The sequence below is a fragment of the Anolis carolinensis genome, unplaced genomic scaffold (assembly GCF_035594765.1).
Source record: "Anolis carolinensis isolate JA03-04 unplaced genomic scaffold, rAnoCar3.1.pri scaffold_13, whole genome shotgun sequence".
Classification (NCBI taxonomy): Eukaryota; Metazoa; Chordata; class Lepidosauria; order Squamata; family Dactyloidae; genus Anolis; species Anolis carolinensis.
This window is the reverse complement of record NW_026943824.1, coordinates 20,190,463-20,330,166: the sequence shown is the minus strand read 5'-3', so window position 1 is coordinate 20,330,166 and position 139,704 is coordinate 20,190,463. Positions and strand designations below refer to the sequence as shown.

Below are 139,704 nucleotides of genomic sequence, written 5' to 3'. Positions count from 1 at the left end.
CCACGAATGCTGGAACCTCATCATTGGAAGTAGTCGAATTGGAATCTGTGGGTCCTAGACCGCAAAGAACAACTTGCTGACCCAAAGCGACAGGCAAAATAATTATTACATGTTCCAGAAGCATTCTCTCCTGACTTTTCACCCATACCTATGGCAGGCATCCTCTGGCGAGAGAGGGCGGTCTAGAAATAAAGTTTTATTATTATTTTATCATTCTTATGTTATTCTTATTGGAAAACTAAGCAAGGGGGGTTTATATCTCCTAGGCTCCAATGGCATTGAGCTGTTGCAGTTTTTTTTGGGATGATGTAGTTTGTAGTTTGACAAGGCTCCGGCACTCTTGGGCAGAGGAGGCAAAACACCTTGCAAAACCCGAACTCCCAGGATATTATTATTATTATTATTATTATTACTATTGTCATGTAATTATATTTTCCAAATGGCTCAATGATATATCAATGGGATTCCTTATGTCTTTTCTCTTTGTCGCCCTCCTGTGGACAGAAGAATATTGCACTTGCCTTGGCATTCTGATTCGCAGCTCTTTGCTGCCATCAAATGGTCAGAGAGGGAAGTGCAGCCTCGAGCGTTGAAGGCGCCTTTGTGCTGCACTTCCCTACCTGACCATTTGATGGCAGCAGAGAGCAAAGAATCAGAGTTTCAAGGCAAGTGCAATATTTTTCTGTCCACAGGAGGGCGACAAACGGAAAAGCCATTAGGACTTAATGTAATATTAATTGATATTTCTTTGCGCTATAACAGTTTAAAATAATACTAATATTAATAATAATAATCTTGGGAGTGAGAGGTTTGCAAGGCCTTTCCCCTCCTCTACCCAAGAGTGCTGGTGCCTTGCCAAACTACAACTCCCACCATCCCATGCAACCTCTGCAACTTTGCAACCGCAGAATACTATGGCCATGTTCCCGAAGCATTCTCTCCTGACGTTTTGCCCACATTTATGGCAGGCATCCTCATAGGTTGTAAAACTAAGTAAGGGAGGTTTATCTATCTCTGGAATAATGTCCAGGGCGAGAGAAAGAACTCTTGTCTTGGAGGCCAGTGTGAATGTTGCCATTGGCCGCCTTGATCAGCATTGAATGGCCTTGCAGCATCAAAGACTGGCTACATTGCTGCCTGGGGGAATCCTTTGTTGTGAACGCGTTAGCTGGCCCTTATTGTTTCCTGTCTGGAATTCCTGTAGACTCGCAGGCCTGGGATAGTGAGCAGTTATCGCACTTTAACTCTCCTTTTTATAAATATTTGAGTTTTTCTTTGCTGCCTTGAAACCATAACTTTTGGGGCTTTTTCCTTCTATTTTCCTTTCATTCTTCCTTCCTGCTTTCAAAATGGCTTAAAATTAGATGTACGTGCAATATATTTTATTATTAGCAAAGCACACCATTAGCATTATATATTAGTATATTGTACTATAACATCACACTGCATTATTATTTATAATATATATTAATATATTGTATTATATTGTATTACTTTATAATATAATTATCAATATTATATGTATATACAATATAGGTTAAAGGTAAAGGTTTTCGTGACCGACTATGAGGTTTGGTGCTCATCTCCATTTCTCAGCCGAAGAGCCAGTATTGTCCATAGACACCTCCAAGGGCATGTGGCCACAGACATGACTGCATGGAGCACCGTTACCTTCCCGCCAGAGCGATACCTATTGATCTACTCACATTGGCATGTTTTCAAGAGTAGTTTTACAAGCAAAGAGAAACTTCCTGACCCAAAGCCATGCCTGTCTACATTGAGGGCTCCTGGGAGCTGCAGTTTGGCATGGCACCAGAACTATCTGGTTTGGGCCCTTGTAAAAGTAGACCTCCCTGGGTCCTATAGCAGGTAGTTTGGCAGAGGAGGCGAAAGGCCTAGCGAACTATATCACTGAGGTTCCCATAGCATTGAGCTGTTGCAGAGGTTGTATGGGATGGTGGGAGTTGTAGTTTGGCAAGGCACCATTACTCTTGGGCAGAGGGGGCGAAAGGCCTTGCAAACCTCTAACTCCCTAGATTATTATTAGTAATATTAGTATTATTTAAGATAGCCATGGCTCAAAGTAATATCAATGAGATCCCCATTAAACCCTTATGGCCTTTCCGTTTGTCGCCCTCCTGTGGACAGAAGAATATTGCACTTGACTTCAGATTCTGATTCTTAGCCCTCTGCTGCCATCAAATGGTCAGTTAGGGAATTGCAGCCTCAGTGTTATATTTCCCCCCAAAATTGCCTTCAGATTCTCATCTGCAATCCTTTGCTGCCATCACGTGGCATATTCGAGAAGTGCAGCCTTGAGTTTTATTTACTGCATCGAACCCATAATTTTTTGGTTTTTTTCCTTTCATATTGGCTTCCTGCTTTCAGAGTGGCTTACAAATTATATGTACGTACAATATATTATATATTAGCATAGAACAACATTAGCGTTATATATTACTACATTGCACTAAGACATCATACTGTATTATTATTAGTAATATCACATGTAATATATAATTAATATTATTACATTACTATTACTATTACATTGTATTACATTCTAATATAAATATCAATACTATATGTATAGACAATATATATATTATTCTATATTATGTTGTATATTGGCCCCAGAGCATCAGATGGTGATGGGGGGAGGGCCCCCCAACTGATGGCATAGACAACAAGTGTTACTACGGCGACTAGCAGCAGCAACAACAACAACAACAATAATATCCCGGGAGTTGAAGTTTTGCCTATCGCCTCTTCTACCCACGAATGCTGGAGCCTCATCACTGGAAGGAGTCGAATTGGAATCTATGGGTCCTAGACCGCAAAGAACAACTTCCTGACCCAAAGCCATGACTGTCTACATTGTGGGCTCCTGGGAGTTGCAGTTTGGCATGGCAGCAGCACCTCTGGTTTGAACCCTTGTAAAACTAGACCTTCCATGGTCCTATAGCATGTCGTTTGGCAGAGGAAGCGAAAGGACAAGAGAACTATATCTCCCAGTGTGTTGTTGAAGGCTTTCATGGCCAGAATCACTGGGTTGTAGTGCATTTTCCAGGCTGTCTGGCCAAGTTCCAGAAGCATTCTCTCCTGACGTTTCGCCCACATCTATGGCAGGCATCCTCTGGGGAGAGAGGGCAGTCTAGAAATAAAGTTTTATTATTATTTCAATCTTATTATTTTATTCTTATTGGAAAACTAAGCAAGGGGGGTTTATATCTCCTAGGCTCCAATGGCATTGAGCTGTTGCAGAGTTTGTATGGGATGGAGGGAGCTGTAGTTTGGCAGGGCTCTTGGGCAGAGGGGGTGAAAGGCCTTGCAAACCTCTACCTCCCAAGATTATTATTAGTAGTATTAATATTAATTAAGAGTGCCCTGGATCAAAGAAAGATCAATGAAATTCCAATTAAACCCTATGGCTTTTCCGTTTGTCGCCCTCCTGTGGACAGAGGAATATTGCACTTGCCTTGGGATTGTGATTATTGGCCCTGTGCTGCCATCAAATGGTCAGTTAGGGAAGTGCAGCCTCAGTGTTATATTTTCCCCAATATTGCCTTGAGATTGTCATCTGCAGTCTTTTGCTGCCATCACGTGGCCCAATCGGGAAGTGCAGCCTTGAGCAATAATATCAATATTATTGTGTCAGCACAGAGGCTTCTCCATTGCTCAAGGCTGCAATACTGGGAGTTATAGTTTTGCAAGGGCATCTCAATCATGCCACTGACTCACCCCACTGCGACGGGGCAATATAGGGATGGTTTGGCACCCCTTCCCATTGCCGTGGCCCGGTGCTGTGGCCTCCGGGATCTGCAGTTTGCCGTGGTCCCATGGCTCTCTCATAGGGGGTGATGCACTATGGAACTTCTACAACACATTCCTATATTACTATATAGCACTATGCCATCATACTGTATTATCCTTAGTAAAAAAAACATGTAATATATAATTATTATTATTATTATATTACTATTAGTATTATATTGTATTGCGTTATAATATAATTATCAATATTACATGTAAATACAATTTTGGTTAAAGGTAAAGGTTTTCCCCTGACGTTAATTCCAGTCGTGTCCGATTCTGGGGGTTGGTGCTCATCTCCATTTCTTAGCTGAAGAGCCAGCATTGTCCGTAGACACCTCCAAGGTCATGTAGCCACTGGCATGACTGCATGGAGCACTGTTACCGTCCCGCCGGAGCAGTATCTATTGATCTACTTACATTGGCATGTTTTCAAGAGTAGTTTTACAAGCAAAGAGAAACTTCCTGACCCAAAACCATGCCTGTTTACATTGAGGGCCACTGGGAATACCAGTTCAGCATGGCAGCAGCACTCTCTAGTTCTGGCCCTTGTAAAACTAGACCTCCCAGGGTCCTATAGCATGTCGTTTGGCAGAGGAGGCGACAGGCCTAGAGAACTACATCTCCCAGTGTGTTGTCAAAGGCTTCCATGGCCGGAATCATTGGTTGTTGTGCGTTTTCCAAGCTGTATGGCCATGTTCCAGAAGCATTCTCTCCTGACGTTTCATCCATATGTATTGTCAGAGTGAAAGGTCTCGCCATGCCGTAGATATCACAATATCAATATTCAATGTTTCGATCGCGAAAGGAAGCGAACCAACTGAGTGTGAGCAGAGTTGTGTGACAATTGTGAAGCCAAGAGAGCGATATATATATATATATGTGTGTGTGTGTGTGTGTGTGTGTGTCTACCGTGTTCAGATGGTGTTGGCGATGAAGTTGAAGGATCCACCGCAGCGTCTATTATTATTATTTACTTCCTATCATAATAACCACTTTTGAATCATGCGTTCTTCCCGGAAGACATTCCTAATGATACGCCCTGAAACGTTCTCTCTGGACCTGTGTGCACACATACGAAAGAGCTGAAACCAGAGTGCCAATTTATATATATGTATATATGTATACATATATTTCCGTAACTTTATATGTGATGTGAAACCCTGGGCCTGTGCAGTAGAAACAAACGAGGAGGGGAAGAAAGACACAAAAGTGGGATTTGCCCAACCAATACATTTCAGAGAGTCGGGGTTTTGGATAGAAAACTGGAACGTTGTTATTTCTGGCCAAGCTGACTTTCCTTCCCTCCGTCTCCAGCTCTTCTTTTTGGGACCATTTTTGGCCAGAAGAAACGAGGGAAAATTCACTTGTGGCCTCTTTGGAACTTGGAAAAAGTTTCCGTCTTTAGGGTCACACACCCTTAGTTGTGGATGCTGGGCGTTGTGGTCCGAAAAGCGTTCTCTTTGTGCAACTAATTCGGACTAATCCAGTGACATAAATGAGCCTTTTTTTCCCCCGGCGCCGTTTGCCTACAACCGTCAAAAGCAGATCGAAACCCAAGGAAGGGGTCGGGGTTCTGGGTTGGGCCTTTTGTTGGGTTGCGCGCACACGGAAACAAAATAATCACTGTAAAGCACTTTTATTATTAATAATAATAATTCAATTTAAAAAGAGCATTTACGACTGAGCCTTGCTCGCTCGCCCGGCTCTTGTTTTGTATTTTTGTTTATTACAAAACGGTATTTGTTCGTTTAAAGAGAAAAAAAAAAAAAACAGGAAACGGTTTGATTTTTCAGAGCAAGGCAACCCTTCTTATTCTTTTTTTATTTAAAAAGGCCCTGGCGGCAGGAATATAGTGTAAAAATCATTGGAAAAACTGAAAGGCATCAATACATATTGGAATAATATACACTTTGTACAAACGAAAATTACACACTGTTCATTATTTCTTTTGTTTTCTTTTGTTCGGAGGTTCTGGTTCAGAAACTGAGGTCCGAATAATTCATGGCTCCCGGAAGCGGAACATTGAGGCCGCCGTAGTCCAGCATGTACATGGGCCACTGCTGCCCAAGGAGGCAAGAAAAAAGGGATTTAATAGAATAATAATAACAATAATATTTATTTATTCCCAATATTTATATCCCGCCCTTCTCATCCGAAGGGACTCAGGGGGGCTTACAACACCGGCACAATTAGGTGCCTGTACAAAAACAATCCACAATACATAAAATCAGTTAAAAACAATTACATACAATATAAAATTGCAGTATATACATTTTAAAAAATATATATGCTCAGATCCGTTCATCCGAAATGGTGGAAGAAAGGCAGTCGGAAAAAGCCAACAATAATAATATAATGTGGAAAAAAGGCAGGCGGAAAAGGCCATTAATAATAAAAATGTTGTTAATATAATAATATGGTGCAAGAAAGGCAAGTGGAAAAGGCCATTAATAATAATAAGGATAATAATAGTACAATATGGTGGAATAATAATAATCATCATCACCCAGTAATAATATGGTGGAAAAAAGGCAGAAAAAGCCATTAGTAATAGCAATAATATAATATGGTCGAAGACAAGCTGGCGGAGAAGGCGATTAATAATAATTATAATATGGTGGAAGACAGGCGGAAAAGGCCCTTGATAATAATAATAATAATAATAATAATGTGGAAGAAAGGGAGGTGGGAAAATATAATAGAATATAATATGCTAGAAGAAAGGTAGGCAGAAAAAGCCTTTCAAATATTATGCAAAATCATGTGTGTAATAATAATATGAAATAATAAATAATATATTATAATAATGATGTAAAATAATAATATAATATAATATGAAATACCTAATAACAAAATAATATAATAATGATGCAAAATAATAATAAAATAACAACATAATACAAAATACTGTGTATTATAATATGAAATAACAGAATAATATAATAATGATGCAATATAATAATATAATATAATATGAAATAAGAAAAAAATAATATAATAATGATCAAAAACAATAATAATAATATAAATTAATATAAGATCGAAATAATATAAGGATGCAAAATAATAGTAATATAATAATAATATAAAATAACAATAATGCAAAATACTGTGTATTATAATAACATGAAATAACAGAATAATATAATAATGATGCAAAATAATAATAATATAATAAAATGAAATAAATATAATATCAAATAAGAACAAAATAATATAACATAATAATAATGTAAAATGATAATAATATAAAAACCAATAATATCAGGATGCAAAATAATAAAAATAAAAACAATATAATATAAAATAACAACATAATAATGCAAAATCATATGTATAATAAAATGAAATAATAACAACATAATAATGCAAAATACTGTGTATTATAATAATATGAAATAACAATAATATAATAACGATGCAAAATAATATAATAAAATATGAAATAAATATAATATGAAATAAGAACAAAATAATATAATATAATAATAATGTAAAATGATAATATAAAATAACAACATAATAATGCAAAATCATGTCTATAATAATAATATGAAATAATAAAGAAATAATATATTATAAACGTGGTGTAACATAATATGTATGATAATAATATAATATGAAATAATAACACAATAATTTATAATATAATCTAAAGGCCTTTTCCTGACGTTCTCCTCAGCGGCGCTTCGCTCGCCTCACTCACCCCGGCCGCCATCTTGGCTGTTCCCTTCCCCGGCTCTCACGCGCCAGGCCGCGCCCCTTGCCCCGCCCCCAAGTCCCGGCAGGTCCATCACACAACCCGTCCCTTCCGTCGCCAACCCTGACACATCCATGGACGTAATATTCAAACAACATAATCATACGTAACGATTATTAATAAGCTCGAATACTATATATCTCTGATATTATATAATTATTTATTTTGTATTATTGCGGCTACGATGGGAAACGCCCCCGCACTACATATCTGCCAGGACGCGCTTCGACCAATGAGGGAGCGAAGGAAGGGGAAAGGGGCGGGACCTCCCAAGCAACAACCAATGGGAGAAGAGAGCAGAGGCGGGAAAGGGAGGGATAGGAGGAACATAGAGGTATGAAAAGTCAAGAGCGCCCCCGCAATGCGGAAAAGGAACATAGAGGTATGAAAAGCAAAGAGCGCCCCTGCAATGCGGAAAGTGAACATAGAGGTATGAAAAGTAAAGAGTCCCCCGCAATGCGGAAATGGAACATAGAAGTATGAAAAGTAAAGAGCGCTCCTGCAATGCAGAAAGTAAACATAGAAGTATGAAAAGGAAAGAGTGCCCCCGCAATGCAGAAATGGAACATAGAGGTATGAAAAGTAAAGAGCGCCCCGCAATGCGGAAAAGGAACATAGAGGTATGAAAAGTAAAGAGCGCCCCTGCAATGCGGAAAGTGAACATAGAGGTATGAAAAGTAAAGAGACCCCCGCAATGCGGAAATGGAACATAGAAGTATGAAAAGGAAAGAGTGCCCCCGCAATGCAGAAATGGAACATAGAGGTATGAAAAGTAAAGAGCGCCCCGCAATGCGGAAATGGAACATAGAGGTATGAAAAGTAAAGAGCGCTCCTGCAATGCAGAAAGTAAACATAGACGTATGAAAAGGAAAGAGTGCCCCCGCAATGCAGAAATGGAACATAGAGGTATAAAAAGTAAAGAGCGCCCCCCGCAATGCGGAAATGGAACATAGAGGTATGAAAAGTAAAGAGCGCCCCTGCAATGCAGAAAGTAAACATAGAGGTATGAAAAGTAAAGAGCACCCCTGCAATGCAGGAGTGGAACATAGAAGTATGAAAAGTAAAGAGCGCCCCTGCAAGGCATAAAAGCAACGTAGAGGTATGAAAAGTAAAGAGCGCCCCTGTAATGCAGAAAAGGAACATAGCGGAGCATTGGATGTACCAGCCTGGGCGCAGAATACAGTAGAGTCTCACTTATCCAACATTTGCTTATCCAACATTCTGGATTATCCAACGCACTCGACCTTTTAGTAGTCAATGCTTCTGTAGTCAATTTTTTCAATGTTTTGGTGCTAAATTCGTAAATACAGTCATTACTACATAGTATTACTGCATATTGAAGTAATTTTTCTGTCAAATTTGTTGTATAACGTGATTTGGTGCTTAATTTGTAAAATCATAATGTAATTTGATGTTTAATAGGCTTTTCCTCAATCCCTCCTTATTATCCAACATATTTGCTTATCCAACATTCTGCCAGCCATTTATGTTTGATAAGTGAGACTCTACCGTAATAATATTGGACCTCCGAGGCGGTCTTCCATGGTTGTGGGCGAAACATGAGGAGAGAATGCTTCACGCTTGCCTCCAACATGCACGAGTTCTTTCTTCCTCCCACCCTGGACATCATCCCACAGATAGATAATAAACCCCTCTTGCCTGGTTTCCAACAGACCTCACGACCTCTGAGGATGCCTGTCAGTAATGTGGGCGAAACGTCAGGAGAGAGTGCTTTTTGGATGGCCTTCTGTCAGGAGGGCTTTAATAGTATCCTTCCAGTCAGGCAGACTGGGGTTGGACTCGATGGGCTTCGGGGCCCCTTCAAACTCTAAAATTCTATGACAGGCTGGATGTTCATCTGTCGGGAGGGCTTTGATGGTGTCCTTCCAGCTTGGCAGACTGGGGTTGGACTAGATGGCCTCCAGGATCCCTTCCAAATGTAAGATTCTATGCCTCTAAAGCTTTACTTCTCCATAAAACTAATTATAACAGTGAGGATGAATGGCCATCTCTCAGGAGGGATCAGATGGTGCCTTCCTACCTATAACATGATGTCTTGGTGCTTAATTTGTAAAATCATAACCTATTTTGATGTTTAATAGGCTTTTCCTTAATCTTTCCAACATATTCGATTATCCAACGTTCTGCCGGCCCGTTTATGTTGGATAAGTGAGACTCTACTGTACATACAATATATTATATTATTAGTACAGCACAATATAAGCATTATATATTATTATATTGTACTATATGACTATATTGCATTATTAGTAACATTACATGCAATATATACAATTATAAGCGTATTATTATTACATTGTAACATCAGAATATTATCAATATTATATGTATATACAATATATTATAATATCAGTACAGCACAATATAAGCATTGAATATTATATTGTACTATAGGACTATATTGCAATGTTATTAGTAACATTACATGTAATATATACAATTATAATAGTGTATTACTATAAAATTGTATTACATCAGAATATTATCAATATTATGTACATTATATTAGTACAGCACAATATAAGCAGATTATATTGTATTATACGACATTGCACTATTAATGTAATTTAATGTAATTATTAAATTGTATTGCATCGGATTATCATTATATGTGTATACAGTATATTAGGAGTATAGTATGTTTGGGACTCCAACTCCCACAATGCCTAGCAGCCTGCCTACGGGTTGGGGAAGAGTCCAAAACACCAGGAGCGAAGGCCGAAGTGGGTTTTCCTGCCTGGGATTCCTTCCGCGCCTTGGCCTGCGAACGTTGTTTGGAAGGCCACGCTCCCGGCTCCCTTCCTCCTCCCGGGTCTTGGCGACGAGGCCTCGACGGAGCCGCGTCTCCGTGGAATCGGCCGCCCCGAACACTTACCGGGCCGGGAAACCATCTTGCCGCCCTGTGACGGAGGCCGCGCAGACGCAGAAGGGAAAGGGGGCCTGTAGTGGGCGGGGCCAAGTTCCCTTAAATACGGAAGAGGCCGCGCAGACGCAGAAGGGAAAGGGGTGCCTGTAGTGGGCGGGGTCAAGTTCCCTCAAATATGGAGGCCGCGCAGTCGAAGAGAAAATGCCTGTAGTGGGCGGGGCCAGGTTCCTACGAATAGGGAGCAGGCCGCGCATGCGCAGGAGTGTCTGCAGTGCCTTCCCTGCTCCATGCTTGGTAGTCCGTGTAAACTTTCCCACAGGAAAGGCCCTGCAGACTAATCCTGCCAGAGAAGTCAACCCATGAAGCAACCTGGACACAGAATATTTTATTTATTTATGACAGTATTTCTTCCCAGACCTTCTCACCCAATAAGGGGAGACTCAGGGTGGCTGACAAATAGATAACACACTTATAAACAATTACAATCACATTTCAATTCAATTTAAAATTCGAGTTACATTAAAACATTCGTAACATTATTATTAACCTCATTTGTATCCCGCTCATTTATGGAGATGAGCGGCATACAAGATACATCTAGGCAAAAATTCAATGCAAATAAAGCAAACATTACATACAATCAATAGAAACAAATCAACATATAAAATACACTTTAGTGCCATGTAGGCAGAGTTAAATACTTTTTGGCAATGGCCAGATGTACTTGGGGTGCAAGAAAATTGTAGTGTTTATTAATAATACTTCATTTTTATATCCTGCTCCCATGTCACATGTAATAAAGTCATACATTAAAAACAATATTAACAATAAAACCATATAACAGAATATCAGAACAATGAGTGCAAAACTTATACAGGTGTTTCTCTCAACTTTATTTGTATAAAAAAAGATTTATAAAAGGCAGCAGCACAAAGTGTATTGTAATCTATATGTTTCATGCTGCCAAAAACTCATTATGCCTTTCAATAATAACCATATAACAGCCTATCAGAACAATGAGTCTGAGCACAGTGCAAAACTTAGTGTTTCTCTTGACTTTATTTGTAGAAAACGAGGTTTATAAAAGGCAGCAGCACAAACTGTATTGTAATCTAGATGTTTAATGCTGCCAAAAACATTATGCCTTTCAATAACCATATAACAGCCTATCAGAACAATGAGTCTGAGCCTAGTGCAAAACTTACACAGGTGTTTCTCTCAATTTTATTTGTAGAAAACAAGGTCAGGTTTGTAAAATGCAGCAGCACAAACTGTATTGTAATCTAGATGTTTAAGGCTGCCAAAAATTCAATGTTTGAATAATAACCAGAAAACACCTTTTTTTGGGAAGTTTTATTCTTAAACGCTGACATTGTTGGAAAGGGGTCGAGCTCAGCATCCGGAAAGGCAAGGCGTCCTGCTCTCCGTGATCTCCGTCCGTCCGTCTGTCCGTCCGTGGCTCTTGTCCAGGAGGAGCCCCTCCCTCAGCGATTCCGGAGACATGGAACAAGGGAGAAAACAAGTGTCAGAAGGGCAGAACCAAGGGAGCATCTCGCTTTTGGGGGCTCTTGGGAACTGCGGGAGCAAAGCCACAGCTTGACGCATGTCGCTTTTTCTCCCCAGGACAGAGGATCCCCTTCCACCAGGCATTTATTTATGGGGAGTGGGGGTCCCTGCACAGAGAAAAGGGGGTCCTAAGGGGGTCCCACGTTTGCATCCAGAACCAGGCTCCCTGTTGCATGAGGAACGCGGCTGCCGGGGAGGGAGGGAGGGGCGTCCATTGGCCCTGGGCGGATGGCGGAGGGGCTTTCTGGTCCCCGCTCTCCTCCAATCCGGCGACCTAAACACTGGGGTCCCGAGGGGGGGCGCTCCCAGCGCAGGGCAGGGACAGGGGGGCCTTCTTCCCACCCGAGGCCCGGAGGCCCCCTCCCAACTTGGTTCTTGCCAACAGGCAAAAACAGCCCTATTTACAAGTGCTGCTCTAGTTAAGAATTGGGTTAGTAGGGTTAGCAGGTTAAGGTTAGTTCAGGTATTAATCTGAGCTGCTACGAGATGTTTAAAATGCCCGTGACGTGCGCTGGGAGCGGCCACTCGGGTCCCCAGAGTTGTTTCCTTGGGTGCAAGGGTTTTAATATATATATTTATATTTTTATATCCCGCTGTCCCGCCAGCCGCGACCCCCTGCCCGTCTAGGGAGATCCGCCCACCCCCCACGATCTGCCCAGGGCAAAGGGAGGACCCGCCCGTCCCCGAGTGGGGCCTCAATGCCACACTCAAGCGGAGCCGTGAATGTGTTCCTCAAAGGAAGGCCTAGCGCACAGGGAGCCTGCTTTCTGATGCAAAGATAGGAGTGAAATGCCTGGTCTGACACATTAATGACAGGGGATCTCAGTGGGAGGGCCCTCCCCCTAGCAACAACATAGTCCTATGTAATAACATTGTGCTAGGATAATAATATACTCTATTAATGTCATATTGAGACTAATATGAATAACTAATATTAACATTGTGCTAGGATAATAATATACTCAATGTCATATCTATACTAATATCAATAACTAATATAAACATCTAATAACCAAGATGCTCCTCCCCCAATAACATGCTATTCTAATTTATATTGTATATACAGTAGTCTCATCCAACATTCTGGATTATCCAACATTCTGGATTATCCAACGCATTTTTGTAGTCCATGTTTTCAATGCGTTGTGATATTTTGGTGCTAAATCCGTAAATACAGTAATTACTACATAGCATTACTGCGTATTGAACTACTTTTTCTGTCAAATGATGTTTTGGTGCTTAATTTGTAAAATCATCAACTAATTTGATGTTTAATAGGCTTTTCCATAATGCCTCCTTATTATCCAACAGCGCAGGCTGGAAAGCAAGCCAGCTGCAATTAACTGCAATGAATCACTCTGACCAGGAGGTCACGAGTTCGAGGCCCGCTCGGAGCCTGTTTGTTTGTCTTTGTTCTAGGTTAAAAGGCATTGAATGTTTGCCTATATGTGTCATGTGATCCGCCCTGAGTCCCCTTCGGGGTGAGAAAGAAGGGCGGAATATAAATGCTGTAAATAAATAAATATCAACAAATTACTCTGACCAGGAGGTCATGAGTTTGAGGCCAGCCCGGTAAAATGCTGTAAATAAATAAATAAATATTCGCTGGCCCTTTTATGTTGGATGACTACTGTGTGTGTGTATATATATATATATAATTTAATATATAATTATAACATATTGCATATACATATAATGTTCATATTATTATATTGTAATACGATATACTAATAATAAAATATAATAATATTAATTATGTATTACATTTTGCATGTAATACTACTAATAACATTACCATATATTCATATAGTACAATATAGTAATTTACTGCCAGTATTGTACTATGGTAATAATATAATATTGTATGTAAATTTATTTGGTAAGCTGTTCACCTTGGGGGTGAGAAGGGCAGCATATACATCTAGCAAATAAATAAATAATGCAATATAATACTAACAATGATACAATATAATAATATGAATTACATATAATATATTAAATGTAATATTGCTAATAACATTTCTGTATAGTGGTATAATGCAATGTAGTAATATATAATGTTAATATTGTGCGATGCTAATGATACAGTGTATGTAATACACCTATCTGTATTTTATGATGTGTTTTATGAATACTGATGTAAGTTAATGATGACTTACATTGCACTGTATGGTTTTTTATATATGCGTCTTATTGTTAAGCTGCCCTGAGTCCCCTTTAAGGGGAGAGAGGGCGGGATATAAATATTGTAATAAATAAATAAATATGTAAATATAACTCGTAAGCCGCTCTGAGTCCCCTTTTAAGGGGAGAGAGGGCGGGATATAAATGTAATAAATACAAAAATCTCCTTTTACCAGGCTTCAAATTCATCATATGGGGTCCCCCCATGCCTGGCTATGCAGAATAGGCTGTAGCCCATAGGCCTGCTTTTAGGTTAAGATTCTCCCAGGCATCCTATTAAAAATGGAGGGTCCCTCACCTTGCGTTAACCAAAGGGGTTCCCACCTGCTAGGTTTGGCTTTAAACGCAGCGGATCCCTCAGAAGCCTGGTTTTAAATTAATTGCAAACCTCCTTTAACGAGGGTTTGCCTTACAAATAGTTTTCCACGTGGAAAGGTTGGCATTAAAAGGGGGTCCACGTATACCTTGAATGGATTTGAACTGAACACACCTATCTGTATTTTATAATGTGTTTTATGAATACTGATGTAAGTTAGTGATGATTTATATTGCACTGTGTGGTTTTTATATATGCGTCTTATTGTTGAGCCGCCCTGAGTCCCCTGTTGGGTGAGAAGGGCGGGATATAAATATTGTAATAAATAAATATGTAAATATAACTTGTAAGCCACTCTGAGTCCCCTTTTAAGGAGAGAGAGGGCGGGATATAAATATTGTAATAAATAAATATGTAAATATCACTTGTAAGCCGCTCTGAGTCCCCTTTTAAGGAGAGAGAGGGCGGGATATAAATATTGTAATAAATAAATATGTAAATATAACTTGTAAGCCACTCTGAGTCCCCTTTTAAGGAGAGAGAGGGCGGGATATAAATATTGTAATAAATAAATATGTAAATATAACTTGTAAGCCACTCTGAGTCCCCTTTTAAGGAGAGAGAGGGCGGGATATAAATATTGTAATAAATAAATATGTAAATATAACTTGTAAGCCACTCTGAGTCCCCTTTTAAGGAGAGAGAGGGCCGATATAAATATTGTAATAAATAAATATGTAAATATCACTTGTAAGCCGCTCTGAGTCCCCTTTTAAGGGGAGAGAGGGCCGATATAAATATTGTAATAAATAAATATGTAAATATCACTTGTAAGCCGCTCTGAGTCCCCTTTTAAGGGGAGAGAGGGCGGGATATAAATATTGTAATAAATAAATAAATACAAAAATCTCCTTTTCCCAGGCTTCAAGTTAATAATCTGGGGTCCCCCCATGCCTGGCTATGCAGAATAGGCTGTAGCCCATAGGCCTGCATTTAGGTTAAGATTCTGCCAGGCATCTTATTAAATATGGAGGGTCCCTCGCCTTAAGTTAACCAAGGGGTTCCCATCTGCTAGGTTTGGCTTTAAACGCAGCGGGTCCCTCAGAAGCCTGGTTTTAAACTAATTGCAAACCTCCTTTAACGAGGGTTTGCCTTACAAATGGAGTTTTCCACGTGCCAGGAATAAATACCACGTGCCAGGCCCTTTAAAAGGGGTCCAACCTTGAATGGATTCTCTTTGCAAGCGCTTGGCCGGAAGCCCCAAACTGCTTCAAGGCATTTACAATGGCCAATCGCCGGAGTGGGAGTCCCCGATCTATTGGGGAAGAGTCCCCGTGGGCACCAGCTGTACATGTGTATGTGTTTGTGTGTGTCATGTGTGTTTGTGTGTGTCATGTGTGTGTGTGTGTGTGTGCAAGGCAGCCGTGGAGGCTGGAAGGAGTGTCTCACCTGGCTTAAGGGCTCCGCTGTAGAATCTCCTTCCCGGAATCTTCTTTTTACCTGTGTTGCAGATCCTTCCCAGACAGGAAGGATCCCTCTCGGCCGATGGGAGACGGTGTCCGGCAGGAGCCCTCCGGGAGTCCAGGCACATGGAACGGGAGAGAAAACAGTGAGTCTATACCTGACTTTTCGTGAAAACAGCCTAAGATATCTCCCCATGGCTGGCCTCACGGGTTAAAAGAAGCAAGGAAATCCCCACATCTGGCCTTAAAGGTTAAAAAAACCAGGGATTTCCCCACGTAAGGGACTTAAAGGTTAAAATAACCAGGGATATCCCCACGTAAGGGACTTAAAGGTTAAAATAACCAGGGATATCCCCACGTAAGGGACTTAAAGGTTAAAATAACCAGGGATATCCCCACGTAAGGGACTTAAAGGTTAAAATAACCAGGGATATCCCCACGTAAGGGACTTAAAGGTTAAAATAACCAGGGATATCCCCACGTAAGGGATTTAACGGTTAAAAAAACCAGGGATCTCCATATTGCCTGGTGTTACGTGAAATAGGAGATCTCTATAGGGCAGGCCGCCTTGGTTTAACAGATCTCTATAGGGCAGGCCGCATTAGTTTCTGGATAGGAGATCTCTATACGCCTAACTTTAAGAATAGAGGATCCCCTTTAACCAGGCTTTAATTAGGAATAGTGGTCCCCTGGGTGTGTGGCCTTACATAAATAAAAGGGGGTCCTACATAATAATAACAACAAGAACAATAACAATAATTTTATCTGCTTCCTGGTATATCTTTTTCCTGGAATCAATAATAATAATAATCATAATAATAATAATTTCATCTGCTTCCTGGTATTTCTTTTTCTAGGTGCCTGTAATCAATAATAATAATAATAATAATAATTTTATCTGCTTCCTGGTATTTCTTTTTCCAGGTGCCTCGAATCAATAATAATAATAATAATAATAATTTTATCTGCTTCCTGGTATTTCTTTTTCCAGGTGCCTCGAATCAATAATAATAATAATAATAATTTTATTTTTGTACCCTGCCACCGTCTCCCCAGAGGGACTCGGGGCGGCTCACTGATATAAAACCAGCCTACCATGCTATCGAATACAAACAATTAAATTTAAAAGGAATTAACAAAAATCACAATCATGATGCCTATGTTTGCAGTAAAAAAAAAGGTTCGCCACGTGCTAGGCGTTGGCATGAGGCACACGGCTCTGGTCTCCCCTTGAGTGTGGCCTCGAAGCTCCGCCCGGGGAGGGAGGGGGCGTCCGTTGGCCCTGGACGGATGATATACAAGCGGCAGGGTCCATGGGTTGGGGGAGAGCGAGGGGCCCAGACCTGGCTCCGTGGGGAACACACTAAGGACCAAGAGGCTGCTCTCAGGACACCTTAGGGGCCTTTTGCAATGTCCTTCCATGGGGGCCCTTTTATGGGGGGCCAGGAGGCCCCATCCCTTCCCAGCTTGGTTCTTGCCATCAGGCAGAACACAGTCCTATTTAAAAGGGCAGGGTACCCTATTTAGAATGGTGTTAGTAGGATGTTAGTAAGTGAGTTAAGGTATTAATATTTTTATTTCTAAGTTGCAAGGACATCTTAAAATGCCCGTAACGTGTGCTGCCCCCCGCGATGCCAGGGCGGGGCCCCCCGCTGACCCCCAAGCTGTGACCCCTACGGCCCGTATAGGAAGACCCATCATCTGCCTAGAACAAAGGGAGGACCCGTCCATTCCCGAGTGGGACTTCTTCGATGCCACACGCGAGGGGAACCGTGTGCAAAGGTAACCCTTTTTTTAATGCAAAGATAGACATTAAATGCCTACCCTTACACCAATTACCCTGAAAACGACCTTTTTTGGGAGGCAGGCGGTGTCCTTGCGAGGGTGTCTTCAAGCATCTTCCGTCCTCTGTCTCTCGACCTTTTGTTTCTTTCTTCACGTTGACTTGAATTCAGCGCTGGGAGAAGAGTGAGTGGGAAGAGAGCATTCAGAAAAAAAACCAGGCATTGTCTTCTATCTATTTTGCAAGGCCAGGAAGGCAGTTCCCATCTTGTCTCCTGTACCTGTAACATGCTATGCTAATAATATAATATGTATTATGTATATTTAGTATATCGTATATAATATACAATATAATAGACAATGATATATAATAATATATTGAATATACGTACAATATATTATATTATTATTATATTATTATAATATGATATGATATTATATTATTATTAATGTTATATTATATTATTATTAATGTTATATTATATTATTAATATGTTATATTATTATATTATATTCAATATAATATATTGAATATACATACAATATAATACAATATAATATTAATTATGTTATGTATTACCTGTAATATTTCTAATAACATTACAGTATGATGGTATAGTACAATATAGTTATATATAATGCTATTATTGTGAATGCTAATACTTTCTATGTACATATAAAATTATATATAATATATAATCAATATTATATTGTGTTATTATATTTTATTACATTACAATATTATTATCAATATTATATGTATATACATTAAATCATATTATTATAAACTACATTGTCCATTATATCCAAAATAATACATATATATATATAAAATTTTCAGCAGAGCATGTTATGGGTCTTAAGGCTGGAAATAAATCAGATTGGTAAAAAAATGCCATTATTATTCTACTCCTTTCCTCTAGAAAGCTGTATGAATTTTCAAAAATGTTGCCATGTGTTGTCAAAGGCTTTCATGGGTTGTTGTGAGTTTCTGGGCTGCCACCTCAAAAAGCAGGGCTAGCTAACACCTCCAAACACAGGATTCCCCCAGGCAGGAAGCAGCCAGGCCTTGAAACTGCAGGCCATTCAATGCTAATCAAGGTGGCCAATAACAGCATTCACATTTGCCTGCAACAGACAAGGGTTCTTTCTCCCACCCTGGACATTTCGCAGATATATAAAAGCCTCATCACTCCCCTAGTTTCCTGCCATAGATGTGGGCGAAACGTCAGGAGAGAATGCTTCTGGGGCATAGCCATACCGCCCGTAAAACTCACAACAACCCAAAATTTTAGCCTTTTTCTTCTTCTCTGGAAAAGACCTTGTAATTATTATTATTTTTTGGTTTGATATAATAAAATATAATAAAATATCAATACATAAAATAGAAGTGAAAAGAAATGATCTGGATAAGAAATAAATCAGATTATAATAAATAAAAAAGAACAATATTCACCTGGTCCCTTCAGAAAAAGCTGTGGAAATTTTCAAAAATTTTGCCTTTATTTCTTCCGTCCGTTTCACAAGGCTTTGCCATTTCTGAGGGAATAAGAAGAAGAGATTAAGGAAAAGCCTATTGAACATTAAATTAGGTTATGATTTTACAAATTAAGCACCAAAACATCATGTTATACAACAAATTTGACAGAAGAAATAGTTCAATAGGCAGTAATACTATGTAGTAATTACTGTATTTAAGAATTTAGCACCAAAATATCACAATGCATTTAAAACATTGACTACAAAAATGCGTTGGATAATCCAGAACGTTGGATAAGCGAGTGTTGGATAAGTGAGACTCTACTGTATTTGTAAATATTTTTTCCGAATATTTTCCTTATTTTTGGAAAATATTTCCACAAATATTTGTATGATTTTTTGGGTGAATATTTTGTGAATATTTTATTTCAATGTTTGTGAATGTTTTCATGATTGTTTTTTTCTGAATGTATTTGTGAATATTTTTTATGAATATTTTTTGGGAATATTTTTCCCCAAATACTTTGCTTATTTTTGGCAAATATTTCTGCAAATATTTTATTATTTCAATATTAATATTTTAATGATTTTGTAAATATTTCAGTGAACATTTTTCCCCCTGAATATTTTACGGTACAGTAGAGTCTCGCTTATCCAAGTTTCTGGATTATCCAACCCATTTTTGTTTTCAATATATCGTGATATTTTGGTGCTAAATTCGTAAATACAGTAGTTACAACATAACATTACTGCATATTGAACTACTTTTTCTGTCAAATTTGTTGTAAAACATGATGTTTTGGTGCTTAATTGGTAAAATCATAACCTAACTTGATATTTAATAGGCTTTTCCTTAATCCCTCATTATCCAAGATATTCGCTTATCCAAGCTTTAGCTTGGAGAAATGAGACTCTACTGTATTTTCTATTACAATGCTTTGTGACTTGAGGCGATTTGAGGCAAAAAAATAATGAAATTTTAATAAATAAAATAGTTTTCTTTCTTTCTGTTTCACAAAGCCTTTATGCAACCTTATCTTGTGCTATTTGAGGCCATTTTTGATAAAATTAAGATAAGACTAATATATAAAATAGGCATTTTCCTCTTTGTATTTCAATTTTGAGGAGATTCCTGAGGTAAAGAATCCCCAAAATAACAAGGAAAGCAACATAAAATGAAGTGGGATTGGAAGAGAAGCCTTTCCTGAGGTAAAAGTGATTCCCAAAAGGAAAGGCGTCTCTTTAAACTCCAGATTAATTTCAAATGAACCAGGTGAGCCTGTAAAAAGGGGCCCTTATTCACCTGCTTCAGAAACGGAGCCTGTCTCTTCGGGCCTTCTAGCCGCGGCTGCCCTTTCTTTCTTTCTTTCTTTCTTTCTTTCTTTCTTTCGACCCAGGCCTTCAGAATAGCTCCCAGGCCAAGCTGCCTTCTCTCTCGGCGTCCCGAGATTGTCTGAGGCAAATTTTACAATTTACTGCCAAGAAGAAGCCCCGCCTCCAAAACGGCCGTTTTTTTTAGCCTTCGTCCCACCCCTTTGCCATGTGTCGCCGTCCGATTGGACGATTCTCCTGCTCGCCAATTTGGGCGCGAAAACAGGGCGCTGCTTGACGCATGCGCACTCCGTTGTGATTTAAAATATATGTTAGCCTCCCAATCCGGCCGCCTTTTTGGCCTTGGTCTCACCCCTTCGCCATGTGTCGCCGCCCGATTGGACGATTCTCCTGCTCGCCAATTTGGGCGCGAAAACAGGGCGCTGCTCGACGCATGCGTACTCCGTTGTCATTTAAAATATGTTAGCCTCCCAATCCGGCCGCCTTTTTGGCCTTGGTCCCACCCCTTCGCCATATGTCGCCGCCCGATTGGACAATTCTCCCGCACGTCACAGGCTGAGACAGGTCAAATTGGGCGGGAAAGAAATAATAATTGGTTTTCCAGAAGCATTCTCTCCTGACATTTCGCCCACATCTCTTATGCAACTTATGATTTAGCACTGGTATGTGAGATAATACTAATAATATAACATACTAGGGGTGTATTATAGGCATTGTGGTATATGATTAATATAGTACAATCTAAGAAATAATAATGGGTTTTCAAGAAGCATTCTCTCCTGACATTTCGCCCACATCTCTTATGCAACTTACCATTTAGCACTGGTATGTGACATAATACGAATAATATAACATGCTAGTGGTGTATTATACATATTGTGGTATATGATTAATATAGTACAATCTAAGAAATAATAATGGGTTTTCCAGAAGCATTCTCTCCTGACATTTCGCCCACATCTCTTATGCAACTTATCATTTAGCACTGGTATGTGACATAATACGAATAATATAACATGCTAGTGGTGTATTATACATATTGTGGTATATGATTAATATAGTACAATCTAAGAAATAATAATGGGTTTTCCAGAAGCATTCTCTCCTGACGTTTCGCCCACATCTCTTACGCAACTTATCATTTAGCACTGGTATGTGACATAATACAAATAATATAACATGCTAGTGGTGTATTATACATATTGTGGTATATGATTAATATAGTACAATCTAAGAAATAATAATTGGTTTTCCAGAAGCATTCTCTCCTGACATTTCGCCCACATCTCTTATGCAACTTATCATTTAGCACTGGTATGTGACATAATACGAATAATATAACATGCTAGTGGTGTATTATACATATTGTGGTATATGATTAATATAGTACAATCTAAGAAATAATAATGGGTTTTCCAGAAGCATTCTCTCCTGACATTTCGCCCACATCTCTTATGCAACTTATCATTTAGCACTGGTATGTGACATAATACGAATAATATAACATGCTAGTGGTGTATTATACATATTGTGGTATATGATTAATATAGTACAATCTAAGAAATAATAATGGGTTTTCCAGAAGCATTCTCTCCTGACGTTTCGCCCACATCTCTTATGCAACTTATCATTTAGCACTGGTATGTGACATAATACGAATAATATAACATGCTAGTGGTGTATTATACATATTGTGGTATATGATTAATATAGTACAATCTAAGAAATAATAATTGGTTTTCCAGAAGCATTCTCTCCTGACATTTCGCCCACATCTCTTATGCAACTTATCATTTAGCACTGGTATGTGACATAATACGAATAATATAACATGCTAGTGGTGTATTATACATATTGTGGTATATGATTAATATAGTACAATCTAAGAAATAATAATTAGTTTTCCAGAAGCATTCTCTCCTGACATTTCGCCCACATCTCTTATGCAACTTATCATTTAGCACTGGTATGTGACATAATACGAATAATATAACATGCTAGTGGTGTATTATACATATTGTGGTATATGATTAATATAGTACAATCTAAGAAATAATAATGGGTTTTCCAGAAGCATTCTCTCCTGACATTTCGCCCACATCTCTTATGCAACTTATCATTTAGCACTGGTATGTGACATAATACGAATAATATAACATGCTAGTGGTGTATTATACATATTGTGGTATATGATTAATATAGTACAATCTAAGAAATAATAATGGGTTTTCCAGAAGCATTCTCTCCTGACGTTTCGCCCACATCTCTTATGCAACTTATCATTTAGCACTGGTATGTGACATAATACGAATAATATAACATGCTAGTGGTGTATTATACATATTGTGGTATATGATTAATATAGTACAATCTAAGAAATAATAATGGGTTTTCCAGAAGCATTCTCTCCTGACGTTTCGCCCACATCTCTTACGCAACTTATCATTTAGCACTGGTATGTGACATAATACAAATAATATAACATGCTAGTGGTGTATTATACATATTGTGGTATATGATTAATATAGTACAATCTAAGAAATAATAATTGGTTTTCCAGAAGCATTCTCTCCTGACATTTCGCCCACATCTCTTATGCAACTTATCATTTAGCACTGGTATGTGACATAATACGAATAATATAACATGCTAGTGGTGTATTATACATATTGTGGTATATGATTAATATAGTACAATCTAAGAAATAATAATGGGTTTTCCAGAAGCATTCTCTCCTGACGTTTCGCCCACATCTCTTACGCAACTTATCATTTAGCACTGGTATGTGACATAATACAAATAATATAACATGCTAGTGGTGTATTATACATATTGTGGTATATGATTAATATAGTACAATCTAAGAAATAATAATTGGTTTTCCAGAAGCATTCTCTCCTGACATTTCGCCCACATCTCTTATGCAACTTATAATTTGCACTGGTATGTGACAGAATACGAATAATATAACATGCTAGTGGTGTATTATAGACATTGTGGTATATGATTAACATAGTACAATCTAAGAAATAATAATGGGTTTCCAGAAGCATTCTCTCCTGACATTTCGCCCACATCTCTTATGCAACTTATCATTTAGCACTGGTATGTGACATAATACGAATAATATAACATGCTAGTGGTGTATTATAGATATTGTGGTATATGATTAATATAGTACAACCTAAGAAATAATAATGGGTTTCCAGAAGCATTCTCTCCTGACATTTCGCCCACATCTCTTATGCAACTTATCATTTAGCACTGGTATGTGACAGAATACGAATAATATAACATGCTAGTGGTGTATTATACATATTGTGGTATATGATTAATATAGTACAATCTAAGAAATAATAATGGGTTTTCCAGAAGCATTCTCTCCTGACATTTCGCCCACATCTCTTATGCAACTTATCATTTAGCACTGGTATGTGACATAATACGAATAATATAACATGCTAGTGGTGTATTATACATATTGTGGTATATGATTAATATAGTACAATCTAAGAAATAATAATTGGTTTTCCAGAAGCATTCTCTCCTGACATTTCGCCCACATCTCTTATGCAACTTATCATTTAGCACTAGTTATATTATGTAATACTAATAATATAATATACTAGGGGTGTATTATAGACATTGTGGTATATGATTAATATAGTACAATGTAAGAAATAATAATTGGTTTTCCAGAAGCATTCTCTCCTGACGTTTCGCCCACATCTCTTATGCAACTTATCATTTAGCACTAGTATGTGACATAATAGTAATAATATAACATACTAGTGGTGCATTATAGATATTGTGGTATATGATTAATATAGTACAATCTAAGAAATAATAATGGGTTTGCCAGAAGCATTCTCTCCTGACGTTTCGCCCACAATGTAATTTTATTGGTATCTATTTTTATTTCTGAAATTTCCCACTCTCAGCTTATACTGGAGTTAATGATTTCCCAGTTATTTGTGGTGAAATTAGGTGCCTCGGCTTATATTCGGGTCAGCTTATACTCGAGTGTATACGGTAATGTAATTTTATTGGTATCTATTTTTATTTCTGATATTACCCACCCTCTGCTTATACTGGAGTCAATGATTTCCCAGTTTTTTTGTGGTAAAATTAGGTGCCTCGGTTCATATTCGGGTCGGCTTATATCCGAGTATATAGGGTATTTGAAGAATATTCCATGGAGAGGCCTTCCTCCTCCTCCTCCTCCTCCTCCTCCTCCTCATCCCTCTCCATTGAGCGCAATGCGGGGAATTTTCCAGTCCGCCTGCAATGCGCGCCTTTCACCACTGGATGGAGACAAACACACACAGCGGCTTCTTCCCATTCACATTCTCTCCGCCTGCAATGCGCGCTTTTCACCACTGGATGGAGACAAACACACACAGCGGCTTCTTCCCCATTCACTCTCTCTCCGCCTGCAATGCGCGCCTTTCACCACTGGATGGAGACAAACACACACAGCGGCTTCTTCCCCATTCACTCTCTCTCCGCCTGCAATGCGCGCCTTTCACCACTGGATGGAGACAAACACACACAGCGGCTTCTTCCCCATTCGCTCTCTCTCCGCCCGCAATGCGCGCCTTTCACCACTGGATGGAGACAAACACACACACAGCGGCTCAAAAACTATTGACTACCCTTAGTTCCCTGTACAACAATCTATGGGACCTCTTGCAGTTTCCACGCTGATTTCTCTCTATTGTAGTTTCAATGTAGTCACGAATAATGAAAAATATAATAATCCATATATATAAAAGAGTGATGGAATCACGGCAGCGGACAAAACAACAAAACTAAAGTTTAAAACAACGCAAAGTGCTAATGCCATTCATCCACCAGACCTTATACAAGAGCCGTAATTCAGACCGCGTCGAAGCCAACACATGCTTATTCTTCAAATGCCTGCGTACATAGCCAGGTCTTCAGTTTTTTTCTGAACCCCAAAAGGGATGGGGCCTGCCGAATGTCACTGGGGAGGGAGTTCCACAGCCGGGGAGCCACCACCGAGAAGGCCCTGTTTCTCGTCCCCACCCGCCGTGCCTGTGAGGCGGGTGGGACCGAGAGCAGAGCCTCTCCAGATGATCTTAAGGTTCTCGTGGGCTCATAGGGGAAGATACGTTCGGATAGGTAAATTGGACCAGAACCGTTTAGGGCTTTGTAGGCCAAGACCAGCCCTTTGAATTGGGCTCGGTAGCATATTGGCAACCAGTGGAGCTGGCTTAACAAGGGAGTAGTATGCTCCCTGTAAGCCGCCCCAGTTAACAATCTGGCTGCCGCCCGTTGTACTAATTGGAGCTTCCGGGCCGTCTTCAAAGGCAGCCCCACGTAGAGCGCGTTGCAGTAATCCAAGCGGGATGTGACCAGAGCGTGGACCACCGTGGCCAAGTCAGACCTCCCAATGTTGGATAATAAGGAGGGATTAAGGAAAAGCCTATTAAACATCAAATTAGGTTATGCTTTTACAAATTAAGTACCAAAACATCAGGTTATACCACAAATTTGACAGAAAAAGTAGTTCAAGACACAGTAATGCTATGTAGAAATTACTGTATTTACGAACTTGGCACCAAAATATCACGATGCATTGAAAACACTGACTACAAAAAAGCGTCGGATAATCCAGAACGTAGGATAAGCGAGACTCTACTGTACTATATTGTGGTGCAAATGTGTCTTCCTCTTGGCCTTTGCCGGCCCCGTCCTGCCGGAGAGAGACCCCCGGGGGCGGCGGCGGGGCCCGTGGAGTGTTGGCGGCGCGGCCAGTCCACGGCGCCTTCTGCACAAACGGTCTCGCCATTGTTGCCGCGGGGCCGCGTTCCAGGCGCAGAAGGGGCGCCGCGGGAGAGGTCGAGCCCCGGGAGGCGAGGCGAGGTGAGGCGAGGCGGGGGGCGGCTGCCCTTGGAGCCTGGCTCGGGAGGAAGGCGTCCACGGCGGGCCCCTCCCCGGCCACCCTCCCTGCCGCCCGCCCGCCCTTCCCGGACAGGGCTCGGCACGGGGGTCCGCAGAGAGAGCCCAGAGCGCGGGACAGGGCTGGGCATGGGCCCCGAGGAGGGCGCGCCCCCCCTCCCCCTCCCCCCCCCCCCCGAAGGGGCTTGGAGAAGAAGAGCCCCCCAGTCGCCATCCCTTTGGACTTGGAAGACGAGCGAGTTCTTTCCCAAAGAGCGCGACTTCCCGCTTGGCCGTGGCTTCCGCGCAAGGGGAACATGGGATGTGCAGTTGGAGAGATGGCTCAAGGCCCTGTAGGGGGGCCCAAACTTTTTTAACAGGGCTTCACCGCCCCTCAGAACCTTGGAGGGCCGGGCTATCGGGTTTTTTTAAAAAACATTACCCAATAAAAACAAATGACAAAAACTGATAAAAACATGGATTAAAAGGGAGAGGTTGTAAAAGTAGACTGGGTAAGGTGCACCCTATAAATATTGTAAACACGAGGTGACTGGTAAAGTGCTGCAAATTCTTGGAAGTGCAAATTGGGATGGGAAGAGACCCTGCTGTGTCTAGATCAAGTTGACAGGTAAAAAGTGCAAACCGGTACAAGAATGGTCACAGATACAGATTGTTATGGGGATGAGCAATCTTTATCCAAAGGCCTGAGTAAAGAGCCAGGTTTCCAAGCTCTGTCTGAATGCTGTTGTTGTATTTATTTATACCCCGCTTTTTCTCTCCACAAGGAGACTAATTTGCTCTTCTTTCCAGGACACTGGCTTCGCGTCGAGAAGGATTTTCCCCTTTCCTTAATCAAACCATCTTCCGTGAAACGGAGGAAAGATGAAGTCGGCAGCAAAAGTGATGACCACCTTGGTAATTTAGGGGGCAAAGCTTTTGCAAAATGCCCCCTTTAAAAAGAAGACCTTTGCTTATCCATTGGCTGTGCATCATAGCTCTGGCCCCTATACGCTTCCATAGAAAATCCACATTTTATCTGCTTTGAACTGGATTATATGGCAGTGTAGACTCATATCATCCAGTTCAAAGCAGGCCATGTGGATTTTATGCTTTGACAATCTGGATTATATGCCAGTGCAGAAGGGGCCTCAGTCACATTGGGATGAAAGTGTTGTTTCAGTCTAACTATGGGCTCAGCTTCCAGCAGGAATTGTCCGTGTTGATGGATGTCGATATACCTAGAGAGGTTTTTTTGGTTCAAAACACATTGTATCCATGCAGAGTTACTGTTTATACTCTAGTATAAGCCTAGTTTTTCAGCCCTTTTTTTAGGACTAAAAAAGCCCCCCTCGGCTTATACTTGGGTGAGGATCCTGGTTGGCTTATATTTGGGTCAGCTGAATGTAGTGCGTCTGTCTATCATAGCTATGGCTGGATGGCCATCTGTTGGGAGGGCTTGGATGGCGGGGCTTCCCTTTGTTCTTCTGTTCTGAAGCACAAGAAGCTCTTAACAGCGCTCTGCCTCAAAGGCTCTAGTCCCGGCTGAAGGAGACCTAGGGCTGGCATGGGCCAACTTCAGCCTTTGCTGCCGGTTGTCAGGAATGGTGGGAGTTGCAGTCCAAAACACCTGGAGGGAGGGCTGAAGTTGGCCCATGCCTGGTTTACCAGGTGCCTGCCTAGCTACTTTCCTTAAGGGGTTCTATAAGCAGAGGCTGGATGGCCATCTGTCGGGGGTGCTTTGAATGTGATTTCCTGCTTCTTAGCAGGGGGTTGGACTGGATGGCCCATGAGGTCTCTTCCAACCCTACTATTCTATGATTCTAAGGATTTATAGAAAAATAATAGATGCAAATGCAAAAATGCATTTTTGTAGTCAATGTTTTCAATGCATTGTGATATTTTGGTGCTAAATTTGTAAATACAGTAATTACTACATAGCATTAATGTGTAATGAACTACTTTTTCTGTCAAATTTGTTGTATAACATGATGTTTTGGTGCTTAATTTGTAAAATCATAACTTAATTTGGTGTTTAATAGGCTTCTCCTTAATCTCTCCTTGTTATCCCACATATTTGCTTATCCAACGTTTTGCCGGCCCATTTATGTTGGATAAGTGAGACTCTACTGTATTACTTTCCTGTATTTATTATTAAAAGGATACATAAGCACATTTACATTGAAGTAGATGAGAATAATGATTTAATCCGAGTTAGACAGTCTTATCTTAAATTAGAGATTGATGTAAATGTTCAAAAACATTTAAGCTACTGATGCCCCAAGTAATGTAATTTTTTGGTATCTATTTTGATTTCTGAAATTTTCCACCCTCGGCTTATACTTGAGTCAATGATTACCCAGGTTTTTTGTGGTAAAATTAGATGCCTTACGGTATATACGGTATATCTATAGACAAGAAACACCTTTTAAAAATAGCCATTTTATTGAGTGTGCCCCACTTTTACGGGGTTCCTGGGCATCTAACCCCAACAAAAGTAGACAATGGGCGACCAGGGATCGAATCCTTTCTTGGCCACGGAAAACCATTCAGTGACCCCTGGGCAAGTCACACTCTCTCAGCCTCAAAGAAGCCATTCCTGAACAAACTGGGGCACAGAAACCTCCACGATTGAGTCACTTCAGGGTTCCCATACACTGAAAAGTAATTTGAAGCCGACGGCAAAGATGTGTGCCTGAATGCTGCCCTGCTGGCAAACTCTGCCAATTTTGTGCTTTCCAGATGGGTTGAACTAAAACTCCCAGCTATCAAAAGAGTTGCAGTTGATCCAGAGGAAACTGTTGAGGAAATGAGGGGCATGGGATCCTGATGCCAGTTGAAATACAAATATGTCTCAACTCGGAACTCAAATCAGCATCAATCTATATATATAAAAGAGTGATGGCATCAGGGCAGCGGACAAAACAACAAAACTACAGGCCCCCCAACCTCGAAATTTGACAACACAAGCCACCATCCACGGCTCTAGGTTGATACAACAAAAGGAAAAGAAAAATAAAGTCCTAATTAGAGAGAGAGGAAGAATTGCTTTTATCCAATTGCTGCCAGTTAAGAGGACTAATCTCTGCCCACTTGGTCTCCTAGCAACCTACTCAGCCCAGAGGACAGGCAGACTTAGGCCTCGGCCTGTTCCACAGATTTTCTAATTTGCACTGGATTATATGGCAGTGTAGACTCAAGGCCCTTCCACACAGCTATATAACCCATTTATAATCTTATATTATCTGCTTTCCACTGGATTATCTGGACTCCACACTGCCATATAATCCACTTCACTGTGCATTTTATACAGCTGTGAAGAAGGGGCCTCGTGTAATCCAGTTCTAAGCAGATAATATAAGATTATAAATATAATATGTAATAATTACTGTGATATAGAATCATAGAATCATAGAATAGTAGAGTTGGAAGAGACCTCATGGGCCATCCAGTCCAACCCCATTCTGCCAAGAAGCAGGAAATCGCATTCAAAGCAATTAATAATAATACAGAACAATATAATCTCTAAAATCAGGACAGTAAATAAAGAGCAACACTCTGAAAGCATAAACCACAGCAACGCGTGGCCGGGCAAAGCTAGTATATATATATAAAAGAGTGATGGCATCAGGGCAGCGGACAAAACAACAAAACTACAGGCCCCCCCAACCTCGAAATTTGACAACACAACCCATCACCCACGGCTCTAGGTTGATACAACAAAAATAAAAGAAAAATAAAGTCCTAATTAGAGGGAGAGGAATAATTGTTTTTATCCAATTGCTGCCAGTTACAAGGCTGAGTTCCACTCACTTGGTCTCCAAGCAACCTACTCAGCCCAGGGGACAGGCACAAGCGTTTGGAGAGACCCCTAAGGGCCATCCAGCCCAACGCTTTCTACTATGCAGCAGGACACAATCCAAGCATTCACAACACATGGACAATGTATAAATACTATATGATACTACACAGGGACATAGACCTCCTCTACCCTCACCACTTTCACAGAACACAAACAACCAAATGCATACTCAACATAAAGACAACCATACAACAGACATTCAATACCACCACTATCTCAACAAGTTCTCACCAACACCACCAGACAACGCCTCAGCAACGTGTGGCCGGGCACAGCTAGTAATAATAATAATAATAATAATAATAATAATAATAATGCACTTTATTTATATTCCGCCCTTCTCCCCTCCCTAGGGGACTCAGAGCAGATTACAGCATTCACATACATAGGCAAACATTCAATGCTTTTACAGGCATAGACAATGGAGACATATAAACACCAACAAAGGCCAAGGATTCTTTCATTCCCGGCCTCTGGAGGTGGTGCTCATCTCTGGTGCCGGGGAGCTGCTCTTCTTCTTCTCCATTTTCAAGCCAAGGAGCCTGCATTGTCACCTCCTGGTTGTGTGGACGGCAAGATCACTTGGAGAAAAGCCGTACCTATTTATCTACTCACATCTGCATGTTTTCGAACTGCTAGGTTGGCAGGAGCTGGAGCTGACAGATGGGGAACTCACCCCGTCTCGAAGATTCAAACTTACAATCTTTAGGTCAGCAGTTTAGTCAATAATAATAATAATAATAATAACTTTATTTTTATATCCTGCCCCATCTCCCCGAAGGGACTCGGGGCGGCTTACATGGGGCCTAGCCCGATAAAACAGTCAATATCAGTAACACGACTATAAAACAATTATACCAGTAAAACATCAACAGCAATAAAACAATCGTTAAAATCGGCAAGGAGCATACAAAAAACATACAATATTAAATCAGGAGACTAATTCATAAAATCCAGAACAGAATGTGCCGGTAGAAATGGACAATAAAGTGCAAAATAGCATTGGCAACATCTCAGAAAAGGGGGCTATTATAAAATGGGCAGATGGATCAGTCCAATATCAAATTAGGTGTCAAAGGCCTTTTGGAAGTCAATCTTCAGGCTTATTTATTTATTTACAGTATTTATATTCCGCCCTTCTTTCTCACCCCGAAGGGGACTCAGGGCGGATTACAATGAACACATATATGGCAAACATTCAATGCCAACAGACAAACAACATGCATTAGACAGACTCAGAGGCATTTTTTAACATTTTTCCAGCTTCACGATTCCGGCCACAGGGGGAGCTGTTGCTTCACCGTCCACTAGTGGCTGTACTTCCTCATTCCTTTCCTCGTGTTTTGCTGGCAGTTTTATGGTGTTGTAAATTAGCCTCCCGCATAAAGCGTCCCTAAATTTCCCTAATTGAGAGGTGCAACTGTCTTTCGGGGCTGCATAGGTCAACAGCAAGCCGGGGCTATTAATGGTCGGAGGCTTAACCCGACCCGGGCTTCGAACTCATGACCTCTCGGTCAGTAGTGATTTATAGCAGCTGGTTACTAGCCAGCTGCGCCACAGCCCGGCCCATTGCGCCGCTGCAGCTCCTCCTTGGTCCTTTTTCATTTCTTTTTTCTCTCCTTCCAGCGCCATAGAGGATCCCATGGGGAAATTCAGTTCACCGAGAAGGAGCAGGAGGCCATGGCAGAGACGGAACTCCGGAAACTCCAGCAACAGTTCCGGATCATGATGGAGAGCCGGAAATCGTCCAGGTTCAAGATTCAGCTGCTGCTGCACCAGCAGGAGTGAGTGAGGGCAACATCGCCATGCATTGAGCGCTGGACCAGGGTTCGGATGGCCAGCCAACCTTGGGCAGACCACACTGTCTCAGCCTCAGGGAAAAACAAGCCCCCCCCCCCCCCCCCCGAGCAAACCCAAACCATACACCCCGTAGATATTTATTTACAGCATATATATTCCGCCCTTCTTTCTCACCCCGAAGGGGACTCAGGGCGGATCACATTGCACACATAAAGGCAAACATTCAATGCCATGACACAGAACAGAGACAGAGACAGAGTTCGGGCTGGCCTCGAACTCATGACCTCTTGGTCAGAGTGATTTGTTGATTTGTTGCAGCTGGCTTGCTTTCCAGCCTGCGCCACAGCCTGGTCCTGATAGATAGTTTCGCCTTAGGATCGCCGTCAGTCAGGAACGGCATGAAGGCACACAACAAGGAAAGAAGGAAGAGTTACGTGTCACCTTCAATACCATAGCAAGATGTTGTGGGTTGCTAAGCATCTTTCAAAAGGAAATATCATTTTAGGGATTGTGTGAGTCTACACCAGTGGTTACCACACTTATTTGGCCTACCGTCCCCTTTCCAGAAAAAATATTACTCAACGCCATGGAAATTATTTTTTTATAAATTTTAATAGCAATTAAACAGAAAGATATATGTCCCTGTAGCCATCACTGCTCCCCTGGATTGCTGCAGCGCCCACCAGGGGGCGGTAGCGCCCACTTTGGGAATCCCTGGTCTACACTGCCATAAAATCCAGTTCAAAGCAGGTAATCTGGGATCAGGTCCCGGGATAGAGGGCAGCGTAGATCCCTCCTCGGGCCCCTTTTACACTGCCATATAAAATCCAGATTATCTGCTTTGAACTGGATTACTGACTTACTTACTTAGGCGATCCCTCGTAGGCCGAGGATGATGGTCCTCCATCCTTGGTGTCTTGGGGGTGTGTCCGTGGGTGGCTGAAGAGACCGATTCTTGACCCGCGTGTTCTCCCTTCCGCAGTGAGGACATCGGTTTCCAGGTGGAAGGCGGTCCCGGTCGGGGTTGGCTTAATGGGCATGTTTCTCCCTTAAGCCCTCCATTCGTGCCTCTTCGAACTCCGCAGCACTGCTGGCCACAGCTGACCTCCAATTAGAGTGCTCAAGGGCCAGGGCGTCCCAGTTCTCAGTGTCTATGCCACAGTTTTTGAGGTTGGCTTTAATATGGCAGTGAAGACTCATAGATTCCAGTTCAAAGCAGATCATGTGGATTACATGGCAGTGCAGAAGGGGCCCAAGTTGAGCTTCTGAAGAGGCCTCCCAGCTTGTTAGAGATGCCCTAAAGAGTGACACCCTAAAGCAAACATGGGCAACCTTGGAGCCTCCAGGTGTTTTGGACTGCAACTCCCACCATTCCTCACAGCCTCAGGCCCGTTTCCCCCTCAGCCGCTTAAGCGTGTGGTGTGGGAGGGGTTATAGACATGTGATTGTACTGAGCATGTTCAGACTCAGGACTCCATTTTGAAGTCAGTCTGATTTACCCCTCAGCGAAGGTGGACGTATGTTTGCATCACACCTCAGTGGAGGTTGGATGCATGTCGCTTAAGCGGCGGAGGGGGCAAAGGAAGGGCCAGAGGCTGTGAGGAATGGTGGGAGTTGCAGTCCACCCGGAGGCTCCAAGGTTGCCCATGGCTGCCCTGACGGCAGAGGATGACATCCGATTCTGGAAGCTAAGCAGGGCCAGCCCAGGTTAGTACTTGTCTGGGAGATCCCCAGTGTGTATTATGGGCTGCGTTTCAGAGGAAGCAAATGGCAAAACCACTTTCGAGTATGCCTTTTCACTTTTGAGTATTGAATTCATGAGATGTCTATAGTGTCTCAATCTAGGAAGAAGAACATTCTACTATTACTACTACCACCACTACTTCTTCTTCTTCTTCTTCTTCTTCTTCTTCTTCTTCTTATTATTATTATTATTATTATTATTCTTTCCCCCTTCCGCTCTGTCACCAAAGAAAACAAATCCGCCAGTTGAAGCAAGAGAACAATGAGATCAAGTTAATCCAGAGCCTCATCCAGTCCCCGCAGAACTTACTGATGGACGAGCAGAACTGCCTGACCCTCAAGTTCCTCCTGCACACCAAGGACCATTGCTTGGCCTGCGTCCGAGCCACCAGGGCCCTGATCGCGGAGCTGGACAAAAAGGTCTCGACGCTTATTTAGAGAGAAGAAACCCTTATGTGAGAGCTTCCCTTGCTGCTCCACTTCCCAGACAAGGCTTCTGCTTTTGAGGTCTATGTTGATGTCTATGGTGGGAGTTCCAGTCCAAAACACCTGGAGGGAAGGCCCAAGTTCGCCCATGCCTGGTGTCATATAGTGTAATCAACTGAAGTTCGAATGGACTGTCATACTAGTATTTATTTTATTATTTATTTACAGTATTTATATTCCGCCCTTCTTTCTCACCCCGAAGGGGACTCAGGGCGGATTACAATGAACACATATATGGCAAACATTCAATGCCAACAGACAAACAACATACATTAGACAGACTCAGAGGCATTTTTAACATTTTTCCAGCTTCATGATTCCGGCCACAGGGGGAGCTGTTGCTTCACCATCCAGTAGTGGCTGTACTTCCTCATTCCTTTCCTCGTGTTTTGCTGGCAGTTTTATGGTGTTGTAAATTAGCCTCCCGCATAAAGCGTCCCTAAATTTCCCTAATTGACAGATGCAACTGTCTTTCGGGGCTGCATAGGTCAACAGCAAGCCGGGGCTATTAATGGTCGGAGGCTTAACCCGACCCGGGCTTCGAACTCATGACCTCTCGGTCAGTAGTGATTTATAGCATCTGGTTACTAGCCAGCTGCGCCACAGCCCGACCCATAATAGTAATTTATGGACTGAAAGAAAGTTTTGTTTTGGAGGACTGGGTTCTTATATGGGGGTCGTTCTCAATCCTCTCCCATCATGGATAATCGTTTTCTTGCCATTGTAGATACTGCAACTGGAGGGTAAGATTAGAAAGCAAACAATCCTCGTGCTCAAAATGAGGCGAGACTTCGAAGGGAAGCGGCTCCAGAAACGGCTTTACCTCTTGGACAACTGCCTCAACCAAGTGAGTATTTCTGCGCCTGCCTCTTGCCATGTTCTAACCTACCGTATACACTCAGGTGTAAAGCCAACCCAAATATATGCCAAGGCACCTAATTTTACCACAAAATACTGGGAAAACTTATTTTCTCAAATATAAGACGAGGGTGGGAAGTGCAGCAGCTACTGGTAAATTTCAATAATAAAAATAAAAATAGAGAACAATAAAATTACATTAATTGAAGCATCAGTAGGTTAAATATTTTTGAACATTTACATAAAATTGTAATTGAAGATGAGACTGTCCAACTCTGATTAAATCGTTATTTTAACCTTCTTCAATGTAAATGTGATTACATATCCATCCAATAGTAATAAATACACTAAAATAATAAATGTAATAATATGACAATAATAGAGAAAAATAATAAATGTAATAGTAACAATAATCAAGTAAAATAATAAATGTAATAATAATAATAATAATACATAAAGTCTAATAATAAATGTAATAATAACAATAGTAATAATAGAGAAAAAATAATAAATTACGTATTTACTTGAGTATAGGCTGACCTGAATATAAGCCAACCAGGACCCTCACTCGAGTATAAGCCGAGGGGGGCTTTTTCAGCCTTAAAAGGTATACTTGGGTATATACGGTATCTTCTTTGTTGAAGGTATCGCCCAAAGCTAAGAGGGGTCGCTCAAAGTTCCTCCCTACCTGTTTGTAAGATTCCCAGATATCATTCATGTCCTGTCAATGGGAAAACTTTTGGAAAATGGAAATCTCCATAACCTTTTGGAGATTTTATGATCTTTGGAAAGGCATGACCTTGTTAGAAGTCATAACCTTTTTGGAAAATGATGCCATAGCCTCTTGGTAAAAAGCATGACCTGTTAGAGTCATAACCTTTTGGGGAAATGGCATTCGTGCAAGGCGATCAGGTTTCTCAGTTGTTACACTGATGTACCTAGGTATTTCTTTGAACTGTTAGAGACAAAGATATGCCAATTCACAAAACACACACAAATATAGCAGAGTTTCAGAAGTGTTCTTTTATTGGTTTTCCCAAAACACCTACTCTCCCTTAAAATATATTTGCTTTTAAATCATGATCTCAAGAGACAGAAATAAACAGACTTCTTTAAAAGTAACGTAGTTGGTTTACTCACAAACTTCATGTATTCAGCATACAGGTACTTTGCATATCAATCCAGTTACAGATAGGATTTGAAGTCGTTTCTCTGTGTAAATATCACAGGGCTTCTTTCTCATAATCAGCAGTCCATAATCTAAAGCAGGGGTCCCCAAACTAAGGCCCGGGGGCCGGATGCGGCCCTCCAAGGTCATTTACCTGGCCCCCGCCCTCAGTTTTATAATATAATATTTTTATATCAGTTTTAATAATATAATATATTGTATATACATATAATATTGATAATAATATTGTGTTATACAATATAATACTAATAATAATACCATATAATAATATGAATTATATGTTATATATTACATATTATATAATAGTATAGTGGTATAGTTCAATATAGTAATATATAATGCTAATATTGTGTTATGCTAATAATATCATATATATTGTAAGTACATACAGCTGCTCTGAGTCCCCTTCTGGGTGAGAAGGGTGGGATATAAATGTAGTAAATAAATGCAGTAAATAAATTATTAATTTTAGACTTAGGCTCGGCCAAAGTCTGAAATGACTTGAAGGCACACAACAACAACAATCCTAATTATCTTGACTATCTCATTGGCCAGTAGCAGGCCCATACTTTCCATTGAAATCCTGATAGGTTTATGTTGGTTAAAATTGTTTTCATTTTTAAATATTGTATTGTTCTTTCGTTGTTGCTGTTGTTGCACTACAAATAAGACATGTGCAGTGTGCATAGGAATTTGTTTGTATTTTTTTTTTCAAATGATAATTCGGCCCCTCCACAGTCTGAAGGATAGTGGGCCGGCCCTCTGCTTCAAAAGTTTGGGGAGCCCTGGTCTAAAGGATCTCTCTCTTTTGAGAGTCTAATCGAGTCTCTGTCTAGGCTGAAAGTCCAACCGAGTCTGTAGGCATACAGTTCCTGCAAAGTCTAAAAGCATGCATCTCCTGCTGAAGTCTAAAGGCAAACGGTTCCTACATTGAGGTCTCTGAGCATACTGCTTCTACAGTCTGAAGATGCCATTAGTCACAGATGCACATGAAACGTTATAATAAAATAAAATAATAAAACTTTATTTATACCCCGCCACCATCTCCCCGTGGGGACTCGGGGCAGCTCACAATGTTACAAAAGTAACAGCACAAATACATTAAACAATATACACAGTTTAAAACACAAGAGGATGATAAAACAGAAGTTAAAACAAAGGTTTATATAACAGTAATAATATCAAACAACCACCAATGCAAATCCGTCAACTTCAAAGGTGGGGGGGGGGGGGGGACTATAGCAGCAATATAAGATAAAATCATTAGATTAAAATTAGGAGAGAATGCTGCTGGAACATGGCCATACAGCCTGAAAAACCCACAGCAACCCGGTGATCCCGGCTATGAAAGCCTTTAATTAATTGCAGTTTGACCCCACTTTAACTGCCATGGCTCAATGGTGTGGAATCCTGGGAGTTGTTTGGTCAGTCACCACCATTCTTTGATAGAGGCGACTACAAACCTTGGGAAACGACAACTCCCGGCCTTGCCAGTTCAAGTGGTGCCAAACTACATTCACTTCAAGGTGTAAATGCATCCTTGGCTGATGTTTCTTCTCTCCCCCCCCCCACCCAATAATTTCACCCTCCAGTTAACTATTCGTTTTGACACAATCTTGACCATAAACGCCAAGCTCCGTGACGACATAGACAACCTGCAGGTCCAGAAATCCATCTTTGGTGGTATTTACTGGAGGCTGTACAAACAGCTGGACCAGCAAAGGAAGACCATAGACTTGTCCATCGAACGGTCAATGCAGGCTTATGAGCAAAGGTGAGTGCCAGCCCATTCCCAAGGCTTTGATTCATGATACACTTCCCTTGATAGGAAAGTGGACTTTCAGAGACCAATAAGTGGCCCATTTTCTCCAAGAGAAGCCGGGTGACTATATAAAATGCAATATTATACTACGTTATCATATAAGGTAAAGGTAAAAGTTCCCCCTGACTCTGGGGGTTGGTGCTCACCTCCATTTCTAAGCCAAAGAGCCGGCATCATCCGTAGACACCTCCAAGGTCATGTGTATTATTTATTTTAATCTATTGTATTTTATTATTATACACTGCTGTATTAATTTGATGGTATATTTATTATTATATAATATTGTATTTTATTATATAGTACTGTCTTATTTTAATATGTTTTGTATAATATTAATATTATATAATGATATGTAATACTATATTTTATTAGATTTAATACTGTTTTAATATTTTTTTTAAATGGTATTGTAATGCTTCTAATGTTAAGCGCTTTGAGTCTCCTTATGGAGAGAAAAAGCAAGATATAAATCTGTGATTCCCAAAGTGGGTGTTACCGCCCCCTGGTGGGCTCTGCAGCAATCCAGGGGAGCAGTGATGGCCACAGGGACATATATCTTTCTGTTTAATTGCTATTAAAAATTAAAAAAATTAATTTCCAGGGCACTGAGTAATATTTTTTCCGGAAAGGGGGCGGTAGGCCAAATAAGTTTGGGAAACACTGATATAAATAAACTTAATAATAATAATAATAATAATAATAATAATAATAATAATAATAATAGACACCACTGCATTCTGAGCCGATCTTCACTAGATCACACCAAGGATCCCAGAACATGCAAAAGTAGATCTTTTTGAAGCAGTTCTTCTCACCCTGTGGGTCCCAAGATGTTTTGGCCTTCAACTCCCAGAAATCCTAACAGTTGGAAAACTGGTTGTAATATCTGGGAGTTAAAGGACGCACAGGTTGAAACCATGGCACTAAGGTATGGATTCCGGGACGGCATAGGATTATTTATTTACAGTATTTATATTCTACCCTTCTTCACCCCGAAAGGGTCTCCGGGAAAAACACAGAACACACATATATGGCAAACATTCAGTGCCATTTAGACACTGACAACACATAGATATAGATATATCTATAGACTTTCCCCATCTTCGGCATCTTGGAGGCTTGTTCTTGGTTCCGGCCACAAGGGGGTGCTGTTGCTCCATCTCCCTGCCAAAGAGCTTTGTTCATAAACTTCCTCCTTGCACTAATCGCTGGCATTTTTCTGACATTTCCTTCTGGCTGCCTTAATACCTCCCCACTTTTAAGCGGTACCTATTTATCTACTCACGTTTTGCTAGGTGCCCCCTGTGGCACAGCATGTTAAAGTGCTGAGCTGCTGAATTTGTGGACTGAAAGGTCACAGGCTCAAATCCGGGGAGCGGAGTGAGCACCCGCTGTCAGCCCCAGCTTCTGCCAACCTAGCAGTTCAAAAACATGATAATGTGAGTAGTCTACCCAGTCTACTTTTACAACCTCTCCGTTTTAATTCATGTTTTTATTAGTTCTTGTCATTTGTTTCTATTGGCTAATGTTTATTTTTATAATTGTACATGTTTTTTGTCTATTGTTGTGTTTTATATTGCTATTGTTTTTATTCGGGCTTGGCCCCATGTAAGCCGCCCTGAGTCCCCTTTGGGGAGATAGAGGCGGGGTATCAAAATAAAGTTATTATTATTATTATTATTATTATTAGATCAATAGGTACCGCTGTGGTGGGAAGGTAACGGCGCTCCATGCAGTCATGGCAGCGGCCACATGACCTTGGAGGAGTCTACGGACAACGCCGGCTCTTCGGCTTAGAAATGGAGATGAGCACCAACCCCCAGAGTGTGAGTAGATCAATAGGTACTGCTCTGGTGGGAAGGTAACGGCGCTCCATGCAGTCATGGCAGCGGCCACATGACCTTGGAGGAGTCTACGGACAACGCCGGCTCTTCGGCTTAGAAATGGAGATGAGCACCAACCCCCAGAGTCGGACACGACTGAACATCAGGGGAAAACCTTTACCTTTCCTTTCCCTACTGCTAGGTAGGCAGAAGCTGGGCTAAAGGCCAGGAGCTCACCCTGACCTGGGCTTCGAACTGTCAACCTTTCGATTGACAAGATTTACTGCCACGAGTGGTGTAACCTGCTGTGCTAAAGTGGTTTCCAGGTCCAATAAGTACATTCTTGGCGCATAATCAGGATTTTTCATCCCATGTTTCAGGACGGAAGCTCTTGCAAGAATCTCCGCCATGAAGGAACGGCGGGCCAAGGACCTCGTTTCCTTCAACATCGAATTCCGGGAGCTGGAGCGGATGTACAACCACGAGACCAAACGGAGGGCCTTTATGTTCATGAAGCTGGTGGACCGGTCTGAGTTTGAGGAGCAAGCCAAAAAGGAAGAAGGTGCCGTGACATGAAGACAGAGGACATACGTGCACTATTTGGGGGAAGGGGAGGCGAATTTGAGGTGCAGCTCATGTTGATCGTTATGGGCTTCAAGTTGACCCTGATTTGTCAATTGGGTGCGTCTGCACTGTAGAATGAATGCATTTTGAGACTACTTGGCTCAACGTAAAGGAACCACGGGAGCTGTAGTTTGACAAGGCCTCCAGCCTTCTCTCCCAAGGAGCTCTGGTGCCTCAACAATTCCCAGGATCCCATCACATTGATCCATCGGCAATACAAGTGGCCTGAAACGGCATTCGCTCTACAGTGTAGACGCGCCCTCTGTGGTAACGTTTTCTTGGCATGATTTCTCCAGGCATTTGCAGTTGTTTCCCTTTTGGGGTGAAAGAAAGTGAGATGGGGCGGGGTATAAAAATAAAGTTATTATTTTATTATGACACAGCAAACAAGATAGACATGCTGGATTTCATATCACAAAATCACAAGTCGAACACTTCCCAAGTGTCTAGGACTGTGTGATGTATTTTCGGATGATGCACGCAGATCTCAGCAGGGTGGCCTTTTGCAGTTGGCAGATCGTAATTTTGTCAATGTCTGTTGTTTCCAAATGCCGGCTGAGATCTTTTGGCACGGCACCCAATGTGCCCATCACCACCGGGACCACCTGCACTGGTTTCTGCCAGAGTCTTTGATGTTCAATCTTGAGGTCCTGAGAGCGGCTGAGTTTTTCCTGTTGTTTTTCGTCAATGCGACTGTCACCTGGGATGGCGACATCCATGATCCAAACCTTTTTCTTTCCCACAACTGTGATGTCTGGTGTGTTGTGTTCCAGAACTTTGTCAGTCTGGATTTGGAAGTCCCACAGTATCTTTGCATGTTCATTTTCCAATACTTTTGCAGGTTTGTGATCCCACCAGTTCTTTGCTGCTGGAAGGTGGTACTTGAGGCATAAGTTCCAATGGATCATTTGGGCCACATAGTTGTGCCTCTGTTTGTAGTCTGTCTGTGCGATTTTCTTACAGCAGCTGAGGATATGATCCATGGTTTCGTCGGTTTCCTTGCACAGTCTGCATTTTGGGTCATCAGCTGATTTTCCGATCTTGGCCTTAATGGCCTTTGTCCTGATGTCTTGCTCCTGGGCTGCAAGGATCAGGCCTTCTGTCTCCTCCTTCAGGGTCCCATTCGTGAGCCAGGGCCAGGTCTTCTCCTTATCAGCTTTTCCTTCAATTTTGTCAAGGAACTTCCCATGCAGAGTTTTGTTGTGCCAGCTGTCAGTTCTAGTTTGTAGTGTGGCTTTCTTGTACAGATTCTTTGTCTGCTGTTATTATTATTATTATTATTATTATTATTATTATTATTATTATTATTATTATTATTATATAAGGCACACAACAGCATCCAATAAAGTGCCCATACAATAACAAAAGTAAAACAAAACCTCTCATTTCCTCATTTCTTTCAAAAATAATAAGAGGAACAAGATATTTTTACATCCATGTCTTTTTGCAGAGCACTTGGAATTATTTCGCGGAGCACTTTGCCGGGCGCAGGCGGAGACACTCTGCTCCAGGCGAAGGCGGCTGCTCACGGCCTGTTTGTGTGTTTGTTTCCAGCTCTGAAGGCGAAGAAGAGGGCCAAGACCAAAGGGGAAACGCAGGAGAGCTACCTGAACGGCTACAAGCGCTTACTGGACCTGACGGAATACGGCGACATTGACCAGCTGATAGAGGAGTTCACCGAGAAGGAGGTGAAGAACTTTGCTCTCTTCAGCTACGTCACGGAGCTGAACAATGAGAACGACCGGCTGCAGAAAGGCATTGAAGACATCCAGGTCGGTCCCCCTTTGGCATGGCTGTGGTTCTCCATCAGGTTGACGTCGTCTAGAGTTTAGAGCAGGGGTCCCCAAACTTTTTAAACAGGAGGCCAGTTCACGATCCTTCGGACCGTAGGAGGGCCGGACTATAGTTGGTCACCGAGCAATAATTAATAATAGTATTAATAATAATAACAACAACAACAATAATAAAGAGGGTTGGAAGAGACCCCTTGGGCCATTGAATCCAATCCCCTTCTGCTTCTGTGCACCAAAAGCACAAGCAAAGCACCCCTGACAGATGGCCACCCAGCCTCAATGTTAATAATTAATAATAATAATAATAATAATAATAATAATAATAATAAAGAGGGTTGGAAGAGACCCCTTGGGCCATTGGGTCCAATCCCCTTCTGCCTTTGTGCACCGAAAGCACAAGCAAAGCACCCCTGACAGATGGCCACCCAGCCTCAATGTTAATAATTAATAATAATAATAATAATAATAATAATAATAATAATAATAAAGAGGGTTGGAAGAGACCCCTTGGGCCATTTAGTCCAATTTCCTTTTGCTTCTGTGCACCAAAAGCACAAGCAAAGCATCCCTGACAGTTGGCCTCAATATTAATAATAATAATAATAATAATAATAATAATAATAATAATAATGGTTGTAAGAGAAGAAGAGACCCCTTGGGTCATTTAGCCCAACCCCCTTCTGCCCTTGTGCCATGGGGGCCGGATAAATGGCTTCGATGGGCCGCATCCGGCCCCCGGGCCTTAGTTTGGGGACCCCTGGTTTAGAGACTCCAAGAGCATCTCCTCCCTAACTCAGGCCTCGTAAACCCTGGACGGACGGTGCCTCCCTTGACTGAATCAGTCCGTCTATAAGACATCTTTTCCTCCTGCCTCCCACTTTGCCAAGCGTGAGCATCTTTTCCAAGTCCAAAGTGCCATAAGTACTTTTAAAAGGTTCTTTCGTTCCGCTTTCAGTGAGACAGGGTGTATTAGGCACTTTCAGAGAAAGAAGTAGACACAGACTCCTGTATTGGGTTTTATAATAATTGGGCGTATTATATTGTATTGGGTGCTTTGAATGCGATTTCCTGCTTCTTGGCAGAATGGGGTTGGACTGGATGGCCCAAGAGGTCTCTTCCAACTCTACGATTCTATGATTCTATCTATATCTATAAAAGAGTGATGGAATCCTGGCAACCTACAAAACAACAAAACTAAACACCCCACAACCTCGAAAATTGACAGCACAACCCCTCATCCACGCCTCTAAGTTGATACAACAAAAAGAAAAATAAAGTCCTAATTAGAGGGAGAGGAATAATTGTTTTTATCCAATTGCTGCCAGTTAGAAGGCTAAGCTCTGCCCACTCGGTCTCCTAGCAACTCACTCAGCCCAGGGGACAGGCAGAGTTAGGCCTCACTTAGGCCTCTTCCACACTGCCTATAAAATACAGACACCACCAGACAACGCCACAGCAATGCGTGGCCGGGCACAGCTAGTGATTCTATATTGGTTGGTTACATAGACAAAAGGGGATATTGCATCAACATTTACACATATAATCTACCACGCATTTGTCATTCATTCATTCATCAAGCATTCTTACCATCCTTCTTGTGGTGGTTGAGCAGTTTCTTGAGAGTGGTGTTCAGAAATTGGTGTTCAGCTGGTCTGACACAATTTTCCTGAGAGAAAAGGGTCCTTTATGTAGTATTTTCTGTTGATTTGGTTCTGAAAGTTGTAAATTACTGTCAGACAGCTAAAACCCGTTGATTCCATCAGTTCCTGGACAGATGCATACTTTGCTTAATTAGCTTTCCTTATCGAGGAGCCTTGTTTGATTCCTTAATAATATTGACAAACATAAGGAGCCACCATGTTGACTTCCTTACTGAAAAGAACCCTTGTCTTTCGCAATGTAAACATGTTGTTTTTCCACCAAGTTCATCAAGCCAGCAATGTCAACAGTTAATCATTTGTCACGGGTCTCATCAGCAATTCTTAATTACAGTCCATGAAATGTAATTGTTTTCTAGGCCTTATTCCTTAGCATGGTATCTTTTTATTTATTTTATTTATTTATTAAACTTGTATACCGTTACTCCCAGTTTGGCTCGGAGAGGTATACAGAAATAGATTAAAACAATACACTTAGCTTTAAAATAGCAATTAAAGCAATAAAAACAACAATAAAAGCAACAATAAAAACAGATATAACCCCGAGTTTTTCACCCATTGAAAGCTTGTTGGAAGAGCAAGGTTTTGCAGGCTTTCAGCCCAATGAGGCTGCATTCATACACCTTTCTCACTCAAACCATACACAACATATTTCATATCCTTAGATATTTCATGACAAAAGTATACCAGACTCTGCTTCATCAGCTTGGCTTTTAATGGGAATTCAGGCTTGATTGGCGCCAAGGATCATGCTTTGATCTTTCTAGCAATCTGTGGTCGAAATTGTTAGCGAGTGTGTATAGCGGAACCAGCAGCGTCCAGTTAACACCATGTGCAAAAGACTCAGACCAGGCAGAGGAATTGAAAGAACAAAGGAACTTTACTTGTTGAGTTGAAGTTAAATAAACAGTTCAGCAATCGTACAATGTCCTTGTAGTTGCATAGGATCAATAACTAATCAATCAGCATTCAATATATCCAGCATAGCATATTTAAACTGCTACTTGACCGTAGCTAGAGCGCCTTTCTTTTCTGTGCTCTCCCTGCAAGCGCAGATTCCCAACTGACAAACCCAGCCATCTGCCAGCAAACCGATACATTGTTTGAGGCGTGGCTTGCCTCTAACATAGCTCAGCTCCCTTTTTGCAGAGATCTTTTGCAAGCAACTTTGCAAGGATTTCTTTGCACACACACATAGCAATTTGGCGCAATAAATCTCTCTTGCGATCACATTTCCAATCAGTCGAGGCCCTTCTTATCGGCTTTCTAAACTGTCTCGCTTTGCCAACCTGACTGAGAAACGAGAGATGCCTTGGCACCTCTTGGTCATGGCTCTTGACGTTGTCCCCTCCATCATTCATCATTAGACTGCACTGGACGGGTCTCCATTGACCACACAAGAAGACTGCAGGAAAAAAGGACAAATCTCTCCTTCACCCTTTTGCCTTGAAGTTCTTCTTTCTCCTGATAAAAAAGACCTTGGGAAAAACCATTGGACTGCAGCTCCCAGAATCCTCCAGTGAAACTGAGGTTGAAAAACAAGCTGTTTGCTGTGGTTGATTGTAAGCATATGTGCTTCTGTGTTTTGCAGAATGGCATGAGCCGGCTGAGGGTCAAGCAGAAGAAGGATGAAGAGGAAGCCCACCGCAAGCTGAAGGAGCTGGAAGTATGTTGAAGGGCCGCTGTGTGAAGATGAGTGACAGTTGCTTTGGGTTTACCACTTTGTTGTCTTGTCCTGATCGCAAACTGAAGCCCATAGGAGACAACTGACACAGAATGTGCATCCGCACTGTGGAATTAATGCAGTTTGATACCACTTTCACTGCCATGGCTCCATCTTATGGAATCCGGGGCTCTGTAATTTGGTGAGACACCAGCACTTTTTGGCAGAGGTGACTAAAGACCTGGTGAAGCCACGGCTCTTAGAATGTCATAGCAGTGAGCCAGGGTAGTGCAAGTGGGGCCAGTCGACAGCGTAGATCAGGGGTCCCCAAACTAAGGCCCGGGGGCCGGATGCGGCCCATCGAAGCCATTGATCCGGCCCCCACGGCACAAGGGCAGAAGGGGGTTGGGCTAAATGACCCAAGAGGTCTCATCTTCTCTTACAACCCTTATTTATTATTATTATTATTATTATTATTATTATTATTATTATTATTATTATTATTGTTACATTGTATGATACAGCAAATAAGATAGATATGCTGGATTTCGTATCAAAAAATCACATTATTATTATTATTATTATTATTATTATTATTATTATTATTATTAATAACATTGAGGCTGGGTGGCCATCTGTCAGGGATGCTTTGCTTGTGCTTTCGGTGCCCAAAGGCAGAAGGGGGTTGAACTAAATGGCCCAAGGGGTCTCTTCCAACCCTCTTTATTATTATTATTATTATTAATAATAATAATAATAATAATAATAATAATAATAATAATTAACATTGAGGCTGGGTGGCCATCTGTCAGGGATGCTTTGCTTGTGCTTTTGGTGCACAGAGGCAGAAGGGGGTTGGACTCAATGGCCGAAAGGGTCTCTTCCAACACTCTTTTTTATTATTATTGTTAATAATAATAATAATAATAATAATAATAATAATAATAATAATAGCTCAGTGGCCAACTATAGTCTGGCCCTCCAACAGTCCAAAGGATTGTGAACTGGTCCCGTGTTTTTAGTTTGGGGACCCCTGGCGTAGATGCTCCCTTGCTGGACAGGCCGGGGCCACAGAATGGCAGGAAGCCCCAGGCAAGGGTGCTGCTGCTGCTGCTGCTGCTGAGCCCACCCGCTTGTCCCCCAGGAGCATCTGCAGAAGACAACGGAAGGGGCCAACTGGGCCGAGTCCAAGCTGAAAGAGAGCCGGAAGATCCTGGACCAGCTGAAATCCATGATGGGCTTCTTCTTCGCGGAGATGGACTGCGACGCCACCAAGATCAAGGAGCACCTGGGCGAGACCGGGGACATCACCGACCAAAACCTGATGGCCTATTTAAGTACGTGAGCGGCCCCTGACCTGGAATGAGCCGCTTTCCCTGGGCATCTTGGACCAAGGCCCTGGCCCTGCTGCGTGTGCCGTGCACGGGGAGGGGCGTGGGGTGTACGCAAGAGCCTCCCCAGGGAAAGCCAAATATCCTCATCACGTTGGGCGGGGAAGGAAAGCATGGGTGGCCACCATCCCTTTAAGAGTTGAGACTGGCCGGTCTGACATCGCCAGCAGTCCCGTTTGGCCGCACTCACACTCACACTCACACACGTGGAAACTTAAGAGCTGGCAATACTCAGTGCTTCTCCATGCTTGAAAAGAATTATAACAGTACGCTTTGTTATTTATATTCCTCTCTTCTTCCCCTGGGGACTCAAAGCGGATTACAGCATTTACGAGGGTTGAGTGAAAAGTAATGCCTCCACCTTGTTGCAGCAGCAGCAGCAACAAGAACAGTTGGATGGGGCCGGGGATTGTGTGGACTGCCTTGCCCAATGTCAGTCACCACTGCCTGTTGTAGGAAAGATTGCTGAGGGTTGTTGTCCAGCGACAATGGTGCACTGCACGGTTTCTTCTTGCTGCCGGTCTTGTTGCGCGCCTTCAGATCAATTCCAGTCCTAGGGTGTTTCTTGTTTGGGGTTTTGTGTTTGGCCTCCCTTTTGAGGCTGAGAGAGAGGGACTTGTCCAAAGGCCAAGGGGCTACATACGTAAGAGCAAATCCCTCGCTACGCGGGACTTCAAGCCCTGGTCTCCCCGAGTGGCACTCGTGGCCAAACCCCGTGTGTCCAACCAGTGCCGTGACACATTATTCTGCCTTTGGCCTCTTCCTCCAACTCAACAGGCATCATTGAGAAGAAGAGCAACGACCTTCTGCTGATCGAGTCCTTCCTGCACCACAAAGACGTGGAAGGGGAGCTGGACTTGGTCCCGATGCTGAATCCATTTTTGGGAGCTTCGGCGGCACTGAGAAAGGCCGAGGCCGTTAAAATACCCCCGCCGTCCCTCAGCGTGGATCCCTTTGCGGAGACGACAGAGCCTTGTGAGTAGACACGTATTGATCCGGGCAAGGTGGGTGGCTCCCCTCTTCCGGACTTGATCCCCATGATGACCCAGTGAACTGGCCCAGTTGTATGCAGTGAGCAGCAACTGAAGGAAGCTGAGAATAATGTGGGAGGAGGGAGGGAAACTGGGACCTTTTAGGAGCAAAAGAGGAACGGCAGAGGGTGCCTCGGGACTGCTCCTGCCAAAGCAGGACAATAATATTATAATGTCATACAATATTATACTACTAATAATCTATATATATAAAAGAGTGATGGCATCAGGGCAGCGGACAAAACAACAAAACTACAGGCCCCCCAACCTTGAAATTTGACAACACAACCCATCATTCATGGCTCTAGGTTGATACAACAAAAAGAAAAGAAAAAGAAAGTCCTAATTACAGGGAGAGGAATAATAGTTTTTATCCAATTGCTGCCAGTTTGAAGGCTAAGCTCCGCCCACTTGGTCTCCTAGCAACCTATTCAGCCCAGGGGACAGGCACAGTTAGGCCTCACTTAGGCCTCTTCCACAGATTATCAGATTTTAACTGGATTATATGGCAGTGTAGACTCAAGGCCCTTCCACACAGCTATATAACCCATTTAGAATCTTATATTATCTGCTTTGAACTGGATTATCTTGACTCCACACTGCCATATAATCCACTTCAGTGTGCATACTAAACATAAAGACAACCATACAACAGACATTAAATACCACCACTACCTCAACAATTTCTCACCAACACCACCAGACCACGCCACAGCAACGCGTGGCCGGGCACAGCTAGTACAATATAATAATATTAATTATATATTATATATTAAATGTAAGATTACCGATAATATTACCATATAATGATATAGCACAATATAGTACTTTAATGCTTATATTGTGCTATGCTATTAATATATTGTATGTTCATTTGATTTGTAAGCCGCTCTGAGTCCCTTTCGGGGTGAGAAGAGCGGGATATAAATGTAGTAAATAAATAAATAAGGGTAAGTTCAAGGATGAAGTTCAAGGCTGTTCAAAAATGGAAGTAATGAAACACATTGCCATACATAACCACAATGTAATTCCTTCAAAAAGTAACTTTCCAAGCAGAACGGAGAGGGTGTTGGTTGCAATAACGGGTCCAGAGGCAGACGCATGCACAAGAACCCCACCCATGGTCCTTCAGGTCCCCGACTCCCAGTCAGTCCCACTAAATAAAAAGAATCAACGAAAATGGAAAAGATTCAACTGTGATGCTGAATAGGGGAGAAGGAGTCGAGATCGGCTCCCGCTTGCTTTTGTGTCAGGCGGGTTTTCGTACTGGGGGGGAACTTACCGTTATGGGCTCTCAAAGTACCGAAGGAAACAGAGGAAACGAAATCTGTGCACAACCCTAATGTACAGTCCTATATTGTGAGGGTGATGTGCGCTGGCCCAGAAAGCAATGTGTGTGCCTGCCGGTTCCTGCAGCTGAGCACCTCCTCTAGAGTAAGAATTTATCTTTCCAAGAAGCAATAAGTGCAAAAATAAGAGTGCAAAAATTAAACATGGCTTCAAATCATTCCTTTTGGGTTAAAAAATAATGTGGATGCCCCACTTCCATTACATATAGTAAAATGGTGACCCTTGCATAACAAAGTTTGCTTTTTGGATTTTTTTTTTAAAACCTTTCAAGCCATAGTGGCATTTGCGAGTGCAGAATCCATAGTAAAAGCCAGTTGTCTCATCTCAATGATAGGGCTTTCTGTTGCCTTAGCCATGCATTGCAATGTTGTTTATTGAGGTTCCAGAGTAAGAAAGATCCCGCCAAAGTTTAAACCGATCATGCAGAAATAGCTGTGCAACAGTGGAATAAATTAACCACAGAAAGTGGTAGGATCTTTTTCTTTGGAGGTTTCAAATCGAGATTGGATGGCCATCTATGAGGGATGCTTTCAGTGCAGCATCCTGTTAAGGAAGGAGGGCGAGACTCCGTGGGCTTTGGGATCCCCCCGGTCTCATGATTCTGTGATGCAAGCTGGACTCTCGTAAGGAGCGTAGGGTGGCCTTTCCTAACCGAGCTCTGTGGGTTTCCTTCTCAGCCGTGGCGGCTCCCTTGGACTTCGGCGGCCTCCGGGCCTTGGTGCTGGAGAACCTGAACAAGGCCAAAGCGAGAGAGAGCCCCACGGAAGGGGCTGAGGGCTCCGCCCGGGAGAAGAAGAAGCCCCCCTCGTCGTAGAAGGAAACTGGTCCAAACAGATGCTGCGACAATGGTGACCCGTGGCCGGCGTGCCCCGGAGAGGTGCTTTGGATTTTAGTCGGAACTTTAATGGCGCTATGCAAATTGTTAAACCTGACCCATTCCCCACTAATACATTCAGCACATTTTTAAAATTAAAAACCAAGATAGCTTCACTGCTGCTGCGTGTTGGCACTGTCTTTTCAAACTCTTTGCTTTTCAAATATATATGTGTATCTATATCTATATATCTATATGTATATCTATAGCTAATCTAAATCTATCTAATCTAAATCTAATCTCATCTAATCTAATCTATCTAAATCCATAATAAAACTGAAAACCCATGTGTGTGTATGTGGCATGGGTGTCCGCTCACACAGACAGCCTCCGGCTTCCACAAACAGGCTGTAGTTCCCAGTAGGCATGTCCGATCGATGAAAAAAAAGTTTCAATTCTCGTTTTTAAAGTAGGGGGTGCTGGCGCTTCAATATAGAAAGTATTTCCGATTTTTTCACCCAAAAATTTCGGATATTTCTGAAAATTCGTAATGGTGCTAAATGTTTCTAAAATGGCGGACGCACATGCGCAATCGCCAAAAAAAAAAAAAAAAAGGAACCCGGGGGGGGGGGGGGGGACTTTACAGGGCTCTCCCGCCCTCATTTCTTGAGCTATCCTCATCAACCCTAGCCCCCACCTTTGCGTCCATCGTGGAAGCTTCTGATGGGCCGGGGAGCGGCAGCCATGTTAGGCTGCGCTAAGCTCCCATTCTAGGTAGGTTGCAGAAACAACAAAAAAATTAAAAAATATTTTAAAAAATGTATTTAAAAAATTTGGGGGGAAAAAAATTAACGAAACATTAAGAGACAATTAGAGAATGGGCCAACAATGGTTCAAATTACATTGCTGGTTGCGCTGTGAGACAATGTCTCGGAATGCGTATCAAAAAGCGAGAACAATCTGAAATAATTCCGATATACGATTCAAAACGATTTTTTGGACATGTCTAGTTCCCAGTGCTGAGGAGCCACCAAGTCACTCCTTTGCACTGACATTGCGATGACAGCGAGCGCCATGAACATGTAGCCCAACCCCTGCCAATGTCCTTCCCAAACACTACGGCCCACCACCCAAGGAAGGCTTTCGTTTGGGAACCATTTCATCCTGGATTTTGCCTTTTCCTCCACCACAGGCAGGCATCCCAGGGTTCTCCATCGGTGTGAAATTTGCATGACCCCGCCCACTGCCCTTGCACCACAGGCAGGCATCCCAGGGTTCTCCATTGCTGTGGATCAGGACCACACTTGGCACACACAACCCCCATAACCAATACAACATATCCGACAAGTTTGGGGGAAAGGGAGTGACCAGTGAACAGTGACCCCCACTGACAGTGGACCAGGACCACACTTCGCACAGAGAAGCCTCATGACCAAATGAACGTACTGCAGGTGTTTTGTGGGGAGGGGCCTTTATTTTGGGAGTTGTAGTTCACCTGCATCCAGAATTCCTAACTCTAGAGGAGGGGCTTGGCTGCAGGTGGGACTGGCAGGTGCCCGCGCTTTCTCTCCCAGGCTACACCGAGCCAGACAGCCACACGCTCTTTCCATTCCAAGGCATTCAAAGGAGGTTCACACTTCCAGGTAAGGAAGAGCCACGGTCTCCTGGAAGAGGAGAAGAGCTTTCAGGGAGTGAGGGTTTACTTTGTGTTTCCTGGGGGATTCATTTTAAAAGGTTAAACGGTGATGCTGAAAAGCAGGCTTGGAGCTGGGATCCGCTCTTGCTTGCTTTCGTGGCGAGCTGATTTTTTGTACCGGGAGGGGTGTTCCCCTGAAATACCGAAAGAAACGAAGGAAACGAAAGAAACAGAATCTGGGCACAACTCTCATGGCCATATAAGGTTAACTGAATCCTGTGCATGCCACTAATCTATATATATAAAAGAGTGATGGAATCACGGTGACCAACAAAACAACAAAACTAAACACCTCACAACCTCGAAAATTGACAGCACAACCCCTCATCCACGCCTCTAGGTTGATACAATAAAAAGAAAAGAAAAACAAAATCCTAATTAGAGGGAGAGGAATAATTGTTTTTATCCAATTGCTGCCCGTTAGAAGGCTAAGCTCCGCCCACTTGGTCTCCTAGCAACCCACTCAGCCCAGGGGACAAGAAGAGATAGGCCTCACTTAGGCCTCTTCCACACTGCCTATAAAATACAGATTATCTGATTTTAACTGGATTATATGGCAGTGTAGACTCAAGGCCCTTCCACACAGCTATACAACCCATTTATAATGGACTTAATGTCAGGGAAAACCTTTACCCTTTACCTTAACTACCACCAGTTCCTCAATACTTTATTTCCCATACCACCATACTTCACCACAGCAACGCGTGGCTGGGCACAGCTAGTATAATAATAAATAATAAAACAGCTGTTTTTCTAGGCAGCAGCAGGGATCTTCAAGCCGGGTGCTTGCCGGGAGGGGAAAGTCTGCTCCCTCCCTGCCACGCATCTGGCTTGGAGCATGGAGAGGCTTGGGCAATAGGGCCTCCCTATTATCCAACAGTTTCGGTTATAATAATAAATAATAATAATAATAATAATAATAATAATAATAATAATAATAATAATAAGTTTATTTGTATCCTGCCTCCATCTCTCCCGAAGGGGACTCGGGGCGGCTCACAGCAAAATCAAAATACAAACAATGATAAAATATAAAACATCAGGACAAAAACAAAACCAATAAAAAATATACACAATAAGTTAAAAAACACAACGCAGAATTAAAACATCAGGTTAAAAACAATGAGGTTGCAATAGTGGATAAGCAAAGTGTACGGTGCACATTATGGGTAACAAATTCATAAATAGAAATCCAACATTCAGCCCACCCGTTTGTGTCAGATAACCGGAACTCTACTGTATTTGAAACTGTGGAACAAGCAAAGCATAAGCAAAGCTAAGCAAACTCGTGTCCTTTCTTCAGGAGGTTTGCCACACTCCTAACGCTTACTCCTCCTGTTCATTTTGTAGGAAGGTTTGCACTTGCGGAAAGGCTGCTGTGTGCAGGCCTGTTTCTGTGAGGCCTGCTGTGTGCTTAATGATAAGAAAGCCGTGGGTCATTTCCAATGACACGTTGTCATTGAGAACACCAAAAATGGCTGTTGTATCTTGTAGCAGTCTTTCCCAAACTCTTGCCCTCTTGGTGTTTTAGGCCCCATCTACATGGCCATATAATCCAGATTATCAAATCAGCGAATCCACATTATTTGCTTTGAACAGGAATAGATGAATTCACACTGCCATATAATCCAGTTCAAAACAGATAATCTGGATTTTGTTTGGCAGTGCAGAAGGGGCCTCAGTCTCTTCTTATCCAGTTTATTCCCATTTATTGGTTTGGTGATGCTTGGTAGCTGGGCGACAAATGATGGACGCCTGGATGTATATTCAGCAACAAGGACATATGTTGGTGTTAAGGAGGGTGTTTTCTCTAAGTTGCAGAATTGCAATCTCTTCTACTACAGGGTTTCTGCTCCACTTCCACAATGCAGAATCCCAGCCATTGTCTGACTCTATGTATGTCAGGCCTCCATCCGACAATCGCGAGACAGGCCCTGGGAAACAGGCCAAGGCGAGCCTGGGAATGGAGGGCTTTATTTGCACACAGAAGGCAAAGTCCATCCCTTGTGTCGGTCAGGGTGCTCCTTAGCTGGCACTAGATGAGCCTCTTTTGGCCTGATCCCATTTAAAATGTAGGTGTCAGGCATAAAGTTTCTCGTGGAGCCACAAGAAATGTTTATATATTATATTACCATGATATATTCTATTATATACTTGCTGTGCCCGGCCACGCGTTGCTGTGGCGAAGTATGGTGGTATGGGAAATAAAGTATTGAGGAATTGGTGGTAGTTAAGGTAAAGGGTAAACGTTTGCCATATAATCCAGTGCAAATTAGATAATCTGTGGAAGAAGCCTAAGTGAGGCCTAAATCTGCCTGTCCCCTAACTGAACCCTGGCTGTCCCTTGGCTGAGTTGTTGCTAGGAGACCAAGTGGGCAGAGATTAGCCCTCTAAACTGGCAGCAATTGGATGAAAACAATTATTGCTCTCCCTCTAATTAGGACTTTATTTTTCTTTTCTTTTTGTTGTATCAACCTAGAGGCGTGGATGATGGGTTGTGTTGTCAAATTTTGAGGTTGGGGGGCCTGTAGTTTTGTTGTTTTTCCGCTGCTCTGATGCCATCACTCTTTTATATACAGTAGAGTCTCACTTATCCAAGCTAAACGGGCTGACAGAAGCTTGGATAAGCGAATATCTTGGATAATAAGGAGGGATTAAGGAAAAGCCTATTAAACATCAAATTAGGTTATGATTTTACAAATTAAGCACCAAAACATCATGTTATGCAACAAATTTGACAGAAAAAGTAGTTCAATATGCAGTAATGCTGTGTTGTAATTACTGTATTTACGAATTTAGCACCAAAATATCATGATATATTGAAAACATTGACTACAAAAATGGCTTGGATTATCCAGAGGCTTGGATAAGCGAGGCTTGGATAAGTGAGACTCTACTGTATATAGAAGATATATATGAAGCATGAGCAAACTTTTGAAGTACAATTTTAACCAACTTAAAGGTAATAGTATTTCAGTGGAAGACCCACCCCAGGGGCCACCCAACCCCCTTCTGCCATGCAGGAAAAGCACAATCAAAGCACCCCCGAGAGATGGCCATCCAGCCTTTGTAACAACAACAGCAGCAGCTGCTGCAGCAAAAAACTCAGGGGGCATCCAGTCAGGGCCAGCCCTAGGTAATTTTCAAGTGTAAGCGAACAGAATTTTGCCCCCCCCCCCCCAAACCAATCACTGAAAAATAAAAGCATTGGATAAGCAAAAATGTTGGATAATAAGGAGGGATTAAGGAAATTTACAAATTAAGCACCAAAACATCATGTTTTACAACAAATCAACAGAAAAAGCAGTTCAATACATGGTAATGTTATGTAGGAATTACTATATTTGCGAGTTTAGCACCAAACATTGAACTGGGATATAGGGCAGTGTGGACTCAGATAACCCAGTTCAAAGCAGATATTGTGGGTTATTCTGCTTTCCAACAGATCTCACAACTTCTGAGGGTGCCTGCTATGGATGTGGGTGAAACATCAGGAGAGAGTGCTGCTGGAACAAGGCCAGACAGCCTGGAAAACTCACAGCAACCCAAAAAAGGAAGCCACATTGGGGTGATGATTTTTAGGGGCGTATTTATAGGCCGCCATATGGTGCTTAAGTGAAGGGGTGAAGAGAGCAGCAATGTGACGGCAAAGGATTGTCCTGCGTTTTTCTTGGGTGTGGGGCCACTTTTGAAGCTCTTGCCCTTTGGTCTTCCTTCCTGCTTCCTTCCTTCCTTCTGCCAGTCACTCCTATTGGTAGGAAGTCAGTCGGAGCAAAACAGTGGCTTCCAGCTTCCTCCTTCCATTTCCCTTTGCCTTTCTAAAAGCTCAGAAACAAAACAGCTGTTGGCTCTGGCTCTTGTTGAGGAGGTTGGCTCTGTTTGCCGAAAGCAGAGTTTCTTTCTCTAACCTTGTGGGAATTGGGCCACGTGGGCACATGATAAGGCCACTGGGCACTTGTTAAACACAGCCGGCCGGTCCCAGGTCCCTTCCTGGCTCTTTCCTGGTGCCTGCGGCCTGCCAGACGGAGAGGATGGGGGCTCGGGGGCTTCTCCTCCTCGGGCTCCTCTCTTGGGCTTTGGGGGCGGCGGAAGGGAGCCTCAGCCCGGCGGAGAGGAAACCCAAGAGAGGCAAGATCAAGGAGGAGGACAACGTCCTGGTCTTGACAAAGAGCAATTTCGATCAGGCCCTGAACGAAACAAAGTACCTGTTGGTTGAATTCTGTGAGTATTTTGTTTTGTTCTAAAGATGTCAATAAATAATCTTGACCTCTGTCAGTCCATGCGCGTTGGCCTCTGGCTTTGACAGTTGGCTTTGAAGCAATTTAGAGCAGGCATGGGCCCGGGCTGTGGCGCAGGCGGGAGAGCAAGCCAGTGCAATTAACTGCAATGAATCACTCTGACCAGGAGGTCATGAGTTCGAGGCCCGCTCGGAGCCTATGTTTGTTTGTCTTTGTTCTATGTTAAAAGGCATTGAATGTTTGCCTATATGTGTAATGTGATCCGCTCTGAGTCCCCTTCGGCGTGAGAAAGAAGGGCGGAATATAAATGCTGTAAATTTTTAATGTATATTCTTAATTTTATTGTAATTTTTAATCTTGATGGATTTTTAAATTTGATGACAACTGTTTTTAATGTGTATGTTTATATTGTAAGCTGCCCTGAGTCCCCTGATGGGTGAAAAGGGCGGGGTAAAAGTGATGTAATAATAAATAAATAAATAAATAAATAAATAAAAATAAACTTAGGCCCTCCCTCCAGGTGTTTTGAACTCCAACTCCCACAATTCCTCACAGCCTCAGGCCCCTTCCTTTTCCCCTTCAGCCGATTAAGTGTGTTGTGTGGGAGGGGTTATTGTACCGATTGTACTGAGCATGATCAGACTCAGGACTCCACTTTGTAGTCTGTCTGCTTTACACCTCAGTGAGGCTGTTAGGAATGGTGGGAGGTGGAGTCCAAAACACCTGGAGGAAGGGCCAAAGTTGGCCCATGCCTGATTTAGAGTATTTGCATCATTTGAGTCTACACTGCCATATAATCCAGTTCAAAGCAGACAATCTGGATTTTATATGGCAGTGTAGAAAATGCCCTGAATAAAAGAACATATGGCAACAAATACAGTAGAGTCTCACTTATCCAACATAAACGGGCCAGCAGAACGTTGGATAAGCAAATATGTTGGATAATAAGGAGGCATTAAGGAAAAGCCTATTAAACATCAAATTAGGTTATGATTTTACAAATTAAGCCCCAAAACATTGTGTTATACAACAAATTTGCAGAAAAAGTAGTTCAATATGCAGTAATGCTAAGTAGTAATTACTGTATTTACGAATTTAGCACCAAAATATCACAATGTATTGAAAACATTGACTACAAAAATGCGTTGGATAATCCAGAATGTTGGATAAGCGAGTGTTGGATAAGTGAGACTCTACTGTATGAGTAATGTGATCCGCCCCGAGTCCCCTTCGGGGTGAGAAAGAAGGGTGGAATATAAATGCTGTAAATCAATAAAAATAAATAAACTTGGGCCCTCCCTCCAGGTGTTTTGGACTCCAACTCCCACCATTCCTCACAGCCTCAGGCCCCTTCCTTTTCCCCTTCAGTCGATTAAGTGTGTTGTGTGGGAGGGGTTATTGTACCGATTGTACTGAGCATGATCAGACTCAGGACTCCATTTTGTAGTCTGTCTGCTTTACACCTCAGTGAGGCTGTTAGGAATGGTGGGAGCTGGAGTCCAAAACACCTGGAGGAAGGGCCAAAGTTGGCCCATGCCTGATTTAGAGTATTTACATTATTTGAGTCTACACTGCCATATAATCCAGTTCAAAGCAAACAATCTGCATTTTATATGGCAGTGTAGAAAATGCCCTGAATAAAAGAACATATGGCAACAAATACTGCCACTTCGTGAACTATTTCCCCTCCTCGGGAAGAGCCACAGCTTTAATGACTGCCTACTCTTATTGCATGCACACGCATATGTATGCAGAGCATGTGTCTGTGTGTTCAACTTGCTATGCACATAAGTAAAGTTATTTGGTGAAGTTATTCATTTTTGCCAGCATATGCTGATGTTCTGAAAATGGTAGTGCTTGGCAGCCATCAGTATGCGACTTATTGAAAAATGAAACAGAGATATGGTGAGTAAACATGATAACAGCACTCTTTGGCCAATGACTAGGGACACTCTTGTTCTCCGTCCTCTGTTCTGTAGCAGTGAATGCCTGCATTGGCAGTGAGTTGAAGTCCCTTGGTGATGCCTTCCAGCATGAGGACAAATAAAGTAAACAACAACAACAACAACATCATAATGGATAGAGATGATGATGATGATGATGATGATTGTGTTGGCAAAGGCTTTCATGGCCAGAATCACTGGGTTGCTATGAGAGTTCCTGGCTGTATGGCCATGTCCCAGAAGCATTCTCTCCTGACGTTTTGCCCACATCATTGTGAGGTCTATTGGAAACTTGGCAAGTGGGGTTTATATCCCTGTGGTATAATGTCCAGGGTGAGAGAAAGAACTCTTCTCTGTTTGAGGCAAGTGTGAATGTTGCACTTGGCCAACTTGATTACCATTGAATAGCCTTGCAGTTTCCAAGCCTGGCTGCTTCCTTCCTGGGGGAATCCTTTGCTGGGAGATGTTCTAGATAAGCTGGGCCTGGACTGTTTAGGGCTTTAGAGGTAATAACCAGCACTTTGTATTTTAGAACCAGGACGTCATCCTTGGGTGTCGTCCGCATAAATCTGACCTGACACCAAACCCTAATATTTTGGATGATGGGAGACAGAACTGAACCCTGAAGGACCCCACAGGCCACTAGCCGGGTCCATGCCATGGTCGATGGTATCAAAAGCCGCTGGGTCATCATCAGGGCTGGGCTGTGGCACAGCTGGTTGGTAGCCAGCTGTAATAAATCACTATTGATCGAGAGATCTTGAGTTCGAAGCCAGCCCGGGTCGGACTGAGCTCCTGACCATTGATATTGTAGCTCGTTGTTGACCTAAGCAGTTGCATCTGTCGAGTAGAAAATTTAGGTACCGCTTTATGCAGGGAGGCTAATTTAACTAATTTATGACACCATAACATTGCCAGCAGTGCACAGAAAGGAATGAGGAAGTACTACCATCAAGGACTTGGTGTCACGAGTGGCTGGGGAAGCGGCAGCTCCCCCTGTGGCCAGAATCGAGCATACCCCCATGAAGCCGGAAGCTGGAAAATGTTAAAGTGCCTCTGTGCCTCTGTCTGTATGTCATATGTCCAATGACATTGAACGTTTGCCATGTCTGTGTGCATTGTGATCTGCCCTGAGTCCCCTTCGGGGTGAGAAAGAAGGGCGGAATAGAAATACTGCAAATAAATAAATGAAATAGATCATCATCTTTCTTGCAAGTTTGGGACTCAAAACAGCTCACATATTGAAATGGTTACTGTATAGTTAAAAACATAAATAAAATAGCAGTAAACTACTGCTGAACTTGTTTTGTAGATTAGGTGCAGCATTTTGCACAGTTCAGCCTAAAACCAGATATGGATCCAATGTCACTTCTAGTATCAGAAGGCCTTGCTGAATTGCCATATCACTGTATAGATAAATAATCCTACATCTTTGTTATCCTGTCTTTGCAGACATTGCTTTGTCTGGGGCCTCTCAGAGCCTGGCGGCTGAATTTGCTAAAGCCGCAGAGCAATTCAAGACCGACGCTGTGGATATCCGATTTGGCAAAGTAGACGTGGCGGACCAGAAAGACCTGAAAAAGGAATTTGACATCCAAGAATATCCCACCCTGAAGTTTTTTATAGATGGCGACAGGAAAAATCCCATTGACTGCAAAGGTAAATGAGGACAAGAAGACACAGTGATCTTGCAGGCAGCTGATTCCCCACCAGGGGGCGCTTGTGCCTCGCTCGCTCGCTCTCAAGTGCGGAATGGGATCAGGTCAAACGGGAACTGAAGGCAACATGCACAATAATAATAATAATAATAACAACAACAACAACAACAACAACAACAACAACATTCAAAGACTCTGGCAGAAACCAGTGCAGGTGGTCCCGGTGGTGATGGGCACATTCGGTGCCGTGCCAAAAGATCTCAGCCAGCATTTGGAAACAATAGACATTGACAAAATTACGATCTGCCAGCTGCAAAAGGCCACCCTGCTGGGATCTGCACGCATCATCCGAAAATACATCACACAGTCCAGACACTTGGGAAGTGTTCGACTTGTGATTTTGTGATATGAAATCCAGCATATCTATCTTGTTTGCTGTGTCATAAAATAATAATAATAATAATAATAATAATAATAATAATGGGGTTGTTGTATGTCTTTCGGACTGTGTGGCCATGTTCCAGAAGTATTCTCTCCTGACATTTCGCCCACATCTATGGCAGGCATCCTCAGAGGTTGTGAGGTATGTGAGGCATCCTCACAACCTCTGAGGATGCCTGCCATAGATGTGGGCGAAACGTCAGGAGAGAATACTTCTGGAACATGGCCACACAGCCCGAAAGACATACAACAACCCTGTGATCCCGGCCATGAAAGCCTTTGACAACACAATAATAATAATAATAATAATAATAATAATAATAATAATAATAATAAGGATGAAAACATTGAGTGGGGGGAGACACACCCTTCACAAAGAGTGGCCACTTGTGCCTTGCCAGAAGAAGAGGGCAAATACTGGCGTATCTTCCCAGGACTGGAGACAAGACTTAGAGGCAGGCCCTGTTAATATTGCTAAGCTGTGTCAGATTTAAAATAATTCCTTTAATTAGTTAGCTGCAAAGCTTCTAAGAATGCAAAACAAATTAAAATACAAGGCTTTCCACATGCAAAATAAATAGTGTGGTGGAGGCTCCTTCTTTGGAGGCTTTGAAGCAGAGGCTGGATGGCCATCTGTCGGGGGTGCTTTGAGTGAGATTTTCCTGGAGGGGGTTGGACTGGATGGCCTGTGAGATCTCTTCCAACTCTACAATTCTCTGATTCTAAGCCACAGTGTTTAGGAAGGAAACACATATGGTGTCAGTCACCCTACTGTCGTGGTCTGAGCTCTTTAAGTGCAATGAGCCATGATTTCTCGACCGACTGTGGTCTCTGGGTACAGATGTCAAAATCCCAAAATGAACACAAGTACTGCTTCACGTATGTTCTATTTCCAGAGAGCAAGTGCCAAAAATGAGCAACTATATTTTTATCACAAACATTTATAAAATAGGAGCATCAAATGGGGACAGAGATGGACATGGCCTCCAACCAGGGCTGGCCCAAGGTAATTTTCAAGTGTAAGCGAACAGAACTCCCCCCCCCCCCCCCGGAACCAATCAGTGAAAAATAAAAGCGTTGGATAAGCAAAAATGTTGGATAATAAGGAGGGATTAAGGAAAAGCCTATTAAACATCAAATTACATGATTATTTTACAAATTAAGCACCAAAATATCATGCTTTACAACAAATTGACAGAATAAGCAGTTCAATACATGATAATGTTATATAGGAAATACTATATTTGTGAATTTAGCACCAAACATTGAACTGGAATATAGGGCAGTGTGGACTCAGATAATCCAGTTCAAAGCAGATATTGTGGGTTATTCTGCCTTGATATTCTGGGTTATATGGCTGTGGTTATATGGTTACATGGGGGGTGCTAGCGGCATTTTCAAGGGTTCCCACGAAAATCGTGGCGCTACGTGCTCTTTCAAGGTATTTCAGGGAGAGCGGCCTGACCTGAAAGAACATCTTCAAACGCTGGCGATTAGGCCGCTAATTGACAACATGTCCAATTAAGCAGGGAAGGCCTGAAAGCATACGGGAGAATTAAATCATCAAGGGCGATGTTGTGTTTCTGGCGTCCCGGCGCGTGGGTCCTTGTCCGTCTCAGCCTTAGCATATGTCGGGCCGGGAATTGGGACACGTGTCTGGTTGCAGATGTGGAACGTGCAGGGTCGGGGTCTTTACAGATGTAACTTTACTTGGCAAAGTTCCTAGCACTTATAAATACAGTAGAGTCTCACTTATCCAAGCCTCGCTTATCCAAGCCTCTGGATTATCCAAGCCATTTTTGTAGTCAATGTTTTCAATATATTGTGATATTTTGGTGCTAAATTCATAAATACAGTAATTACAACATAACATTACTGAGTATTGAACTATTTTTTCTGTCAAATTTGCTGTATAACATGATGTTTTGGTGCTTAATTTGTAAAATCATAACCTAATTTGATGTTTAATAGGCTTTTCCTTAATCTCTCCTTATTATCCAAGATATTCGCTTATCCAAGCTTCTGCTGGCCCATTTAGCTTGGATAAGTGAGACTCTACTGTATCTGTCTTTTGCCATTTTTAAAGGTGGAAAGTAAAAACAATAACTATAACAGCAGCAACGGCAAGTAGATTGGAAATTCATTTATCGCGTCAGAAGCAAATTGAGAATACAGTTACAATGCATACAAAACTACAAACCAAGTTAAAAGCTTGCCATTGTACTGAATTGCCTTCGACCAGAAGCTGGCCCCTTGGAGTAAGGCCTCTGGTGTGGCTGTGAGAAGGTCCTCCGTGGTGCATGTGGCTCAGGCGGCATTGGAGTCAGTGGTCTGTGGTTTGCTCTCCTCCGGACTCGCATTTTATTTATTTTTATTTTATTTACAGTATTTATATTCCGCCCTTCTTTCTCACCCCGAAGGGGACTCAGGGCGGATTACAATGAACACATATATGGCAAACATTCAATGCCAACAGACAAACAAAATTCAGTTTTAGACAGACACAGAGGCATTTTTTTAACATCTTTCCAGCTTCACGATTCCGGCCACAGGGGGAGCTGTTGCTTCACCATCCATTGGTGGCTGTTCTTCTTCCTCATTCTTTTCCTCGTGAGCAGTTTTATGGTGTTGTAGATTAGTTAAATTAGCCTCCCGCATAAAGCGTCCCTAAATTTTCCCTACTTGACAGATGCAACTGTCTTTCGGGGCTGCTAGGTCAACAGCAAGCCGGGGCTTTTTTTTTTTTTCATGGTCGGAGCCTTAACCCGACCCGGGCTTTGAACTCATGACCTCTCGGTCAGTAGTGATTTATAGCAGCTGGTTACTAGCCAGCTGCGCCACAGCCCGGCCCCTGCGGACTCCACTTTGAGGCATGTTGCGGACTCCACTTTGAGGCCCCATTTCCTAAGGTTGGCTCTGCATCTCGTGGTGCCAGAGCGCGGCCTGTTCAGCGCCTTCCAAGTCACCCCGTCTTCTGTGTGCCCAGAAGGGAGTCTCTCATTTGGTCTCAGCCTGCCAGTTTTGGACTCTTGTTTGCTGAGGAATTCCTGCGAGTATCTCTATGGATCTTAGGAAGCTGTTTCTGTTTAAGGTGTTTGTTTGCATGCTGATTGATATCCGAACAGAGGATGGGCTGGAGATGGAGAGGTAGTGAATCCATTCTGGGTTTTCCCTCGCATTTGGAAGGAATTGTCTAAGGCGCTGAACTTACTTTGGGCAAATAAGATTGAGTCTATTGGATAACATCCTGAATGCATGGCTTAAAATGTGGAATGGGCTCATTGCTGTGCCGGCTTAGAAACTGCCAGCCGCTAAACAGATTCTTTTGCCCTGCTTTATAGGAGTCCGGGAAGCCTCAGCCTTTGTGACGTGGGTTCAAAGGAGAACCGGATCAAGCGCCGTCCTTATCAACAGCACGGACCAGGCCAAAGCTTTCCTAGACCTTGAAGATTTGGCAGTGATTGGCTTTTTCAAGGTATTTCTTTACTTATTCTTTAGTTATGCTCCCTATAGCTAGCCCCAGTTAGCAACCTGGCCACCGACCTTTGCACTAACTGCAGCTTCCGAGTCATCTTCAAAGGCAGCCCCAGGTAGAGAGCATTGCAGTAGTCCATTCTGGATGTAACTGAGGCGTGGGCCACCGTGGCCAAGTCAAGCTTTTCGAGGTACATTCGCAGCTGACGCACCCGTTTTAATTGTGTAAAGGCCTCCCAGTCTGAGGGACAGTGAACTGGCCCCCTATTTTAAAAGTGTGGGGACCCCTGGTCCAGGCAGAGCGTAGATGCTTCTTCTTCATTTCTTCCAGTCTGCTTTAGTGCTGAAGCACCACCTTTTTTATTGCACAGACACTTCAAGATGGAGCCGCGGAGGTTTTCTACGACTCTGCGAGAGAGGTGCCAGAAGTCCCTTTTGGGGTAACAGCCAGTGAAGACACTTTCACTACGTTTGGGGTCAGAGGAGACACGGTGGTTGTATTTCAAAAGGTACCTGACCCATCATGAGCACTAAGAGCAAAGCTGTTCTCTCAGGGCCGGTGGTTGTGGACCCAAAGATCTCCTCGCACAAGGCCATCTTGTCAGTAGTTCAATTGGAGCAGTTGTTCCTGGTCCTGCCCTACTTGTGGACATGGGGCTGGAAAAAAGGTGTTTCCTTCCCCGTTTATTGCTGTCCAAGGGCTTAATCTGGTCACACTCGTGCCTAGAAGGAAAACGTATTGGCAGCTCTCATGCAACATCCAAGATGGGGCCGGGCTGTGGCGCAGCTGGCTAGTAACCAGCTGCTATAAATCACTACTGAGAGGTCATGAGTTCGAAGCCCGGGTCGGGTTAAGCTTCTGACCATTAGTAGCCCCGGCTTGCTGTTGACCTATGCAGCCCCGAAAGACAGTTGCACCTGTCAATTAGGGAAATTTAGGGACGCTTTATGCGAGGAAAGGAATGAGGAAGTACAGCCACTACTGGACGGTGAAGCAACAGCTCCCCCTGTGGCCGGAATCGTGAAGCTGGAAAAATGTTAAAAATGCCTCTGAGTCTGTCTAAAGTATGTTGTTTGTCTGTTGGCATTGAATGTTTGCCATATATGTGTTCATTGTAATCCGCCCTGAGTCCCCTTCGGGGTGAGAAAGAAGGGCAGAATATAAATACTGTAAATAAATAAATAAATAAAGATCTGCAGATGTACAAAGACCCTTAGACCTGTTGGGCGGGGGGCGGACTTCGGAAGAGTAATCCTCAGGCCTTTTTCAGGAGCAGCTAGGGCTCGACTTGATTTGTTTTTGGAAGCCTGATATTTCTTGTGCTCTAGGGAAAACCAGTTCACAGTGAAGCATCTGAGGAAGGCAAACTGGATAAAGTGGAGCTCACTCGATTGATCAAAACCTTTACTATGGATTTAGTCACAGAGTATAATCTTGAGGTAAGTTTCATGTTTGGCATCTAAAACCAATGGTGCAATAAAGGGGCCTAGTTTGCGAGTTTCCTACTGAATGCAGAAAGACTGTGTTCTCTGTACGAATAAGGTTGGAAGGAAGGCTCGGTCTGTGTCTGTTCCAGATCGATTTCATGTGCATTCAGTTAGAAATCGGTCTCTAGTACAGTAGAGTCTCACTTATCCAACACTCACTTATCCAATGTTCTGGATTATCCAACGCATTTTTGTAGTCAACGTTTTAATACATCATGATATTTTGGTGCTAAATTCGTAAATACAGTAATTACTACATAGCATTACTGCATATTGAACTACTTTTTCTGTCAAATTTGTTGTATAACATGATGTTTTGGTGCTTAATTTGTAAAATCATAACCTAATTTGATGTTTAATAGGCTTTTCCTTAATCCCTCCTTATTATCCAACATATTCACTTATCCAACATTCTGCAGGCCCGTTTATGTTGGATAAGTGAGACTCTACTGTAATTTTCGACACCATTCTTTGCATGGTTTGCAATGCAAAGGAAGTCCGTAACACAGACACACTCTAAAGCAGGCCTGGGCCGGCGTGGGCCTTCCCTCCTCGCAGGTGTTTTGGACTCCAACTCCCACAATCCCCGACAGCCTCCGGCCCTTTCCTTTCTCCGCCTCAGCCGCTTCCGCTCTCAAGGGCATTCTAACCTTCCTCCTCTCAACACCTGTGACAAATCTGGTTCTTCTTTTCTAGACTTCTGTGAAGATATTTGATGTACCCGTTGAAAGCCACCTTGTTCTGTTCATGCCCAAGAATTCAGACACATTCAAGGAGGTTTATGAAAATCTCTCATCGGTTGCTCCGGAGTTCAGAGGGAAGGTCGGTACACGGTGATGGGCCGTCAGGCGGGGCACGGGGCAGGGTGACCTGCAAGTAGTCTGCGGGGTAAATACGATGTGTGCACAGTTTGTAAGGGACTGTCCTTGTTCGTCCAGTGCATTCGGAGGGGAAGTAAAGGAGAGAATTCAAAAAGAGTGACAAAACAAGCCTTTTATTGTTATCACAGCTATGATAAGGCAAACAGCCGTACATACTAGGCATGTCCAATCGATGGAAAAATTTCAGATATTTTCAAAAATTTGTAATGATTCTAAATGTTTCTAAAATGGCGGACGCGCATACGCAATCGCAAAAAAAAAAAAAGGAACCGGGGGGGGGGGAGGACTTTTACAGGGCTCCCCCACCCTCATTTCTTGAGCTATCCTCATCAAATTTGCAAATAAGCTCCCATTCAAGGTAGGTTGCAGAACCAAATAATTTTTAAAATATTTTAAAAAATATATTTTTTTTAAAAAAAAATTGGGGGGGGGGATTAACGAAACATTAAGAGACAATTAGAGAATGGGCCAACAATGGTTTGAATTACGTTGCTGGTTGCGCTATGAGACAATGCCTCAGAATGCGTATCAAAAAGCGAGAACAATCCGAAATAATTCCGATATATGATTCAAAACGATTTTTTGGACATGTCTAGTACATACCCCAAAGGGCTGTATCATGGAAATGGCCGCCGCAAAGCATGTCATAGCAAACAAAGAATATATACCTTGGCTTATCTAAAATTGACCAATGGCTGAGGGTCTTCCTCACCTTCCACACCCACTTGGCATAAGTGATACCCGTGACCTCACTTGTTGATTTCAAGCTGACTTTTGGTCTTGGAACTTTCTGGAGAAAGGCACCAGCTGGCAGGAAGGGAGGGAGGGGCATATGCAGAGGCAAAGCCACATAGGCAAAAGTTTACTCTTTTCTGGCTTATGGTCCCTTCAAGTTCAGTAGAAAAGCAGCTGTTTCATTAGGAAAACTGGCGTTTCCGGGGAACGTTTCAGTATGGAAAAGTCAGAAACAGCAACAGTAATGTACTTTTTCTTATCATTTTTCTGTCTTCTGCTGCAAACTGCATTTTTTCTTGGCTGAGAAATCTCATTTTGGAGATTCTACCTGAACATGAGGAATAACTTCCTCACTGAGAGAGAGAGCTGTTCAGCAGTGGAACTCTCTGCCGTGGAGTGTGGTGGAGGCTCCTTTTTTGGAGGCTTTGAAGCAGAGGCTGGATGGCCATCCGTCGGGGGGGCTTTGAGTGCGATTTTCCTGCTTCTTGGCAGAATGGGGTTGGACTGGATAGCCCGTGAGTCTCTTCCAACTCTTATTCTATGATTCGCAAAAGTCGTGGGGTTTCACGCTTCTGGTATTGCACAATGAGTCTCTTTTTAAATGGGGGGGGGGGAGAGAGAGATGGGCGGGGACCCCACTTCTCTGTTTGATGGTGAATGAAGAGGGGGACACATGTGACGGGGGAGACTGAGTTCTCCGTTTTATTGAAACACAGGCTTCCACTGAACACGATGGTAAAGTTCAGTTCAACGCATGTTTTGTCTAATGTGATGAGGTCCTCAATATGGATTTAGAAGGTCTTCAAGAAGATGGTTGCTCTCTGTGAGGTGGGACCCCTCCTTGGTCATCTCTAGGGCAGCCTTCCCTCATCAGGTCCCCTTCAGAGATGTTGGACTACAACTTCCATCAGCCCCAGTCAGCATGAGAAAAAAGGAAGGACAAATGCTTGGAAGACACCTGGTAGTGGAAGCTGACCCTGGGATGTCTTCTGTCTCTTTTGCTCCTTAGATCATGTTCATCTTAGTGGATACTGATGAAACCAGAAATGGCCGTGTGATTGAATATTTCCGTGTCACTGTCGTGGAAGTCCCTGCCGTTCAAATCCTCAACCTGACAAGCGACGCCAGGTACAAGATGCCGGCGGAGGAAGTGACCCCGGACCACCTCCGGACCTTCTGCCGGGACTACTTGGAAGGGAAGGCAAAGGTGGGCTTCTTGCTCGGAAATAAAACAGATTGGGCTTTGTGTTGTCGAAGGCTTTTGTGGCCGGGATCACAGGGTTGTTGTATGTTTTCCGGGCTGTCTGGCCATGTTCCAGAAGTATTCTCTGCTGACGTTTCGCCCACATCTATGGCAGGCATCCTCAGAGGCTGTGAGGTATTGGGCTTTCCCTTGTTTACTGTGGCCAGTGAATATGTCAGCTGGCCCGTGAAATGAATGTGTTTCACTTGAACTGTGATGAGAATATGGCAACTTGAGACCAACAACAACAACAACAACAACAACCACAATAATAATGATAATAACTTTATTGGTATTCCGCCCTATCTCCCCAAGGGGACTCAGGGCAGAAATTCTTGGAAATTTCACATTTTTTTTCAAAAAATGTTTTTTTAATCTTGGTCCAGTTGCCTAGTTTCCAACAGACCTCACAACCTCTGAGGATGCCTTCTGGAACATGGCCATACAGCCTGGAAATCTCACAGCAACCCAATAACATAATACTTCCTCAGAAAGGTCCCTCTCCCATCTCCTGCCACAAAGTATTTCCTTATCCAACACAGCTCACTTCTTGGTAGGCATATATAGGTGAACTGCTACTTCTGGAAATTTCCAGGAGAGATAATTCATGCGTTTTGCTCAATTATTTATTTTAATTATGTTTTTATGTATATACGGTATATACTTGAAGATAAGCCTATAGGATATACCTATGGCAAATAGATAAATAAAGAGTTGTCCCAAGGGAGAAGGCCACTACAACCCCTTGAGAAGTGTAAGCAAGCCCAAGGCTTCACGCTGCCCATCCCTGCCCTATTTGTCTTTAATTGGGATGGATGCTGATCAACCTCTGGGTTGCATTGGTTGGGCTACATGCTCCAAGCCAGCAATTCAAATGAAAGAAAACCTGGCCAGATAAGAGTCAATAAGCCCTTTCAGCGAAGATTGTCACTGAGCCACCGCTGCAAGGTACCCAGTCTGAGTCCCCGTTGGCCTGTCTTATAAATAATAATAATAATAATAATAATAATAATAATAATAATAATAATAATAATAAGTTTATTTATATCCCGCCTCCATCTCCCCCGAAGGGGACTCGGGGCGGCTCACAGCAAAATCAGATACAAAACAATCTATATATATAAAAGGGTAATGAAATTTCGGCCTAGGACAAAACAACAAAACTACACATCCCAGAAACACTAAACTTGGCAGCACAACCCCTCATCCATGCCTCTATGTTCATACAATAAAAAGCTCTAGCTACTCCAGAAAACGGCCAGGCTTTGAAACTGCAAGGCTATTCACTGCTATTCCACCTGGCCAACAAAGGATTCCCATAAGCCACAGCAACGCGTGGCCGGGCAAAGCTAGTGATAAAATAAAATATGAAACCTCAAAGAACAATAATAAAAACCAATAATAATATATACACAGCAGCCGAAAAAACACAACACGGTAATAAAACATCGAATTAAAAACAATGAGGTTGCAATAGCGGATAAGCAAGGTGCACATTATGAGTTACAAATTTTAAATAGATAAAGTGCGATAGATTCATTTAAGATCACATCGGGTAGGGAGGAGCCCTGAATTAATATCAAGTGATCAGGAAAAGAGCGACTAGTACAAAAGGTCGAGGAGTCTAATTGTGATTATGATGGGGATGGGCGATCTGTCTGACGCCTTCTCTTTCCCTTATTAGCAACACTGGTCCAGCGAGGAGATCCAAGACGGTTGGGATAAGAAGCCTGTCAAAGTGCTGGTTGGGAAAAACTTTGACAAAGTTGCCTTTAATACAAAGAACCATGTGTTTGTCATGTTCCGTGAGTACTACTCATATCCCCGATTGATGTTTGCTCTTTGTGTTGGTCCCCAGAGAGCGTGCTCAGCCGTCCTTCGGGACCGATTTTCTTCTGCTTGCCTCCCACCACAGATGCACCTTGGTCTCACAACTGTCAAAAGTTGTTCCCAGTTTGGGAAGAGCTCGGCAAGTTGTACGAAAAGCGCAAAAATGTTGTCATTGCTAAAATAGACTACACGGCAAATGAAGTCCGGTTAATGAATGTGGAAAAGTACCCCTTCTTCAGGTTGTTTCCTGCAGGATCCACCACGGAGGTGAGGCCCCTTCAATTGGCAGAATTTGTGGTCCTTGAAAGGAAATGTGACAATGCATTTCTCACTTTGGAGTCAAAAATGGAAAAGGTTCTCAGAAAACTCACAGCCGCCCCGTGATTCCGGCCAGAAAAGCCTTTGACAACACATTAGTTCAGGACCTTGGAGAGCTCCTTGGAGAGCCTTTTGCTTAATGTCTGGGCAGAAACAAGGGACTGCCCTTCTCCAAGGAAGACCCCCGTCCTTTCCCTTTCGGTGGGACCAAGTCTAGGAAGGAAAGGTCGGCAACCCTCGTGCTCATGGTCACTGCCACGCAAGTAGGCAGCTGTTTCAGATGGCTTTACAAGGCAACTCTCTCCCCCTTCTTTTCCTCCTTTAAGGTGGTCCCGTACAAAGGGGAATACGCGCTTGGTGCTTTCGCTCAATTCCTAGAAGAACAGATTGAGGCAAGAAAGAAGGTAAGGGAGGCTCTGGGTTGTGAAAGACGCTCCTCGCATGGGCCAACTTCGGCCTTCCCTCCGGGTGTTTTGGGCTCCGAACTATGCCTCACTTCCAGCCACTGCACTTTATCACGGCCCCTCTCCTATAGGTCCTCATGTTATTACTGACACGACACTCTGGATTTCTAGTAATTACTATTATTCACGTTCTGAACTGCTGCTGATGTTGTTTTGTGTTGTTCTATGTCAGGGGTCCCCAAACTAAGGCCCGGGGCCAGATGCCGCCCATCGAAGCCATTTATCCGGCCCCCACGGCACAAGGGCAGAAGGGGGTTGGGCTAAATGATCCAAGGGGTCTCTTCTTCTCTTCCAACCCTTATTTATTTTATTGTATGACACAGCAAACAAGATAGACATGCTGGATTTCGTATCACAAAATCACAAGTAGAAAACTTCCCAAATGTCTAGGACTGTGTCATGTATTTTCGGATGATGCGCACAGATCCCAGTAAGGTGGCCTTTTACAGTTGGCAGATCTATTATTATTATTATTATTATTATTATTATTATTATTATTATTATTATTATTATTAACATTGAGGCTGGGTGGCCACCTGTCAGGGGTGCTTTGTTTGTGCATTTGGTGCACAAAGGCATAAGGGGATTGGACTCAGTGGCCCAAGGGGTCTCTTCCAACCCTCCTCCTCCTCCTCCTCCTCCTCATTATTATTATTATTATTATTATTATTATTATTATTATTATTAACATTGAGGCTGGGTGGCCATCTGTCAGGGGTGCTTTGCTTATGCTTTCAGTGCACAAAGGCAGAAGGGGGTTGGACTCAATGGCCCAAGGGATCTCTTCCAACCCTCTTTATTATTATTATTATTATTATTATTATTATTATTATTATTATTATTATTATTATTATTGCTCAGTGGCCAACTATAGTCCGGCCCTCTAACGGTTCGAAGGATCATGAACTGGCCCCCTGTTTAAAAAGTTTGGGGACCCCTGTTCTATGTGGTCTCATATGGATATAATGTTTTGAAATTGCTGATTGTGTGTTTTAACCTATGTTGATTGGGCTTGTCCCCATGTGAGCCGCCCGAGTCCCTTCGGGGAGATGGAGGCGGGATATAATAATAATAATAATAATAATAATAATAATAATAATAATAATATGTAGTAGTAGTAGTAGTAGTAGTAGTTTATTTTTATATCCCACCACATCTCCCCAAAGGGACTCAGGGTGGCTCACATGGGGCCAAGCTCAACAACATACAATAAAATACAACAGTATAAAATACACAATATAAAATACATAACAATCACAATAGTATAAAATACACAATATAAAATACAACAATATAAAATACATAACAATCACAGTAGATCGATAACACAGCTTCAACAGAGTAAAAACATGGCCATTAAAAGAGACGATAACATGGCGCTTCAGTCCATAGTCTTGGTGGAGAGATAATTTCAATTGTGCAACGAATTAGGATAAAGTTGTTGTTGTTGTTGTTGTTATTGGGTTGCTGTGTGTTTTCCAGGCTGTATGGCCATGTTCCAGAAGCATTCTCTCCTGACGTTTCGCCCACATCTATGGCTGGCATCCTCAGAGGTAGTGAGCAAAGGATTCCTCCAGGACATGAAGCTTGCAAGGCCATTTAATGCTAATCAAGGTGATTAATCACAACATTCACACTGGCCTCCAACAGACAAGTGTTTTCTTTCTTTCTCCCACCCTGGACCTTCCACAGATATATAAATCATCATTGCTTAGTTTTCCCATATACCTCACAACCTCTGAGGATGCCTGCCATAGATGTGGGCGAAACGTCAGGAGAGAATACTTCTGGAACATGGCCAGACAGCCCGGAAAACATACAGCAACCCTTTGATTCCAGCCATGAAAGCCTTCAACATTATTATTATTATTATTATTATTATTATTATTATTATTATTATTATTAACAACAGTATGGTCCTCTGTTGCATATTCCTTTTTTTAAAATGGTCTCTTTTGCAGAATTCAACAAAGGCCAAACAAGAGGAGAAAACCACGAGACCGAAAGAAGAACTGTAGCTTCCCTTCCACACAGGAAGAGTGAGCACTGGTTTCTCAAGGGTGGTTGCGCAGTATAAAAGCATTTTAATGGGAAATTTAGGAAGCCATTGACAACAATAAAGGAAGGTCAAACAAACACGGTGGTTTGCTTGTGCTCGGCTGAGTAGCGTCTCAACAGCCTGTCTGTGGCTTCGCTTCAAGAGCTTTTCTTTGTTTTCACCTCCGTGTTGACAGAAGCAAAGTCTGGAAGGTGCTTTTTCCCCTTTCAAAACTGACTCGGGAGTCTGGTCAGACCAACCTGTTCTGTTGGTGAAGACATTTAAATGGCAAGTCAGTGCACTTCATATCATTCCAGGTATTGGTCACGTTCACGGTTGCATAAGAGGCGGAAAACTCACACAGAAAGCTCCTTGTGCCGCGATGCTTGGCACGTGTTTGTCGACGTGCTCCAGAGTTTTCACCTCGCGCTCACATTTGGTCAGATGCCCTTGAGGCTCTTTCTACAACCAATAATCCCACAATCTCTCCTCATTCACAGCAGTGGCTAATGGGAGTTGTAGGCCAATGATATCTGCTCACTAGGCATGTCCGATCGATGAAAAAAATGTTTCAATTCTCGTTTCTAAAGTAGGCACTTCGATATAGAAAGTATTTCCGATTTTTTCACCCAAAAATTTCGGATATTTCCGAAAATTCGTAATGATTCTAAATGTTTCTAAAATGGCGGACGCGCATGCGCAATCGCCAAAAAAAAAAAAAGGAACCGGGGGGGGGGGACTTTACAGGGCTCTCCCGCCCTCATTTCTTATGCTATCCTCATCAACCCTAGCCCCCACCTTTGCATCCATCATGGAAGCTTCTGATTGGCCGGGGAGCGGCAGCCAAGTTAGGCTGCACTAAGCTCCCATTCTAGGTAGGTTGCAGAAACAAAAAAAATTTAAAAATATTTTAAAAAATATATTAAAAAAATATTTTTGGGGAAAAAAATTAACGAAACATTAAGAGACAATTAGAGAATGGGCCAACAATGGTTCGAATTACATTGCTGGTTGCACTGTGAGACAATGTCTCGGAATACGTATCAAAAAGCGAGAACAATCCGATATGATTCCGATATACGATTCAAAACGATTTTTTGGACATGTCTACTGCTCACATACCCCAATGCTGACGTCTCTGCATTTCATTTTTTTTCCGCCTTAGTGTAGCACAGGCATGGGCAAACTTCAGCCCTCCGGGTGTTTTGGACTTCAGCTCCCACAATTCCTGGCCCCAGCAGCTTAAGAGGCTGAGGGAGGAAAGGACAGGGCCTGAGTGGACTCATATAATCCAGTTTAATGCCAAAAACCTGGGATCAGATCCTGGGATAGAGGGCCTGTCTGGAAGGACCCTGGGTGGGAGATTGAAAAAATAATACTCTAAATAAAAATTAAAATACAATCCTTTTGGGCTTTTTACCATACATGTAAGTTTAAGCCATGCACACCAGACTGTGAACAAACCCACACTTATGTCAGTCAAGTTCATAAGGTTGAAAAGTTTATTGACTGCCTTAAAACAATGCATATACATATACAGTAGAGTCTCACTTATCCAACATAAACCGGCTGGCAGAACGTTGGATAAGCGAATATGTTGGATAATAAGGAGAGATTAAGGAGAAGCCGATTAAACATCAAATTAGGTTATGATTTTACAAATTAAGCACCAAAACATCATGTTATACAACAAATTTGACAGAAAAAGTAGTTCAATACACAGTAATGCTATGTAGTAAATACTGTATTTACGAATTTAGCACCAAAATATCACGATGTATTGAAAACACTGACTACAAAAATGCGTTGGATAATCCAGAACGTTGGATAAGCGAGTGTTGGATAAGTGAGACTCTACTGTATATATCATATACTTCACTCACTTCCTGAGAACATTGCGACCCCACCAATGCCTGAACAAGACCGAACTTGGCACATAGAGGCCCCATGTCCTACTCTACACCTGGGTGCTGCTTGGAAGGGGATGGACCATGGACGATGGGACTTGCAATACATTCACTGGCTTCCTGAGAGCACTGCGACTCCCACCAACGACGAATCAGTACCAAACCTGGTCCACAGAGGCCCCATTACCCACTCTACACTCTGGTGTAGCTTGGAAGACTTTGGACCATGGATGATGGGACTTGCAGTAGCTTCACTCACTTCCTGAGACCACTGAAACCCCCACCAATGTCTGATCAAGACCAAACTTGACACATACAGTCCCCATGACCTACTCCACATCCTGGCGCTGTTTGGACTGGGATGGGCCATGGATGATGGGACTTGCATATGGGAGAGGTGGTTCACCTGCACCCACTGAACCCCGCTGACCCTGGACCTAGACTAAACTTGGAACACAGGCAAACGATGCCTTTCTCAAATGACCCAGACACCGCCAGGTCCCCAAGCTAGTGAGAAATAAGTATGTATTTATCGACATTATCTACATGATCTGCTTTGAACTAGATTATGTGAGACTACACGGCCATATACGTAATCCAGTTCAAAGCTGGCTGGCTGGTAATACCTCACATTGCAACACTATGTTTCAGTAACTAGTTCTTCTTACCCAGTGTTGGTGATTGTGGCTTTGGCTACTCACAGAAACCGGAGAACCAGGAAAAAGACGTTGTGCCCACCACTTTCATAGGAAGCCAATTTCCTGCTTTTTGAGTGGTCATGAGAACGGGTGCTCCAAATAAAGCTGATCAAACACCCTTGGGACCATTTCCTCTTCCAAACCCCATATAAGGGGGGGAAACAAGAACTGACCGCTGGGTTTGGTTCTGGTCTTTTCAGAGGAATCTCGGCAGTTGGTTTGATATTGACTCTTCAAAGGTCTGAACATCCTCAAGAAAGGTATGGTGCATTTTGTGAATTAATAGCAAGTTTTCCAACTTATTTCAAAAAAAAATTATCAGGAGGACGCTATCCTAAACGTACATGTCCATTTAGTGGAAATTACTCCAAGGGAAGAGTTGTATGGCTTGGTAGCTGTGAGTTTTTCAGGCTGTACAGACGTGACCAGAAGCATTCTCTCCTGATGTTTCGCCTGCACCTGTGGCTGGCACCTTCAGAGGTTCTGGTGATAGTGAGGCAAGTAGAGTGCACATATGCCTGTAGAATAATGTCCAGGGTGGGAGGAAAGACCCATGTCTGTTTAAAGTAAGTGCAAATGTTGCAATTAGCAAGCTGATTAGCATTGAGTAGCCATGAAGCTGCAGTCAATCAGTGAGGGTATCCGGATAGAGGTAGACTGGCCAGTGTTGCCTGGAGGCACCCTCTGTTTGGGAGGTGTTAACTGGCGCTTGATTGTTTGCTGCCTGGAGTTTTCCTGTTTCTGAGTGGTGTTCCTTATTCACTAACAAGTGTCCACTAATGAAATAATAACAATGTATTAGATATCATTAAACATTGTATTATATACAATAAATGAATATAAATTTCAAATAAATGGTTACAAATGACATTGAATGGTAGTTACATTCACAATGGAATAAATTTTCTTGTTTATTTTCTTGTTTCTTCATAAAAGAAGAGTAGATCCCCTGATCCACAACTGGTTTCGACTACCCATAGCCTTGGTCTGGTGGTAGAGTCTGCAAGTATTGGGTTACATTAATACAATTGTACAAAGTGTTTTCTGGCTTAGTAAAATTAACAACTATTAACACATACTACTAACTTTTGTTATTTAGTTCAAACAATTCAAGAATGTACTCAATGAACCGTAAAGTCTTTCATAGATACCGTGGAACCTATTGGGAACATACAGTGGCTTACACGTTGTTCTCTTGATACATTAAACACAGAATGGATAAAAATAAATTAATGAAAAGATATTACCGGTATGTCTATACTTACAAAGCGTTCTGTTTCAAATCAATGATACTCTGCATTCAGGTTTTATTCTACTGCGAGTATGAGCCTAAATGGCTCAACCTGTTGTTTAAATAGCAAAGAAACTCACACAGGTATTCTATAAAGCAGTGTGTAGCATTGAAATCAAGTCGCATTTAAAGAAATACAACAGATTTATATATAAAAAAAAACAGTCATAGGAGTTGGCATCATTCAAACCTTTAGGGAATTCCGTCTGGAGAGTGAAAATCCAAAATGATTCACGTTGTAATAATTTGGTCTGAAAATCAATACCCTTAAAAGGAGTAACAACTGTGGATCAGGGGTCTACTCCTCTTTTATGAAGAAACAAGAAAATAAACAAGAAAGTTTATTCCATTGTGAGACTGTGAATGTAACAGTTTGATTGTCATTTGTAACCATTTATTTGAAATTTATATTCATTTACTGTATATAATACAACTAGCTGTGCCCGGCCACGCATTGCTGTGGCGAAGTATGTTGGTATGGGAAATAAAGTATTGAGGAATTGGTGGTAGTTAAGGTAAAGGGTAAAGGTGTGGAGTCCAGATAATCCAGTTAAAGCAGATAAGATAAGATTATAAATGGGTTATATAGCTGTGTGGAAGGGCCTTGAGTCTACACTGCCATCTAATCCAGTTAAAATCTGATAGTGTGTATTTTATAGGCAGTGTGGAAGAGGCCTAAGTGAGGCCTAACTCTGCCTGCGCCCGGGGCTGAGTGGGTTGCTAGGAGACCAAGTGGGCAGAGATTAGCCTTTGGATGAAAACAATTATTGCTCTCCCTCTAATTAGGATTTTGTTTTTCTTTTCTTTTTGTTGTATCAACCTAGAGGCGTGGATGATGGGTTGTGTTGTCAATTTTCGAGGTTGTGGGGTGTTTAGTTTTGTTGTTTTGTGGGTCGCCGTGATGCCATCACTCTTTTATATATATAAGATGTTTAATGATATTTAATACATTGTTATTATTCCATTAGTGGACATTTGTTAGTTCAAGCCCTTGGGAACCCATTTTTTCTTATAGTTCCTTATTCACTGCCTTGATTCTGGTGTCTTTAATACTGGTAAACACCTCCCAAACAGAGGATGCCTCTAGGCAACAACAGCCAACCTACTTCTGTGCATACACCTTCACTGATTGACTTTGCAGCTTTGGGGCCTTCCACGCTGCCCCTGTATCCCAGGATGCCATCCCAGATTATCCGTTCATCCCAGGCTATCTGGCAGTGGGGACTCGTATATTCCTGTTTTAAGCAGATCATCTGGGATCATATCTTGAGATAAAGGGCAGTGTGGAAGGGCGTCTGGGGATGCCATTAGCCACATATGCAGGCGAAACGTCAGGAGAGAATGCTGTTGGAACAGTGCCATACATCCCAAAAAAAACCTCAGCATCCCAGTGATTCCGGCCATGAAAGCCTTCAACAACACAGTTGATGTGGCAAGACATTCAGCCCGGCATTTATTCACTCCAAATAATGGTGTGCCCAAAGTCGCAAGATTGTCTTCTATTCCTTGCAGTTTGGATTTGCTTTGGCCTCCCTCGTTCTTGTGAGCTAAGTATGAGGCTTGGATTCCACCTGCTGTGGCTCGTGCTCAGCCTTGGATGTTCCCGCTCCCAGAAGACAACAAGCCCCAGGACGGGTAAGGACCGGCTTCTCTAGTTTAATCAACGTCCGCACATTGTTACGAGCCTCTTTGAACAGCAGGCTTCTTGTTCATGCTCAATCAATAGGAAGTGTCTATGAGGCCTCAACTTTTTGAAGCAAAAGTTTCTTGTGGAGCCCCAAGAAATGTTTATACACACACACACACACACACACACACACACACACACACATATATATATATACTAGCTTTGCCCGGCCACGCGTTGCTGTGGCTTATGGGAATCATTGGTTGGCCAGGTGGAATAGCAGCCTCAAAGCCTGGCCGTTTTCTGGAGTAGCTGGACTAGTACACTCAATTAAAGAGCCGCTTTATGAGTTTACACTGCAAGATAATCTGGGATAAGCAGATAATCTAGGGTCGTATCCCAGCCGTAGAAAGCATCCTGTCCTGTTGCTCTTTGCTCTCAATGCAGAACGGCAAGCACAAAACTAAGACCATATTTTACGCAATCAATGCACATGGAGAACACGGAGTGGAGAATGGGAAAGATCTGCATTAAACCTGGGAAATCTCCAAATCGTGGTACTATCGTGGTGACTCCCGGAGAGCTCAGCTGGGACTGGATTCAGCCTCAGGATCATCTACCACGGCTGTATTTCCTCCTCCTCCTCGTGGCTCCTCCGAAAAGTCGCAGGAAGATCACGTCATTAGGGCTTTGAAAATATAGAAGGATTGTGGATAAGGAGTTGTGTTTCCATTTCAGCAGCGACAGTCAATTGTTCCGACTGCGATGCCAATGCTTCGTGCGAGGAACGCGGAGGCCTGCGCCGATGTGTCTGCCGAGAAGGATTCGCCGGAGACGGTGCCACTTGCTCGGACCTGGACGAGTGTTCCCGCCCTGACTTGAATCATTGCCACGCTTTAGCGATCTGTACTAACAACCAGGGCAACTACTCCTGTTCTTGCCCCGAGGGCTACCGAGGCGATGGCCACCGCTGTGAAGCTACCACTGGCTTTGCTGAGGACTGTGTGGGAATCAATGGCTCCCGTCGTTGCGTTGATCCATGTCTGAGCCACACGGTTCTGGAACAATCGTGGCGAAGCGTGTCCTATGGGTCGGGATCCAACTGTGACAGTGATAAGATTGGGTGGTATCGGTTTGTAGGCCGCGGGGGAACGCGTATGCCCGAAGCCTGTGTCCCAGTACGGAGGTGCAACACTATGGCGCCCATGTGGCTCAATGGCTCACATCCCACCAGTGATATGGGAATAGTAAACCATGCTGCCTGTGCCCACTGGGAGGGAGCCTGCTGCCACTGGTCCATCCCTGTCCAGGTGAAAGCTTGTGTTGGTGGCTATTATGTCTACAAACTGGACGGGACACCAACCTGTACCTTGTCCTATTGCACAGGTAGGTTGCGTGGGCTGAATCTGTAGGAGGGCTTGCTCTGTGCGGAGCTCAATTCCCCGTCCATGTCGCACCTCAGGCTAAGTTCACCTTGCTATAGATACCCAGTCAGACACACAGGTCGTCTTTTGTGGTTTTTTTATTAAGCAAAGCAGAATATAAACCAAGCAAGCAATCAAAAGGTAATTCAAAGTTGTAGTGAAAGAGTCAATAGGTCCAAGAGATTCACCAAGTACATAAATGTCTAATAATCCAAAAGGGCTAGGTCCATAAGTTCAAAGAGCATGGCAAGAACAATAATCCATAAGGCAAAGAATTAATCCATAGAGTCCAAAGAACAAGGCCCAAGGATCCCAGAACGCTGGCAAGGTAAAACATCCACACAGACGAAGCGATGAATTGCACTGACAAAGAATAGTCTGTGAAAGCATACTTTAATAACAACTCAGGAATGCATTTCTCTTCCCACAGCTAGACTCCCGTTTGCGCTCTAAACGCTCACTTCTACGGACCTGGGAACGCATCCAAGACAAACGGTCCTCTCTGGATAACTCATTGTTATCTTGCACCTGGTCAGGAGCTAAACTGTCACCCTCATTATTTTCCAAGGCTGAAGTCTCTCCCTCATTATTTCTCAAGGGAACGTTATCTGTTTCTCCTGGAATCAGCAGTTCATCCTGCTCAAATCGAAACTGCATGTCTGAGCTGACTTCAGCCTCAGACTGCTGATCTTGAATCCCAAACCCAGAATCCCCTTCATCTTCATCTAGAATCTGAATCTGGCCAGCCTGTGGCTGGGATACAATAGTCCATCGTGGTCTCCCTTGTGCTTTATTCCTCTTCTAGATCCCAAGGACATTGACAACCCGTGTCCCCAATGCGACGCAGAGGAAGAGTGCCGGCTGGTGAACGGGGAATGGGGTTGCTACTGCAGTTCAGGATCCCACGTCTCTAGTAGGTCTATCAAGCGCATTCCAACAAAAGGCTCATTGAGTAAGCGGGGGGGGGGGGGGGTATGACTGACTGTTTAGATATGTACGGACATCCCTCACAGACATTCCAGATTTGTATCGGCAAAGGCTTTCATGGCCAGCATAGCTGGGTTGCTGTGAGTTTTTCGGTCTGTATGGCCATGTTCTAGCAGCATTCTCTCCTAACGTTTCACCTGCATCTGTGGCAGGCATCCTCAGAAATCTGTTGAAAGTGATATATCAACCCACTTGCCTAGTTTCCAACAGACCTTGTAACCTCTAGGGATGCCTGCCATAGATGTGGGTGAAACGTCAGGAAAGAATGCTTCTGGAACAGTGTTTCTCAACGCTGGGGGGGTCACAAGGGGAGTGTCAGACAAACAGCTGTACACACCCACTTCAATGGGTCCGCACCATGCAAATGGCTGTCGCAAAGCATGTCGTAGCAAACAAAGAATATATACCTTGGCTTATCTGAAACTGACCAATGGCTGAGGGTCTTCCTCACCTTCCACACCTATTTTGGCATGAGTGATGTCAGTGACCTAACTTGTTTACTCTGAGCTCTCTTCGCTCCTCAGAACATTCTGGAGAAAAGCATCAGCCCACCAGAAGGGAGGGGCACAGGCCCCGTGTTACAGTACTACTTTGGTTCATGCAAAATGTTTACATCTATATATATAAAAGAGTGATGGCATCAGGGCAGCAGACAAAACAACAAAACTACAGGCCCCCCAACCTCGAAATTTGACAACACAACCCATCATTCATTGATACAACAAAAAAGAAAAGAAAAATAAAGTCCTAATTACAGGGAGAGGAATAATAGTTTTTATCCAATTGCTGCCAGTTTGAAGGCTAAGCTCCGCCCACTTGGTCTCCTAGCAACCTACTCAGCCCAGGGGACAGGCACAGTTAGGCCTCACTTAGGCCTCTTCCACAGATTATCAGATTTTAACTGGATTATATGGCAGTGTAGACTCAAGGCCCTTCCACACAGCTATATAACCCATTTAGAATCTTATATTATCTGCTTTGAACTGGATTATCTTGACTCCACACTGCCATATAATCCACTTCAGTGTGCATACTAAACATAAAGACAACCATACAAGAGACATTCAATACCACCACTACCTCAACAATTTCTCACCAACACCACTAGACAATGCGACAGCAACGCGTGGCTGGGCACAGCTAGTGGTCTATATAAAAGGCCAATGTGATGTATGCAGAGGCAAAGCCACATATGCAATAGTTTACAATTTTCTGGCCCATGGTTCCTTCAACATGAGTTTATATTTGACATTGTTACTCCAATCCTGCGTTCAAATTGTGATAGCAATTTGCTTGGTTTTTTTTTTAATTAAGATATTTCCAGCTTGGAACCACAACTGGAATGTGGTGCGAATGAAATCAAAGTCTCTTTGGAAAAATGTCTCCTGAATCAAATGGGGATCAATAATCCCGTGGTGTACTTGAGGGACTACAAGTGTGCTGGCTTCGAAGAAAAGCAAAACCGGAGCCTGATCTCGGTGGTGACGCCCACGCGGAGCGGCCAGTGCGGAACGCGGCTGGAAGTAGGTCCCCTGTTCAGTGTCAAAGCCATGGGGTCTGTATGCATGATGGCTGAGTATCACAAAACTAATCAAGAGTTATTTCGAAAATTGCCTTTAATTTGCACTACCTTTTTGTGGTGTTATCAAGTTGTTGGATTAAGTTAGCTTTCTAACTGGGTTGCAAAGTGATCCATGACTGGCTAAAATAGGACCCCTGGTTTGCTGGAATCTTCCCTGTTTCCCCAAAAATAAAACATCCCCTGAAAATAAGACCTACCGTTTCCCTGAAAATAAGACATCCCCTGAAAATAAGACCTACCGTTTCCCTGAAAATAAGACATCCCCTGAAAATAAGACCTACCGTTTCCCTGAAAATAAGACATCCCCTGAAAATAAGACCTACCGTTTCCCTGAAAATAAGACATCCCCTGAAAATAAGACCTAGTAGAGGTTTTGCTGAATTGCTAAATATAAGGCCTCCCCTGAAAGTAAGACCTAGCAAAGTTTTTGTTTAGAAGCATGCAGGATCGCTAAATGTACATACCATAGATTGTTGTACATGGAAATAAAGGTAGTAACAAGAAATAATAATAATTATATAATAATAATAACTTTATTCTTGTATCCCACCTCCAGAAGGGACTCAGGGCAGCTTACACAGGGATAAGCCCAACAACAACATAAATTTACATACGAACAGAAATTTAAAACAGTATAGCAATCTATATATATAAATGAGTGATGGCATCACGGCGACCCACAAAACAACAAAACTACAGGCCCCCCAACCTCGAAATTTGACAACACAACCCATCATCCATGCCTCTAGGTTGATACAACAAAAAGAAAAGAAAAATAAAGTCCTACTTAGAGGGAGAGCAATAATTGTTTTTATCCAATTGCTGCCACTTAGAAGGCTAAGCTCCGCCCACTTGGTCTCCTAGCAACCCACTCTGCCCAGTGTTAATAAAAGAATAAAAAATAAAATAAATACAAATAATACAATAAAAATAATTAAAAACACTAAAAAATTAATACATTAAAATACTATAACAAAATAACTAAAAATAATACAACAAAATAATAAAATATAATAAATAAAAAAGATAAGTTACAACAAAATTAATTTAAAAAATACAAATAACGTCAAATAAAAATTCCACAACAACTTTTAACCAATACCACCACCACTTTGCCACAGCAACGCGTGGCTGGGCACAGCTAGTAAAATATAATATAGAAATTCTTGAAAGGATTCACAGTTTGGTTATGCTGTTTTGTGATGACAACTACTGTACAGTAGATATTAAATTTTCATTTTTAAAAATTCAACCATAAATATGAATTCATCTTTGTGGAAAAATAAGACATCCCCTGAAAATAAGACCTAGCGCATCTTTGGGAGCAAAAATTAATATAAGACACTGTCTTATTTTCGGGGAAACAGGGTAGTAGAGGTTTTGGTGGACTGCCAAATCTAAGACATCCCCCAAAAGTAAGACCTACCGTGTTTCCCTGAAAATAAGACATCCCCATAAAGCAAGAGACTCTATGGCAGTGTGGATCCAGCACAGATGCACACCCGAGTAACTTCCAATTGGACGCAACATCAACTATGGAAGTGCTGCGCAAGGCGGTTCGGGGAAGCATTTCAGTTCACCTGAAAGTCCCTTTCTGGCATCAGAAATCTTTTGCTTGACGCTCCACAAATGACTCTGAAGTCAGGAGCTGAGTGGTTTCCTTCTTTTTCCACCCACAGAAAAATGAAACCCACGCTACATATAGTAACACACTCTATCTGGCAGATGGGACTGTCACCAGGGAGGACGAAATCAAAATTAATTTTCACTGCTCGTACCCGCTGGATATGGAAATCAGCCTTGAAACTGCCATCCAGCCCATTGTCAGGTGAGGCATTACTTATTAAAGGAACAGCCATTCATCTCAGCTAATGATACTTTCAGTTCGATTTAGCATTCCGACCGCGGGAGAATCACATAAGGGAAAAGCTCTTCTGAGCTCATCACCCTGAGCCATACCGAGGGCAGAAAAGGGCACGGGGAGGGACTGGAGGGTGATCCCAGGATTGAGGGATTGGTTGATGGAATAATAATAATAATAATAATCATCATCATCATCGTCATCATCATCATCGTTCATTCACTCAGTTGTTTCCGTCTCTTCGTGACCTCATGGACCAGTCCACGCCAGAGCTCCCAGTACCTTCAAGGTCAAGCCAGTCCCTTCAAGAATACCATCCATCCATCTCGCCCTTGGTCGGCCTCTCTTCCTTTTTCCTTCCATTTTCCCCAGCATCATGATCTTCTCCAAGCTTTCCTGTCTCCTCATGATGTGGCCAAAATACTTCAGCTTTGCCTCCAATATCCTTCCCTCCAGTGAGCAGCCACTGGGCATTATTTCCCGGAGGATGGGCTGGTTGGATCTTCTTGCCAGGGTCCAAGGCACGCTCAGGATTTCCCTCCAGCACCAGAGTTCAAAAGCCTCTCTCTTCCTTCGCTCAGCCTTCCTTATGGTTCAGCTCTTGCAATCATAGGTTACTATGGGGAATACCACTGCTTTCACTATGCGGACCTTTGTGGCCAGTGTGATGTCTCTGCTCTTCACTATTTTGTCAAGGTTGGCCATTGCTCTCCTCCCAAGAAGGAAACGTTTCTGATTTCCTGGCTGCAGTCTGCATCTGCAGTGATCTTCGTGCCTAGAAATATAAACAACTCAGCTGGGATCCCGTTGTCTCCTGCTGCCTTGTTATTGGCAATGCTTCTTAAGGCCCATTCAACCTCACTCCTCAGGATGTCTAGTTCTAGTTCACTCACCACACCGTCAAAGCTATCCTCTAAATTATTGTCCTTCCTGTACAGATCTTCTGTATATTCTCACAGCCTTTTCTTGATATCTTCAGCTTCTGTTAGGTCCTTGCCATCTTTGTTTTTGATCAAGCCCATTTTTGCCTGAAATTTACCTCCAATGTTTCTGATTTTCTGGAAGATGTCTCTATTATTATTATTATTATTATTATTATTATTATTATTATTATTATTATTCGTGTCAGAAACAAACTAAGGGTACAGTTATAATGTACAGTAGAGTCTCACTTATCCAACATAAACGGGCCGGCAGAATGTTGGATAAGCGAATATGTTGGATAATAAGGAGGGATTAAGGAAAAGGCTATTAAACATCAAATTAGGTTATGATTTTACAAATTAAGCACCAAAACATCATGTTATACAACAAATTTGACAGAAAAAGTAGTTCAATACGCAGTAATGCTATGTAGTAATTACTGTATTTACGAATTTGGCACCAAAATATCACGATATATTGAAAACATTGACTACAAAAATGCGTTGGATAATCCAGAACATTGGATAAGCGAGTGTTGGATAAGTGTGACTCTACTGTATTAAAGACACACCAAGCCAAAATGTGACATTATACTAGATTTCCCTTGACCGCTTGGAGTGCCCCTGGTGTCACTGGGAGAAGGACCTCCCTTGTGCAGGTGTCAGGGCTCAGACCGCATTGCAGTAGGTGGTTTGTGGTTTGCTCTTCTCCACACTCGCAAGCCACGGACCCCACTGGTTTTCCCTGTATTAGGCAGTAAGAGCACCTAGAGCTTCAGAGAACTTCTGTTCAAGCATTTCCAAGCTCCCTGCTTGAGCGGTGATGGTGCGATCTTCAGCACAGATGAAACTCTTTGTCCCTTCTGGCAGTGTCTGGTCATTTGTCTAAATGTTAAACATGGATGGAGCAAGCACGCTCCCCAGAGGCAGGCCGTGTTTCTGTTTTTGGCACCTGCTTCTCTGACCCTGGAACTCAACAAAAAAGCCCGTTAACTTGACTTGCATCATCAAGATCAAGTTAAATAAAGCTATCCTCGGTCCAGTGATGAGAGTCAAAGACCAAGGCCTCTAGGTGTAGGTTTTCACCTTGGGCCCGGGCTGTGGCGCAGGCGGGAGAGCAAGCCAGCTGCAATTAACTGCAATGAATCACTCTGACCAGGAAGTCATGAGTTCGAGGCCTGCTCGGAGCCTATGTTTGTCTTGTCTTTGTTCTATGTTAAAAGGCATTGAATGTTTGCCTATATGTGTCATGTGATCCGCCCTGAGTCCCCTTCGGGGTGAGAAAGAAGGGCGGAATATAAATGCTGTACATAAATAAATAAATAAATTATCCATCTTTGGATCCTTCTAGTTCAGTCAACATCAGCACTGGGGCAGCCGGGGTGTTTGTGGTGAAGATGGCCCTGTACAGAGATCAGAATTACACTTCGGCCTATGAGGGATCCAAGGCCATGTTGTCAGCAGAGGAGTGGCTGTATGTTGGCGTCATGATCGCGGAAGGAGACACGTCTCAGTTCGTCCTGCAGATGGATAATTGTTTTGCCACGCCGACAGAAAATGCCACGGACCCCTTGAAATATTACATCATTCAAAACAGGTATGGGAAGGCCCATCCACTTGGTCAAGGGCCCATCTTTTCCCGTGATTTCAGGTACCCCAGCATTGATAGGACCAGTTATGATCAGGTCCAGAGCAGAAGCAAAAGGCAGGACTGGGTGGCAAGAGGTGGGCCTTCGGCCATTTGAAACCAAAGTGAATGCCTGGATGGAAGAGGTGTGGATCGACCATATATGTCAATAATAATGAGATTTCAAAGGAGGTAAAGGAGAATATACATCGACAATGATAAACAATGGTATTGGGAGGTGTTAACTGGTCCTGATTGTTCCCTGTCTGGAATTCCCAGGTCTTCTGGGTGTTGCTCTTTATTTACTCTCCTGATTTTGGAGTTTTTTCATTACTGGGAGCCAGATTTTGTTCGTTTTCATTGTTCCCTACTTTCTGTTGAAATTGACCACATGAATTCCAGGCAGGAAACAATCAGGGCCAGCTAACACCTCCCAACAAAGGATTCTCCCAGGCAGGAAGCAACCAGGCTTTGAAGCTGCAATGCTGTTCAATGCTAATCAAGCTGGCCAATGGTAACATTCACACCTGCCTCCAGCAGCCAAGAGTTTTTTCTCCCTCTCTGGACATTATTCCACAGACATATAAACTCCACTCGCCTCGTTTCCAACACTCACCAGCTCCGAGGATGCCTGCCATAGATGTGGGCAAAACGGCAGGAGAGAATGCTTCTAGAACATGGCCATACGGCCTGGAAAACTCACAGCGACCCATTGTTGTTGTTGTTGTTAAATGTAATTGCCTAATAACTTTGATTAACTAATATTACAGATGCCCAAACACACAGGATTCAACCATAAAAGTCCCAGAAAATGGAGTTGGGCCTCAAGGACAGTTTTCTCTCCAAGTATTCAAGTTTGTTGGGAATCATGACCTTGTTTACCTCCATTGTGAGATCCGCCTCTGCGACACCAGCACGGAAGTCTGCAAACAAGTAAGTGGGCACTGGCTGTTCAGCGGGAATTGCAGCCGAGTGGGGGCCGATATATAATATGCGGACAGGATTGCAACAGAAGCTTGTGTTCTGTTTTTGTTCCTGAAATGGATTTCTTCCCCTTCTATAGAGTTGCTCCAAAATTGGAAGCCGCCGGGCTGCTGACGTGAGGGCTGCCTCTTATGCCTTGACACTGGGTCCTCTCTTCCAAAAAGGTAGTGACACTCGGCAACAATATAAAAAATGCGGGGAAATTATTGTTTTGGGCTGCAACCACCAGAATCCCCCCGAGAGCGTGACCGTGGCGTTGTGGTCCCAAAATGTCCATGGTTCTGGTAGTAAACCTTCATCATACTAAGAGCCTTTCCACACTGCCATATAAAATCCAGATTATATGGCAGTGTAAACTCATATAATCCAGTTCAAAGCAGATTATGTGGGCCCGGGATGTGGCGCAGGCGGGAGAGCAAGCCAGCTGCAATTAACTGCAATGAATCACTCTGACCAGGAGGTCATGAGTTCGAGGCCTGCTCGGAGCCTATGTTTGTTTGTCTTTGTTCTATGTTAAAAGGCATTGAATGTTTGCCTATATGTGTCATGTGATCCGCCCTGAGTCCCCTTCGGGGTGAGAAAGAAGGGCGGAATATAAATGCTGTACATAAATAAATAAATAAATATTCAACCAGGCCAACCAAGATGTCCCCTCGGTGAAAAACCTCCCAGGCTTTGAAGTCGCGAGGCTACTCCGTCCCATTCAACCTGGCCTAGCAAGAATACCCTATGTAGAAAGCGGTCAGGCTTTGAAGCTGCAAGACTATTCAGTGCAGTTCAAGCTGGCCAAACAAGGATTCCCCTACAAAGGAAGTAGCCAGGCTTCAAAGTGGCTCTTTGATTGAGGGTGCGACGACAACTACTCCAGAAAACGGCCAGGCTTTGAGGCTGCAAGGCTGTTCACTGCTATTCCACCTGGCCAACAAATGATTCCCATAAGCCACAGCAGCGCGTGGCCGGGCACAGCTAGTAGTGTATCAAGTGGTGCCAAACTGTATTCATTATACAGTATAGATGCACGCTATCTTATCCCCATATTAATTCATGGTCAGCCTAGAAGTACCACGGCCTCGGTTCTGATTGCAAATGGGTCCCTTTGGTTTTAAAAATGTGGGTAACTCGAAATTCTGCCCTGGTTTCCCAGAAACTCTTTGTGAAGCTTGTGTAAGCAGCAGATATCTTTGCATGCCGCACACATCCCGCCTGTCTGCCTCGGACAGATATTTGGTTTTACATTGAGCCGTGCTCAGAAGGGTCTGGTTAATAATGTGGAGCGGCAGGAGCAATGCGCAGAATAATAAGCCAAGGGGATAGTTTTGCCATCCGGAGACAGAGAGTGAGGAACATTCAGGTCCATTTGAAATAGTACAACAATCAAATGACACCCGGGAAATGGTTCTCATGAGAAGAACTTCCTGCTTCCCGGTCCTGACCTGGTTTCTCCTTCCTTCAGGCTTCCCATCCTTGGCCGGTTCTGCTGCTGCATCTTACGGTAAGATCTTCAAGGATTCCCAAATGTTTTTTAAAAAGGGAATAATAATTATTCCCTTTTTATAATATAAATATAATTTTTATAATATAATATAAAATATAATAATTATTACTATTATTATTATTACTAGCTGTGCCCAGCCACGCGTTGCTGTGGCAAAGTGGTGGTGGTATTGGTTAAAAGTTGTTGTGGAATTTTTATTTGACGTTATTTGTATTTTTTTAATTAATTTTATTGTAACTTATCTTTTTTATTTATTATGTTTTATTATTTTGTTGTATTATTTTTAGTTATTTTGTTATAGTATTTTATTGTATTAATTTTTTTAGTGTTTTTAATTATTTTTATTGTATTATTTGTATTTATTTTATTTTTTATTCATTTATTAACACTGGGCTGAGTGGGTTGCTAGGAGACCAAGTGGGCGGAGCTTAGCCTTCTAAGTGGCAGCAATTGGATAAAAACAATTATTGCTCCTCCTCTAAGTAGGACTTTATTTTTCTTTTCTTTTTGTTGTATCAACCTAGAGGCATGGATGATGGGTTGTGTTGTCAAATTTCGAGGTTGGGGGGCCTATAGTTTTGTTGTTTTGTGGGTCGCCGTGATGCCATCACTCATTTATATATACAGATTATTATTATTATTATTATTATTATTATTATTATTATTATTATTATTATTATTTATTTGTATTCTGCTCTATCTCCCCTAAAGGAAATGTGTCATTATTATTTAGGGTGCAATTAAGAGCAGCGTGTTGAAGCACTGAACTGCTGAACTTTCAGACTGAAAGGTTGCAGGTTCAAATCCGGGGAGCAGGGACTGGGAGGGTTGGACTGGGAAGTTTTTTGGGCCATTTCCATCTTCTAAATGACTTATGCTCCAGCAGCAGCAACATTTGGAGTCCTTTGACTCTAGGTCCTGTGCTATTATCTCCACTCAAGTTAATTATGGCTTGGATTAAACCTCGCAGACCACCTCAACCTGAATAGCGACTGGCAGAGAGACTCTGAGATGCAGAGGGAAGGAGAGCTTTTCTGATGAAGAAAGAGGCTGCTTCACTTTATTTATTATTTATTTATTTTATTTATATGCCGCTCTTTTCTCCCCGGGGGACCCAGAGCGGTCTTACATAATGGCAAGATTAATGCCACATATAATACAAAATATAGTAAAACAAACGATCGTAAAAACACACTTAAAAACCAATATCACACCCCATTTAAAACAGTAAAACACTGTGTGACCATTACAACAGGGCCAGTAGCATTGGGCCAAAAGTCAGAGCCAGTCTGTATTCAATTTCACATTAATCCAATGAATACATCAGATTATATCAACCGTATCTTAGGATGGGCCAAAAGCTTGGTCCCACATCCAGGTCTTCAGCTGCTTCCTAAAAGACATGAGTGAGGGGGCTTCACTAATCTCCCTTGGCAAGGAGTTCCACAGCCGCGGAGCCACCACCGAAAAAGCCCTGTCTCTCGTCCCAGCCAAATGCACCTGTGACGGTGGTGGGACCGAGAGCAGGGCCTCACTGGAAGATCTTAATCTGCGGGGCGGCTCATAGGGGGAGATACGTTCGGAGAGGTAAGTTGGACCAGAGCAAGCCAACTCCAAAACCATTTCCAACTGTTCCTCCTCCACAGGTTCACGCGGAGCATGGGTTACTGTGCTGATGCCTGCCATCATGGGCTTCTCCCTGCATGCCTTTCCCTAGAAGAAAGCCAGGACGGCTCACAAGTGGATCACGCAAACGTGGCGCAGAACAATGTGCTACCTCCTTTTTTCTGTTGGTGGGAGAATCTGGGTTGATATGCTTCTCTTAAATTTATTCATTCTTCTGTGTCAGTTCAGGCTCACACAGGCAAATCCTTGGAAACACTTTGTTGATCCTTCTTACCAAGTTGAAAAGGAAGCTACTTCTGACTAAATCCCGCCAGAACACTAGAATATCAAAGCCACCACCCCACGGGCCCCCTTCTACACTACATTCAATTCCCAGACATAGCAAGCAACAAATCATGGTTCCCTCCCAAACCAGATGCCCCTTGTCAGTAGGGCCATTCCTTTACTCCAATTAGCAGGCATGGTGTGAACGGTTCAGCTTGTTGGGAATTGCTGAGAGGAGCACAACCTGACACTGTGTGATCTAGTCTTCCTGCTTGTTTCCCTCGTAGGGGCAGCTAGAAACCAAAGGATGTTCCAGGTGCAAAATATCATTTCACTGTGTTCAGGGAAGATAATAAGGCTATCACTGCCAGCTAGTTATGATGCTCCTATGTCACCTCTTGTGTCAGAAGCTGTTAGTCCCAACGGGAATAGCTCTCTTGAATCAGTGGCATTCATCTAAGTGTACCTTAGCCACTCTCAATTGTTTCATGGGGTTTGCTCTGCTACAGAGTAACAGCTGCATTCAGGTCAGAGGCAGGGCCGGCCCTAGGTAATTTTCAAGTGTAAGCAAACAGTATTTTGGCGCTCCCTCTCCCCAAACCAATCACTGAAAAATAAAGGTAGAAGGTAGAGGTGACTGGAATAGATCCCCCCACATCCCAGTTCAGTGCCGAGGCCTGGCCGTCGCCACTTGGCTCAGAGCACTCAGCCAGGAAGGGAAGGGAAGGAAGCGCCGCTGACGGAATGACGGACAGCCAGGTGCTGCCAGTCATTCAGGCAGCTCTCCCCGCTTCCCTTCCAGGCTGAGGCCGAGCGCCTTGAGCTGAGCGCCGAGGGCCAGGCCTCAGTGCCGAACCGGGATGCGGAGAGGCACCCTCGCAAACCTCCCTGGCGCTCCTGGCCCCGGGGCCTCAACGGCGCCCCTCGTGGACTTGGCGCCGCCCGCAGCTGCTTACCCGGCTTAGAGCTTGAGCCGCCCCTGGTCAGAGGCAGGATGTGCCAACAGGAGGGAACCTTTGCACTCAAGCCATTCTTTAGGAGGAGGTCAGTCTGGGAACAAAATGCTGCTCCTAGAAGCCCGTTCTTGTCAGGATGGCGGAGAGCTGCCTGATTTATAGTTCTCTCCTTCCTCGATCACAGCCTCCCTACACTTTGCACCAGACAGATTGTGTCACGGGAAAGCTAGAAAAAAATCAATCTATACATATCAGAGTCCTTATCGGTTGTCGACAGAGTTTTTACTGCACAGCCTGACCTTGTGTCACTCACTGTTTAAGAAAACTCTTTGACTCAGTTTTCATCCATAATCACAGTGGGGGCTTTTTAATCCTGACAAGTTGCTATGTACACACATTAGGATCCCCTGATCCCCTATCAGTCAATGGCAGACTCAGAGATATACTTACGGCAGTAATAGATATCAGCGACAGATGTACGATGAGAAACAAGAGAATCATGGCAAGCGAAAGAACACATGCTCGCTGCCCTCTTCTATACCCATTGCTAATTATTATTATTATTATTATTATTATTATTATTATTATTATTACAACAACAACAACTCTGGACTCAGGGCGGCTGACACGGGGCCAAGCCCAAACAATTACAATAAAACAAAATAAAATACATGCAAAACACACGACAACATCCAATAAAATGCTTATACTAAAACAAGGTATAAAACAGTATAAAATATTAAATGAGGCCATCTGGGCCAAAGTGCAAGGTATTAAAATTGTAAAACCCATGGGTGAGGTAGGTGGTTAGTGTTGCATGAAGTGGGAAATCGGGTGGGATAAACAATGTCATTATTTTCGACGGAGGGGTAAAATAAAGTGCTTCAGGAAAACAGCTTGACACTGGAACGGAACCTGGCGTAGGAATTGATTATTCAATTCCTACGTCAGGTTTATTATTGCTTCTCGTCATCAGACAGGGATAAAAATGACTGATGCAACCCCCGCCATGACAGTCACCTGGCCGTGGCCCAGCTTCTGTTGCCCATCCCTCCCGTTCCACATCACCACCTGCTTCGCCCTTCAGGACGTCTATGACCATTCGTCCATTAGAACTGTATTTTCAACCAGTTTCACACAAAAGGATTACAGCCAATGCATTCCTACCTAACAATGAGTTATCTACCTAACAGTTCTGGCCTGGCTTTCTTAAGTCCTTAACTTTAGAAGACATGCCTTTGAATGACACATATATTTGATAAACCGTTTGAAACCAAATAAGACAATCATCTGCACGCATCTGATCATTGATAGCCACACGTTCATGCTATACATTTATTCCAGCAGCTAAAGAAAATAAAAGGTTATTCATGCAAAGTTCAGTATCATTGGTTTTACACGTGAAGTTGAACCGTTTGAATTACTTGTTCAGAAATCAATACTAAAGCATCCTGAGATTTCTTCCAGTCCTGAGGCCCTGAGACACTTTCTTCTAAAGCGATCACTGAACGCCACGTGCACTTGCTCAATGCAATAAGCTCTTCTGCCCACCCAACCTCTGAGCAAAAAAGGGACCAAATAATGTCACACTTTGCAGAGCTTGGAAAGTTAATATTAATAATATAATAATAATAATACTTTATTTTTCTATCCCGCCTCCATCTCCCCGCAGGGACTCGGGGTGGCTAACATGGGCCCGAGCCCAAAGAACAACCAGTAAAAAAAATTAAATGCATATATAAACAACATCATCAAGCAGATAAAATGATCACATCAAAACCACAAAATACAGAATACTACATTAAACAATGAAATACCAAAAGGTAAAAGCAAAACCACCAATTAATGGCAAATAGATAGATAAAATACAATAAAACAATGAAATACAAAAAGACAAAAGCAAAACCACCAATTAATGGCAAATAGATAGATAAAATGGGAGGGCGGTCTAGAACAAAGTTCAAAGCTATGAATTGTAAACACTGTTTGGTCGGGTAAATAAACAAAGTAGTGACATGATCCCTAGGAGATTTGGAGTGGGATAGGAAGTCAAGTTATTTCTAGCAAGTTACTTTTTGGACTACTGCTCCCAGAATTCCTCAGTCTGTCAGTCATAATGACTACTGGCCAAACTGCTTGGTGGATTTGAGGTATTGTTGTCCAGGGATATTTTTTTTTACTTTTGCAGCCCATAAATAAAAAGTACATCAGCAATAAAAAAATATAAAAATACTTGCAAATTTCCCCATACGACAGGTGTCATCTTCCCGCATTGAGATATCTGTCAAGAAGAAAGACAATTTCAATATGATTTCAGTCATTTGGGAGGTACATTTTATTTGCACAGAACAACTTGGGTTTTAGTGAAAACCTGGGGTTGAGATGCAGACATTTTGTGCTGACAACAGCGTATTTTTTGCAAAACGCACTTTAGGCGCAAGTTTGAAGAGGAAAGGGGTTTCAGCTGAAAAAAGATTATTGTGTGAAATCCAATTTTTTTTTGCACAAAAACATTTTTTTCGCAACAAAAAAATCCTCAAAACAAAAGAAAACAAAGAATTAAAAAAGGAAACATGCAAAAATGGTTGTGATGACAGGTACAAGAATTTTTTTTAATAAACCACTATTGTATCAAAGAATAAAATCCTTAGCACCCACTCATTACTTTCCTCTCTCAGCACCGAATCCACCCCAACTAGATCAAAAAAGAGGCATTTGCTGCTGGCGGAGGATGTTTACACAAAGGGGTTACAGCCCATGCATTCCTACCTAACAGTGCATTATCTACCTAACAGTTCTGGCCTGGCTTTCTTAAGCCCTTAACTTGAGAAGACGTTCTTGCAACCCCTTTGCAGGACACCTCACCTCACGTGGTTATGACTCGGCCATTACCACAGGCCCTTAGGTATTGCCCCATGGCATTCACAATCATGCCCGGGCACGATCAATATACAACATGTTCCTCAAACAGTATTTTATTCTATGAACAAGATAGATATGCTGGATTTCGTATCACAAAATCACAAGTCAAACACTTCCCAAGTGTCTAGGACTGTGTGAAGTATTATTATTATTATTATTATTATTTATAACTAGCTGTGCCCGGCCACGCGTTGCTGTGGCGAAGTATGGTGGTATGGGAAATAAAGTATTGAGGAATTGGGGGTAGTTAAGGTAAAGGGTAAAGGTGTGGAGTCCAGATAATCCAGTTAAAGCAGATAATATAAGATTATAAATGGGTTATATAGGTGTGTGGAAGGGCCTGCCATCTAATCCAGTTAAAATCTGATAATCTGTATTTTATAGACAGTGTGGAAGAGGCCTAAGTGAGGCCTAACTCTGCCTGCCCCCTAGGTGAGTGGGTTGCTAGGAGACCAAGTGGGCGGAGCTTAGCTTTCTAACTGGCAGCAATTGGATAAAAACAGTTATTCCTCTCCCTCTAATTAGGACTCTATTTTTCTTTTCTTTTTGTTGTATCAACCTAGAGGCGTGGATGATGGGTTGTGTTGTCAATTTTCGAGATTGTGGGGTGTTTAGTTTTGTTGTTTTGTCGGTCGCCAGGATTCCATCACTCTTTTATATAGATAGATAGATAGAAATGCTTTGCCATTTCTATCTAACATGACCTTGGCCTGACTGTTTTGATTTTAACGTTCTTCCATGTCCATGTAAATATTAAAAACAGTGCATGTAAAGATGCTGTCCCATTTCTCCTTCCCCCTCACTTCCTTTTCATCTGTGCGGTTTCCATAAATGGAAGACTGAAAGGACAAAAGAAGTCTTAGGATCTACAATCTGCTGCTAAGGAAACGGAAGAAGAGGAGTGAAACTGCTTTCGGAAGAAAGCATATGTGAGTTTGTAGACCCAGTGAGTTCAGGCTTCGTGTCAGGAAGGCTGAGGATATGGACGGGGGACTGTGACTCCTGAGGAGCTGAGGGGTCACAAGTCATGCAGCCTGGGCTGTGGCGCAGGATGGAAAGCAGGCCAGCTGCAGCAAATCAACAAATCACTCTGACCAGTGGTCATGAGTTCGAGGCCAGCCCAGTGCCTGCGTCTTGTCTCTGTCTGTACTATGTCATGGCATTGAATATTTGCCTTTATGTGTGCAATGTGATCCGCCCTGAGTCCCCTTCAGGGTGAGAAAGAAGGGCGGAATAGAAATGCTGTAAATAAATGAATAAATAAATATATCACGTTGGCTGGGACCGGTGGGTCCAAAGGATCACATCACACCTGGAGTGGGGAATGCCCCCTTCTTCAGCTTCCCTGCGGCTGAATGTTTGCTCCCAACCCAACTGGAAGTGAGGGGATCCCACTTGTGGTTGCATTGACTTCTCAAAATATGGCCAGTTTCCTTGGACGCCGGGAGGTTGGGAGCTGACATATATGGACAGGTCTTTTGAAGGCCCACACATTGAAGGAGACAGGTAAGCGGGGTACAAACGGTAAATGTCATGGGCAATGGTTTCACAAATAATCTACCCTTCCCTATCTATCTATCTATATAAATGAGTGATGGCATCACGGCGACCGACATAACAACAAAACTACAGGCCCCCCAACCTCGAAATTTGACAACACAACCCATCATCCACGCCTCTAGGTTGATACAACAAAAAGAAAAGAAAAATAAAGTCCTAATTAGAGGGAGAGGAACAATTGCTTTTATTCAATTGCTGCCAGTTAGAAGGCTAAGCTCCTCCAACTTGGTCTCCTAGCAACCCAATAAAAAATAATAAAAAACACTAAAAAATAATTAAAAACACTAAAAGATTAATACAATAAAATACTATAATAACAGAAAATAACTACAAATAATACAAGAAAATAATATAATATAATAAATAAAAAGATAACTTACAATAAAATTAATTAAAAAATACAAATAACGTCAAATAAAAATTACACAACAATTTTTAACCAATACCACCACCACTTTGCCACAGCAACGCGTGGCCGGGCACAGCTAGTGACTTATGTAGAGGTGGTCTGTTAGTAACCTGTCAAACAAAAGTGTGCAACTGAAAAATAAATGTTTAAAGCCGCCTACAAGTTGATCCATGTAGCATCGAGGAGAGAGGGTTTTAAATGTGACCAAATTCAGCACGGATCACAGTAGAGACAAGGCGGTGTTACTCTCGATGGAGTGCGTGTGCCCAGGTGTAAAGACAGCTCCGCAACAGCAAGGCCATGCAGTAAACATCAGAGCTTCCCTCGGCCGCCGGCAAAACAACACGGCTCCTGTTACTGCTTTATCTGCGAGCCAATCTGCGCTCAGACATGGGGCTTATGAAACATGTTGCTTTCTCTACGGAAGACAGCCACAAAGGGCTGGAGTCCCCGGCCTGCTCCACATAATCCGCCAGGAAAGCTCAAATGTCATGCTCAGAATCAAGTCTGCAGACCCACAGCGCGACGGGGGCCGTGCCAGAAGACCCGCCTGTTTACGTCATGGAGGAGCCGAGAGGGCACGAGGAACCGGCCACTGTCCCTGCCGTCCACTCGCAATCCCTTCCCACCCAAGAAATCTTTACACGATCACGGGTATATAGGTACATATGAAATAGATATAAAAATCAAGGATTTATTGATAACGAATCTGCATTTTCAAAGGCTGATTGCCCCTTTTACTAAGCATACTGGAGCATTTTTTTTTTGCAGAGTCCATCGTAAACACTGCACGTGGCTGCACAGAATTGTGTAAATGTCTTAAACAGCCACTAGATGGCATTCAGAAATTATTTTTCCGTGACCCCAACTTTTGTTAGCGAGTATAGCGGAATCCAGCAGCGTCCAGTTAACACCATGTGCAAAAGACTCACACCAGGCAGAGGAATTGAAAGAACAAAAGAACTTTACTCTTGCTTGTTGAGTTGAAATATAAAACAGTTCTGCAATCGTACAATGTCCATGTAGCTGCATAAGATCAATAACATCAGCATTCTATTTACAGCATAGCATACTCAAACTGCTACTTGACCATAGCTAGAGAGCTTCTCCATTTCTGTGCTCTCCCTGCAAGCTCAGATTACCAACTGACAAACCCAGCCATCTGCCAGCAAACCGATACATTGTTTGAGGCGTGGCTTGCCTCTGCAAAAGCTCTTTTGGCAGAGATCTTTTGCAAGCAACTTTGCAAGGATTTCTTTACACACACACACACATAGCAATTTGGCACAATAACTTTGAGCTAAGAAAATCCCACAGTAGCTTTATTGACTGTGCTATTGCACAGTGCAATTAAATGCCTTCCCCAGCACACATCACAAGACCACACACCCATCCCTCCACACTCCCACCACCATCACACAGCCCCCAATGCCACGTCAATGTGAAACCATGGTGTTCAACAGAGCCATCGCTCTTGTATCAAAGCTCTCTCTCGGTCTGTTTGTCCTTGTCTTTGTCTTATTTTCCACCATAATTTGCAAATAAATTTGTGAAAAATCTGACGTGATTTTCTGGATGTGTTTCCTCAAGTTGTCTCTCATGGTTGAGGTCTGCCTATGATGTCAATTACAGGCCTCTCTCATCTTTTTAAGTGGGAGAACGTGTACAATTGGTATCTGACTAAATATCTTTCCCCCCCCACTGTATTATATTATTACTAGCTGTGCCCAGCCACGCGTTGCTGTGGCAAAGTGGTGGTGCTATTGGTTAAAAATTGCTGTGGAATTTTTATTTGATGTTATTTGTATTTTTAATTAATTTTATTGTAACTTATCTTTTTTATTTATTATATTTTATTATTTTGTTGTATTATTTTTAGTTATTTTGTTATTATAGTATTTTATTGTATTCATTTTTAGTGTTTTTTATTATTTTTTATTGTATTATTTGTATTTATTTTATTTTTTATTCTTTTATTAACACAGGGCTGAGTGGGTTGCTAGGAGATGAAGTGGGTGGAGCTTAGCCTTCTAACTGGCAGCAATTAGATAAAAACAATTATTTCTCTCCCTCTAATTAGGACTTTATTTTTCTTTTTTTTTTGTTGTCGGAACCTAGGGGCAAGGATGGTGGGTTGTGTTGCCAAATTTCTAGGTTCTGGGGCTTGTACTTTTGTTGTTTAGTGGGAGGAACGGACACCATTACTCCTTTATATATAGATTATTCACCTTCCAATTCACAACATATGCAATGGTCAGGGATTCTGGATGTTGTCCTGAATCCCTGAATGTGAGTCATGACGGCTAATGTCATCAGAAAGAACAAAGATTGAGAACTACGGCTAAAGCCCAGTAGTGACCAAGCAGCATGAAATGACTCCGGTGAATAAATTTACTCTTTACTGAACGGGGACAACGGTCAGACATGAATAAATTTCCGACCGGATGTTGCTTAGCACTCGATTGGAAGTGCGGATGAATCATAGACGGAGGACCCACTTGGCTGCACCCAAGCAAAGGAATGAAGGTTTCACTGGAGAAAATGTCCTCGGAGGGCAGCCCTGCGCTCCCACTCACCGCTGTTGGCACCCGTCGGCTTCATTTAATCATTCTGAGAGCCAAACGTTGTTATTGAGACATCATGGATTGGCTGTTGGGCAGTTTTGATTAAAAGACATTGATGGGAGGACTATGTCTTTTATGGTCAAATTTGGTGTGATTTGGTTCAGTGATTTTGTTTACTCCATAATAAAATGCACATTACATTTATATATATATACTAGCTGTGCCCGGCCATGCGTTGCTGTGGCATTGTCTGGTGGTGTCTGTATTTTATAGGCAGTGTGGAAGAGGCCTAAGTGAGGCCTAAATCTGCCTGACCCCTGGGCTGAGTGGGTTGCTAGGAGACCAAGTGGGCGGAGCTTAGCCTTCTAACTGGCAGCAATTGGACAAAAACAATTATTCCTCTCTCTCTCTAATTAGGACTTTATTTTTCTTTTCTTTTTGTTGTATCAACCTAGAGCTGTGGATGATGGGTTGTGTTGTCAAATTTTGAGGTTGGGGGGCCTGTAGTTTTGTTGTTTTGTCCGCTGCTCTGATGCCATCACTCTTATATATATATATATATATATATATATATATATAGAGAGAGAGAGAGAGAGAGAGAGAGAGAGAGAGAGAGAGAGAGAGTTGTAATCCAAGAAGCAACTGTTCCGGTTTCTCCCATGATGCTCGTAACATGATTCAGTGATTATATTTTTTTTCGGTAAGGGTGGGGATTGCATGATGTGGGTGGACTACAGCTCAGGGCACGGCTCTGCATCAGGGCTCCTAGGAGTTGTGATTCAGCATCATCCGAAGAACAGTCATTTGCCACCACTATTGCTAGAATTACGAATATCTGTAAACAACAAACAGCAATCTGGGGGAGCCAAGGACAACAAAACCAGAAGGCCCCTTCGGCCTCATTTCTACCTCTGGTGGGGAACTTCATTTCTCTGATTGGAATGTGTTGGATGTTGAACTCAAGAATACAACCGTGACACTGGCTGCCTTTTAATCAAAACAGTGGGCGCCATGAATGGTGATGCTCAACACCCATCCTTTCAGGGGGTCAAAGCGCCACGAATACTGCAGGCAGGATAAAGGGGCGAGTGAACGTGGACGCGCTCTCTCTCTTGCGTATTCAGTGCCATTTCCTTTTTAACCACTTGACCTGCACTGTAGCAATCATTTCCCAACCTTCATCTCTCCCCCCCAAAAATAAAAAAACTCTTGAGAAAGGGACCGTGTTAGCGGCAAAAGCCATTTGCGAAGGACAAGAGGACAATATGGACAAGGACACAATTGACAAATGGATGCAGCCCTGACTGCAATGAGTTTGTCAAAAACCTGCACTCAAAGGCAAACAGCATTAGTTACTGAGTTGCTGTGAGTTTTTCGGGCTGTGTTTCGGATGGCCATGTTGCAGCAACATTCTTTCCTGATGTTTCGCCTGCATCTGTGGCTGGCATCCTCAGAGGTTTGTACAGAGGTCTGTTGGAAATGAGGCAAGCGGGGTGTATATATATCTGTGGACTCTCCAGGGTGGGAGAAAGAACTCTAGTCTGTTTGAGGCAGCTGCGAATACAGTAGAGTCTCACTTATCCAACATAAACGGGCCGGCAGAACGTTGGATAAGCGAATATGTTGGATAATAAGGAGAGATTAAGGAGAAGCCTATTAAACATCAAATTAGGTTATGATTTTACAAATTAAGCACCAAAACATCATGTTATGCAACAAATTTGACAGAAAAAGTAGTTCAATACACAGTAATGCTATGTAGTAATTACTGTATTTACAAATTTTGCACCAAAATATCATGATGTATTGAAAACATTGACTACAAAAATGCATTGGATAATCCAGAACGTTGGATAAGCGAGTGTTGGATAAGTGAGACTCTACTGTATTACCATTGGCCAGTTTAATTAGCATTAAATAGTCTTTCAAAGCCTGGCCCGCTTCCCACCTGGGGGAATCCTTTGTTGGGAGGTGTTAGCTGACCCTGACTCTTTCCTGTCTGGAATTTCTCTGTTTTCAGAGTATTGTTCTTTATTTACTGTTTAGATTCTAGAGTTTTTTTAATACTGGGAGCCAGACGGTGTTCATTTTCATAGTTTCCTCTTTTCTGTTGACATTGTCCACATGCTTCTTGTGGATTTCAAGGGCTTCTCTGTGTGGCCTGACATGGTGGTTTTCTGAGTGGTGCAGCATTTCTGTGTTCTCAAATAATATTATGCTGTACCAAATCAGAAAGAAAGAAATGCAATTGCCTTGCATAAGCCTATAATTACATTGAGATCTCATGAACGATTCAGGGTCAAATTTCATATATTTCTGAACCAGGAACTTTCAGACCATTTTCTGGGCAAATGAAGAGATGCAATCGACCAATGTTCACAACAGCACGTTATATAAATGGATAGTGTTGGGACAGGCAATGGCTTTGGGCATAGATATTAGTGTTGTGCATTCATATAGAACTGCTGTTCGTTTTGTGTAGTTTCATTCGTGTTGTCAAATTTTGGTATTTATGTCCTGCTAACGAAAATGGGGTACCTATGCGACACACATTTTCGTCTGGCTAACAAAAAAACAAATTTTTTTGGACCATTGGCTGCAATGGGAGAGCTTCTGAGGTTCACCCCCCCCCCCCAATTGTGGAGGGCTAGAGGGGTGAAAATCACCACACACCGAGGGCATTTTGACCCTTTTTAGCCCACCAACTTTTAAAACGTTTGAGTCTTCCCCAGAGTAATATTGTTATTAATATTATTATTATCAAGACCCATTGATACGTATCGGATGTGAAATTGGGAGGCACTGCTCTCCCAGACTCAGCTTAGGATCCCAGAATAATTATTGTTATTAATATTAATATAAATATTATTATCAAGACCCATTGACTCACATTGGATGTAATTGGGAGGCACTGCTCTCCCAGACTCAGCTTAGGGTACCAGAATAATTGTTATTAATATTAATATTAATATCAAGACCAATTGACTCACATCGGATGTAATTGGGAGGCACTCCTCTCCCAGACACAGCTTAGGGTCCCAGAATAATTATTGTTCTTAATATTAATATAAATATTATTATCAAGACCCATTGACTCACATCGGATGTAATTGGGAGGCAGTGCTCTCCCAGACTCAGCTTAGGGTACCAGAGTAACTATCGTTATTTATATTAATATTATTATTAACACCCATTGGTTCACATCAGCTGTCATGGGGAAGCAGACCTCTGCCAGTACCTGCTTATGGTTACGGGGCCGAAATGAAAGGGAAACGAAAGCAAGCACAATGACTGTATGGCTTTCATTTTTGTGTTGCCTCCCGTTTCCTACCAAAATGTCATCGTTTGTTTTGTGTAGACGAACTGTCAAAATGAAACAATAGCATGAAGGAAACGAGGGAAATTTTTTCGTGCACATCTCTAATGTATAGGTCTTTAGGGTCCACTCCTGCGATCAGGACTCCCAATGCCTCCCGGGTGGTAAATCCCTCCTCCTCTGCTTCCTCCTCCTCCTCCTCCCTTCCTGCACCTGTCTTTTTCTTCTGGCTTATCATTAGCTTTTTTATCTATATATATAAAAGAGTGGTGGCATCACGGCGACCCACAAAACAACAAAACTACAGGCCCTCCAACCTCGAAATTTGACAACACAACCCATCATCCACGCCTCTAGGTTGATACAACAAAAAGAAGAGAAAAATAAAGTCCTAATTAGAGAGAGAGAAATAATTGCTTTTATCCAATTGCTGCCAGTTAGAAGGCTAAGCTCCTCCAACTTGGTCTCCTAGCAACCCAATAAAAAATAATAAAAAACACTAAAAAATAATTAAAAACACTAAAAAATTAATACAATAAAATACTATAACAGAAAATAACTAAAAATAATACAAGAAAATAATAAAATATAATAAAAAGATAACTTACAATACAATTTATAAAAAAAATTACAAATAACGTCAAATAAAAATTACACAATTTTTAACCAATACCACCACCACTTTGCCACAGCAACGCGTGGCTGGGCACAGCTAGTCTTTGATAAAATGCCTTTCGGGCTTTTGTCCAGCAAGTCTGCGAGTGGCCCTGGCTTATTGCATTGTGCGCTATACAAGTTGATTGAACCGATTCCCCGCTTTTCCTCTCTCTCCTCCCCTTTTCTTTCTCCATTTCCCAAGTATTTTGATCCTCCTGGCAAACAGTCTGACATTATTGATTGTCTCCTTGCTGCAAGTCTAGAGACTCGTCTGCAAAAGCATTGCTCTTTATTGCCTCAATCATTTCTCTTTCGGGTACAGAGCTCAACCTTTTTTTAAAGAAAAAAAATCCCTCAATATCTAGCGATGTTTTAAATTTTTTATGGGCTCCCCAGTGTTTGCAGAAATGCGACAAGGTTTATCAGGAATTCAGTCCTCTCTCGAGCAGCTGAATTACTTCCAGGCTCCATCTCTTCTCTCCGTGAAAAGTTCTAGAACTTGAGAAATCACATTTTGGGAAATTGCGATGGTTGACTGCAACTTCTCCAGGTATATGTATCTATATAATAAAAGTCAGTGTTTGTATACTATGTATGGATGCATGTCTGTATGCGGCAGTGTATGTGCCTGCTTTCCAATTGGCTCCCACTTCCACAGGCCACTGTGACCCCCATGAATGACGGGCCTGGACCAAACTTGGCACACAACCCCCCCCCCCATGACCCACTTCATGTCCTGATGCAGTTTGGAAAGGGGTGGCGGACCATGGATGATGGGATTTGCAGTATCTCCACCTGATTTGGCTCCCACAGACCACTGTGACTTCCACAAAAGATGGACCTGGACCAAACTTGGCACACATTTAATCAAACATTTACTTATAATGAACCAGCATTTGCAAGGCTTCCTGAACAGGCTGACTTTCATTTTTTTTATGAAGTACAGCTGAAGCATTTTCTGCACCGTCCACACCAGATTCCTGTAAATGCCTAAAACAGCCACTAGGTGGCATTCAGAAAACTTTTACAGTTGTCAAAATTTCTGAAAACCCATTATTGAGCAAAGGGGAGCCCAAGTGGGCATGATAAATGACAAAGACGTCCTGGGTTTCTAGGGAGGTTCAGAGGGACAGATTCAGCCCCAGAGTTTGGTGGCTTCTCACCCCAGATAAGGCACTAAAGCTTCTGGGAGAGATAATCCTAAATATGTTGTTGAAGGTTTTCATAATAATAACAACAACAACAACTTTATGCTTGTATCCCGCCCCATCTCCCCAAGGGGACTTGGGGTGGCTCACATGGAGACCAAGTCCAACAACATACATATAAAAACATCCATATAAAATACATACCAATAATTACAGACTAATGCAACAACATATACAACACAACATCACAAGTGTAGCCAGTGGCCAGGGTGACATAGTGGCACTTCAATCTTCAGTCTTGAAGGAGGAAATAAAATTATAATTGTGCAAAATATTAGAAGTATTCATGGCTGTAATCACTGAGTTGCAGTGAGTTTTTCGGCCCACATGGCCATGTTCCAGTAGCATTCTTTCCTGTCTTTTGACTGCATCTGTGACTAGTATCCTAATAGGTTGGGTTACAAGGTCTGTTGGAAATGAGCCAAGTGCAGTGTGATATATATATATAAATCGGGAATTGCAGACAGCAAACAAGTGCCAGCTAACAGCTCCTAAACAAATGATATTTATTTATCATGCTTTTGGTCAGCAAGTTCAGCAGCTCAGTGGTTTAGCCCCCTGCACCAGCGGGGGAATGGCCTTTAGTCCTCAAATTTCTAGCATTGAAGAGAATGAGATATTGGGAACCATTGACCCCTAGGACTCCTTTTTTCCTCTTTGCTGCCTTCACTGCCCCTTGGTCACTTTCTCTGGCTCTTCTCTTTGAAATTACATTGCTCATCTTGAAGTTTAGGCGACTATCATGTTAGAAATTCGGGGGCTGGAGGGAAATAGAAATCCTCAGGGATTGTGATGGGGAGCTGCCCCCCGAAATTGCCCCCACGGCAATCTCCTTATCAAATCCTGGCTCTCAGGTCATTTTGTTTCTCCGGCAGCAATGCAAAGCCTGCGCGTTGACTCGCTCAAAGCCGCCAGAGTTGAGTCTGGCATTTAATCCCGGTCTTGTCGCCTGCAGGAGTTAAAAAGGAAGCTAATTATGTTTAATAATTCAGGGGAACTTGATGCTCAGAGGAGATAATTACCTCTTTCTCACCACACAGCCCACAAAGAGGCTGCTCAGGAAGCAGCGTTTGGGGCAAAAACGCATTCAGGGTCTCCCCAAAGCCTGGCTTCACAATAAACCAATGAATTAACATTTCTTTCTGCCCCAACCATGCCAAAAATATGTGCATTTCAGTAAATTCCTTGCACACAGTGTACAAGGAAGGAATCAAGAAGATCAACCTCCAATGCTCTTCCGTACTTGATAAAAATAAACGATCACAAAGTTAGGAGTCACATTCTTACAAAACCACTACCGTATATGGGGCCGGACTGTGGCGCAGCTGGCTAGTAACCAGCTGCTATAAATCACTACTGACCGAGAGGTCATGAGTTCGAAGCCCGGGTCGGGTTAAGCCTCCCACCATCAATAGCCCTGGCTTACTGTTGACCTATGCAGCCCCGAAAGACAGTTGCACCTGTCAATTAGGGAAATTTAGGGACGCTTTATGCGGGAGGCTAATTTACAACACCATAAAACTGCCAGCAAAACACGAGGAAAGGAATGAGGAAGTACAGCCACTACTGGACGGTGAAGCAACAGCTCCCCCTGGGGCCGGAATCGTGAAGCTGGAAAAATGTTTAAAATGCCTCTGAGTCTGTCTAATGTATATTGTTTGTCTGTTGGCATTGAATGTTTGCCATGTATGTGTTCATTGTAATCCGCCCTGAGTCCCCTTTGGGGTGAGAAAGAAGGGCGGAATATAAATACCGTAAATAATAATAATAAATATACTCTTAAGTATAAGCCAACCCGAATATAAGCCCAGGCACTTAATTTTATCACCAAAAAACTGGGAAAACGTATTGACTCGAGTATAAGCCGAAGGTGAGAAATGCAGCAGCCCTATATATCTACTTTATATATGTCTAGATATCTCTCCTTTCTATGTATAAATATGCATGTGTGTGTGCATTTCCCCCTGTAATATTTGCAAGCCCGAGATATCTAAATTCATATCTATCTCATCTCGCTTAAGATAGATAATTATATCTATATAGGATTTGCAGAGACTTGCAAACATGTGAGGGAAAAATTAAAATAATATATACATATAGATACATGTATCTATATGTATATAGGATTTGCAAAGACCAGCAAACATATGAGGGGAAAATCTATATATATAAAAGAGTGATGGCATCACGGCGACCCACAAAACAACAAAACTACAGGCCCCCCAACCTCGAAATTTGACAACACAACCCATCATCCACGCCTCTAGGTTGATACAACAAAAAGAAAAGAAAAATAAAGTCCTAATTAGAGAGAGAGGAATAATTGCTTTTATCCAATTGCTGCCAGTTAGAAGGCTAAGCTCCTCCAACTTGGTCTCCTAGCAACCCAATAAAAAATAATAAAAACACTAAAAAATTAATACAATAAAATACTATAATAACAGAAAATAACTAAAAATAATACAAGAAAATAATAAAATAGAATAAATAAAAATATAACTTACAAGAAAATTAATTTAAAAAATGCAAATAAAGTCAAATAAAAATTACACAACAATTTTTAACCAATACCACCACCACTTTGTCACAGCAACGCGTGGCCGGGCACAGCTTGTCCTTTATAAGAGAAAAGCCTAACTTATATTGAAATCGCTACACATCTTTACTGTTACTGAAACAGCTACCCTTCCTTACTGTTCAAATACAAATAAACAACAACTTCTTGTTTTTCCTCACATAAAGTGTCTCGGTGTGACTCTCACAATATCCTAACACAGAACAGGCTCCTGAATATAACATTGGTGGCAGCATTAGTAGAGGTAGAGAGTTCGAATCCTCTATATTTTGGTGGCAGCTGAAACTAAAGCCTTTGCAATTCTGGCAATTCTGAAAAATCCTCTAAATTCTATGTATTTTGAAATAAATTCTCTATACGCTGCATCTTGAAATTACAAATCTCAGCTTCCCTATAATGGTTAAAGTAATACTAAGGTGTTGTGCAGTCTGGCTTTGCTTTCGGCTGACACAATTACAGCACTTTTATTCAACTGCCCTGCTGCGTCCTATGAGTCCTGACATTAATAATAATAATAATAATAATAATAATAATAATAATAATAATAATAATAATAATAAAAATTTTATACCCCGCCCCATCTCTCCGAAGGGACTCAGGGCGGCTTACATGGGGCCAAGCCCAGGCAGAAGACAATGTAAAACACTATCAACAATAAAACAAGTCATAAACAAACGAGGTCACATACAATAAATGTACTATGATAAAATCCTGGGTGGCTCCAAAAAAGAACTGGGCCCAAGAAAGTGCAAGTAGTGACAGTTACAATCACAAGTGATATTCATAAGCATTCATGTAATGGCACACAGGTGCCTCGGTTGTTAGACAGAAGAACTGTGTCTTTGGACTGCCAAGGACAAAGACATGCCACTGCAAAATATATATTTGGTTTAGTATACATTTGCAGTTTAGTGAAATATTTAGCATTTCTTGCTGGGCGGACACTACAAATCCCAGGATGCAACAGGATGCCGTGCTGGTAGTTGATATGGCACCCAAGTGCTAGAACTGGGTGGTTGGGAAAGAGAGGCCTGAGGCTCTAGAGTTATCACAATGGCCCACATGCCGCCCAGGCCACAAACGTGTCTCTCCTTTGCAGCCAGAAGCCCACTTCATCAGCCAAATGGAGCCTTCTAGGCTCCCATAAATGATTGCATAATAAAAGCCAATGATCAAAGAGCTCCGGGTTTTTGGCAGCTGGAATAAATTGCGCGCAAAATAAACACATTTGTCCAAGAGAGTTTAATTGATTCAAGGCATAAAAGCAGGCACGGGGAGAAGCGGGGGGCGGGGGGAATTTGGCCCGGCTGGAAAAACAAATCATGCTGCTCAATCCACCCTGCGATACGGGAGCCTTGAATGAGGCCGGCACTGGATCTGTGCCGAGACAGAGTCAGGTGCGTTTGGAAGGCGAGAGCAAGGTTCCTCGTGAGGGCGAGACCATGGGCAGAGTCACCATCAGGCAGGGTGGAGTTGAATTTAGGCCAGGAATGGGCTAAGTTGGGGCCTCCAGGTGTTTTGGACTGCAGCTCCCACCATTCCTCACAGCCTCAGGCCCTTTCCTTTTCCCCCTCAGCCGCTTAAGCGACATGTAAGTAAAAGTAAACGTTTATTTGTATACCGCCCTCTCTCCTGAAAGGGACTCAGGGAGGTTTCCAATATAAAATCAGCATAAAACATTATACAATAAAACACTGAAAACACTATAAAATGCTATAAGAATACAAAAAAACCCCATAACAATTGACTAAAACAATTACATAAACAGAAGCAATATAATCATTCAAATAACATATGAATGACATGCATCCAACCTTCACTGCGCCCGGGGCTGTGGTGCAGACGGGAGAGCAATGAGTCACTGACCAGGAGGTCATAAGTTCGAGGCCCGCTCGGAGCTATGTTTGTTTGTCTTTGTTCTATGTTAAAAGGCATTGAATGTTTGCCTAATACGTGTAATGTGATCCGCCCTGAGTCCCCTCCAGGGTGAGAAGGGCGGAATATAAATGATGTAAATAAATAAATAAATAAATAAATAAAGCAGACTGACTACAAAATGGAGTCCTGAGTCTGAACATGCTCAGTACAATAACCTATCTATAACCCCTCCCACACCACACGCTTAAGTGGCTGTCCACTATGTTTAAACTACTGACTGGCATCATAGCTGACAGAATTTAAGGCTCGCTGGAACAATGCCTTCCCGAAGGAAGGGAGGCACTCACCACCACCTTCACCCACTCGGCCAACCCCCCTCTGGCTTCTCTCACCCGTCAGGATGGGCAGGGGTCCAGGATGCATGTGGTAGCCCTCGCCTCTCCAAGCACCCCTCCATGCCGGTTTTGATTCCACCCCAAGATGCTGGATGTGGGAAAAGGCAGGTTGGGAACAAGGCTTCAGCACCAGAGGAAGCATTGTGCTGCCAACCCACTTGCCCCAGAAAAGGAACAAAGGAAATGAATTGTATTGAAATGAAAAACATGGCTGGCACAATGCTCATCTTTTTTTCAATGCTGCCGATGCCTATAACTACTCTGGGAATTGTATGCTGGGAATAAAGAAGGACCTGTTGACATTTCTCTTTGGTAAACGAGGATGTGCTTTGACAAGTACGCCAGTGTGGAAACCAGCAAAGGTTAAGGCCACCTGTTGAGCTGCTGTAAATGCTTTCTCAAGGAGGAGGAGGAGGAGGAGGAGGCATCAAGCAAGCAGTCAAGAAGGCGGGAAGTCAGCTTTCGACTGCATAAAGAATTCAAATAAAATGTTGTTTCACTTCATTTTTATAGAATTTGTCAGTATTTATACATTTCATCATATTCCTACACTATAGCAATGTAGTATAGTTTAGGACGTTCACAGTGTCATCATCCAACAGTTATGTACCATAAGGTTTGAGTGCCATAGATGCCGCTCCTGTTACACTTCAGGCAGCCACTTCAACCAGGACCAAATAGACACCACAAATTTCAGGGTGTTGAGGTGATCAAAGCAAGTTATTTGAAGATGCCTTGAGATAGACGAGTGGATCCCAACCTTGTTCTTGTTAATGTGGGATTTGTGTATTGGTAGTGTTTAAATGAAATTTGTGTCTAGCATGTATTGCATGTATTGCATCATCCAGAGTATGCTATAGTCTGTAAAGAGTTAATGACTGAGAAGCTGTGTTGACCTTGATGTGTGGCTGGAATCTTGGGAGTATCCAGACTCAAGTGTGTTTGTACATTACTGATTGCGTTAGTTGAGATCTTGCTCTGTTCTGTGTTGGTGCCTGCCTAGAGTGAAAGCCAAGCGTGTGTTCGTCTGCAAGTCTGTTTTGTCTTATATAGGAAAACTTTGTATATATTTTTAACATCGTTTCTGACGTCTCTTCGTTCTGCGCTCCATTTGACAACATACAACGGCTGCTACGCTGCGAATTACTCTGACAATTCTGACTAAGGACCACTCTCCAACATTAGTACCAAACGAGTTACGAATCAGTTTTTGGTCAACTTTAGATTCAGTTTGGTTATTTGGCGATTCAGAAAACTGCGTTGGATAGATCACATCAGATCTAGTTTCTGATACAGAACATATGCCATCCAGTGGTTGCCCACCGAAAACCAGTAATCCAGAGCTGGTTTTTTCTGAATCAGCTCCCCAAATAACTCCAGGCGCAGGCCTAAAAATGAAGACACTGTCAGAGTAATTTACACAGCGCAGCAGCAGTTGGATGGAGTCAGATGAATGGCGAACGAAGAGACACCCAGAGATGTTGGTAAAACTATATACAAAGTTTTACTGTACAAGACAAACAGACTTGCAGACAATAAACACAGGACTCTCACTCTAGGCAGACAGAACAGAACTGAACTGATGCAATCAGTAATGCATACACACTTGTGTCTGGACACTCCCCAGTTCCAGCCACACATCAAGGTCATCACAGCTTCTCAGTAATTAACTCTTTCCAGACTATGTTACACTCTGGATAATTCAATCAGTATGCAATACAAACCAAGACACACATTGCATTTAAACACTATCAAACACAAATCCCACATTAACAGACACCAAGGCTCCCCCGCTTCCGGGTGCCACATGGAACGGCTTTGCTCAGGGAGGAGGAGGAGGAGGAGGGGGAGAAGCAGCAGCCAGGAGGCTTGTTGTCCAGCATGCCTCTCCCTTCCCGACATCCCCGCTGCCTTGGCACTAGAAGAGGGTTTCGCGAGACCAGTCGCTCTTGTTGCAACAGTGTCATAACGGTGAGGCCACGGACTATACCTTAGTGCTTGGGGACCACTGGTGGTCCACGGAGATAGCCTGTCAAATTATCTTTTTTCCATTCTAAGTTATAGAAGGATAGCATTAAGAGATGGACTCCATCTCCATGTGGGATATACCTCTACTCCGATGAGCTAAGATGATAGAATCATCTTTCTATAGAAGTGTATCAGCCATAAAGGTCCTTCAGAAGAAAAGATGGAAAAAGGAGGGTCTACTTTCTGGTTTTCAAACCCCAGGACTTCTGGAAGATGGCCATACAGCCCGGAAAACTCACAGCAGCCCAATAATTCTGGCCCTGAAAGCCTTCGACAACACGACCCAGGGCTCTGTTCTTTTTTATCGAGTCAATGTACGTGATTATGTGAGTGAAGGACCCTCTCTCTGCCCATCACGACTCGGGTCCAGTGCTTAGGAAAGTGGCTTCATTCATTAAGGTTCGTGCTCTCTGGAAGATTCTGGGAATTAGACTTTGAGAAGTAACTTTCCCGCCCGGCATTGATCTTAGCTCCATTTTACTTCCGTGACACTTGCTTATTATGTGAAGCACGGAGAAAGCACGGGCCTGGTGTGTTGCCAGCTTCGCTTGGGCACAAAGTTCCCGTGGTTAAAATGTCCTCAGACCTGGAAACAAAGTCATCGTCATCTTCCCTAAAATATATCGAAAAGATCAATCCGCTGAAAGTGCTTAAAGGTAAAGTGAAAACGAGGCCGCGTTTTAAAAAAATCAATACGCAGAAATGAAAGCTCTTCTCATCCCTGTGCAAACAAAAGAGGACTGCAAGCACCAAGAGCTTTTAGAAGGATATTTTGAAAATCTAGAACGACAAATAACAAAAATAGTACAAATTGACTTTTTCTAATAAGTTTGATATGGAGAGGAATTGGATCCATTATGCATCATTCTAAACTTTGAAAAGCAGTGGATATTTTTTGTGTAGAAAGCAACGAGAGCATTTGTTTCACCGTGTCCTCCATTGTCCTTCCCTTGTTCCAAGTCTTAGAACAGGTCAGAGTTTTCAGAGTTATCACTGGGATCAACAGGATGCAGATTTTGGAAAATGGGATCAAAAAGTACCCATTTAGAGCTCTGGTCTTTCATCTCTGTTGTCTCTTATGTGCATGTGTGTATATGTCTCATCGCTGACCCTGGAACCCCTGGTGTCGGTGTGGCCAGGAGCCCCTTTGCACCATTAAGACTTGTGTGGCAGCTGCGCCCACACCTTGATACGCGCAATCTGGACGTGGTAATCCACGCCTTAGTCACACCCTGCTTGGACTACTGCCATGTGCTCTTCGTGGGGCTGCCTTTGAAGATAGTTCGGAAGCTGCAACTGGTTCAGAGATTGGCGGCCAGATTGCTAACAGGAGCCCCGTACACGGAGAGATCCCCTCCCATTGCAGCTCCACCGGCTGCCGGTCTACATACAAATTCTTTACTTTATATGGGTTTAACTTTGTTTTGTTTTAACCTTTACTGTAAGCTTCAATCTCATATTGGGAGAAATGTGGAATACATATTTAAATTACATTACTAGATTACTAGTTTTATTATTATTATTATTATTATTATTATTATTATTATTATTATTATTATCCTGCATTACATTTGGCATGGTCTGATCTAAGGTCTACGTACAAGACCATTTGGAAGAATGGAATTGAGTAGCTATATATTTTAAGCTTGTATAATGTGTTTTTTATTCATTACTGTTAATCATTTTAGATGTGTTGTTGATTTTATTGATTGTATTTGGGCATTTATTTATTTATTTATTTACAGCATTTATATTCCGCCCTTCTTTCTCACCCCGAAGGGGACTCAGGGCGGATCACATTACACAGATAGGCAAACATTCAATGCCTTTTCAACATAGGACAAAGACAAACAACATAGCTCCGAGCGGGCCTCGAACTCATGACCTCCTGGTCAGAGTGATTCATTGCAGTTAATTGCAGCTGGCTTGCTCTCCCGTCTGCGCCACAGCCCCGGGCATTGAGTTTTGCCAGTTGTTGTAAGCCGCCTTGAGTCCCCTCGGGTGAGAAAGGCGGGATAAAAATGTTGTAAATAAATAAAAAGTGCTGATCATTACCCTTAAAGCCCTAAACAGCTCCCATCTCAAGTATGAGTGGTGGGAATGAGGGGTGGGGGCTTCTCCGTGGCTGCCCCTCACCTCTGGAACTCCCTTCCTAAAGAAATAATGCTCTCTCCCCCCCCCCCCACATCTCCTTCAAAAAGCACCTGAAGACCTACTTCTGCTCACTAGCACACAGAGAGGTGGAAGATTAGACAATGAGAGACCAGCACCGGACCCTGCTTGAGAACTATTTTGCATCTGGGCTCTTCCAGCCTATGTTGGCCCAATTTGCCACCATAGGCCACACAACCAACCCCAAACAACTTTGGGAACTCCAATTGGCTTCTGTAATTAATGTGGATGTTTGTTCAGATTTTATGGCATTATGTAATTTTTCTCAATTTTGCTTTTCTGCCAACCTAGCCGTTTGGAAACATGAAAATGTGAGTAATCAATAGGTACCGCTAGTCCTAGGTGTCAATGATTCCCAATACAGTAGAGTCTCACTTATCCAACACTCGCTTATCCAACATTCTGGATTATCCAACGCATTTTTGTAGTCAATGTTTTCAATATATCATGATATTTTGGTGCCAAATTCGTAAATACAATAATTACTGCATAGCATTACTGCATATTGAACTACTTTTTCTGTCAAATTTGTTGTCTAACATGATGTTTCGGTGCTTAATTTGTAAAATCATAACCTAATTTGATGTTTAGTAGGCTTTTCCTTAATCCCTCCTTATTATCCAACATATTCGCTTATCCAACGTTCTGCCGGCCCGTTTATGTTGGATAAGTGAGACTCTACTGTATCTCATTCTCTTCAATGCTAGAAATTTGAGGACTAAAGGGCATTCCCCCGCTGGTGCAGGGGGCTAAACCGCTGGGCTGCTGAACTTGCTGACCAAAAGGTTAGCAGTTCGAATCCGGGGAGTGGGGATGAGCTCCCACTATTAGCCCCAGCTTCTGCAGATCTAGTTCAAAAACATGCAAATGTGGGTAGATCAATAGGTACTGCTCTGGCAGGAAGGTAACGGTGCTTCATGGTCAGTCATGCAACGGTCAGTCATGCCAGTGGTCACGTAACCTTGGAGGTGTCTACGGACAACGCCGGCTCTTCGGTTTAGAAATGGAGATGAGCACCGACCCCCAGAGTTGTTGGTACATTCTGTGAAAACGAATGGAGAATTGCAGATGGGAAGGGAAGAGAGGGAGCGAGTACGATCTGGGAGGAACAGAAGTGTTTTGTGTGTTTGTAAAAAGCCACCTTTTCTCAAAAGCCTGCCTTGGAGATTAATACTGTTTGTATTGATAAACCCTCTCCCCCCTCCCCCATTACAAAGTTTGTAATGTATTTACCTGTATTCTCAATTCACTTCTGACACGATAAACCAAAGCCATTCCCACACCCCGTGGGTATTCCGCCACGACATCCGCAGTCACTACCCAGGTGCTATCAATATTCCACATGTTCATCAAACAATATTGTTTTCATGATTCAAAATCCTGTTTCTTTGTAACCATGTATATATTACATTACAAATTACAATACCATTTAAAACCTTTGCTTATCTCCTCCACCCTCTCTTCCCGCCCCAAGTCAAAGACATTTGCAAATTTCTCTTGCTAAAAGTTTGCAAAAAGTCATGAAGATGTGGAATTATAAGCTGAAATATACCTACTCAAATGACCTTAAGGAGAACTGGTATAAAATGATGTACCAGTGGTATATGACCCCCCAGAAACTGGCCAAGTGCTCCAAGAATGTAAAAGACCACTGTTGGCAATGGGAGAAGCAGGTAGGCACATTCTTCCACATGTGGTGGGGATGTAAAAGGGCAAAAAACTACTGGAAAAAAATACACAAAACATAATTGCTGCAATTAGATTATGTAAAATTTGTGGCATTCTAGGATGTATGGGTGGGGGGAAATGGCCAAGGATTTAATTATACTCGTTTTATCCCGCTGGGATATTCGAGTGCAAAAGGCTCATCGAGCCTCGAAATACGGTCTCCGTCAACAGGTCCTTCGTTATCGTTGGCTCGAGACTACATAAATTATTTGTGGCAGGACTCTTGCTTTCACGAATAATGATAAAATAGCCTGTCAGTAAGCCTGAGCCTCAAATGGGATCTGAGGATGAGAAATGGGGAAATGCATGACTTTTTCGCAAGCTTGCCGGCCAGATTAAAAGTGGAGGCCGATTAATGGCAATGCGAAAAGCATGCAATTAGTCAAAGAAATATATATTTCCAATTTGGCTCAGTGTCGGGCTATAGCTGTGAGTAGAGAGCAGAATGGCAAAGCGCATGCCCGACTCCTGACGGCCCAAACGACAATGCTGTTGAGCCGAGTCGCTTGGACGGGACCCCGAAGGGGCAACTCCCTCGACCTTTGGCCAGACCCGTTTCCTGCCTCAAGCTTCGTTCATCCTGAACAGGGTGAAATCGTGGGTTGTATAATTGGCTGCTTTTTTGGCCATGAAAGGGGCACAACAGTGTTCCTTTCTGGAGCAAAGAGTCTATATATATAAAAGGGTAATGAAATTTCGGCCTAGGACAAAACAACAAAACTACGCATCCCAGAAACACTAAACTTGGCAGCACAACCCCTCATCCATGCCTCTACGTTCATACAACAAAAAGAAAAGAAAAATAAAGTCCTAATTAGAGGGAGAGGAATAATTGTTTTTATCCAGTTGCTGCCAGTTAGAAGGCTAAGCTCCGCCCACTTGGTCTCCTAGCAACTCACTCAGCCCAGGGGACAGGCAGAGTTAGGCCTCACTTAGGCCTCTTCCACACTGCCTATAAAATACAGATTATCTGATTTTAACTGGATTATATGGCAGTGTAGACTCAAGGCCCTTCCACACAGCTGTATAACCCATTTATAATGGACTTAATGTAAGGTAAAACCTTTACCCTTTACCTTAACTACCACCAATTCCTCAATACTTTATTTCCCATACCACCAGACTTTGCCACAGCAGCGCATGGACGGGCACAGCTAGTAGTATATAAGATGTAATATTTGTTTGTTTGTTTGTTTGTTTGTTTATATTCCGCCTTTCTTTCTCACCCGAAGGCAACTTGGAGCAGATCACAATGCAAACATACACATGGCAAACAGTCAATGCCATTAGACATACAACATATATACACAGACACGCTCGATTCTGTCCACTTCATTGTCCGCTTGTGACACCGAGTCCTTGATGGAGTACTTCCTCATTGCTTTCCACACACTGCTGGAAGTTTTATGGTGTCCTAAATTAGTTAAATTAGCCTCCCCGCATAAAGCGGTACCTAGATTTCCTACTCGACAGATGCCCAAAGATCACCATTGTCTCTAAAAGCAGTCATTATACTCCCATCTCAAGAACGGGAAACAGAATGTGGGTGGACAGGAAAAGAGACTGAAAGATGGGCTTAAAGCTAAGCTTAAAAACTGTGGCAGAGACACCGAGCGAGAACTGGGAAGCCCTGGCCCTTGAGCGCTCTAACTGGAGGTCAGCTGTGGCCAGCAGTGCTGCGGAATTTGAAGAGGGATGAATGGAGGGCGAAAGAGAGAAAGGTGCCAAGAGGAAGGCAATGCCAGCCAACCCTCACTGGGACTGACTTCCATCTGGAATCCGATGTCAAGAATCGGTCTCCACAGTCACCTATGGCCCACCGGCAAGACATTGCACTTGGAGGACCATCATCCTCCGACAACAAGTAAGAAAGTAAGTAATCCTGAAGGCTGTGTGCCAATTCCCTATGTCTGATGTTTTTAAAAATGCATATGAAACATGCCGGTTTTCATCCATTAAGCTGCCTGGCTTTCGATTGATTCTACCTCGGCTTTCGGGGCATGAATTATGGTTTTCATTATTATCCTATTTGTAAGAAAGCTGTTCTCCTCCCGATTTTCATTCCGTCTCCACATAAGTTACAACATTAAGCAGAACTGCTGGGTTTAGAAATGAAAGGCTATTTGTTGAGCAGGTGCCACGTATACCGCTGTGTCGGGCCAACGTCTTCTCCTCGTTTATTTGTTGGGAAGCTTCTGACGTGCTTTCAGGTGCCGTTTCTCCCTGGATTTGAGCAGCAGCATCTCTCATTTTAATGGGGTGGTAAATCTGCTCCGGGTTTTCGTCGAATCTTTGAAAGATCTGTGGAAGGTGGTGAGCCCTCCCCCCAAAATAAATTCCTTTTTTCAAAGCTTAGAGTAAAACCCAAAGATGATGCAACATGAGCACCTCCCCATCTCCCCAAAGACGCCTGGTCTACTTTCTGATGGACAGTTTGTGTCCTCTAAGGTCCCCAAATGTTGTTGTTGTTATTATTATTATTATTATTATTATTATTATTATTATTATTATTATTATTTTATTATGACACAGCAAACAAGATAGATATGCTGGATTTCATATCACAAAATCACAGGTCGAACACTTCCCAAGTGTCTAGGACTGTGTGATGTATTATTATTATTATTATTATTATTATTATTATTATTTCATTATGACACAGCAAACAAGATAGATATGCTGGATTTCATATCACAAAATCACAGGTCGAACACTTCCCAAGTGTCTAGGACTGTGTGATGTATTATTATTATTATTATTATTATTATTATTATTATTATTATTATTATTATTGTTATTATTATGACACAGCAAACAAGATAGATATGCTGGATTTCATATCACAAAATCACAGGTCGAACACTTCCCAAGTGTCTAGGACTGTGTGATGTATATTATTATTATTATTATTATTATTATTATTATTATTATTATTATTATTATTATTTTATTATGACGCAGCAAACAAGATAGATATGCTGGATTTCGTATCACAAAACCACAAGTCGAACACTTCCCAAGTGTCTAGGACTGTGTGATGTATTTTCGGATGATGCACGCAGATCTCAGCAGGGTGGCCTTTTGCAGTTGGCAGATGGTGATTTTGTCAATGTCTATTGTTTCCAAATGCCGGCTGAGATCTTTTGGCACGGCACTCAATGTGCCCATCACCACCGAGACCACCTGCACTGGTTTCTGCCAGAGTCTTTGCAGTTCAGTCTTGAGGTCCTGATAGCGGCCGAGTTTTTCCTGTTGTTTTTCATCTATGCGACTGTCACCTGGGATGGCAACATCAACGATCCAAACCTTTTTCTTTTCCACAACTGTGATGTCTGGTGTGTTGTGTTCCAGAACTTTGTCAGTCTGGATTCGGAATCAGCTGATGACCCAAAATGCAGACTGTGCAAGGAAACCGACGAAACCATGGATCATATCCTCAGCTGCTGTAAGAAAATTGCACAGACAGACTACAAACAGAGGCACAACTATGTGGCCCAAAGGATTCATTGGAACTTATCCCTCAAGTACCACCTGCCAGCAGCAAAGAACTGGTGGGATCACAAACATGCCAAAGTATTGGAAAATGAGCACGCAAAGATACTGTGGGACTTCCGAATCCAGACTGACAAAGTTCTGGAACACAACACACCAGACATCACAGTTGTGGAAAAGAAAAAGGTTTGGATCATTGATGTTGCCATCCCAGGTGACAGTCGCATAGATGAAAAACAACAGGAAAAACTCAGCCGCTCTCAGGACCTCAAGATTGAACTTCAAAGACTCTGGCAGAAACCAGTGCAGGTGGTCCCGGTGGTGATGGGCACACTGGGTGCCGTGCCAAAAGATCTCAGCCGGCATTTGGAAACAATAGGCATTGACAAAATCACAATCTGCCAACTGCAAAAGGTCACCCGACTGGGATCTGCACACATCATCTGAAAATACATCACACAGACCTAGACACTTGGGAAATGTTTCACATGTGATAAATTCAATTTCTATAAAATACATATTAAAGTACACAAAACAGACATCAAACAAAGGACATGAGTTTAAGATTCATAGTTAAAAACTGTCTGGGTAGGCCTGCTGGAAGAGATGTTTTTAAACTCCAGCAGACCTCACAACCTCTGAGGATGCCTGCCATAGATGTGGGCAAAACGTCAGGAGAGAATGCTTCTGGAACATGGCCAGACAGCCCAGAAAACTCACAGCAACCCAGTGATTCCGGCCATGAAAGCCTTCGACAACCAGGCATTATCTACCAAAAGAATTCTAGACCATGTCACGCCATAACTGTGACATAACAACATCCCATGCATTTGATGCCACAGAAACATGGGAATTACTTCTATTGTTCTGGAGTCACAAAGGAGGCAAGAGCAATACCACACCGTCCAAGTGCTGGCTAGTACTGTAATTTGTAATGGGTAGTGTGTAAACAGGCCCGGAGCTTGTACTTTTCAGGTTTTTGTTTCTGAAACGAAAAGCAAGCACGTTGGGTATGATTGACAAGTGGGAAAGTAAACACTTGCTATTTTTTAAGAAATGCATCTAATTATTTTGCCCTTGGATGAATAACGATTGATTAAGAAATAACTTTCCAGACTCTGAGACAAATGACCTAGTGGTGAGAATGGTTCAGAAATGGGCCCAGTTACTCAGAGGTCACGTGCGAGAGGGCTTCAAAGGCTGGCACTTCTGCATCGTGCCCTGAATGGCATAAGCCGACCTCCAACACAGTGATTCTATTACGGGAGCTTTCAGTTGATTTGTGTCTTCCCTCATTCCGACATTACCTTGAAAGGAACAGCCGAAGTTCAGTGGCGGAGCGCATGATTTGAATGCAGAAGGCAAGAAATCCTTGGCATCTCCAGGAAGGGCCAAGGGAGATCCCAGTGTGGAATCTGACATCTCCCAGCTAGCTTCCGTTTTTCCACACTTGTAAAACAGTTCACAAACAGTTCCACGGAGCCTATCATACAACGCAGAACTTAAACCACAGGTTGTCTGTGGTACTTTGTCTGTGAACCGTTTTACAAGTGTGGGGAAACGGGGGTTGGGGGAGGACAGGCAGGGGCGGCTGAAGCTATGGGCAAAGTAAGCCATTGCGGGTGGCGCCAAGTCACTAGGGGCGCTGTTGAGGCGCCTGGAAGGGAAGACACACAAGTGCAGACAAGAGAGTTATTTTTATTTCATTAATGCACACATCTATATCTTTCAACTCTATTATTCTTTCTGGATACAACAAATTGAGTGATTCTTCTTCAACAATGATCTTTGCCTATTAATAATAATAATAAGTTTATTTATATCCCGCCTCCATCTCCCCCGAAGGGGACTCGGGGCGGCTCACAGCAAAATCAGATACAAAACAATGATAAAATAAAATATGAAACATCAAAGAACAATAATAAAAACCAATAAAAATATATACACTTTATTATCTTTGCTATTTATCTCCATAGCTCACTTCTTCCATTCTCACTGCATTTGGGAGGGGCACCAAAATGCTGTTTGCTTACACTTGAAAATTACCTGAGGACCGGAGTCAGGGAAAAATCACGTTCTTTTTTACAAAAAGGGAAGAAAAAAAGAATGCAGAGTGGGTGGGGACTAGAGTCACTCATGTGATAGCTGAGAACACCCAATTGCCAAAATTATCTAAAATCTGAATCAACCGAAGGAATTTTGCATACCCCTACTAGAAGAATGAGAATGAGAATGAGGATTGTTGACGTCTTTCATTGTTCAGTGAGAACTTCATTACACTGAAAGCACTGAAAGCCACTGTTGTAGATCAGTCAGCCTGATGGTTTAACTGAGGATTTAGAGAGGATTGTGGGCTTTCCTGTGGCACAAAGTGATGGGCCCTCAAGTCTGGGAAATTCAGGTCTGGGAAATGACGTTTCTCTCTGTGAGAAAACTGGCTCGGAAAGTGCAGAGCCTCAAGGCCAGTCTGAGGAGTCAATAGCAGATAAGGATTCGAGTGAAGAGCTGAGTGATAAGGAGGGTTCCCAGGAGAAACCACCTGTAGCTGCAGAGATCAACACATGTCTCCGTTTACAAATAAGAGCTTGAAAATAGAGCACGCCATGGTGAGAGATTACGTGGGAAAACTGGGGAGAAAATTCACAGGATACATAATGCTTTCGTGGATGGCTATTAAACAACAAGTAGTTTAAGGGCAGTTCAGGCAACGCTGCGTAAGAGTGAGAAGCTAAGCCTGAGTTCTCTTGTTCCTGGTTCAAGTCAAGCTCTGATTTTGGATTAAATATATATCAAGGAAGTGTTATGTGTTCCTGCTCATGTCCTCATGTTCAAGTGTTACTAGTTTTACCTTCATGATTGTGGATTTACGCTGAATCTGTCATTCGTGGCTGTTCCTGGGCTTTGACCCCTCTGGAACTGAAGGAGACATTTGGATTGTTGTCTGGATAACACCTTTTGCTGAAACTTGTTTGAATTATATATCTTCCTTTCTTATTCCTGATTTTATATGCTTTTGTTTTTACTATAAGCGGTTTGCTTATATTCTTGGGCTCCTGTGTGCTACGGTGGTTGAAGGTGTCTCCAAGCCTGGAGTGCCATAATACTAATAATAATGATAATGAAAATAATAATAATCATAATAATAATAATAATAATAAATAATAAATCATTGAAAGTGAGGGCATAAATATGCCTAATGGCCAAACAATAAAGTGTCCCGGTGGTGAAACAAAATCCAGCATATCTATCTTGTTTGCTGTGTCATAATAAAATAATAACAACAACAGCCAACAGAATGTCTGCTGTGGGCTCATCTTGTTGTGTTTCAAATAATAATAATAAAAGAAAATACACTGAAAATAACAAAAGAAAATATCTTGATCTATCCATTCTTTTCACATTACGTTGAAGGACTGAGAACAGCAAAAGAAAGTATCTTGAAAGTTTTGGGTCCTTCCTTCTCCTTCACCCTCAACGCTGCCCGAAACGCTGACTTTGTATGGAACAAGCTGCCTCTGTTGTATCTTCATAAACGCCTTACGAGATGGAAGAATACTTTTGTTTTAAGCAAGCATCCCTAGGCAGAAGCGACAGTGGGAAAACACACACACACACCCACCCGTGTATGCTTGGAAGCATTGTTTTTGAAGGTATCAATGACCCAAAGTAGAGGTGGACTCCTGCCGCCGTGCCACTGCTTAGCAACCGCACATTAAACCCCTTCGAAAAGCCAGCGAAAGGAGCCCTGGCCAAAGGGCAAGGGCAGGCAATGTGCGTTATGTGACAGGCAACGGCTTCGCAGAAGCAGAGCAGCCAAGGGATAAACGTGCGGATTGCCGCCCTGTCTTCATGGAGAAGCTCCACCTCAAACACGTTGGATCATTTTCCTGGAGGAGGGTGACCATATTCATGCGGACGGTACTTTGTCAAGGCTTGGGGGCAATGGCTCCTGGGCTAAAGAGAGAGCTGAACCATCACAACAAGTCTAATAATAATAATAATAATAATAATAATAATAATAATAATAAGAAGAAGAAGAAGAAGAAGAAGAAGAAGAAGAAGAACTGATTATTATTGTTTGTCAGTTCCAGACCGACAAAGTTCTGGAACACAACACACCAGACATCACAGTTGTGGAGAAGAAAAAGGTTTGGATCATTGATGTTGCCATCCCAGGTGACAGTCAGATTGATGAAAAACAACAGGAAAACTCGGCCGCTCTCAGGACCTCAAGATTGAACTGCAAAGACTCTGGCAGAAACCAGTACAAGTGGTCCCCGGTGGTGATCGGCACATTGGGTGCCGTGCCAAAAGATCTCAGCCATTTGGAAACAATAGGCATTGACAAAATCACGATCTGTCAACTGCAAAAGGCCACCTGACTGTGGCGCAGCTGGTTAGTAGCCAGCTGCAATAAATCACTACTGACCGAGAGGTTATGAGTTCGAAGCCAGCCCAGGTCAGGGTAAGCTCCTGACCATAAATAGTCCATCTTGCTGTTGACCTATGCAACTGAAAGACAGTTGCATCTGTCAAGTAGGAATTTAGGTACCACTTATGTGGGGAGGCTAAATTAACTAATTTACGATGCCATAAGATCTCCAGAAGCATGTGGAAGATGAGGGAGTATTTTATGATTCTATAAATACTCCATCAAGGACTCGGTGTTGCAGTGAATCATGAAGTGGCTCCCCCTGTGGCCGGAATCGAGCATACCCTCATGAAGCCAAAAGCTGAAATGTTAAATTGCCTCTGTGTATATATGTCGTGTGTCTAATGGCGCTGAATGTTTGCCACATATATGTGCATTGTGATTCGCCCTGAGTCCCCTTCGGGGTGAGAAAGAAGGGTGGAATATAAATACTGCAAATAAATAAAGTATGAAGTTATTATTATTAAAGTGTTTTTGGGGAGAACCTGCAAGAATAATATCCAGTCGCCAGATATTCATTTTCTTGTAGCTGATCGTCTTTTTTTTTTTTAATTCTTTTCATACAAAAATATTGACTCACTTATAAAATGAATAATAGTGCTTTGGACTTTTTTCACATATGCAGAAACAAAGGAAATGCAAAAAAAAAAAAATCAAATTGCCCCCCTAAAGGGCCTCTCATTGGGAACCAGGGATTTAGATTCTAGCTTTCTGCATCCTGTGAAAGGCATCTGTATCCTGTGACATTTAGATCTGGCAAAGACAACCATCATGTCGGTTTGACCGTACATGAAGACCGTACCCTAGGAATTCTCCTGCCAGGGTTTGACAAAAACCCTAGTGAGCGTCTTCATTGCAGCCATCAATCAATGAGTCAGCTCACTGCCAGGCAGGTGCCAAAGCACAGCATAGTCCAACATCCTGTTAGTGTTGTTAGATAGAAATGGCACAGCATTTCTAGTCACATAAAAATACCGTTTCATGAGCGTGTAGAATATTGATAGCAACTGAGTAATAACTGTGAATGTCATGATGCAATACCTAAGCGGGTGTGCCAATGGCTGAGCCATAACTATGTGAGGTGTATTGCAAAGGGTGAAGTAAATCAGCCAGTGTTCCTTACTGATGACCTATAGCAGGTGGCTATATAAGATGAAAAGAATCCATCTTTCTCTCTCCTGTGTGACTCAGTGTGAGTACCTTGTCAGAGCGCGCGGTTTGGATAAACACACATGCAGCGGAAGATCAATAAAGAATCACTGGCACCAATAAAGAGGCTGAAGCCTGTTTGGCTATCTACAAAAAGGTTTACTAACAAACGGAAAACTCTCAAGACGATATATACAGACATAGTGCAGAGAGGCAGAGAGCAGAGGGCAGAGGGATAACACAGGGAGCTATTTATAACCACCTCTGCTGTCTGATGCAATACACAGTTAACTCTTTACACACTCGCATAGTGGACAGCAGACAGTGCATGATGCAATCTCCAGCTCACATTGCATCACTATAACTCAATTACATTTAAACAACTCTATATACAATCATTCCCACTTCAACATACCTGCCTATGTTGAATGCGACTATTTGATTACTCTGATTGTTTGCAATACAAGACAGAAAGGGGATTTGCAAATCCTGTGTAATGTATTGTCGAAGGCTTTCATGGCCGGAATCACTGGGTTGCTGTGAGTCTTTCGGGCTCTATGGCCATTTTCCAGAAGTATTCTTGCCTGACGTTTCACCCACATCTGTGGCAGGCATCCTCAGAGGTTGTGAGGTATAATATAAATCTTTCTTGCCTAGTTTCCAACAGACCTCACTGTTGATGGTTGTAGAAATAAATAAATTAATAGTAATAATAATAATAATAATAACTTTATTCTTATACCCCGCCCCATCTCCCCAAGGGGACTCGGGGTGGCTTACATGGGGCCATGCCCAACACAACAATGTAACAACAACAGCAAGACGTTAAAACAAATATCACAACAATAAAACTTCAGCATCTATAAAACAGTCATAAGAAATAATAAATACATAGAAGCTTTACCACAGTTCCTGAATCAAGATAAACCTTGCAGTATAATAATATGTAACAAATAACAGTATCTTCAGTTCAAAAGTTCAAACAGGGCAACAAAATATATAGTGTTCCCTCACTACTTCGCGGTTCACTTTCCGCGGATTCGCTGTTTTGCGGTCTTTCAATAAACTCTAAAAGACTATTATAAATAATAAAAAATTACAATTTACAGCCTAAGGAAGGGAGGAAGGAGAAGCCAAAGGGAGAGAAAAGGAGCCCAAGCGACAACAGGAGAAGGAGACAATTTATCAACACACGATTGGTTGATAAAGACTTAATGTATAACTACTAAAATAGTGTATAAATATAAATGTCCCTACTTTGCGTATTTTCAATTATTGCGGGTGGTCCTGGAACCTAACCCTAGCGATAAGTGAGGGAACACTGTATCAGTCTTTCTGAAGTCACACAGAGAACATGGGAATAAACACTCCCTTTAAATATGCCTAATTTGCCTTATAAATAACCAGGCCATTTTCAGTCAGCGCTCTCCTCCCTCTCCGAGATGAAAGTGGCAGTTAAAACCGTTTGCCTCAACACCAAACTAGAGGCAGCAGCCAATCGGAATTCTGGCTCCTGGCTGGCTCAGCCAATCAGCTGTCGCCACATGCCTTTCCAGCCAACTCATTCCATCATGGTGTCTTTTTACAAACCCTCACACTCACAACCTCTGAGGATGCCTGCCACAGATGTGAGTGAAACGTCAGGAGAGAAAACTTCTGGAACATGGCCATACAGCCCGAAAGAATCACAGCAACCCAGAAATCCTGTGTACATTTTGTAAACGTTGCAACAGTGAAGATTAAATCTTCCAGATATTTTGGGTGAAAACTTGAATCTGTGAGTCTACCAAACAGTGTGTAGATAAGGGTTGTTGTATGTCTTTCAGGCTGTGTAGATAAGTGTGTATATAAGGTCAGATGCTGGCCGTTGGGCCTGCTGATAGGCCGGGGAGAAGCACGTTTTTTCAGCGAAAGGGCTCTGCTGTATTTTGCTTACTTCTGGGACACTTGCTATCCAGCTTGCAGCTGTTCAGGGTGGTCATGATTTGGAAACCACAAATCATTTCACATAGCAACGTCCCGTGACAAATGTGACACATCCAAGCACAATTCCACCTCACGCATCCTTCCACATAACCTGTTTGACAAAAGCAGGAGTGAGATAAAAACACAAATTCCAAACGCTTTTAAAAACACATGCACATCGCGTCTTATTTATCATCTTGATTGCTCGGACTTGTCACATGGACATCCCGGTTCATTTTCTTGCCCTCGAAATGTTTTGATCAGAGGCAGTAATTGCAAATGCTGATCAAGAGGCACATTTAAAAGCCAATGGGAGATGATTAAAGTAATGATCCCAAAGATGTTCCTCCAGCAAAACACTTGTCAGTGTTAATGAAAGGCAATTTGAAATGTGGGTATATTGGGTCTGCATGCCAAGTCTGGCTCAGATCCATCCTTGTTTGGGTGCATAGTGTCCTCCGGATGTAGGTGGACTACAATTCCTATAAATCCCTCCAAAGACCTCCAGCATTTTTTCTTGATCATGGGGGTTCTGTGTGCCAAGTGAGTTCCACGTCCATCATTGGTGGAGTTCAGAGTGCTCTTAGATTGCAGGTGAACTATACATCCCAACACCTGCAACTCCTCTAAATCATGGCGAATTCTCCCCAAACCTCTCCAGTATGTCCAGTTGCTGATCAATTCCTCTGTGTGCCATAGAAAAGAATAGGAAAGGCTTATGGGAGAGGCAGTGGGCGGGGTCAAGCTGCTGCATTTCCCACCCTCGGCTTATACTCGAGTCAATAAGTTATCCCAGTTTTTTTGTGGTAAAATTAGGTGCCTCAGCTTATATTCGGGTCGGCTTATACTCGAGTATATACGGTGTTTCAGTTTTTAAAAAAACCATTGAGGTGAAGTGCCGGCTGTTTCCATTCTGCAGCATCTGATCTGTGCCAACTTTTCCAGTGCTTCGAAAGCAGGCAGGCATCAGCCGATGATGGGCGGCCTCCTGCCAGGCCTGACAGATGCTCTCGCAGGGGCCTGACGTCTGCATTTAGACACCCCTCGCCCGGCCATTATCGCCTCAGACCTCTCCCTGCATTAGAAAGGCTCAAGTAATGCAAAGAGATCACGGTGACCTTGAGGCTCTTCCCTCTCTTGTTCTTTCCTCCCTTCTTGCCAAAAGGCCTTTTGCAACCTGGCAGGAGGCAGAGTTCGGCTGCAGAGCACGTATCTTGCGTGCAGAAGGTCCCAGGTTCAGTCCAGGTGCCTCCGGTTCATGACAGACATTTATTTATTTATTCATTTATTTGCAGTATTTATATCCCGCCCTTCTTTCTCACCCCGAAGGGGATTCAGGGTGGATCACATTATACACATATAGGGCAAACATTCAATGCCCATATACACATAGAACCGAGACAGAGACAGACAGACGCAGAGGCAATTTAACCTTCTCCTGAGGGGATGTTCGGTTCTGGCCACAGGGGGGAGCAGCTGCTTCATCATCCACTCTGAAGGCACTTCCTCATTCCAACGTCATAAATTAGTTAAATTTGCCTCCCCGCTTTTTTTATAAGTGGTACCTTATCTCCTACTTGATAGATGCAACTATCTTTCGGGTTGCTAAGTCAGCAACAAGCAGGGGCTATTTTTAATTTTTAATTGATGGGTGCTCACCCCGCCACGGGCTGGCCTCAAACTCATGACCTCCTGGTCAGAGTGATTTATTGCAGCAGGCTGCTTTACCAGCCTGCGCCACAGCCCGGCCCCATTCAATGCCATTATTAGACATACAATATATAGACAGACATAGAGGCAGTATCACATTTTTCCAGGTTCCGGCTTCATGAGGGTCTGCTCGATTCCGGCCACAGGGGGAGCTGCTACATCGTCATCCACTGGTGCCATTGAGTCTTTGATGGTAGTACTTCCTCATTCCTTTCTACACTGGAAGTTTTTATGGTGTCATAAATTAAGTTAAATTAGCCTCCCCACATAAGTAGTACCTAGAATTTTCTACTTAACAGATGCAACTGTTTTTTGAGCTGCTTAGGTGGGCAGAGAGCTAGGCTATTAATGGCCTGGAGCTCAATCCAACCCAGCCCGGAAAACATACAACAACCCAATTGGTAAATTTACAGTAGAGTCTCACTTATCCAACGCTTGCTTATCCAATGTTCTGGATTATCCAACGCATTTTTGTAGTCAATGTTTTCAATACATCATGATATTTTGGTGCTAAATTCGTAAATACAGTAATTACTACATAGCATTATTGTGTATTGAACTACTTTTCCTGTCAAATTTGTTGTATAACATGAAGTTTTGGTGCTACATTTGTAAAATCATAACCTAATTTGATGTTTAATAGGGTTTTCCTTAATCCCTCCTTATTATCCAACATATTCACTTATCCAACATTCTGCCAGCCCATTTATGTTGGATAAGTGAGACTCTACTGTACATTTTAATAGATCAGACACAGGTATATAAACATAATGGATCTTGATTTCAATGAGGCTTTGGACAAGGCCCCGCATGATATGGTTTCAGACAAGCTGATAAAATGGGGGCAAAGAGAGTGCCATTACATAAGCTTAAAGGTGATTGATGGACCAATTCCAAAAAAAAGTGTTCCCTAACAGCTTCTCATTTTTCTGGAAAGAGATGATGAATGGGGTGTCACAGAGTCCTGGGCTTCAGATTGTTCAATATCCCCATACATGACCCGGTTGAAGAAATACAAGGAATCTTTAACAAATCTTGAGGTGACAACCAACGCTTTGGGAGGAGCAGCCAGTATCTCCAAGGACAGAATTAGAACTCAAGATGACCTTCAAAGAACGGTGCAGAACTGATTTTTGCAGAGATAAATGTAAATCACTACTCTGAGGAAGGAAACCTATCTAGTATCTGTCTATCCACACACATCCACATACAGATCTGTATATATGTTTGTATGTATGTATGCAGGTATGTATATACAGTATGTATCTTTGTATGTGGCAGTTTTCTGATTGGCCGCCACTTTCACAGGCCACTGTGACTGCTAGCATGTTTTCAAACTGCTAAGTTGCAGAAGCTGGGGCTAACAGTGGGCGCTCATTCCGCTCCCCGGATTCGAACCTGCGACTTTTTGGTCCGCAAGTTCAGCAGCTCAGCGCTTTAACACACTGCGCCACTGGGGGCCCCAATTTAAATAATTTACGACACCCTAAAACCTTCCATCAGCGAGCGGAGGAATGAGGAAGTACTCCATCAAGGACTCGGTGTCACAAGTGGACGGTAAAGCTGCAGCCTTAGATGTTGGGAATTGGAGTTTGCCTGCATCTAGCGAGCACCGTGAAGACAACCAACCATGAATCTGGACCAGACTTGGCAGGTCTTCTCCTTATCAGCTTTTCCTTCAATTTTGTCAAGGAACTTTCCATGCAATGTTTTGTTGTGCCAGCTGTCAGCTCTAGTTTGTAGTGCGGCTTTCTTGTACTGGTTTTTTGTCTGCTGTGTTTTGAGGAGTTTCTGATTTTTGACTTCGATCCAAGCAGGTTCTTCACTTTGTTTTACATATTCTGCCAGGGCATGTTCTTCTTCTTTGACTGCTTGTTTGACTTGTAAGAGTCCTCTGCCCGCTGATCTTCTAGGCAGATATAGCCGGTCAACATCACTGCGAGGGTGCAGTGAGTGATGAATGGTCATGAGTTTTCTTGTTTTTCTGTTTATTATTATTATTATTATTATTATTATTATTATTATTATTATTATTATTATTATTATTATCTAGAAAGCCCAGGGAAGGCAACCACCCGGTAGGCTGTGAGGGATGGTGGGCGTTGGAGTCCAAAACACCTGGAGGGAGGTTCCGAAGTGGGCCCGTGGCGCGTGGCTCCTGCGCTCTTTCCAGTGTCCAGGTGAGACTGAAACCGGCGGGCATTAGAACCCGGAGGAAGGGGGGGGGGCAGAGGAAGTTAACCCTTTCGTGGTCCAGCCGGCTTCAGAGCCAGGAGGGGGAGGAGGAGGAGGAGGAGGACCCTCGTGCGCGGCTGCTCCCGGCTGAGCCCGTCCTTCCTCTCCTCCTTCCTTCCTGCCGGGCTGGGATGCTGCCGGCGCTGCCTCGCCTTCCCTCCTCCTCCTCCTCCTCCTCCTCCGGCTCCTCCGGGTGCTGCGGGGTCCGTGCTCGAGGGAGGGGTCGATGGAGCAGGACTCGGTCCACGCGCGCCCCCACCCGCAGCCCCCCAACGCCTCCTCCCCGCACGCCCCCGCCTCCTCCTCGCCCCCCGGCTGCGGCTTGGGCTACGCGCCCCTCGTCTACTACAGCCTCCTCCTCTGCCTGGGGCTGCCAGGTGGGTACACGACCCCCGCCCACACCCAGACCCCCCCCCCCATCGCCTTTCATGCCTTTGACCGGCCTTCGGAGCCTGTCTCCCACCATCATCCTCATCATCATCACCACTATCATTACTATTAATAATAGTAATAATAAGTAGTATTCATATTAATAATTAATGTTTAATAATATTAATAGTAAGTGTTATTAATATTTACTACTACTAATAATAATGCTATTATTACTGTTTCGATTACTACTGCTGCTATTATAATTACTATCATTTTTACTCTTCATCATTACTATTATCAGTATCATTACTTTTATTACAACTACTACTATTACTCTTACCATCATTACTATTATTGCTACTATCACCACCATCACGATTATTATTACTATTATCATTGTTACTACTAGTGGTACTATTATCATCATTACCATTATTGCTACTATTATCACCATCATCATTACTATTACTACAGTAGAGTCTCACTTATCCAACACTCGCTTATCCAACATAGTAGTAGTAATATTAGTATGGTGGAGTTTATAGTAGCACTAAAAGTAACTATGATAGTAGTAATACAGTAGTCTCACTTATCCAACATTCTGGATTATCCAACACATTTTTGTAGTCAATGTTTTCAATATATCATGATATTTTGGTGCTAAATTCATAAATACAGTAATTACTACATAGCATTAATGTATAATGAACTACTTTTTCTGTAAAATTTGTTGTATAACATGATGTTTTGGTGCTTAATTTGTAAAATCAACCTAATTTGATGTGTAATATGCTTTTCCTTAATTCCTCCTTATTATCCAACATATTCGCTTATCCAACGTTCTGCCGGCCCATTTATGTTGGATAAGTGAGACTCTACTGTACTACTATTACTCTTACCATCATTACTATTATTGTTACTATCATCACCATCACAATTATTATTACTATTATCATTGATACTACTAGTGTTACTATTATCATCATTACCATTATTGCTACTATTATCACCATCATTACTACTACTACTAATGCGCTTAGTATTATTGTTACTGCTATTACCATTATTATTATTACTACTACCATTATTACTCTTAACATCATTACTATTATTGCTGCTATCATCACCATCACTATTATCATCATTACTATTATTGCTACTATCATCACCATCATGATTATTGCTACTATCATCACCATCATGATTACTATTATTACTATTATTATTACTACTATAACTATTGTTGCTACTGTTACGATCATCATTATTACAATTACCATTATTATTACTATTACTACTATTACTCTTATCATCTTTACTATTACAGTAAAGTCTCACTTATCCAACACTCGCTTATCCAACGTTCTGGATTAGCCAACGTATTTTTGCAGTCAATGTTTTCAATACATCGTGACATTTTGATGCTAAATTCGTAAATACAGTAATTACTACATAGCATTACTGTGTATTGAACTACTTTTTCTGTAAAATTTGTTGCCTAACATGATGTTCTGGTGCTTAATTTGTAAAATCATAACCTAATTTGATGTTTAATAGGTTTTTCCTTAATCCCTCCTTATTATCCAACATATTCGCTTATCCAATGTTTTGTCGGCCCGTTTACGTTGGATAAGCGAGACTCTACTGTATTATTATTATTATTATTATTATTATTATTATTATTATCATCACAACTATTACTATTATCATCATTACGCCTACTACTAGTACTACATTACTATAATTATCATTATTATCATTATAATTACTACTATTATCATTACCAAATCAAATGGGACATTGCAAACATGACAAAGTTGACAGGCTGGCAGTCCGTTATTTAATGGAATCCAGCCTTTGTGTTTTGGGAACCAGAGAGCCACAGCCCTTTCTCCAGTGTCTCCTAAACCACGTTCCTGGGAAGGATCAAGAAGGTGTAAGAAGTCCAGGGAGCCAAGGGGAAGGAACTGGGGGCAGCTTGGCTCCGAAGCCCAGCCCAGCCCTAGAAAGCCAGTCAGTGCCTGGGATGCCTTTGGCAACACGCGAGCTGTCCGTGGTGCTGACACAACACAATGCTCCCGGCTCAGAGCTGAAAGCCAGCACCAAGGCCAGCAAAGCAGGCAAGGGCCTCGCTGGGCGCCCACAAAGAGCCCTTCCATTGTTTTATTAAGGCCAGATTCTTTACCATTTTTTCCCTTTTATTATCGTTGCTACTTAATACATTTCCATCCCATTATTGACACTTATTTATCTATTTATTTATTTACAACATTTCTACCCCGCCCTTCTCACCCGAGGGGACTCAGGGCGGCTTACAACAACCGGCAAAATTCAATGCCAAACAGATCAATAAAACAGCAACACATTTAAAACCATTAACAACTATTCATAAAATACAACACATCTATATACAGTAGAGTCTCACTTATCCAACACTCGCTTATCCAACGTTCTGGATTATCCAACGCATTTTTGTAGTCAATATTTTCAATATATCATGATATTTTGGTGCTAAATTCATAAATACAGTAATTACTACATAGCATTACTGTGTATTGAACTACTTTTTCTGCCAAATTTGTTGTCTAACATGATGTTTTGGTGCTTCATTTGTAAAATCATAACTTAATTTGATGTTTAATAGGCTTTTCCTTAATCCCTCCTTATTATCCAACATATTCGCTTATCCAACATTCTGCCGGCCCGTTTATGTTGGATAAGTGAGACTCTACTGTATATAAAAGAGTGATGGCATCACGGCAACCCACAAAACAACAAAACTACAGGCCCCCCCAACCTCGAAATTTGACAACACAACCCATCATTCATGGCTCTAGGATGATACAACAAAAAGAAAAGAAAAATAAAGTCCTAATTAGAGGGAGAGGAATAATTGCTTTTATCCAATTGCTGCCAGTTAGAAGGCTAAGCTCCTCCAACTTGGTCTCCTAGCAACCCAATAAAAAATAATAAAAAACACTAAGAATAATTTAAGACACTAAAAATTAATACAATACAATAAGAAAATATAATAAATAAAAAGATAACTTACAATACAATTAATTAAAAAAACACAAATAACGTCAAACAAAAATTACACAACAATTTTTAACCAATACCACCACCACTTTGCCACAGCAATGCATGGCCGGGCACAGCTAGTATATATATAAAAGAGTGCTGGCATCAGGGCAGCGGACAAAACAACAAAACTACAGGCCCCCCCAACCTCGAAATTTGACAACACAACCCATCATTCACAGCTCTAGGTTGATACAACAAAAAGAAAAGAAAAACACAGTCCTGATTACAGGGAGAGGAATAATAGTTTTTATCCAATTGCTGCCAGTTTGAAGGCTAAGCTCCGCCCACTTGGTCTCTTAGCAACCTACTCAGCCCAGGGGACAGGCACAGTTAGGCCTCACTTAGGCCTCTTCCACAGATTATCAGATTTTAACTGGATTATATGGCAGTGTAGACTCAAGGCCCTTCCACACAGCTATATAACCCATTTAGAATCTTATATTATCTGCTTTGAACTGGATTATCTTGAGTCCACACTGCAGTATAATCCACTTCAGTGTGCATACTAAACATAAAGACAACCATACAACAGACATTCAATACCACCACTACCTCAACAATTTCTCACCAACACCACCAGAAAATGCCACAGCAACGCGTGGCCGGGCACAGCTAGTAAAATACATAAAATACATTAGTTAGCTAAAACATAAATCAAAATGTCACGATGTATTGAAAACATACATTAGTCAGCTAAAACTTAAATCCACTTTTCCACGGAACCATTGCACATAAACCTAAGTTCAGACCATGTCAATATATTGCTTATTCATTAACTGCTTGCGCACAAAGCCATGTCTTAACGTTCTTCCTGAAGCCCAGGAGAGTCGGGGCCTGCCGGATGTTCCTGGGGAGGGAGTTCCACAGCCGAGTGGGGAGCCACCACCGAGAAGGAAGGCCCTGTCTCTCGTCCCCACCAGCCGCGCCTGTGAAGCAGGTGGGACCGAGAGCAGGGCCTCTCCAGATGATCTTAGTGTTCTTGACGGTTCATAGGAGGAGATATGTTCGGACAGGTAAGTTAGGGGCAGATATTTATAAACCTTTTGTACAAACTTTCGTGAAACATATTATTAGTATTGACACTTATTTTCTTTTGGTGCAAGTGCGTCTAGGGCAGGGCTGCATGGCCATGTTCCTCTCAGTGAGGTTAAGGTACATCCTGAAGGGAAGGTTAAGCATATCTCAGAAGTAGAGGAAGCCCCGAGGAAGGGCTGCCCTGCTTGCCATTGGTCCCGTTGCCTTGATTTGGAGGTGTCGCCTGAGGACAAGATTCCCATTGCGGTCAATGACGGCACGTGTGCAGTAAGCTGAGTGGGAAGGATCTCATTTGGGCCTTGTGATAAGAAGAGGACTGACCGCTCGGAGTTATTGCCGAGGAGGCGAATCGGGAGGGCCTTGGGCCTCTTTCCTGACTATGGGGGGCCCTGGGGTAAACCCCAGTTTGGGGTTCCCTGGGGTAAACCATTCTTTTGCCTCCTCCATCTACTTTTCCTGCCCTGGAACTCCACATAGAAGCTGCGGTTTTCTAGGAAGGTCTGGATAGTTTTTGCAAAATCGTAGTCCTGGGTGATATGGCAGACTTCATGCAGCAATTTCCTATGTTGCACCGTGTCATTTGAAAACGCTCCTGCAACTGGCGAGCACAGCCGTGATGAAGAAACACTAGGGCACTTTTTTCAAATCACCAACCGGAAACAGAGCATGTCCTCATTATGGTCAGGCTTATGTCATCTTCCAAATGACTGCCAAAGATGTTACGTCTTAGGGAGAGCACGCCTTCTCCCTTTGTGAACACATAGGTGCAGCTACTCACCGGTTCCACTCCTTGGCCGTCAAAAGCGCTCTTTCTGTTCTTCTTGGCGACTAGAAGAAAGCGCTTGCGTATTCACGAGCGCACCTCTCCATTCATCCCCTTGATTTCCACCTGGCGGCTTTCCACCGGGCTTATAGGGCATGCGTCATACACTTAATTGTAGGGAAATGATCCACCTGGAACTCATGGCATGTCAAGAAAATCACGCTGACATCAGCCTCTGGCAGGAGACAACCGTTCTGACAACCTTCAGACTAAAGGCTATTGGGTTGCCAGCTTGTCTGGGAATTGCAGCCTCTCTGATCATCCCATTACGATCCGCAGTGGAGCCGCGGTGGCGCAATGGGCTAAACCCAGCTGGACTGCTGACCTGAAGGTTGCTGGTTCCAATCTGTAATTTATTTATTTATTTATTTACAACATTTATATTCCGCCCTTCTTTCTCACCCCGAAGGGGACTCCGGGCGGATCACATTACACATATAGGCAAACATTCAATGCCTTTTAACATAGAACAAAGACAAGACAAATATAGGCTCCGAGCGGGCCTCGAACTCATGACCTCCTGCTCAGAGTGATTCATTGCAGCTGGTTGCGGCTGGCTTGCTCTCCCGCCTGCGACACAGCTCGGGCTGTAAGATGGGGTGAGCTCCCGTCTGTCCGCTCTAGCTTGTGGGGACATGAAAGACGCCTTCTAGTTAACACATCTGGACAATGTCCCCTGGGCAACGTCTCTGTAGACAGCCAATTCTCTCACACCAGAATCGCCTTGCAGTATGTTTTCAAGTCGCTTCTGGCATGATAAAACAATCCCAAAATCAGGTTTCTTGGATGAGCAAAAGACAGAGTCAAGATGACCTATAGGTTTCACTACATTCGCGGTCAGAAAAGGAGGGAGAGGGATTATACCGCCCATCATTTGCCCACCTAACCAAGCACTGACCAAATAGGCCTTGTGGATCTTCTGGTCTGGGAGGTGATCCCCACATTGGGTTCAAAATGCACCTTTCAATGCAGGTGGAGAATGTTCGATGGTTCGAATGCAGAGAAGTTCATATTGCAAAGAAAGGACAGTTAAAGGCTGCTTCCATCCCAGTGGAAGTGCCCACGTTGGGAGAATGAGTTTGCAAGAACCAGGTGAGGTTTTCAGGAGCCTCAAATGTAGGAATATTTATTAAACAAATTGGTTCTGTAGATAGAACAGCCCCATCCTTGCTGTTCCAGAAGACTTCCTTGACTCTTCCAGGAGAGCCAAGATAGGGATAGATGCGTTCCAGCACATCTTCTTTCAGGAAGAGAGAAATAATATAATACTCCATTTTTCTATCCCACCTCCATCTCCCCGAAAGGACTCGAGGCGGCTAACATGGGGCCAAGCCCAAAGAACAAACATAACATAAGTTTACAATATCAACAAAATAGATAAAATAAAACAGATTAAAACACAATAATCTATATATATAAATGAGTGATGGCATCACGGCGACCAACAAAACAACAAAACTACAGGCCCCCCAACCTCAAAATTTGACAACACAATCCATCATCCATGCCTCTAGGTTGATACAGCAAAAAGAAAAGAAAAAAAGTCCTAATTAGAGGGAAAGGAATAATTGTTTTTATCCCATTGCTGCCAGTTAGAGGACTAATCTCTGCCCACTTGGTCTCCTAGCAACCAACTTAGCCCAGGGGACAGGCAGACTTAGGCCTCTCTTAGGCCTCTTCCACAGATTATCTAATTTGCACTGGATTATATGGCAGTGTAGACTCAAGGCCCTTCCACACAGCTATATAACCCATTTATAATGGACTTAATGTCAGGGGAAAACCTTTACCCTTTACCTTAACTACCACCAATTCCTCAATAGTTTATTTCCCATACTACCATACTTCGCCACAGCAACGCGTAGCCTGGCACAGCTAGTACAGTATAACACAATAAAAGTAAAATGATAAAATAATGTAAAGCAGAGAGTGTGTGGCACAGTCCAGAAACAATAAGGCCAGGAGCAAGCCCAGGGCTCGTTCCTTTGCTGGAACAACGAGTAATCCGGGATGCACCAGGTGAGGTAATTGTTAATGTGGGATTTGTGTATAGGTAGTGTTTAAATGAAATTTGTGTCTAGCATGTATTGCATCATCCAGGAAATGCTATAGTGTGTAAAGAGTTAATTTGGTAAGAAGCTGTATTGACCTTGGATGTGTGGCTGGAGCCAGAGAGGAGTGTCCAGACTACAAGTGTGTTTGTATATAGCTGATTGCATCAGATGAGATCTGTTCTGCCTGCTGAGAAGATCTCTGCTGTTTGTCTAGATTGAAAGTCCTGTGTCTATCATCTGCAAGTCTGTTTGTTTTGTTCAGTAAACTTTGTACATACTTTTTACTTCGTCTCTGACGTACCTTCGTTCTGCGCTCAACTGATGTCATTCATCTGCTGCTACGCTGTGCGCATTACTCTGAGAGTAATCTGACCATAAAGTTTTGGGAGAGGTGGCCGACGGAGGAAGGAAGTGGGCTGGGAAATAATCGTCAAAGAATTGGGTTCCTGTGAGTTTTTTCGGGCTGTGTGGCCATCTTCCAGTAGCATTCTCTCCTGACGTTTCACCTGCATCTGTGGCAGGCATCTTCAGAGGTTTGCTCAGGGGTCTGTTGGGATTGAGGCAAGTGGAGTGTATCTCTGGAATGTTCAGGGTGATGTCCGGCTAAGGCAACAAATTTTGCCTCTTCAGGTTGGCCTAAGAAAGCTATTATCGCAATATAGACCTCTCTTGCCACCCCAGTAAAGTAGCCCCAAGCCGAGCCTATCCTCTTAGTACAGGCTTCAGATTGTCTACTAGAGGTACGATGTGCCAACCTAGCTTGGGGCAATGGCTAGCCAGAGAATAGTTGTGTGTTGTAATGGGATGCAGAGCTCGACAACTGCAAAGCCAAACTGAATGGCCCTGCCATGAAACGCAGTGCGTGCAGAAGCACTTGGATGTGAAGCGATGGAACAAGGATTGGAAACAACAAGCGCCCATTTACTTTGCGGTTTCATGTGCTTATTTATTCATTGGCTGTTTTTTGTTTATCCAGTTAATTTTTCAAAGAAACCCGCAACGACTTACTGTAAAATGGAATAGAAAACAATGACCAATACGGTCCTGCTAAATATAGCAGAATATAATGTCTTCTGTCATCTGTAGATGATGTTTGGAAGGTATACAAGTTACAAGACTTTGTATTAGGTGATTCTCCGAGGACAGAACTGGCAAACGCACCTCTTGAGTGGTATTTGCCTAAGAAACCATATGGAATTTAAGGAGTTGCCATAAGTTGTCACATGTAACGGTACATGCACACATGCACAATCACTAATACTTTTTTTAAAAATCTATTATTTATTTATTTATTCATTTGCGACATTTATATACCGCCCTTCTCACCCCGAAGGGATCTGTGCAATTTTCTTACAGCAGCTGAGGATAAGATCAATGCTTTCGTCGGTTTCCTTGCACAGTCTGCATTTTGGGTCATCAGCTGATTTTTCGATCTTGGCCTGAATGGCCTTTGTCCTGATGTCTTGCTCCTGGGCTGCAAGGATCAGGCCTTCTGTCTCCTTCTTCAGGGTCCCGTTCGTGAGCCACAGCCAGGTCTTCTCCTTATCAGCTTTTCCTTCAATTTTGTCAAGGAACTTTCCATGCAATGTTTTGTTGTGCCAGCTGCCAGCTCTAGTTTGTAGTGTGGTTTTGTAGTCAATGTTTTCAATATATCGTGATATTTTGGTGCTAAATTCATAAATACAGTAATTACTACATAGCATTACTGCGTATTGAACTACTTTTTCTGTCCAAATTTGTTGTATAACATGATGTTTTGGTGCTTAATTTGTAAAATCATAACCTAATTTGATATTTAATAGGCTTTTCCTTAATGCCTCCTTATTATCCAACATATTCGCTTATCCAA

The 139,704-nt window shown here is 42.6% G+C and overlaps 5 protein-coding genes across 10 annotated transcripts in view; 4 read left to right on the top strand and 1 right to left on the bottom strand.

Annotated features, from left to right (window-relative positions):
• Positions 1–5,596: 5,596 nt before the first annotated feature.
• Positions 5,597–13,572, bottom strand: LOC134294193 (uncharacterized). 3 transcript variants are annotated; one of them, XR_010001165.1, is made up of 2 exons: positions 10,473–13,572; positions 5,597–5,876 (listed from the first exon to the last, which is right to left on the bottom strand). XR_010001165.1 is itself a non-coding variant. In XM_062964453.1 (2 exons), exon 1 carries the CDS (start codon positions 8,717–8,719, stop codon positions 7,733–7,735), a length of 987 nt encoding a protein of 328 aa, XP_062820523.1. In that variant the 5' UTR covers positions 8,720–9,830; the 3' UTR covers positions 5,597–5,876; positions 7,488–7,732. The 3 variants fall into 3 exon arrangements, 2 of the variants coding, with proteins under 2 accessions (XP_062820523.1, XP_062820522.1); XM_062964453.1 differs by lacking the exon at positions 10,473–13,572 and adding an exon at positions 7,488–9,830; XM_062964452.1 differs by lacking the exon at positions 10,473–13,572 and adding an exon at positions 7,523–9,830.
• Positions 13,573–26,345: 12,773 nt separating this feature from the next.
• ccdc63 (coiled-coil domain containing 63) lies at positions 26,346–50,569 on the top strand. Of its 3 annotated transcripts, XM_062964266.1 has the most exons (12): positions 26,347–26,474; positions 27,300–27,404; positions 31,975–32,132; positions 34,122–34,311; positions 35,105–35,224; positions 38,017–38,198; positions 40,450–40,631; positions 42,248–42,465; positions 45,736–45,810; positions 46,952–47,144; positions 47,976–48,173; positions 50,257–50,569. In XM_062964266.1, the coding sequence occupies exons 2-12, from the start codon at positions 27,372–27,374 to the stop codon at positions 50,391–50,393; spliced, it is 1,686 nt and encodes a 561-aa protein (XP_062820336.1). In that variant the 5' UTR covers positions 26,347–26,474; positions 27,300–27,371; the 3' UTR covers positions 50,394–50,569. The 3 variants fall into 3 exon arrangements, with proteins under 3 accessions (XP_062820337.1, XP_062820336.1, XP_062820338.1); XM_062964267.1 differs by lacking the exon at positions 45,736–45,810 and having other exon boundaries at positions 26,346–26,474; XM_062964268.1 differs by lacking the exons at positions 26,347–26,474; positions 27,300–27,404; positions 31,975–32,132 and adding an exon at positions 33,675–33,855.
• Positions 50,570–55,924: 5,355 nt separating this feature from the next.
• Positions 55,925–72,938, top strand: pdilt (protein disulfide isomerase like, testis expressed). 2 transcript variants are annotated; one of them, XM_008121942.3, is made up of 11 exons: positions 55,929–56,310; positions 59,723–59,929; positions 63,711–63,844; positions 64,215–64,352; positions 65,173–65,283; positions 66,028–66,153; positions 67,957–68,154; positions 69,875–69,995; positions 70,106–70,287; positions 70,665–70,742; positions 72,764–72,938. In XM_008121942.3, exons 1-11 carry the CDS (start codon positions 56,121–56,123, stop codon positions 72,818–72,820), a joined length of 1,542 nt encoding a protein of 513 aa, XP_008120149.1. In that variant the 5' UTR covers positions 55,929–56,120; the 3' UTR covers positions 72,821–72,938. The 2 variants fall into 2 exon arrangements, with proteins under 2 accessions (XP_062820339.1, XP_008120149.1); XM_062964269.1 differs by lacking the exons at positions 69,875–69,995; positions 70,106–70,287 and having other exon boundaries at positions 55,925–56,310.
• Positions 72,939–75,603: 2,665 nt separating this feature from the next.
• Positions 75,604–93,469, top strand: umod (uromodulin). Its single transcript, XM_008121943.3, has 11 exons — positions 75,604–75,705; positions 78,249–78,371; positions 79,102–79,749; positions 80,593–80,700; positions 82,089–82,297; positions 84,036–84,184; positions 86,492–86,737; positions 87,538–87,700; positions 87,831–87,915; positions 89,205–89,243; positions 90,893–93,469. Exons 2-11 carry the CDS (start codon positions 78,290–78,292, stop codon positions 90,961–90,963), a joined length of 1,800 nt encoding a protein of 599 aa, XP_008120150.1. The 5' UTR covers positions 75,604–75,705; positions 78,249–78,289; the 3' UTR covers positions 90,964–93,469.
• A 37,069-nt stretch (positions 93,470–130,538) lies between these two features.
• gpr139 (G protein-coupled receptor 139) overlaps positions 130,539–139,704 on the top strand; it is a 17,894-nt gene continuing 8,728 nt past the window's right edge. The window contains exon 1 of the mRNA XM_008121944.2: positions 130,539–130,864. Coding sequence (XP_008120151.1) covers positions 130,714–130,864 — 151 coding nt within the window. The 5' untranslated portion in view covers positions 130,539–130,713. The remainder of the gene's footprint in view (positions 130,865–139,704) is intronic.

What these genes read in the sequence shown, in the direction of transcription:
- LOC134294193 (XM_062964453.1), bottom strand. Translation starts at nt 8,719, where the DNA reads ATGTTCCTTTTCTGCATTACAGGGGCGCTCTTTACTTTTCATACCTCT.
- ccdc63 (XM_062964266.1), top strand. Translation starts at nt 27,372, where the DNA reads ATGAAGTCGGCAGCAAAAGTGATGACCACCTTG. An exon ending in CTGCTGCTGCACCAGCAGGA is followed by an intron (nt 32,133 to 34,121) that starts GTGAGTGAGGGC and finishes CTGTCACCAAAG; the next exon opens with AAAACAAATCCGCCAGTTGA. An exon ending in TGGACAACTGCCTCAACCAA is followed by an intron (nt 35,225 to 38,016) that starts GTGAGTATTTCT and finishes TTCACCCTCCAG; the next exon opens with TTAACTATTCGTTTTGACAC.
- pdilt (XM_008121942.3), top strand. Translation starts at nt 56,121, where the DNA reads ATGGGGGCTCGGGGGCTTCTCCTCCTCGGGCTCCTCTCTTGGGCTTTG. An exon ending in AAATCCCATTGACTGCAAAG is followed by an intron (nt 59,930 to 63,710) that starts GTAAATGAGGAC and finishes CCTGCTTTATAG; the next exon opens with GAGTCCGGGAAGCCTCAGCC. An exon ending in CCATGTGTTTGTCATGTTCC is followed by an intron (nt 69,996 to 70,105) that starts GTGAGTACTACT and finishes CTCCCACCACAG; the next exon opens with ATGCACCTTGGTCTCACAAC.
- umod (XM_008121943.3), top strand. Translation starts at nt 78,290, where the DNA reads ATGAGGCTTGGATTCCACCTGCTGTGGCTCGTGCTCAGCCTTGGATGT. An exon ending in GACAACAAGCCCCAGGACGG is followed by an intron (nt 78,372 to 79,101) that starts GTAAGGACCGGC and finishes TTTCCATTTCAG; the next exon opens with CAGCGACAGTCAATTGTTCC. An exon ending in TTCTGCTGCTGCATCTTACG is followed by an intron (nt 89,244 to 90,892) that starts GTAAGATCTTCA and finishes CCTCCTCCACAG; the next exon opens with GTTCACGCGGAGCATGGGTT.